The sequence below is a fragment of the Brienomyrus brachyistius genome, chromosome 8 (genome assembly GCF_023856365.1).
Source record: "Brienomyrus brachyistius isolate T26 chromosome 8, BBRACH_0.4, whole genome shotgun sequence".
NCBI lineage: Eukaryota > Metazoa > Chordata > Actinopteri > Osteoglossiformes > Mormyridae > Brienomyrus > Brienomyrus brachyistius.
This window is the reverse complement of record NC_064540.1, coordinates 24,943,409-25,087,587: the sequence shown is the minus strand read 5'-3', so window position 1 is coordinate 25,087,587 and position 144,179 is coordinate 24,943,409. Positions and strand designations below refer to the sequence as shown.

General features: G+C 42.5%; 2 protein-coding genes across 52 annotated transcripts; both read left to right on the top strand.

Moving 5' to 3' along the window:
- Positions 1-9,695: 9,695 nt before the first annotated feature.
- hdac11 (histone deacetylase 11) lies at positions 9,696-36,277 on the top strand. 2 transcript variants are annotated; one of them, XM_049022827.1, is made up of 12 exons: positions 9,696-9,857; positions 10,367-10,427; positions 10,783-10,931; positions 11,976-12,076; positions 12,983-13,009; positions 13,419-13,535; positions 20,514-20,556; positions 22,908-22,984; positions 23,263-23,325; positions 29,792-29,888; positions 31,588-31,766; positions 32,740-36,277. In XM_049022827.1, the coding sequence occupies exons 2-12, from the start codon at positions 10,393-10,395 to the stop codon at positions 32,977-32,979; spliced, it is 1,128 nt and encodes a 375-aa protein (XP_048878784.1). In that variant the 5' UTR covers positions 9,696-9,857; positions 10,367-10,392; the 3' UTR covers positions 32,980-36,277. The 2 variants fall into 2 exon arrangements, with proteins under 2 accessions (XP_048878784.1, XP_048878783.1); XM_049022826.1 differs by lacking the exon at positions 12,983-13,009.
- A 30,532-nt stretch (positions 36,278-66,809) lies between these two features.
- On the top strand, positions 66,810-120,861 carry fbln2 (fibulin 2). 50 transcript variants are annotated; one of them, XM_049022708.1, is made up of 20 exons: positions 66,810-66,958; positions 75,644-77,168; positions 77,253-77,336; positions 77,421-79,139; positions 98,350-98,467; positions 98,789-98,915; positions 100,660-100,846; positions 102,629-102,838; positions 105,803-105,913; positions 107,460-107,561; positions 109,160-109,294; positions 112,125-112,259; positions 113,723-113,860; positions 114,295-114,438; positions 114,737-114,865; positions 116,603-116,728; positions 117,305-117,421; positions 118,146-118,274; positions 118,803-118,926; positions 119,794-120,861. In XM_049022708.1, exons 2-20 carry the CDS (start codon positions 75,764-75,766, stop codon positions 120,149-120,151), a joined length of 5,598 nt encoding a protein of 1,865 aa, XP_048878665.1. In that variant the 5' UTR covers positions 66,810-66,958; positions 75,644-75,763; the 3' UTR covers positions 120,152-120,861. The 50 variants fall into 50 exon arrangements, with proteins under 50 accessions (XP_048878665.1, XP_048878684.1, XP_048878705.1 ...); XM_049022727.1 differs by lacking the exon at positions 77,253-77,336 and having other exon boundaries at positions 75,644-77,252; positions 77,421-77,504; positions 77,757-79,139; XM_049022748.1 differs by having other exon boundaries at positions 75,644-77,420; positions 77,673-77,756; positions 78,513-79,139.
- The last annotated feature ends 23,318 nt before the right edge of the window (positions 120,862-144,179 follow it).

Here is a 144,179-nt window from a genome sequence, read left to right as displayed (position 1 = left end):
TGACGACTCTCTGCAATTCATAGCTATCATGTCACAACCTAATAATATTTCCCAATTGAAGATATTGCTGTGTGTATATTGAGGCTGAATTGGTTGAAGTGCCTTACTAAAGAAAGAATATCAGTAATCAGAAGAGACTCAGGTGGCTTTGATTAAGCTAAAATTAGTGTGCAGTGAATGCCTATATTGTACTTCTATTTTGGGTTGCCATGGGAATGTGCGAATTTTGTGAGCGAGTGCTGTGAGACTGTAGGGTTCAACATCCCGTTGATTGTGAAATGAATTGGAAAACACTTAGATTTCTACAGCTTGAATGGAAGAAAAAATAATTCCACTGGATGAACCCCATTTTGGCAAATTTAATAATCAAACTGCTTCTCCTGATGTTGAATTAAAAGACAAATTATGAAAAATAAAGGGCCTTGAATATAATGACTAAATGAAGTGCAGTCTAAGGGCAAAGACCTATAAAGGCTTCCACTGTAAACGAAAGGCAGAAATTATCGATGGCAGAAATTCTGAATAATGAATAGCATGCGAATAGCATAACGGTAAGTATGACTGCTATGGAGAGGATGGCCATGTAGAAATTCACCAATCCTCCACAGATATAAGCACAGCCTCTGTCAGAGTCTTTCTGTATTAGATAGCTTTTGTAGTGCAATTTATTCTGCTCAAGGGGGATTAAAGTTACTTCCCTCTGGAGTGTAGTATGGATCTGGCCATGTGGGAAACACCAGATGGGATTTGTGTCTATTATGACTTCAAAGAGCTCAGAAAAACATTGGTGATGTCAGTGCAGTAGTCTAGCCTGGAAGACCTAAGGTGAAAGACAGTGTTGAATGACTGGAATGGAAATCGGTCTCTCACAAAGACATGCGCATACATGCAGACTGTGTTCATTCAGACACATTGAAAAAACAATTTATAAAGACCAACGGAATGACCTTTGGGTCATAGTAAGGAAACTGGGGTTGCAAGCATGATGTGAAATCGCAAAGTCTCACCCTTAGGCTGAACCCTCCACCAAGCGTCGAGATCACTGCCTCCAAGCTTCAGCAGAGATGCCACCTTAATAAATGCCCATTACGTTCAGGCACTGCTACGCTTTCTGTCACAGTCAGAGGAAAACGTTGGTCGAGCTCCAGGTTCCATTTGATTCATATTTCTCAGGCAAGGTGCCTTTAATTGATGAGTCACATGAGAGTTTCTTGCTGAAGTTTTAAATTCTCCCTAAACTAACCATGCCAGTTCCTTAGTGCGGTGTTTCTCAATCCGGTCCTCAGGGACCCACAGCCGGTCCATGTTTTTGCTCTCTCCCAACTCATGGTAAGAGAGCAGACATGTGGACTGCCTGTGGGCCCCTTAGGACTGCATTGAGAAACACTGCCTTGGAACATAGAAGCAAGACAGCACGCCATATTCATTTTCAAGTGGCCAATGATGTTCGATAATGGGAGAATTATGTTTACATTTAAACTCAAGTTACTCAACTTATATCTAACAAAAATAGTACTTTGCACCTCATACAGTAAACGTGCTGTTGTAGCATAGGCCTAAGTATACTTTTATATACCTTAAAATCAGTTACTTCGGTTAAGTGTATTTGACATATAAATATTATTGACTTGCCAAACATTTTAATGACGATGATCTACTGCAAAAACATTAAATCATTGCATAAAAACAGATAAAATATTCAACACAATGCAATTTAGAGACATCTTTTCCCACTGGATGTTTTCAAATTTATACTTCGTGTGGCATTTACAACATGAGAAGAACAATTTAGGTCTCCCAGAAATAAACCAAAAGCTATTTGCATTACATAGGGTAACGTCACACAAAGATATGATTTTAAGACTCACAGAGCAGCCTGGTGGTTGGGCAATTCATTTTGTATTATTATATTCTACTTACAAAAATCTTGGGATCTAATTTTCATTCTTTTACCTGTATGCACAATGGATTAATGATGTCATGGGGGCAAGACCGGTCCATGATCCCCTGACATCAGCCAATGACTGCGCAGCTCTTTCCTGACATAAATACTAAGGCTGAGCAGGTGACATCATCATTACACAAGTGAGCTGAACGCTGCTATTTTTAGCAACCATGCCTCTGGAGATGTCTGCCAAAAGGAGGGGATTAGCATTAAAGCAATTGAACGGAATTACATGTCCTCTACTCACTCCCTTCTCTGCTCTGTGTCTAACAAAGGACGGACATAAACATGCTGTTACTATTATGCATTTAAGCCTCTGTTTTCAAGTGTGAATTTTATATAAATGCAAATTCCACTATCGAGGAGAGACCTTCCAGATGATAATGACTACATAGGAAAATGTGCAGAAAACATTATACACTACTGTTGTTCATGGTTTCTGAGAACCTGTTCAATGTAATGATTTGCATTGCCCTTGTAAAGATATATATATATATATATATATATATATATATATATATATATATATATATATATATTTTTTTTTTTTGCGTGCGATTTTTCTTGTACATGCGATTTGATGATTATTTAAAAAGTGGCATATTAACAACAATCAGGGTAACATCAATACTTCTGATTACATCTAGAGGAATGGAAAATTGTTTTATAAAAATCATAGAAATTATAGCCAGATAATAAGTACAATACAGGAAGACAAAAAATAATGAACTCTCAATCCTGTGTGCAATGTAAGGAGAATGAAGCAGCTGAATACATCTTGGTATTAGAGTCTGAGTGCCAGCTATCTCTGGGCTATTTCTTTGTCATACCCATCTGGTGATGGAGTGCTTGTCCTTCCAGAAACTTCTGAGCGGCATTAAAGATCAAAGCTGCCACCCATGCTCAGCACTTTTCTGTCACACGTAATAGTTTCTGACATTCACCTCCCTCCTGCCCCCCCCCCCCCCCCACAGGATTAAATATATCTTGTTATAAATATGAACCATTTATGTGTGCGATCCTGACTAAGTTCATTCATATACAGTACACCGTGAGATGTTTGCATGCAGCATGAGGTCTTTGGGGTCATGTCTGGTTCAGATTGGACTGAGTTTTCAAAGGCCCCAATTATAAAACTGATTTCATTTTGTGTTTTTCATAATGAATCACAACTCGCTCGGAATCCATCATAAATGTACAACTTATCACTGGAAACACGTTCCAGGCCCAGGCATAATTTAATTAATTTGTTTTGTCAGCAGGGTATTCAAGTATCAGCAGTGAACATTTTCAATTTGTGGGACAGCAGCTTTAGACCTGGCTCGTTCTCCCTTTTGTTGGCATCCCTCCTGAATAAATGTGAAAACAATGCAAAAAAACATCTTCCTCTAGAGTATGTAACCTAACAAGCACAATATACATAGGTATTAAGAATGCCATCTTTGTACTCGTCACTCAGGGTGCTTTGCCGGAACCAGCTATTAGAACCATCACGAGCTAGTGTTTCAAATGTATCTAAATGTAAATAAATGTAAATGTAGAAGAATATCTGGCTGTATAAAATGAACAAAAAGTAAATGATCTGTCACTTTAAATTTAACAATGCCTGCTCAACAGCTTTAAAATGAAAACAATCTTTAAAAGAAGTCTTAGCCTAAGCGAAAGAGATACTCATCCCACCCAGGTGTACCCCTTCCCTGTCATGGATTAGCATCCCACCCGGGTGTACCCCTGCCCCGTCATAGACTAGCATCCCACCTGGGTGTACCACTTCCCTGTGATAGACTGGGATCCCACCCGGGTATACCTCTTCCCTGTGATAGATTAGCATCCCACCCGGGTGTACCCCTTCCCTGTGATAGACTAGCATCCCACCCGGGTGTACCCCTTCCCTGTGATAGATTAGCATCCCACCCGGGTGTACCCCTTCCCTGTGGTAGACTAGCATCCCACCCGGGTGTACCCCTTCCCTGTGATAGACTAGCATCCCACCCGGGCGTACCCCTTCCCTGTGGTAGACTAGCATCCCACCCGGGCGTACCCCTTCCCTGTGGTAGACTAGCATCCCACCCGGGCGTACCCCTTCCCTGTGGTAGACTAGCATCCCACCCGGGCGTACCCCTTCCCTGTGGTAGACTGGCATCCCACCCGGGTGTACCCCTTCCCTGTGGTAGACTAGCATCCCACCCGGGTGTACCCCTTCCCTGTGGTAGACTAGCATCCCACCCGGGTGTACCCCTTCCCTGTGGTAGACTAGCATCCCACCCGGGTGTACCCCTTCCCTGTGATAGACTAGCATCCCAGCCGGATGTACCCCTTCCCTGTGATAGACTAGCATCCCACCCGGGTGTACCCCTTCCCTGTGGTAGACTAGCATCCCACCCGGGTGTACCCCTTCCCTGTGGTAGACTAGCATCCCACCCGGGTGTACCCCTTCCCTGTGGTAGACTAGCATCCCACCCGGGTGTACCCCTTCCCTGTGGTAGACTAGCATCCCACCCGGGTGTACCCCTTCCCTGTGGTAGACTAGCATCCCACCCGGGTGTACCCCTTCCCTGTGATAGACTAGCATCCCACCCGGGTGTACCCCTTCCCTGTGATAGACTAGCATCCCAGCCGGATGTACCCCTTCCCTGTGATAGACTAGCATCCCAGCCGGATGTACCCCTTCCCTGTGATAGACTAGCATCCCAGCCGGATGTACCCCTTCCCTGTGATAGACTAGCATCCCACCCGGGTGTACCCCTTCCCTGTGATAGACTAGCATCCCACCCGGGCGTACCCCTTCCCTGTGATAGACTAGCATCCCACCCGGATGTACCCCTTCCCTGTGATAGACTAGCATCCCACCCGGGTGTACGCCTTCCCTGTGATAGACTGGCATCCCACCCGGGTGTACCCCTTCCCTGTGATAGACTAGCATCCCACCCGGGTGTACCCCTTCCCTGTGATAGACTAGCATCCCACCCGGATGTACCCCTTCCCTGTGATAGACTAGCATCCCACCCGGGTGTACGCCTTCCCTGTGATAGACTGGCATCCCACCCGGGCGTACCCCTTCCCTGTGATAGACTAGCATCCCACCCGGGTGTACCCCTTCCCTGTGATAGACTAGCATCCCACCCGGGTGTACGCCTTCCCTGTGATAGACTGGCATCCCACCCGGGCGTACCCCTTCCCTGTGATAGACTAGCATCCCACCCGGGCGTACCCCTTCCCTGTGATAGACTGGCATCCCACCCGGGTGTACCCCTTCCCTGTGATAGACTAGCATCCCACCCGGGCGTACCCCTTCCCTGTGGTAGACTAGCATCCCACCCGGGTGTACCCCTTCCCTGTGATAGACTAGCATCCCACCCGGGTGTACGCCTTCCCTGTGATAGACTAGCATCCCAGCCGGATGTACCCCTTCCCTGTGATAGACTAGAATCCCACCCGGGTGTACCCCTTCCCTGTGATAGACTAGCATCGCACCTGGGCGTACCCCTTCCCTGTGACAGACTAGCATCCCACCCGGGTGTACCCCTTCCCTGTGATGGACTAGCATCCCATCCGGGTGTACCCCTGCCCTGCGCCCCATACTGCCCTCGAATCCCCAGTTCCCTGTGGCCTGACAAGGATACACGCCTTGAAGAATGAGGGCACCTAAATTACATTGGAGAAAGTAACCATTGCAATAGATCAGGCATCATGTACTGTATAACAAGTACATAGTACTGGCCTAATGACTCGTTATGTTCCCTGAATGTTCTCATGTTGCACCTCAGGTCATTGAATAACCTTCTTACTTTGTTAGAAGTTGTTCCTGCTACTGTTCCAATCCTGTTTACACTCGTACCTGGGCGTTCAATGGACACTTAGCCTCCTTGTACTTACAGAATGCATGCTTGACAGCATGTACACTATCAGTCAAATGTTTTTGCACACACAAATTTTCTACATTCGCATGTTACTCTGGTACCATTTACTAAAAATAACCTCAATATTCTTTGCTAACAAATAACAGTACGTTCACCATTTTAGTACCTCTGTTAGCAAGAAAATCAATTCATCAAAATAACCTCCTCTACTGTAGCATTTCTAACAGCAGACAAAATTCAAGGCATCCTTTCTACAAGGGACATTAAATATCACTCTGTTTCATCGGATGAAATAGTTAACTAGTGCATTTAATGTTAAAAGACAGCCTAGAATTTGACTACGCTATCATTACACAACTAGTTAATAGGATGCCAGACATGCACTGTTATATCTCTTTCCTTTTTATAAAGGAAACTTGTTTTATTTTGCTTATATTTTCATTTATATTTTTTCACTCAACTTTCCAGAGCTTAACAAGAATAAAAAAAATCTGCAGTCCATGAAATAAGTGGGAAAGTGTTAAAAAAAAATGTCACATGCAAAAGCCTTTGACTGGTAGTGTACAGATGCAACGTGCTATTTGCCTCACATGAATGTCATTTTGGACAAAAGCATCTGTTATTTGTGTAAAATGTAAATTAAATATATGGACAGCAAGATTATTCTGACACTCCCACACTGTTACTGATACAGGTCTGGAAAAAAATTAAGAAACAACGACAAAATTTTAAGGTTCACTGATTTTTCAATTTATGGGTATGTGCCTGTGTAAAATATACATTTTTTTTGCAAACTCCAGTCCGATTCTTCCCTGTTTCTCATTACTGAAGGGCTTCTTCCTTGCTTTATAGGTTCTCGAACTTGTCCTAGCTGTAGTGCACTTCAAACCACTTAAAGTTTCTCATTCCTTTTGAAGGTCATTGAGGTCATTCTCTGATTTATGAGGCACTGCCGGATAAGTTACCGGTCTTCTCGCATTAGAAAGCCACTTCCACCCTCCACCTAGCTTGATCATTACCAGTGTCCCCTGCTTCATCTTGTTCTTCTGTTCTGCTGTCTTAGAAACCGTGAGCCTGGAAGCAGCCTGCCTCGCAGTGTAGCCTTATGCCAGCAGAACTAGGCTTAAACCAGGTTTTAAAAAGGCAGATTTTTTTTAAATATAGAGTGGTCTCTTAATTTTTTCTTGAGCTGCATCTCATGTGAGTATTGTGCAGCATCATTTTGGCTTCTCCGTCAGACAACACAAACAAATCAGCCATGATGTCTTTCACTTAACTTGCTTTGTTTTACAGTATAACCCAAGGAAATTCCTACTAGATTGACTATCTGATAATACACAATACATCCATCCATCCATTTTCCAAACCGCTTATCCTACTGGGTCTCGGGGGGTCCGGAGCCTATCCCGGAAGCAATGGGCACGAGGCAGGGAACAACCCAGGATGGGGGACCAGCCCATCGCAGGACACACACACACCATTCACTCACACATAGACACCTACGTGCAATTTAGCAACTCGAATTAGCCTCAGCATGTTTTTGGACTGTGGTGGGAAACCGGAGTACCCGGAGGAAACCCCACGACGACATGGGGAGAACATACAAACTCCACACACATGTGACCCAGGCGGAGACTCGAACCCGGGTCCCAGAGGTGTGAGGTCACAGTAAGTCTAAGTTAAACTGACTTACAACAAAGTCTAAAAATGACAGACAGGGAGCAATTTGGGCTTCAGTGTCTTGCTCAAGGACAATTCGATGGGTTCAGCAGGAACCAGGGCTCGAACCTGCAACCCTCCAGTTGCCAAACGATAGCACTACAGTAACTGTAAAAAACGAAACTAACCATAAAAATAAGTTAAAAACTGAAGGACTTCAAACCAGAGTGTCAACATGCAGCCACATATGAAATCAAGGTCCTGCACAGGAAATATTTATAGTTAAAAGCCATAAAATTATAATGGGCCATTAGAATTCAGCTGGAATTTGGATCAGCGCCAGCCACTAGGACTCATAAAACCCATTTAGAAATAATTTGCCAACATTAAAAAGTCTTTGACATAGTAAACAAATAAAGGGGCAAGACAAGTCACGCGCATTAGGTGTAGCCTATTGCATGATATTTAAAAAATTACCTTTAAAACGAAATACAAAAAAAGTCTAAATGAGACATTGCAGATATTTTTATCAAGATATTGTTTTTAGTTAAAGATATTAATATAGTACTTGTACTGAAACACTAGGAAATGGATTTTACAGAAAACTCATGAGTTAACTAAAACTGATTTTTACAGACCCAAAGCATTGTAAGTTGCTTAATTAATCAGTTTCTTAACATTCTCCTAATTTCCCTTTTGAAATAAAACCAAATCAATAACGAAACTGCACCAACTTCAATCAATTTCAATCAATTATCATGTTGTCTGTGATACATAATCTCATGAAGAGAGTCTTATATAATATCAAATAATGATCTTAAAGATCAAGGGAATCAGATAGCTGCAGTCTGTAGAACAGAATTGGGACCAGACAGAGCCAAATAAAACTAAATACAATCTTTATCATAAAAAATATAACATAAAAATGAAATGCAATTTTAAATAGCCAGTTCATTTTTTTGTGTAATGGGGGGATAGAGAGACAAAGTGGTTGTTAGTCATGTACGTGTAATTAAACTGTTGTATATGCAGAATCGTTTAGCTCCAGGTCTTCTGTCAGCAAACAAACAAACAAATAATAAAGTAAAAATAAAAATAAGTAAAAACACCAAAAAAAGATGGCATCAGCAGTATAGTATGTGGTGCCCTGGCAGGGCATCACTGCCGCCTCCACCAGGCAAAATGAAATAGGCTGGCAAGCCTCTGAAGGTGGCGCCCAAGGCCGTCGCCTATGTTGCCTATACTGCAAGAATGACTGGCCCAGGGCACCAGTAATCTAAGAAGGCTATCAATTTAGAAAAATTTTGACTAAATTATTTCAATCCTGAAAAATGCTTTGGTAAATATATGTCTGTTTTGAAACACAAACAAATAAATGAAAGAGTGACGCAGGGTGGAGGTGATTGTGAGTTTGTAAATTTCAAATACTTGCTAACGAAATTAAAAGAGGCCACTCCCTAAATCTAGCTGCCAACGTTGCCTCACTCGGAACCACGCCCACACAGCAATTCATGCGTCTCCCTACTGCAGAACAGCGGGTGTCAGTACTTCAATTAAAATTTCAGTTATTTAATCCAAATTACCATGCAGAGTTTGTTGGGAATTCTGATTGGGATAGAGATCTGCCTCCCCATACTTTGTGAGATTCAATTAATGAAGAAACTTTTTGGTTCAGCCAAATAACCGCTGCATTCTGATTTGCTCGGAGGCAAATTTATATACAGCACATCTGGTAAGCTTTAACTGTCGGCAGATAGAGGGCGCTGTTTGTTCCATTTAAGTCACTTGTCAGTTTTAATTGGCATTTATGCTGTTATCCAACTGTCCAATGCAACTGTTACTACTACTACTACTACTAACAATAATAATAATGGCATTTGACAGGTGACAGGCCTGTGTGACGAAACCAGCGTACAGGCAAATATAATGGGAATACACTGGGACTTAACATGCAAAGTTAGGGACAAATTAAAACTACAACAAATATTAATAAACGTAATATTGTGCGAAATCTCTCGCGCATTGTCAAATTTATTAGTGATACATTAGTAAAAGTAAGGCGATTAGCAATCTTTTTTTTATTTACAATTATGTAACCAATATTAAGAAATAAAGTTGAGCAACGTTGTTCGGATCGTAGGATTTTTCTTAAGTAGTGATTTTGTTGCGACATCTCCGACCTGCCGGGAGCCTATTTGACAAGTGACGTAAGTGTCATGCGTGCTGGCGCGAGCAGGGCGGAAGTAAACCAGTCTGTACGTATTAATGCGTGAGACAGTACAAAGCAACATTTCGTAGTTATCAATTTCAGTCTTGCAAGTTTCTAATAGATTCCTTGCGATGTTCGTAAACCGTTATACTGAAAAATAATGAATAATGAATAAACGGTCCAGGTGAGTGGAGCTATATTTTCATATGGTGCAGCTGGAAATAAAAAACGAAACTGTATCGAAAATAACACTTGGATTTGTTTTTAGTTTATTAAAGCAATATAATAGAGTCATCTTATTTTTCATTAGTATCTGATATTATAAACGTGCGCATAATATCATGCGTCTGAATCAGTGGTAGCAGTCTGCAAATTTCGTGGAATATGTTTCGTGGAATATTGCATAATAATGTTGTTGACAGTTCCTCCACATTGCACAGATCGAGATCCCATGGCATAAGGTTTGCTTTAAATAAAGAACTGGTGAACAAATTTACGAGTCCCCTTCTAAGCAGATTATGATGCACTGTAAAGCACGTTCATGAGTACGATTTATTTTAATGGTGAAATAATAAACATATAATTTATATAAAAAATGTGATCGCGATCTTCATTGCTTCCCCTGTCTCATCGTGTGCGCTTTCATGTTTGGTGGCGACACTGATGTGAGTTTTTCGTGTTGTTTTTCTCAAGATGACGATGAAAACACGATTTTAAAAATGTCCCAGAAAGAGCCCAAGCAAGAAAAAAAATGGTATGTACCTAGTTACGGTACGTCAGCGCAATCGAAGATGCTTATTAGCTAGAGAGAAATCATATTTAGCAGTATTTATTGCCAATCTTACATCTGGGCAGATTTATATATTTATGCGTTTGTTTGTTTGTTTATTTATTATCAAGTTAAGAACTGTAAAAATTGCTGGTTATAGTATCAAAAAAATGATGCTTCCATTGTGATTAATCAGAGAGATTAATTTCAGCATTTGCGTTGCACTGCCTTGATTACAGTTTCCAGTTTATTTTTCTTTTTAAAAGTTGCCACATACAATGACTCCTTCACATCATTTTTTAAAGAATATTTCTTAAATGATTTTAAACCTGTCTTTCAGCTCTCATAAGACAGAGCTTTACAGCGAGACCCCGTCCAGGTGCTTGCCTGTTGTTTATTCTCCAAACTACAACATCACCTTCTTGGGGCTTGAGAAGCTCCACCCATTTGATGCTGGAAAATGGGGGAAAGTGATTCACTTCTTAAAAGGTATATTCAGCAGTGTGACAATGGGAAACGTGCAAGACGGGGTCTTTCCTCGTTCATCATGTCCTGAAATATATGGAATTTTTCATCATTGAAATGAGTTGGGTTTTGAAGGTTTTTGTATGTGGGGGTGAAAAGTATTTGTATGGTAATTATAAGAGATGAATTCTCCTGCGACCTGCAGGTATCCCACCATGGCTTTGAAATGAAGGGTTGGTATGGATTCTAATCCAGCATAACCTCAAAATAAGCTCATAAGTAAAGGACTCTCCCTCTGATTCTATGCTATATATATAGACAGTATAAAATCACCATCCACACTCTGTGCTTTACATCATTTTCTTTTTGATGAACAAGCTCGTTTCTCCAGAGACATACCCAGCTTACACTAAAATTCAAACCTTTACACAGGCAGATTAAGCTTTTTAGTGAGCAGATTTTTAAATCTGAAACCTCTAGGTAAGAAGTTAAATTTCTTAACCACGACATTAAGTATCGCCCTTTATCCAATTACATGACATACAAATGTGGGGGGGGGGAGGGGGGTTCAAACAAGTATCATATCTCTTCAAGGTGGAGGGGCATGGATAACCTGGCAGATTCAGGGAGCCCAGTGCTTGGTGGGGGTCCTTAAATACATAAAATTATACGTGCAATTTGGGCATGGCTGCGATGACTTGGCGCCCCCTTGTTCCCTGCCTTGCCCCCATAGTCTCTGGGATAGGCCCCCCCCCCCCGCGACTCTGAATAGCACAGCAGTTTCAGAAAATGGGTGGATGAGTAGGTGGATGGATGGATGGATTTAAGCAGGGGGGTCCAAGGTGACATCATATTAGGGCCCCCCTAATTTTCAGGTACAACCCTCTATATCCGTTATGTGTGGGACAAATCTATACATGACCCGGCATTCTGTGTACACCAGTTTAATGGTTATTCAGTTGTCATGTTTATAGTCATGTGTAGCATGAGTGAAACCAATGATTTTATATCGTATGTTCTATGTTCCTGCACAGCAATGCTAACGGTAGCTTCTTGTACTCTTTTCAGAGGAGCAGTTTCTCACAGATGAAAACATCGTTGAGGCTCGGGAGGCGACGGAGGAGGACCTGCTGGTTGTCCACACGAAACATTACCTGAACAAGCTGAAGGTGACTGACCGCTGTGTCGTGTTTGCCCTCTGTCAGACCCCTGGGGTTCCTCTTCTCCTCTCCCTTTGTGCTCTCACTGAACAATGGACTAAATGAATTACAGTGACGGCATCAGTCTGAAGCTGCGTATTTAATCCAGGATTTATGTTATATTGACATATTTTGTTTGGTCAGTTACATTTGTAAATATATGGTATATATCTCTCATCTGTTAAATATATTTAATTTTATAAATAACATGTTCTTATCTTTTAATTATATCGATACCACAGTCTTTAATCCATTACGGCAAGAGCTACTCATTGGAATGTCCTGCTGACCATTCTTAATGCTACAATTGCACTTTTTCATTAACTTTCTACATTTTATTACAATATGTTTAATGGAGATTACTGCCATAAAATGATAATGCCCTGGGTTATTCCCCCCTCCCCCCACAAATCACATAAGTGACTTCCTTTCTAGGAAGTCTTATGTCACATGCCACCCGGGGCCCAGACACACCGTCAGCCTTACAGGATAAGCAGTTACTGAAAGTGCATGGATGCGTGGGGGATTATTATGGAGGTGCTGATACCCAAACGTACCTCGTTTTGTGTATCAGTTCCACATACAGGCATATAGGTTCACCTTTAATGTCGCTGGTAACTAAATAAAATAATAAATAATCAGAAATCGCCATTTTGCCTTGAAGAGTCCATGGCACGTCCAGGCTAACACTCTTTTATTGGCAGCTCTGCTGTTTCTTTGACTTCTTTTAATTCAAAATGTCTCCAAGTCCCAGTTCAAATATCAAATTTTACATTGTCCTCAGGCATCAGATTATTGAAATAAAGGAGATTAGTGTAGTTCATTGTTACAGTTCAATACATATCAGTATATTCTCTTCTTTTTTACTGCATGCAGAACCATATCTTGGAGGGATCGAGAGAGGTATCCCAGTGGTCTGCTTGGATTGTTATTATATATATTTACATATATTTATTTAATGCTCTTTCATACTTGACTGGAATTGTTTTTTTCCTTTGTGACATTTGGCAGCAGTTAACAGCGCCTTTCATTTCCGCCCATCTCTCCCCCCCCCCCCCCCCCCCGAGCTGCTGTATTCCCTCCATCCTAGTGCATTGTGTGGTTCTGCAGGCGCCTGAAACATTTTCCATGCTGTTCTTTATGTTTCTGCTCCTTTCTATATATGTAGTTGTGGCCTTGTATGTTTATTTATTAATATGCTGTGGTTTATTTTTTTATAAAGGACCACATACAGCCCAGTAGATTATGGTCTGTCTATGATGTCACTGAAGCATGCTTGTGTCATGTGACACCTGTCCCGCTGTCCTTGCAGTGGTCGCTGGTGGTAGCCACCATCACCGAAATCCCACCTCTTCTGTTTTTGCCTAATTTCCTCGTGCAGAGGAAGGTCCTGAGGCCACTGCGCACACAAACGGGTGGCACTATAATGGTAAGCAATTCAATCAGTGCATCAACTCTTAGTGCTAGCTCATCAGGTGGGAGTTATACTTGTACAAAATTGTTCTGAGGGCAGAATGAAAAAAATGGTTCAGTGAGATAACCAATCAGATTGCGGAGGAGGCGGGTCAAAGCATCAAGAGGAGGCAAGGCTAAGACATCTGATTGGTTGGTCCCACCTCCTCTAGTTGCTTGGACCCACCTTCTCTACAATCTGATTGGTTATCTCTCTCAGCCAATCATTCTTTATTCTGTCCTCAGAACATTTTTGTGTAAGTAAAACTTTCATGAGAAATCAACTAGCGTCAGGCTGTGTGGTTTATGAGGTACAGAGTGACAGCGATGTGTTAATGGGTTGTGGTACATGATATGATAAAGGGCAGAATTCTGACATTTTGACATGTTGTATCAACCGCACCAGCTTGCACGTGGTAATTGATACCCCTAAGGCACTATATCATATTATTTTGCAGCAATTGTTCATAACAAGCTGTATATCCCATAATAAATTCCAGAATGCAAATTTTAGTCTGTCATAAAAGAGCAGTACAGTCCTCTGCTTTAATTTTAATCAGTCTCCAACCATTTGGTCAAAATACCTGCTTTTGTAGTCTTATAAACCCACCAAAAGGTTCAGTAAGTTTCAATTGGTTCTATTTTGTGTTTTATTCAAAAACTTGAACTTTGCAATATTTTTGTAATGTACAATTAAAAAGTGCTAAAGAAGGGCTTTTTCATTTACATAGGGAGCAATGATCTGGTTTAGAGACTTTGAACATCATTATCAGAAATTCTGTAGGGATTCATGCTGGAGCTGAAGTGCATTTTAGAAGATAAAGATCATAGCGTTCTTTGTTGTAAGAATGCTGTGACACCATGGTGATGTTCACACCTGAGATTTACCTGAAAAAGTGCTAGTAGTTCTTGGGTCTTTGCTTGTTGAGGGCCAATGATATTTTCTTTATTCCGTACCCTGCATTTACATAATGGGAAGCTTATATAAATGTCCCTTGAAGCACAAGACCACCATCTGAGGTTGGGGAAACTGTAATCACTGAATTACTACTGTAGCTATTTATAGTACTGCTGTATTATATCTTTTCTTAGGGAAAAAATGCCTTCGGGGATTATTTTTAAAAGGACAGGCTTCAGTCTTTCAAAACATTCTGTAAAGGTTTCCTCCTCTGCATATAAATGACAGTATGCATATTTGGTGATGTCATATGGAATTCTTACAAAAATTTTAAATAGTAAGGAAACCCTCTGTTCTCCATTGACTTTCTGTTTTCTGCTGCAAGTTGAGGAGATGACAAAGGAGAATTTAAAGGCGATTTCTCACATATATTAGCGAACAAGGTCCATTGGAAGTCAATGTCAACTTCAGAACTACCCATTACATTAAATGCATGTGCCATCGTGAATGGGAAAGGGAATTTTTACCCTCCTGTTTGCTTCAATGTAAATTTGTCAAACACCATTAGGCATGGCGAAATTGGGACCATTATTAGGTATGTTAAATACATTATAGTATATTCTTATACTATATTATTCATTATGGTGTACTGAGTTTTGCTGCTACTACAGCAGCCTGGTCAGTCCTATTGGCGGCCCCATAGCGTTCCAGTTTCTGAGGGGTGCAGACTTATGCAGCCTGTTTCACTCGCACATAATACACACCTTCCGAGGCAAAGTGAAATTGGTTGGCGTGAGCCCGTAGAAGTCCTCGCACCCGCTGCAGTGCCATCCCAGAACAGGTACACTGAGTGGGGCGAGGGGAAGTGTGTCAAGAGCATTATAGGTTGGCATGGTGACCAAAATTATTAATAAGGCTGTCAAACTATATATACTGAACAAAAATATAAACGCAACACTCTTGTTTCTGCTCCCATTTTTCATGAGATGGACTTAAAGACCTACAATTCATTCCAGATACACAATATTACCATTTCTCTCAAACATTTCTCACAAATCAGTCTAAATGTGTGATAGTGAGCACTTCTGCTTTGCTGAGATAATCCATCCCACCTCACAGGTGTGCCACATCAAGATGCTGATCTGACATCATGGGTAGTGCACAGGTGTACCTTATACTGCCCACAATAAAAGGCCACCCTGGAATGTGCAGTTTTTTGCTTTATTGGGGGTCTGGGGACTCAGAACCGGTCAGTATCTGGTGTGACCACCATTTGCCTCATGCAATGCAACACATCTTCTTCGCATAGAGTTTATCAGATTGTCAATTGTGGCCTGTGGAATGTTGGTCCACTCCTCTTCAATGGCTGTGCGAAGTTGTTGGATATTAGTGGGAACTGGTACACGCTGTCGTATACGCCGGTCAAGCACATCCCAAACATGCTCAACGGGTGACATGTCCGGTGAGTATGCTGGCCATGCAAGAACTGGGACATTTTCAGCTTCCAAGAACTGTGTACAGATCCTTGCAACATGGGGCCGTGCATTATCTGTCTGAGTGGCTGGTCTCAGACGATCTTGGAGGTGAATCTGCTGGATGTGGAGGTCCTGGGCTGGTGTGGTTACACGTGGTCTGCGGTTGTGAGGCCGGTTGGATGTACTGCCATATTCTCTGAAACGCCTTTGGAGACGGCTTATGGTTGAGAAATGAACATTCAATGCACGAGCAACAGATCTGGTTGACATTCCTGCTGTCCGCATGCCAATTGCACGCTCCCTCAATGCTTGTGGCATCTGTGGCATTTTGCTGTGAGACAAAACTGCACATTCCAGGGTGGCCTTTTATTGTGGGCAGTATAAGGTACACCTGTGCACTACCCATGATGTCAGATCAGCATCTTGATGTGGCACACCTGTGAGGTGGGATGGATTATCTCAGCAAAGCAGAAGTGCTCACTATCACACATTTAGACTGATTTGTGAGAAATGTTTGAGAGAAATGGTAATATTGTGTATCTGGAATGAATTGTAGATCTTTAAGTCCATCTCATGAAAAATGGGAGCAAAAACAAAAGTGTTGCGTTTATATTTTTGTTCAGTGTATATATATATACTGCAGTTAATCATATACACAATCATGTTGCAATACCATCAAAAAAGATTTTATACTGTAATTTTATAGTCTTCAGTGTAAAATTTCTATTAAAATCTTTGCTCATACTATAACTCAATAATTTAAAAGAAATAATAACATGTTATGCCTTCAAAGCAACTGTTAAGATATATTTTTATAAGTATTATTATGCATTTTTTCATTATATAATGTTGCTAATTTACTGCATTATTATGTATTATTGGACAATGAGCAGTCTTTATTCCTTTACTCCTGTCGTTTGCCCATTTATTTTGGCATCGGTGGAGGCGGAGGTGATTGGTGGTGAAGCGCGCCTAGGGTGCCACATGGGCTTTGACCGGCCCTGTGCTTCACTGATTCATACCGAAGAATGTCACCTAAACTTGACTTGATTGGGGTGATATTCTTAGCAGACTTGCAGTCAACTTGTCAGCCTTCAAGTCTCAGTCAAGTTCAAGCCACAAGTCACAATTCAGAAAACTTTTGAATCCTGGTTTTAGCCATGAGTCATCGGCCTGAAGTCTTGGGGCCATAGGTATAATACACGAGAAATTGAGTCAGATCTTTTTATCGATAAAAAGTTCCCAAACATATACTCTCTTGTGTAGGCCTCAAGAAAAACTCAAGTTCTGTTTATTTCTTTCTGTAGGGGACAAACTGTGACAGGAAGCCACAACATAATTTACAGCAGTGTGGTCTCATTATGCTGATACCCCCCGACTTAGCAGACACTCTGTGGGAGCCAATGACAAGCCACGGACTCCAACAGAGCAGTCTTGCCTTCGCATACCATTCAAGTACATGTTTGCTTATTGGATTAAATCTTCTGCGAGGAAAATATCTACGTATATGTTTTTTACGCAAGACATACTAGTCAATGAAGAATGATGAAAAGTTTATTACAAGGTGGGCTTGGTTGCTGTACCGATAGTTTCGTCAGTGTCAACAATATTAGATATTCAGGATGTTCTGCATTTATTGGAACATCCTCTGACATACTATACAAATGCAGAAATGTATGGTGATGTGTGTGCAGTGATTTTTAAATTCAGTCGTACATCAGTAAATATGGCTGTTTTTTTATTTATTATTTATTTTAATCTAAGGGTAAGTGGTTGTATTTCCCATCTCGGCACCCAGATGTACGTGCATCACACATATAACCGAATGCTTATTTTATTCTCTGCTGCATGGTTATTATCATAAAAATAATTACTGGTAATCCCTTCTTACTCGGTAAGGTAATGTGGAGAAAGCCAGGCAAGGCATTGAGAACCTGTGCTCTATATTAGATGCCGCAGTTGTGCTTCCTGGCCTGGTCCTGATGGCCCCTTCGTCTGGCTTGTGCCCGCATGCTAATGTGCGTCATTAGCGCCCCACTGCTATCCGTTATTAGCTTTGACACCCAGCCGTCAGCCCAGAGTATCCTAGGCATCTCGTGGATGGAGCAGCTGGAGGGGGCTTTGTGGTTCCCATGGAATCCATTTTCATACTCGATGTCCATTCATTCACGGGGATGGGAATTAAACAGGATCTGAGCTTTGTTTGTAGTTTCCTGGCTGTTTAGCCCGGTGCAGCCCCCTGTTCTATCAGCCATGGGCCTGGAGATTTAGTTTATCATAATATGAGTGATGACAGATACTTACAGTGTAAAGCAAATTCCTTTATGTAAGCGGCACAGGCACCGACGAGAGCTTTCCGTAGCCATCTGTAGGCGCATCTAGCATTCGTCACCAGAGGGTTAGGTTCCGTAATGCAGTAGATGAGAGTGATGAATCCGCCCAGCCGCACCATTTGCTGGGAATCGCCGATTCGTGAAGCGTCTGATCATGCTTTGGGGATTTCTGTTGTACGCCCTCCCTGAGGCGGGAAAGGGGGAGCCTGAGCTTGTGTGGATGAATATTCATACTTTCGTCCCCATCTGACCGATGCTAAAGGAAATCCACCCAACCATCCATTTTCGAAACCGCTTATCCTACTGGGTCACGGGGGATCCGGAGCCTATTCCGGAAGCAGTGGGCACGAGGCAGGGAACAGCCCTGGATGGGGGGGCCAGCCCATCGCAGGGCACACTCAAACCACAATGAAATCTAATGTCCCTTAACCATTATCTTCTATGTAGCTATAGCATTGATGGATTTTTTTCACACTCCTGGAAACTATGTTTAATTAAAATAAAAAAAACAATTCACTTTGAAATGTAATTTAAACAGATTTATTTAATGAGAAATATTTTTGATAAGTAGATAAATCGATATTATGAATAATGAAACCTACGCAGCTAAGCACGTCAAATGAAAATATGATCCCTGGCTTCTATAATTCTCTAATGAAATCTAACTAATGGCTTGATTGATTATGTCATCATGCAAACCGCTATGCCATACCTAGTACGGTATCATTCACATTTCCATGACTATTGTAGGCCTTGTAGGCAGGTGCCTGCCTTCTCTTATGCTAAACATGTCTGATGAGTGAGGTGTGCTCAGCTCAGTGCAAGGAGCTTCTCATTAATCAATTTCAAGTATCCGCTATACAGAGCGGTCACCACTCCTTCATTCTGAAACATGATATTATATTAATAAGATGACGCCATCGTAGGCTGAGCAGCAGTAAGCAGTAAGTTTTGCTATGCTTGAGTCCTTGTTAGATTCAATACTTGAATCACGCCAGGCTTAAAATTCAAGATGACTGTTTGGAAAATGCACAAGCTTTAGTGGAATCGGGTTAGTAAATTAAATGTTAACTGCACTGGGAAGTTCAGCAGCATTTATAATTGTTGGTAGACTTTCAGGTCAAGTATCTAGAACCGAGGAGCTTTGCACAAAGGCTGCCTGTTGTCTAAATATACCTAACAGACACATAGACTGAGCTGTTTCCCGAAAGAACTATCTCCTTATCTGTTTGACATTGCATCTGCTTCAGATACAATGCAGTATTTCTCTGCCATTCTCACGTAGCCAAAGTTCCTTCAGCTTCAGTCATAACCGATCTGATGAGCTGTGGAACTTGGGTCCTTTCCGCACAGAAAACGTGTTTGCATTGGAGATCCAGATGCTCTCTAGATCTAAAGCACTATGTCAGGATGACTTAGCTAATGCATAGTTAAAGAGAATTGTTTGTATGATTTTTTTTTCTCAAGGTAACTTTTGCAAAATTGTACTAGAATCATCTATGCCAAGGGTGTCAAACTCCTGTCCTGGAGGGTCGGAGCCCTATGTAGCTTAGTTCTTTCCCTATTACACCACAAATGATTCAGCTCAAGAGCGACATGGTAATTAGAATAAGGAGTTGAATCAAGTGTGTTAAATGAGGGGAAACCCAAAAATTTGCAGAACTGGAGTTTGACACCCATGATCTATGCAGTGCAGGTCCTCACAGAGCATTAACTTGTGCTCCTTTGATTGGTGCCCTTTGTCTTCTGTTCCTTGAATTGCTTGCTGTGTTGTATGGAGCTTTAATTGATGCAGCCTTCCACCAACTGGCAGGCACCTGATGGGCAGGTCAGGGGAGCTGCAGCCTCTTAAAGAGCAGAATGAGCAGGTGGCCTCACAGGCCTTCAGTCGATTGGTCAGTTTCATTCTGCTTCTAGAAGTTTGAAGAAGCCTGATTATAGATGTTCTAACTAGTGTTAGAACTAACTAAGCTTTCATTGCATAGGAATGCTAATGGCACATGTATGTGTGTGTCTGTGTGTTTGTGCACGAAACATTGTCTAAATTCACCCTCCAGTAAATGCATGCAACAAATGGTAAATGTCTCTTGTGTTTATAAAAACAACATTTAATTGCAGAACCAGATGTTTATAAGAGAACTGAAAAACTCACTGGGCTTGCCCAATAAATGTGTATGCCAAGCTATTAGTCGCTTTCATTTATTCTCAAATGAGAATCTAATAACCTAAAATAATTTTGATATTTGTAGGCAGGCAAGCTGGCCATAGAGCGAGGATGGGCGATCAATGTTGGTGAGTTGAAATATTTTAATGATTTGAATCCCTTGAAACGATTCTGCATTTTGAATGTTAAAGATGCAACAAACAGGTATGGAGCTCATTTTGCATCTTGCTGTAAACTGTGGTGCAGTTAAACACCATCTCTAACAGCTTATCGACTGTGAGGGTTGTGGTGAGTCTGGAATCTCGCTGGAGAGATCCTGTGCAGAATGCCAGCCCATCACAGGGCAGGATCTCACACACACCTACACACGCACAAACACGCCATCACACACTATTGGCCAGATAGAGACACCAGTTCACCTAAACCACTTCTATTGGCCGTTAGGGGAAAATCAGTGTTCTCAATGGAAACACACACAAACTCCACACAGGTCACAGTACTATCTATTGCTGCCAGCTGGCTACAGGAGATGGACCCTTTTTCAGTATTCTTCAGATGGTTTATTGATTTTCAATCTTGCTCTAAAGATCCTTACCAGCCATTCCACTTTGAAGACGTCATGTTGCCACGCGCAGTGTTTTTCAGTATTTACAAAGCTTCCTTACGTTCATGCAGCACTGGATGATGATGATAATCCACGCATCTTCTAACTGCTTGTGCAGTGCATGCTGGGAGCCCTAAAGCGTATCCCAGAGAACATAGGGCAGATGGCAGTGGAACACTCTGGATCAAATGCCAGTTTCGTCGCAGGGAACACAGACTGTGGGCAATTTCGAAGTGCCAAGTAACCTAACTTCAGGTCTAGGGACTGTGGGAGGTAAGCGGAGTAGCCAGAGGAAGCCCACACAGGAAGAGGAGACCATGTTAACAGCACATCCCAGGGGGTGTGGGGCAACAGGGTTCCCCAGCATGAATCTTATTATCATCATTATTGCCATTATAATTATTATTATGTTAATAGTAATTTCGTTTAGAGTAGGGTTCCTTAATTACTGGTACATTGTTCATTTTTTTTTCCTTCTGTTTTCTTTCTCATGCTTCTTAACAATATGCAGATGCTATTATTTCTGGTTTCCTAAAAAGATAAAGGCTGTTTTTTGTGTAACTTTAAAAGGAAATCCCTCAGCAGTTATATAGGCTGAATTTTAGAGTAAGGCTCAAAAGGCTATAATGTGTGATTTGATCTGGCAACAAAATGTTTACTCAGAGGTGCTGTAGGATGAGATTATTAGCAAAGTTTTTGAAGAGTATTAATTTAAACTTAGTGTACAATCCAAACTCCTAGTGCTAAATTTGAGCCATTGTCACACAAACCTTTTCTGTGGGGCACAGGTCAAGTACCAGTCCCCCAGAGAATATGTCTTAGAACGTACAGGTTACCATCTTAATTGGAGAGAAATGAATAATAGATTATATTTAAATTGGTCGGTTTAACGGTACATTGGTGGAACTACCAGGTTGATGGCTACATACTCAATACATTAAATAATGTACTTTAAAGAAAAAAAAATCATAATTTCATCAGTGTAAACTCTTATTGCTTTTGTTCAGTTTTAAACCTTGAGTTTCTTGTATTGGTTAAAATGAGAACTGTGTGAGTCAATAAACCTAATTACCTACCCAGTCTCAGAATGTAATCAGAAAACGGCAATGATATGTTGTAATGTATTTTTTCTTATGACTTGATCAATATTACTACGGTGCAGATTGGTTTTGTACTCCAAACATTGTTAGAAATGACAAGCACAATATCTCGGCTAATGTTAATTGAGTAAGTACTATGGATGCTGTTTAGATCAGATAACTTTTAGCTGAAAGGTCCTGTGTAACTTGGGTTGAACTGCCCACTCTTCCATTAAGAGCTGCTGTTTCGTTTCTGCCCTTGTTCAGAACGTCTTCGGTCCAGGCCTCTTTATTATTCTCGGCACATTGTGTGCTGATCCGTGTCTTTTTCGCGTGGTTCCTGCTAAGTCAGCCTCTCGCCGCACAAGCACTGATGAATCAGGAGAAACCGCACACTGTTTTGCATTGATAAACATTATTTAGAGTGACGTGAGACAGCTATTCATCTGGGATCTTTCGCTCGCAGTGGTGCCTGTTTTGAATGGTATGTCAACACGTGCTTGAGCTGCAACAAAAGCTGAACGACTCTGAATCTCCCACCTCTGGGCTGTGATTTGAGCATCATGACTATCCAGATGGCAGGATGGTGTCTGAAATTATTCTGTGTTGCCCAATTAAAACAGTGCCAATCAGTCACGGGTGGCTCAGAGCAGAGTAGTCCACGGTGTCATCAGACACATTGTTATTTCATACTGCGCCAATATGAACCCAACAGCAACACTTGAACAAGGACCAATTATTTATATGTTTTGGGGAAAACAAACCCTGCCTTATCAGATCTCTCCTTCCATCCCAGGAGGTGGCTTCCACCATTGCTCCAGTGACAAAGGAGGTGGATTCTGTGCTTATGCTGATATAACATTAGCTATCAAGGTAATATTTTCTATAGTTTTATTAAAGGTAAATGTTATTTAGGTACACTTTGTTCACATGTAATTTGCAAGGCTTTTAATTTCCCTACTTATACAGTTATATGTTTGTACTGAAGCATAACCTGTTAACACCTTTTCTCAAATGCAAGTGTGATTTGGTGATTATAACCAGGTAGCTTTTTGATTTTCAAGCTTAAAAATGCACCCCTGATCACAGGTACTACGGATAAGCAGGTATTGTGAAGCATTTGACCGTTTCTTTCTGCTTTTGTTTGTCAGTTTCTCTTTGAGCGAGTGGAGGGGGTATCCAAGGCTACAATTATTGACCTTGATGCTCATCAGGTGAGTCACTGTTGCTCTTTACAGTTACTGTCAATAAAACCGTCACAGCCGCATCGACCAATTTGACGACATTATGTTGTATTCTTAGCACCGCAGTCAATGTGGTGCCAACCACGTCTCAAGACATGAGCAATATTCTCCGTAGCCAATATTCCAACTGTCATGCATGTGGGGGCACTGGATCAAAGACATCATGTGGCATGAGTGTTTATGTTTGTTGAGACTTGCAATTTGCATTTTGTTTATAACATCAATATGTTCAAAGAATTATGGACCGGCATGTTTACAGATGATTGACCTAACCCTCCCGTATCACTGCACTTGCAGTTAATGTACATCTGTATATATTATTTTTGAAAGATGTAAGATTCACTTGTAAATTATGATTTTTTTTTCTGTAAATGGGAAGTGTAATACATCACTGTGATTGCATTCTGAAGAGTGCTTGAATGCTAAGATCAAACTATAAGATCGATGTGGTTGTTTTGTCAAGGTTATAGAAATCATTATATGGAAATCATTTGCTGGAATATTCTGGTATGCATGCAGTCATTGTTGGAAGCTGGCTCTTATCGGTTACTTTGAATTAAATAAGCCAATGCAACTTCTAGAGCCATGCATACACTGGTTCTCATTAGTTATTTTTAGTAATTGAAGTGGTTAACTTGAGGGATTTCAGGTATATTTTTTTCACATCATAGCCCATGGAAGTGAATTTTTTTTTTTGGTTGGTAGTACAAGGCAATGTTTATTTCTTTGCCTAATCTTTATGGTTAATTAGAGTTGTTTAGGGGCGGCATGGTGGTGCAGTGGTTAGCACTGTTGCCTCACACCTCTGGGACCTGGGTTTGAGTCTCCGCCTGGGTTACATGTGTGTGGAGTTTGCATGTTCTCCCCATGTCGTCGTGGGGTTTCCTCCGGGTACTGCAGTTTCCCCCCACAGTCCAAAAACATGCTGAGGCTAATTGGAGTTGCTAAATTGCCCGTAGGAATGCATGTGTGAGTGAATAGCGTGTGAGTGTGCCCTGCAATGGGCTGGCCCCCCATCCTGGGTTGTTCCCTGCCTCGTGCCCATTGCTTCTGGGATAGGCTCCGGACCCCCCGCAACCCAGTAGGATAAGCGGTTTTGAAGATGGATGGATGGATGGATAGTGTTGTTTATGATTAGTGTAATTATATAAAATGTAGAGTTTACAATCTAAAATCGTGATAATGTCAGACCTTTTGAGTAATGTGTATTGCCTTGTTATTTTTGTCTAACTTGATAACTGATGTGATCAGTTAGCTATCTATCAGCTTTTTTCTATTTTTTTTCCAGAGTTGTAGTGTTTTGCCAGATCATGCTGTGGCAGACTGAAAGCATCCTTTACTAATTAAGGATAAAGATGCTTAGCATACTCGCTGTATTGCTGTTTCAAGCACAGAAAGGTTATGGAGCATACTTGAAAACGCCTGCCATTACGTCATTAAATTATTCTTGCAGTGGTGTTTCTTTGTCAAGGTAATAGATTGTTACTCCATGCACACTATCGCCATCAAGTGGTCAGCTTTGTTACTTGGCTAACATCTGACATCACTCTCTAGTACATAGTAGGCTTGAAATGCCTTTCCTCCAACAATGGAGGATTGTACGGCAGAATGTCCGGTGAAGTAGCCAGTCACATGGTACCATGAAGGTTAGGCTGTACCATTGCCCCGATTAGAGAAAGAAGCAACGTTGTCCGTAGGCTGGCCAGCCGCGGCATGTGTTCTAGTCTTGTGTTGCGGTATGACTTTCATTTGAAGGTTGAAAGTAGCTGCTGTTTCACACCTCTGCTTGGCTGTGCACGAGAGAGATGCTACAGGCCTTAAAATAAAACGAGCGGATGAAAGAGGTCTCGGCGTGCTGCAGAGCGTTGGTTCTCCAGCAAAGTCATCCTGGCGTGTAGAAGGAGGCGCGCTGAGAAGCCTCCAGCCAGGTAGCCGTAGGAGGAACGTCATTACTTCCAGGGGCCTGCAGGGCCATTCCGGGGAAAAGTTTTCCAAAGTATCTCTGAATACCTCATTCAGTATCAGCATGACAATTTAATAACCTGCAGTGGAGAGCTTCTCGGCTAAGATGTGGAAAACTGACAAAACTGCTTTGCGAAAGTTCTAAATCAAACATGTCACTGTACATTATCCTTGCAAAGAAATGCAATGCCATTTTGTACAATTTGATATGGTAGAATACAAAATAGAAAAAAAACTGTACACAGCTGTAGCTCTAAATCAGGGGTGGGGAACCTGATCTATGGAAGGCTGCTGTAGGTGCAGGTTTTTGGGATGGAGTCTCAATCAGCCAGCAGGACTGAAGTTGAGAACCACTGTTTTATTACTGGCTGATTGAGAGGTCGTCTCATAAACCCGCACCCACACCGGCCGTCCACGGAACCGGTCCCCCACCCCTGTTCTAAACGGACTGGTGTTTTTGAAGACCTTTCAGAGACACAAATGCCGCTCACTTAGACATGAACTGAAGGTTTATCTGTTTATATATTGATGAAACACATAGATGCATATTATCATGCATCAACAGTTATTATGCATCTATGCACATGGTATGTAAAATTCTATTATTACAGCACTGTCGCTGCCACATTGAGTGTTTAAGGGATCAGCATCTCTAATCATTTAACTACTAAGTAGTCAAGTCATCCTCTTGAAAGGCCTTCTGTGCTGTAAAAATGTTAAATTGTCTTTATTACTTGTATTATTTTGGAAAAAAGAGCTACTTTATTATTTGGTCATATGAGATTTATAATGTGAATTTTCGTTATTTAAAAATTGAGCAGATTTGGGATGAATCATGTGGATCGTTAGTGAATGACTGAGGCATGAATCAATTTCCCATGCATGCACAATGCAGATTGGAGAGGTATGCTTTAGTGCTGAGAGGATTAGCGTCCAGTTATGACCATTCCCATTAGGATGCCTATTCTGGTGGGGGGTATTCTTGGCTAAGGTTCAAATGGCTGTCTGACTCCTGCGGCAGCATGAAGTAGAATGGTTTAAAGAACTTTTCAGAAGAAGGAACATTTTCAGAAGTTTCACACAGCAAGCAGCTGGAATTATGAATGGGCATTCTCAGTATATAATAAGAAAGTCTTTGAATGAGCTTCACAAATGGGCACGTATGTGAGTGAAGTACTATGAAATAACGTTCCAGTTGTAGAGCATTTTGACAGTTGGTATCCTGCGAACTGTCTATTTATAGATATTCTTCCCCAACAGAACTGGGCTTCTTTTTTCTTACATGCCATTAGCTTCATTATGTTTAATCAAGCTTGTTGTGTTGACGTTGCCTTGTAAACCGCCTGCGGTGTGTTACCACTTAAATAGTACTGTTAGACTGTGATGAAGCGTAGAGGTGCTTTTAACTTGCTCTCTGGGTATGTTGACAATGTAGCTCTAGTGGCCTAAACATTTAAAGATGGTTTGGCCATTTTGACGACGTAGTGACAGTGCCAGCAAACAGCTTGGCGTTTCCCTCGAGGTCATTCTGACCTGTTTGCCCGCTGAGCTGCAAACTCATGGCACCATGAGCACATCTAGGAATGGGTGGCTCTTTTAGCTTGGATTTCACTTTAATTTCTGCTTGGCTGGTCATTTTTCTTGCCTGTCCTCGCTCTCTCTTCCCCTTGCAAGGAGGAGGACTGTGGTTAACTTGACACTGTCTAGATTGGAGTCTCCAGACTTAGTGATGGTTTTTTTATTCATGACAGTCATTCATTTTTTGTTGATCCGTCATTTCTGATCGGGATGTTCACTTCATTCCTCGGCACTCTCCATCGCACCCTACATTTTCTCCCCCGCAGATCGCCTCACCCTCTTTAATTGCGTTAGCATCGACTGCTACCCACGATCCCTCTGTCCTGGACCGTCATATTTATTTTCAAACACAGCTTGGCTGTAATTGTGCCCCTTTGCTATCGACAGAGCAAAGCGAGAGGACCTGATCGATAGCCATGCTGAGTAAATAATTCATGAAGGAAGCATAGAGAACAAAGCTCCGAATCTGCATGAGAACATCGGGGCTGTACGAAAGTGCTGCCTCAGCGGGGGACGAATGTTGAGGGGCAGAAATCCGACGTTTAAAATTCCAGTTAAGCCAGCGGAGTAATTTGGGGCCATCTTTGGGAGCTCTTTCCTGGGCCATGCCCTCTGCATATATGAATTTTATATCACCTTCTAATGAACTAGATAAGCTAAACAATGAGCAAACAAATGATATCAGAGACATGAACGGCGAAAAGCAGCGGTTAATGAGGATAATAGGCACTTGGTAACAGGTCAGCAGAAATGTACTGGAAGGCCCCATGCTGATGTTTATAATTCTGACACCATGAAGAGTGTGAACTCTGGGGGCAGTAATACACTCCCTACTTAAGTTTCACAAAATATTTGGTATATGGGTCATGTTAAGGATAATATTGTGGTACAGATTGCTCACAGTGCTTCTGGGATTTATACTGATGTATCATCGTACATGTTTACTTAGCGTAATTAAATATATAGACAAATATATAGAGTGGTTCTGAGCAGAGGGTGAGATGCCTCCCCGTCCTCCGAGAAGTGCAGGATAAGAGTTCATGCTGTAATCCATCTTTCACCAGCAGTCAGCTCTTGTTGATCATTCATACTTTAATCAGCCTGGCTGAAGTTTCCAAAGAAAACAAGTCTTTAATCTTCATTATTGTGGTATAAATCTGTGGCGGTTGAAAAAAGGTGGCTCTTATCAGGCGTTGAGAAGCGTATTTTCCCTTGCATGCCCACGAATCGGAAGGATTACCTTTGCTTTGTTGTTCCTAAAAATGGAAGTCTTTTAGCTAGCAGGGTTTATATACCTGGACTGCACTCTCCGGTGCAACTGATGTTTGATTTTTCAATATTTACCAGCTATTTTTTCCAGAGTGGTTTATATACTACCGATATTCATGTACTTAAACCTAAATGGGTCATGGATAAAGAATTATGGCACTTTTCCACTACCACCAAGAACCGAGTCATACCCGAGACATATTATGAACTCATGGTTTTCCACTGTAAATTATCCAAGTGGTACCTGATCTGTAACTATAGTAACATGGCCTTTACATGGGCCAAAAACAACACCACACCAAGCTCGTTGCATTGTCAGCATCTAATTGGTCGAAATGCATGAAGATAGCTGTGATCTGTGTCGATATGCCTGAATTATCTAAAGGAAAAAGGGGCATGTTCTATATACTATTCATTATTAGTAGTATCGCACATCGCAATGTATTAAAACATTCCTAATATCTCGGAACTTGAACATTTCCAACCACCTACTTAAAAAAGTATTATAGAGCAGCTGAACACAATGAACTCGTGATGTAAATTTATGCAAGTGAATGCTAATTCTGCTAGTGTTTGACGCTAACATAAGACGGCGATTCTCTCAAGCTTGCTAGCGGAAATTAGCACATAGTAAATCACGATGTACAGTGTGTCAATGCCTTTACCGAGCCAATCTTTCTGCAGCGGAAAACCGAAGCGAGCTAGAAGCGCACTGTAACTAGTCTCTTTTTGCGCTAGGGCTTGGTTCCTGTATACCAGTAGAAAAGCTTCTTTAGTTTTGAAATCGTGTTTTATCAAAGAAAATAGTGATTTTAAAAGATACTACTAGGTGTCCATCTGGCTAAAGAAGTGACCTAACCAGGATAATCAAAGCCCCAAATGTACTTAAAAGAATATCTCATAATATCATTGAATAAGCTACTAAAGTCTAATAAAAATGCAAATAAGAGAAAGAAAATAAAATCAAATACTTTATTTAAAGCAGATAACAAGACTGAGTATGACAGCACCATTCTCCCAGCAGTTCATTGTCCTTCCAAAACTTGAAAGGTCTCTCAAACCACCTAAAGGTTTCATGAACCGCCAGTCCCCCGGGCACAAGGCCATCTCTGCAAGGACATTAACGCCAATGGCATAAAGCCGACGGGAGACGAGACCAAGAAGCATGGTGGGAACCTGCCTGCTGGGACTGATGGCTCCTAGTCTTGATACCCATGACGTCTTCCCTCAGGCTGGTAGACGTGGTATCACTCAGATGGAAGTGATGTCGGCTTCGACTGCCGAGATGCAACAGGGAAGGGAGACTCAGAGAAATATATAGCTCATGAACTCAGTATTGCTTTTGGATGAGGTTAGAGGGCATCCACAATTATTATACATATTCAGAAGATGGAGTACAGGTCAGCAACCTCAGCTCTTCAGTTTGTATAATGCAGTTCTTCATTTTTAGCATTTTTTCTCAGCTATGCAGCTGAAGTTGTTCAAGATATTTTCCTCAGGGGGTCAACAGCAGCCTCAGCTGTTTTGAGTCTGTCATCGTCATTTAATTGGCTATAACCGGCCATTTATTATTATCGTTAATGACCAGTGTGCCGATGATGTAACCAAGTGGCAATTCTCTTTTCAGGGAAATGGGCACGAGCGAGACTTCCTGGATGATGACCGGGTCTACATAATGGATGTTTATAACCGCTACATCTACCCAGGGGATGGATATGCCAAACGTAAATTACATTTCATTGCAGACATCAATTATTTGTTTTGGTGTAAAGTGTCGAATCTCATCCAACCCGTGGGGGGAAATCACATTAGTCAAAAGATAATAGATGGAACTATTTTTAAAAGGAAGGAGGTTTGTCTGAAATATAGCATGATGTAAGTATGAAGCCACATATATAGATGGAAATCTGTGACATTTTACAGTTATAATTTCTCATTAAAATATGCTATCCATATAGAAAATATGCAAAGATGATTAGCTATGAACTATATGAACAATTGTCCTGCTGAGGGATTGCAGTTGTCGAACCTGACTGCAGGTGGCAGTGTTATGTATCATGTGCAGTATCTTTTAAATGGCAAAGTCACCTTTGTGTTTTCAATAGACTGTTAAATATGATGACAGGCACTGGGAACTGACTAAGTGTTTTTAAGTACTGTGTTTTAACCGTAAAAATATTTAAAATTCGACAATATTTATCTTTTGATCTGGATGGGCCATGTTACTTCAATTTTAAAATATAAGCTTTTTTTTGCATGAACTATGAATGAATGAAAACTGGAAATATGCATGGTCACTAGGTGGCTCTTTTACATATGTAGTAGTAGTGGAGTGTGACAGCGGTTATGGAAATGGTGCATAAGTTTCTGGTTCGAAGCTCTGCAAAGCAACGATGTCGCTGAAATCACCACGAAACCGAGGCCCATTTAATGTATGCAAAATATATCTGAAGACAAATTTCTAAGCCAAGATTTGAAAGCTTTTTTGCCTCCTTTAAGAGATCGTGTGCTTAGACTGTCGACTTCACTTTTAGATTTTAATCCTTTGAGGTTTTTTCCTGTGAGCATTTGCATTCATAGCAGTTGGATGTCTACAAAGAGTAAAAGATCAGTCTGCATGCTTGGTTTTTCCCAGTGTCCTCATCTGCAGCAGAAGAAAAGCCTTAAATACCAATTAGGATAGAGGGAGAATTCGCTAATAGACTAAAGGATGGCAGTTGACTAAAGCATCGCTGGCTTTAGCATTTTTCTCTTACGCGCCGACTCACAAGAAGATGAAACTCTGCTTTTCCTTCCTGTGCAGGGCAATAATTAGAATGATAATGCGGATCCTGGCATGAGAGTTAGGACATTTCAGTATAGCAGAATCAGACATTTCAGCACTAAGGAGCATTTCAGCACTAAGGACCATTTCAGCACTAAGCACATTCATTCACTAACGACCAGCACGTCGGCTAATTCTCCTGATTTGTTTTACACTCAGCAAAAAAAAAAAAATAATTAAACTAAGGTAAAACTAATGGCACCTTGGAATTAATGCAAGAGTTTGTGGTAAAAGTAAACAGAAATCTCAGTGGGATGGGAAATAGCGTTTGCCAAAAGTTTCACACACAGTTTATGTTGCTGTGTGCCTGAAATGTTGCTGACCGGCACTATTGATTGGAAAACTTATTTAGACAATGTCCTGGATCTATTCACCAGAGAGAAACAGAGGCTCTGGGGTTGACTGTCAATAGCATTTTAAAAGCTTTGTGTATAATGGTCTTCTTATAATAGTAGGCAGAAAATGAATGAACTGTATAGTTTTTTTCTCCCAGAAATGTGGTCAAGGGGGCAGTACAAAATGGGCCTGTGATTAGGGCCAATCAGTCATTAGCCCTCATCATGTCTCGTCTGGATTTCCCACGCTGCACTGGGCTACAGGGGCCATCAAGAGGAAGGTGGAGTTAGACTGGGGGACAGAGGATCAGGAGTACCTGCAGAAGGTAAAGCAGAACTCTGAGAGAGCCCTAAGCGACATGCGGCCAGATATCATCGTCTACAACGCCGGAACGGACATCCTGGACGGCGATCCGCTCGGAGGCCTTTCCATCTCCCCTCAGGTTCACCTCACTCCATTTTGCTAAAGTCCTCTCCATAGAGGTCCCAGCATTGTGTTTTACCAGTTACCATAGCAACAGATCGGAAGCAGCTATTGAGTGTACCTGCCTGTTTATGATTTGGGTGTGTCGTGGAAGGAAGCATTACACCTTTTCCTTTCGTGACAGATGCATCCCTCCCTTACTTTCCCTGCAGGATGCGTGCATTTTCTAATACTTTCCACTCTTGTCCCTCATAATGTCAATGCATGATAGCTGTTCTCTGAAGTCAGCCTTTTTAGCGTACAATGCGGAGTCCCATGTGGGTTACAATATGGGCTGGCCACTGCCACTCAAACTACCTACCACATGTATATGGTACCACGTGTTAGATGAGGAGAAGGGAGAGGTTAGGTCTGCCGGGCTGTTATTGGCTGGTCGCTGTGCAGGACCCCTGTGGTGGCCTGTCCGATGCCTGTGAGTTGCTGATTGCCAGTGGTGGTGTCCCCGTTCTGTCTGGCACGTACTTCACCTTTGCTCTAGAAGCTGTAATAAGAAGCAGATTGAGACATTATCTGGATTGACGCACCTCAGACCTCTTATGTAGCCTTGTACATTGTAGACAGCCGAGCTGGGGACCGAAAAGAAGTAGGATGGGATTGAAAAAGCATGAGCAAAGCTTAATGGTAAAGATTAAAAAATGATAAATCCTTTATTTGCCATTTGCACAAGTATATTGGAATTCTTCTCGTCACCTACCCCTTCCAGTTCCCCATAGCTTAGGGCTCACGTGTGGGACCCCTGGAGCAGTGCGTTAAGGGCCTTGCTCAAGGGCCCACAGACATGTGAGTATCTTACAATCACAGGCACAGAGAGTTAGCTTGCCAAGTCACTCACCACCCCCTTGTTTGGCAGGGTGGTTTGAGGGAACGTTGAGCAGTGATGATGATGGTGATGATGACGATGGTGATGGTGGTGGTGAATGTCCTTCCTGCAGGGTATCATCAAGAGGGATGAGATTGTGTTCAGGGTGGCCCGACAACAGGGCATCCCCATCCTCATGGTGACATCAGGAGGGTACCAGCGGAAAACCGCACGCATCATCGCCGACTCCATCCTTAACCTGCACTGGATGGGCCTGCTGGGGAGTGAAACCACCGATGAGGCTGGACCTTCGACAGTCCCGGGTGCTGCGGGCGGGTCCATTTCTATGGGGACACGACTCTCCCCTCGCTGAACGCCCACCTCCAAGCTCTGTCCCAGGAGGAATGGGCTGCTCTCTCAGGGAAAATCCTGATGTAATGATGGGCTGGTGTCCTGGTACGGGTTGGTGTCTGTCTGATGTTTGTTCCCTGCTTGGATCCTCTGCTGCTGTTTATGTAAGGTGGTGATTGACTAGTCCAACACTTAAGCCAACACTAGAATGCTACATGTGTCTCTGTGAGTGTTTAACTCCTGTGTTTTTTGTATTGTCAAAGAATATTGCTTATTTGCACATATAGACCATTCACATTTGTTTTGTTCACTTTGGGCAGTTGACTTGAATGAGGATGTAGAGGTCTTTGGATAAAGGCAAATCCCTGTATCAATAATTTATAAACTTTGCCATTCATGTTTTCGAAACATAAACCGGAATATTTTTATTAGCACTTAAATAGTACCATTCACAAGCATTTGCACCGTTTGTAAAATTACTAATGATATTCTTGTAGTACCATTCCATTTCTGAAAATGTGATTCAGCTGCAAATATTTGGGGAACCATTTTTACTAGGACATTTAATTGAAGCACTTTCATTGTTTGGTGGCTCCACTTACCAGGGCAGATACCTGTTTTAAACACTAATGACTTTGCACATCCATACTTTCGAATTGACTGTAGCATGAATTGCAAGGGAGACTGTGGTATTCTTTGCCCTGTGCCAAGGCTACAAGTCAGTTCTGCAGTTAATAATGTGTTTACATTTTTTAACCTCTTTCGTTCTTTTTAAAGAAAGTTGAAGCACCTTGAAAGTCAGACAGACTATTGTTGATCTTGTACAGAAACTTCTGTTTTTTTTTACTGGTCTTGAATGATAGGAGTCTCATAAATATCTCAGTCGTTAAGATGATGTTATCGCCATCTAGGGTTAACACTCCGTGGTGTTTAATCATAATGAGGACGAAATGTTTGAAAATGAGCAACCACATTTTGAGTTACAATGTATATAGTTATGAAGTAAAAATGCTTTGACCCTAGAAAACAAGAGGCTCTTACCGCAATGGTGTACAGTGTGAGTTTTGATGCATAATTCATAATCCTGTTATTGTTACAGGAAAAGGTTCGGTGTTTACATGACCTTACCAGTAAATTATTGCAAATGGGAAGTTGTGAATCCTTTTTTAAGGAGTAGTAAATGTCTTCAATGACATCCACTGTTGAATCAATGCAAAGTTTTTATGAAGTAGAACCTTCTGCCATGCAGTGCTTAGTGGCAGCAGAAGTTTACACCTGAAATGCAGATCATTTCCTATCAGATGATAGACAACATTGTTATTGATAGTGAGTGTTTGTAAATCAACATGACCTGTAAAAGAAAAGAAATATAGAACAGACACAGGTCTGACAGTCATAAAAATAGAGCTTATTAATATCTCTGTCTTAACGCATGCCCTGTGTGTTGTGGTTTTCCAGCTTTCAGCATGCTATATACCGGCTCAAAGGAAGTTCTTGCTCCTGACTTTTTCAGTAAACATCGTTATGTCAGGCTGCTGTGGCAGCTTTGTGTTAGCGCCTCTATCCTCAGGGGCTCTCCCAAGTATAATTTCAGTTCAATTGCAAAGGGCAGCAGTAAACGGCAGGTGTGCATTCCTTCTCGGTCACGTTTCTGCCTCCTGCAGTTGGTTGTTTTTGGCACCTGTTTCAGGCCCGTCTGTCTCATGCGGAACAAGATAAGCAGACAACTCCGTGTAAGTTAGTGATGAAGGTCAATGCAGGCCAAGAGGAAGACTGGGCAGGTGCTACCTATACTAACCCCATCAGACTGGGCAGGCGCTACACATACTAACCCAGTCAGACTGGGCAGGCGCTACACATACTGTACTACCCCAGTCAGACTGGGCAGGCGCTACCCATACTAACCCCATCAGACTGGGCAGGCGCTACACATACTAACCCAGTCAGACTGGGCAGACGCTACCCATACTAAACCCATCAGACTGAGCAGGTGCTGCACATACTAACCCAGTCAGACTGGGCAGGCGCTACCCATACTAAACCCATCAAACTGAGCAGGTGCTGCACATACTAACCCAGTCAGACTGGGCAAGCGCTACCCATACTAACCCCATCAGACTGGGCAGGCGCTACACATACTAACCCAGACGGACTGGGCAGTCGCTACACATACTGTACTCCCCCAGTCAGACTGGGCAGGCGCTACACATACTAACCCAGTCAGACTGGGCAGGCGCTACCCCTACTAAACCCATCAGACTGAGCAGGTGCTGCACATACTAACCCAGTCAGACTGGACAGGCGCGACACATACTAACCTAATCAGACTGGGCAAGCGCTACAGATACTAACCCAATCATGCTGGGTAGGTGCAATACATGCTAACCCAATCAGGGATTTACAGGGACTCAGTATCAGAGACTTTGAGAATTCTTCTGATGTTCTTGGGTAGTCCATAGTTTTAGAACATTCAAATGAAGCTTGCGCCATAACAGCTGGTATAATGTGTGCAATATATTACTTCTTTGTAGCTTTGAGAAGTATCTGTGACTTGGGGTTGCTCCAAACTGTATATTCACATTGAATACCAAGTAAACTGGTTCCCTGGAGACAGAAACGCAAGAGGATGATTCAACAGCCCAGTGGAGAGCCAACTTAAATTTATTATTTATTATTTGCATTATCTTGGGATGTAAAAACTAACCCGTTTTCATTCGTATTTACTTATTACTAAACTATTTGCTCATGGGAGATTTACTTACCCAAAAGTGTTCTGAGGGCAGAAGGAGAAATGACTGGTTCAGAAAGATAACCAGTCAGATTGTAGCGAAGGTGGGTCCAAGCAGCTAGAGGTGGTGAGACCAACCAATCATATGTCTTGGTCCCACCTCCTTTAGTTGCATGGACCCACCTCCTCTAAAACCTGATTGGTTCAGAGAGATAACCAATCATTTCTCCTTCTTCCCTCAGAACATATATGTCTAAGTAAAACTCCCATGAACAAACTGTTTGTGACATGGGTCTCATATGGACATCCGTGCTATTAAGTTTTTTGATGCTTGTATAGGTGCTCTAGCAACCTTGACCAGTGGCAGCAATTCTAGTTTAGATTTCACTTGTAATTAATGATGATTTTTATCATTCCTGTCAATTGAAGGAATGAAGAATGCTTAATTGTACTAACAATGAGTTTGTCAACAGCCAAACCTAACTTTACTAAATTCGTACATTGTTTCTTTCTCAAACTTTTGACTGTCGTTAAAAACGAACAGTGCACATGTATATTAACAGACAAACCATAATAAACTGAAAAAAATGTGCCCGTTTTGTTTGCGCTGTTGAAGTGCTGTCCATGTGTTATTTATCCATCTTCCAGCTGCTTGTTCAGTACAGCGATGCGCCCCTCCCCAGCAGCCTATCACAAGAGCACAAGGCAAGGGGACCTTTGGGCAATTCAGAGACTCCCTGTTTTTGGGCTGCAGGATGAATTACATGCACCCTGGGTGAATATGCAAAACAGAAACATAAGCAGCCACATCGTGGGACACAGGATTCAAACCCTCAACCCAGCAGGTCTGAGGCAGCAGTGCTACCTACAGTGTCACCCTGTGTCTGTTCCTGTTAATTTGGAAGGTGAAGAGGAGCACTGGCCAGTCATCATTTACCCTCGACACCAGCCGTGTTATTCTAAGCGGCCATGTTTATGAGTTTTCTGTGCATGTGAACATGTGTCTGTTTGTACGTGTGGGACATGAGGGGAAGGAGTGGGGAAGGTGAATCTGCTGCACGTGCTAAGTGGGCAGGGAAGCCTGTGCCTGGGCCTGGAGCCGCACTGAAAGGTAGCGCCTGTGGTTTGTACCAGCGGCCCCTACCAGGGGATCCTCCCTGGCTTCCACCCCAGCGAGCCAACATCTGCGCGTCTGACGTCATTCCAGCTGTCCGTCTGAGAAGTGTCTCCGGGAAGCTTTTCGCAGCTGCTGCTCCTCTCCAGAGTTTCGGCGGAGTCTGCCATTATCCTGGAGCACTAGCTCTGCCACAGCATCGCCGCTTACTTCACAGAATCTCCATGACTTGGTTTATAGCCGGCGCCCCGCGGTGACGTTAAACACCTCAAACATGCCAGGCTGAACACATTTGAATACACGACCATATTTATTCTGTAAGGACGCGGTGTAAATTTCAAGATATTCTCGCTGCAGTTAATCATCCTTATGTACGACTCCGCATGTGATCCTCTGCGCTACGGACTTAAATTGCTGCACAATGATTACAAGATTTTCAAAGCTGGCAAACTTAAGCGTCTTAGTCTCTCTAGAAACTAAGGCCTCTGGGGTTTATTTCAGGTACCACTGAGTGAACTGGGCTTGAACCCGTAGGCCTCGGGGCTCAGTGTGGAACCGGTGTAATCAGGGCAAAGCGCGACATTGGGATACACGCCGTGACATCATTAAAGAAAGACCGTGACCTCCAGCCTCGGAACAGGCTGTGCCTCTGGTCTGACTCTGGGGGGAATTAGAGCGGGCCGCTAAGCCTCGCCAACTGTACAGTGCACGGCAATATAGATGGAAATTAGATTAGAAGGGCTTATTAGGTCTCGCTTTGGTGATCCAGTCCCATGTCACTGGTAAATATATTCTGGGGGAAAAAAAAATCAAAATGGAATAATGCAGCTGAGGCTTTAATTCAGGGGAGAGCGGGAAATTCATTAAACTGCTGTCAGTCATTTGCAGTCCGCGTCCCGCGTCTCGCCCGAGGACCCGGAGCCGGCAGAGATTCCCCCTCTCGCTGCCATCTCCGCTCGTGACCGTGGTTTTTGGCCACAGGAGAAACCAGATGGTGGCATTAGCTTCCGCTAAGATGACTCTCCCGCTGCTTTGTAATGTTACGGTGAACGTTCGGAGAAACACGTGAGGCTGATCTCCTTTAGCCTCTGTCTGTGTGGCTTCCCTTTGCTTTTACAAAGAAGGCCATCTGTCGTAATGCACTGACACTCCCCCCGGTGGTGCCCTGTGACAGTGTTCAGAAAGAGGCGCTGACAAGATGCTAAAGCTAATCATTTAATTTATAATACATGCTGCTCTGCCAAGGGGTTACATCTTGGGAGCAAGTAGGCTGGACCCATATGTTTCTTCAGGAAAGCTACCGTTATTAACTATGCATGTGAAGAAACGTTCACCACAGCCTGGAACAGGATAAGTGGCTAGAAGATAGATGGATGTATGGATATATGGGTGGATGGATGGATGGATGGATAGTCATACTTCAGTTTCTTACAAACATATTCATTATGTCCATTAAGAAATCAGACTATTTGCTTAATCAAAGAAACTGCGTGACACTTTGGGTGACAGTGTTCAAGGTTGCGTATTTGACTGGGCGATGTCTGCTACCAAGATCTGAAAAAATGTTCAGCAAGCAGGGATCGTTATTGAGGTATTTATCCAACTCGAGTCGCTTATAGCAAGTGCGGCCGATGCCTGTGGGGTTTTCTCACACTGCCACCGTGAGGCCCGTTAGGGTACGTCTGCCAAATGCACACCCTGTGGCACGGTGATTGGCACTTGTATGTTATCTCTAGCTTTGCAGGCCTCTCCGAAAGCCTGCTTTAGTTTCTGCTGAACAAATTACGCACGATAATTTGAGCTGTTTTTTTTTTTAGCAGGCTCATTACACACTCTTTTGAAAGTGATATACTTCAGCCACAAAGCCCAGTTTTACCTTGACCATGAACTCATCAAACTTTATTCCTTCAGGGCCGTGTGTTTGCAGATGATTTTTACCCATATTTTCTTTGGTAATCTGGAAATCAGCTGTTATTTTCTTGTGGAATTATATTCGACCATCACAGCTCATAGTGCGGCGTGTCGAGACAGGAGCCCTTTTTTATGGGAGAGGCATTGGGGGGTGAAAGCATAATTACTGGGTCAAATTAGCGACTACACAGGCCAGTGGAGCGAGGGGAATGCAGCGAAATGAAAAGCAGCACACGCATGGTGTTAGCTCTGGACTGCTTTGAGTTTACTACCCCTAGAGGGTCACAGCGTGGTCTGGTTTCTGTTTGCTCTTAGCCTTCAGCGGTATGAGCGAAGAAATTACTCCAGCACTGTGTCATCTCGCCCTGGTGTTTGGGGTGTAAATCAACCATTAAGCAGAACATCTACAACATCCAAGGACAGCATCCATGAAGTGAAGATTGGAAATCTCAAATGGAATTAACTTATCAGCCTCTAGAGTTGTTACCAAGATATCGACAGGTGCTCATTTACACATAATCAGAGTAGTACAGAGTTCAAATAAAATATTTTGTCGTTTTTTTATACTGAGCTGCTCAATTCACAGGAGTCAGATGACATTTAGAAGATGTTTTCTTGTTTTTTTGTCGTCTCCTAATGATTCCTAATGATTTTTTTCCCTTTTTTTCAAAAAATAAAAACTGATGATTGGAGACTTTTTTTCATCCTTCTTCCCCGCAGTGATCTTCTGGAGAGAATAATGATGTTTCCGGGCTGTTGTTTTATTTCCTCTGATCTCACTGGCCTCCCGCTTCGAGAGGAGAAGCGTGCAGTTATGATGTCCGCTCCACTGCCGCCGTCGCCGTTGTATGGACGTTAATCTCCTTGAGTGTTGACGCAGCTGTAGGTCGCGCATCGCTGGGTGGCGTCAGCCTTTCCGCAGGGCCACGGTCTCTCTCTCCAGCTCCCCCTCACTCCGCTCTGATGCGCCGTGTTTTTCAGAATCCAGTTCTCGGGGACCCCCTTGGAAGTTCATGTTTTTGCTCACACCCAGCTCCCTGCCAGTGACGAACACTGAATACCTGGTTCAGGTGTGTTGGTAGCTGGAAGGGAGCAAAAATGTGGACTGCTGTGGGTCCCGAAGGCCTGGGTTGCGAAACATTAATCTAATGGATGCCCTAAAATCCTGGATCCTCCTTGTTCTCCATGATCGCATTACAGCAGTGAGCGGTGCCCTGAATTACAATGGGAACGGCTCCCTGGTGTTTGCGCCAAAGCCTCCCCTGTCTAACATTACCCTGTTCAACCCCACTAAAGGCTCTCTAGCCTTGTAGGGGTGGGGGGGGACATGCTGTTTGATTAAAGGAGCCGTCACACAACTGAACACGGTTCCAGGAGTGACCTAGCATGTTCGAAAGCAATGAGGTCAGCTCACTCCCCAGGCTGGCCCGGGTCAGCTCTGGGGCTTCGCTGGGGGGGGGGGCTGTGTCTCCGCATGGGGCTGCGTGCTTCCTCTGGGATCCCCGTGTTCACACGGCATGTCACTCTAAACCGCAAAATATGAACTTGTGGTTCTTGCTGCGCGTGACGCCTCCTCAGCTCTGCCGAGACCTCGCACGTAATCCGCTTTCGAGGATTTCGTTCCTTAGCGTTTCCTGTTTCTCGTCCTACCGCTGCAATGAAATTCTGAATATATGAGATTCATGGGAAATACATGCACCAGAGATCACTGTGCCTTGAGAATGTCAGAAATGCAGAAGGGGTTTTTTTTTGTTGTTTTTGCTGGTCCTTCTGATCTTATTATGCAATACCGGTTGTTCATGCCAAATATGTGGCATTCTGCAGTGAAGCGGAATTAGTAAAATGTGTGCGTTTTAAGTTCTGGACTGATGTGGGCCATCTGGAATGGTGTGCATCGCACTCCCAGAAAATAATGCAAACTCTGTCTTCTTTCTGTGCCTTATTCCTGTGGCGTGTCCAGTCGCTGACAGATGGTCGCGCATTATTCATTGTTGGCGCAGTGTAGACTCCTGGCCACTAGGGGGCTCAGCGATAAGGGGGATGTCTTCTCAAGATGCTTGTGTTTCTACCTTTTTGTCTGTTATTACCAACTCATGGCCGGACCACAAATCGTTTTGATTTCAAGTATTTTACCCTGTGATCTTGTTTTTATTCAGGGTTGAAAATTGCCTTTCTTATATTTTGTGATGCAAAACAATAAATATTAAAATCCCAGGGAGACAGAGTGACTTAGTTTTATGTCATGGGATGCGAGTCTGGACCTTGACCTCCCAAATACCTATAAATTGTACAGAAGAGCTGGAGGCCTTTTGCACGGAGGGGGGGCTATGCAAACATTCCCCTGATGCTGATTGTGATCGCTGGCACACAGCAGGGGGGCTGCCATCCAAGTCTGGAAATTAGGCAGATAAAAATGCGACGTGAATGAAATCAGTCGTCTAACGATCGCAGTTCATTAGTTGCGATGTCTCAGATAGAAGGTCCCATTCCGCTCGTACATGCAACAAGCTGTTGGAGTCCAAAATGTTTCTGCTAAAGCCAGATATATTAAACTGATGGTTCACAGCCCCAGCCTTGAAGAATGCTGCCCCGAGAAGGAGAGTCATGTTTTACATGAGAGAAGCAATAGGAGGGTAATTGAGGACTGTAAGACAGCCCTACTTCAGATGACCCTTTAGCCATTAAATCTCCATCAGGCAGAAATAAAGCCTAAACTCTGGATGGTTTCCAAATAATAATGAATCTTCAGGTTGCAAAGCCAGGACACGTAACACGACCTTTTTTATTCCTTTGGCAGTCGGAGCTATGCAACAATTTGACAAGCCGCCGTATCAAAAATTCCAAGTCTTGTCACCCATTCCCACATAAATAATAAAATCATACTTGCATAGCAGGCATTTCCTAGTGCTGAGAGATCTGTTTATCTGCATACATTCTTTAGACTACATACGGGGATGGGTTCAAGCAGCTGTCACCTAAGACAGGAACAGATAAAGGCGCCTAGCTGAGAATGGTTTGAGGGTTATTGTGGAGTTTTCCATGTGGATGATTGAGAGGTGATAGCAAGATAACCAAGTAGGAAACACACGTCTGTGGGTAAACGGTGGTCTAACAGAAGCAAGTCTTTGACTGTACAATCAGCTTAAATTGATGGTAAACCAAGCATTTTTTTCTCAACCTCAGACATCACTACCATTGCATTTTCATAGGTTAACCTGCGGTCTTGTATATAACTGACCACAAACCACATTCACCAGTTAAAAAAAGTCTAATGCCCACAACTACCACAGAGAGACCAAATATCAGCCTTAACTAAACATTCCTACTTCCCTAGCAGCGTTTAAGATCATTACAGTATGTATGGACAATCCTTATTTCCTTCACGCAGCCTAAGTTGATTACACGGATACAGATGACTTTTCTAGTAGGACGGGAATAGTGGAGATGTTGCTGGAGACAACTTAGAATTCCTTCTAAATACATGGAAAACAGACTGAAGTTAATAAATTGGATGTTTGAATAATTTCTTGTATTTCACTGCAGGGGAAAAGATCTTTGGACAAACAAGCAACAATTTATGCCCAGGAAACTTAAGGGAACGCCTCCCTGTACAAAGGCAGGCACACATATCCGTCATCAGTTGCTTAACGCCATGGAAAATAGAAAAGAGAGCATATTTGAGACTGAGCCAAAAGTAATCTTTGTCTTGCTTCGCCACCCAGTTCCCCTCAGTGTCGCTTCCTGTTGTGTGGGATCTGCAGCCCCAGATGACAGTGGGAGAGGGCATTCAATGGATGACAGACATAAGACTTGGGTGTGGCTCATTGTGAGGCTCCGGTCTGAGGCCACAATTGCGCAGGAGTATATCAATCTGATGCCGGGGGGCAGGGGGGGAGAAATTTTGGGGGCGGTACCACACAAATGCCTACTGCAGAGCCCTCCCTGCGTAAACCCTGCTTGAACGTGCTATCGCCCCAATGAATGAAACTCTTTCACTGTGAAATGCGTTTATCTCCCAGCATCCAGCGTCTGATGATCCACGCCAAGGAAAAGTGGAAAGGAGGTTCAGGAAGAGAGATTACAGGATTACTGTTCAGCCTGCACACTTGGCTTGGCAATTCATGATGTGTACAAAACCATTAAAGAATGAGAACCAAACTTCACAGTTTAATATAATAACAGTTGTGATAATTGCATCTATAATTGCCAGGAGACAGTTGTATGTTACTGTCTCAAATGCTTTCTCAACAGTTTCTTGAAAAATGAAAGGAAATGCCACAAGTGTGGAATCTCATGGCTCTGAGACGTCTACTGTATCTCCGTGGTTCATTTTGTATTATTTTTTGAGAACAGCATTACTGTATACAGATGTCTAAGTAAAAAACTAAAACACTGACCAAAATGCTGTTGGGAAAAAATGCAAATACAATAACATTAAATTATACTCAGTTAATTGGTCCCAGTGATTCTTTTCACAGTTTTGCTAAGAGGTAGCTTTTAAGAGGAGATTCCTATAGATGTGCTCCAGTTAATTAACAGTCATATCAATAGTAAGTATTAAAACAGGTTTATTTGTGCTTGTTTTTCTACTGTGGGGGGTTCAGTGTACCTTGTATCCTACAACATTTTTGAATAATGCATATCCATCCATCCATCCATTTTCCAAACCGCTTATCCTATTGGGTCGCGGGGGGTCCGGAGCCTATCCCGGAAGCAATGGGCACGAGGCTGGGAACAACCCAGGATGGGGGGCCAGCCCATCACAGGGCACACTCACACACCATTCACTCACACATACACACCTATGGACAATTTAGCGACTCCAATTAGCCTCAGCATGTTTTTGGACTGTGGGGGGAAACCGGAGTACCCGGAGGAAACCCCACGACGACATGGGGAGAACATGCAAACTCCACACACATGTGACCCAGGCGGAGAATCGAACCTAGGTCCCAGAGGTGTGAGGCAACAGTGCTAACCACTGCACCACCATGCCGCCCCCGAATAATGCATATTATCAATAAAAAGATATAAGAAATAAGACAATTATAAAAAGCAGAAAATGGTCAGAGGAACACATATTAAGCATTAATGAAAAGAGAAAAAAAATTTTATGTGTTTTTAACAAGCTGTTCGGCAAAACCAACAGAAGTACATACAATAGATGGTAATACTGAGATCAGATTTAATTCAATTTTGTTCGAATGTGTCTGAAATTATTTTGCAACACATAATGAAATTCCCCTCTTTTGCAATAATTATTGAACATTTTATTTATTTCTTTCATATACAGACAATAATCTGCAATGAATGTTTGTCAGCAAACGTGTGGGGACTCTGTCTGTGGTAGCTAATCCTCTCAGTGGACCAACAGAAGGCTGTTGCTGGGGAGAGATGCTTTGGTGGTGCTTTCACATTGTGTTTGATCTCCCAGTGTTGGTTCCTCACATCTTTTCTGGGGAAAGGTCCTGGCCGAGCTGTATGTCCTCCATTGTGTGTCAAAAAAAATCACATTATAGCAAAACATATTCTGTGGGTTACACACTGCAACAGGGCTTGAAGAAATTTTGGTTGTGTCAGCATTTTCCGTGTGATGCTATTTAAAAAGATGCTCACACACAGATATTTACACACACAGACACACACACACACACATACACACACACACACACACACACACATACACACAGACACACACACACACACACACACATATATTGCTCTTTTCCTGTCCCAGTGGTCAATGTGAAATTGAATTGGTGTGTCCATTCAGTCAGGCCCGTAGCCAAAATTGCATATTGAAGGGGGTTCGGCAAATTTTGAGGAGGGGTAAAACTCATCATTTTACTACCTGGCTATGTGCCTGGTTAGGAGCAAACACATTTTGGGGGGTGTGAAGCCTGTGATTTTATTCCGTGTGCTGGTGGGAAGCTGGAAAGTTTATAACCTGCATGTTTACCAAGGTCTTTAGTACGGCCAGGCTTGCAGAGACATCTTCTGCAAAGATGAAGCTAATGAGTACAGTTTGGGCGACACATCTGAAGCTGTTTAATGCCTTGCCAGGGCACCAGGGCTCCAGGTTTTCAGCTCCAGTATGATTTTGCGTCTGCAGCATCTTCACTGCGGTCGCTGTGATCTTCGACAATACAAAATGCGGCAGAAACCCCTCCCTCAAATGCTCAGCGGACCACCGGACAGCTCAACCGCGGCCAGCTCCCCCACTGGCTTGATGTTCTCAGAGACCGCAGACGAACTCTTGGCAAGAGGAGGCAGAGATTTCAAACTGCACAGAGATGAATGAGATGCACGTCAGGCGGCACAAATGAATCGTAGCTGTGCTCTCGGTGTGCAGGATTAAAATGAAGTTTAATGTTCTTTGAGATTTTAAAATAAATATGCAGAGGAACCATCTGCTTCCAGCATGGGGACCTTCATCTCCCAGCGCCTTTGTCAGCTGATTGAAGACTCATGTGCTGCTTGAGAAACAGAGAATGATGCAGTGCAAAAATTCTAAATATCTTTGTAGCACATGGCTAGCTATGCTATATTCTCAGCTCCATTTCCATGCAGAAACACTGTCCTGGGTCAGTATTCAACACAAATGCATAAATTCAAGGGGGGGGGGGGGGGTCCAGGGGTTGTATTGACTGGTTTTGATTACTGTGGGGCTTACATCCCGTAATGCACACTCATGCACAAATATCCATGTCCTCTTTTATTTAGTGCAATATAAGCAATGGGGAAGTGGGAGGCTGAGGGGGATGGGGGTAGAAACAATATACATTTTACAATTTAACACATATAAGTTTAAAAAGGTTATTCCAAGACTGAAGATTAATGAAACACAGGGGGTTTACCTAGTTAACATAATAAGCATTTCCGTGGTAACAGAACAGCTTCAGAATTCTGCTTTCAGAAGGATACGTTCCTTAAGCTTCACTAAGCGGACACCTTTTGAAGTTTAGCGACTGAATGAAAGGCTATTTTTACCAAGATTCCCAAGTTCTCACACTGCATCACCACCCTCGTAATCTTGCCCTTTAATATTTCGGGATTCAGTGAAGAGGCAGGCAAGGTATAGGTGGGTTTTCCTGTGACTCCCAATGACTGATACTACAGCAATGAGCCACACTTTACAACAGTGGGTCTGGGTAAATAGACATTTAAGAAAATAGCTAATAAGTATGTTATTTTTCCTCAGCCAGAGCTTACAGTAAGTACATGTCAGTTAAGAATGTCAAGTAAAATATCTTCATATGTATAACGCACCCTTTGAGTTTGACCAAGTACAAAATGCATATTGTTCCTCTTGAACAGGGCCCTAATGACTTGCAGGTGATGTACATGAGCGTGTAGTTATTGCTAGTCTCAGACAGATGAGTCCATCCAGGGTGAAGCTCATTCCAGTGTGAAGCCTGGGAGCCTGGCCTTTGGAGGAAGATTAAACAAAAGCGCAGTTCACCATCATTTGTGCTTCAGTGAAACTTCAGGAACGCCTTAGCGTGTAAAATCAGTATCTTATGGACACTGAAGGCCCAAGGAGGCACTTGAAAAGCTGAATTTACAATGCAAATACGTGATCAGCGAGCAGTTGGAACAGGGCTTACGCTGTTACCTCATCTCGCTTTGCCAAGCCACATTTTTTTCCTGTTGCATTCCTAATTCCTAACTAATTACTTCCCCAACATCACAAATGCACACTATAATTTTTTTAACAGCATCATTGCGAACAACTCAGCTTATTACACACAAAAACCCATGGAATTATGCCTAAAAAAAATCAAAGTTTATCAAGATAATCATAATTAATTTTGTACCTTCTTTAATCTTCTCTTGTAACGGCATGCCATAACGAATACTTTTGCCTTTTTTGTTCTCTTCTAGGTTTTCCTTGTGCCTGTTAAATGCTATCTGGTGGATCTTTAGAAGTTTAACTACACCCACAACCAAACCCATAAACCCAAAAACAAGGGCATTAAACTGCAGCCCTTAGGTCATGCATTACCAATAATAGCAGCCTCCCAGGATGTGGGAGATGTCCGAGGGCGGCCATGTTGGTGCCACTCCAATAAAGCATTATGGACACGTTGGTTTTCCTGCGCAGATGCTGTTTGTGCTTGTGGGGGGAAATGCTGCGTATCTGATTAGCTGATGGGACAAACGGATGCAACTGCAGCCCCCATGGGAGTTTAGAGTCTGGTGGTCGAAGCTGCTGAGTGAGGGATGGGGGGGGGGGCTGACACACAGGCTGGGAGAAGACTCTAAATCATGATTAAGGTACAGAATGATGGCGAATAAGATGACACAGCACATATATCCTGGGCGTGGCATGTTGGTCAATCACATGCCGCTTTGGGGGTGCCAATGACTCAGAATGCATGACTATAGAGAAATATGAAACAAATGCCGGTCGCCTTTGGGAAGCTGTTGGTGTTTCATTACGCCCCAGATTCGCTGTCTAATTCAAAACATTCTGAACACACAAATATCTGAGACACAGTTCAGGCAACGGAATGACTACTTCCCAAGTTTGCACCTTTTCCTCATCTGTGCAGACACACCTCATAACCACAGATTTTATTGCATCAGTATACATATTTCACAGCCATTAATCATGTGTTTCAGGCAATAAGTTTTTTTTTAAGTGATGTTTGCACTGACACTGACTGTGTGCTGCTATTTTCGGCTGAAAGAAATCAGTTTTAAATTGTCTCCCATTTTGTTTGGTACTTACAGCAGTTTTGCTGTATTGCTGGCCTGCTATAATATGCATAATGTGGTCTTGTCAGTCTAAAGTGTCAGTTCTGCTACTAAGCAATCAGTTACTTGAAAAATCAGTGTCAGGATAGTCAGATGAAATCTTGTCCACAGGTCTATGCTGCATGAGATAGGACAGGTCAAACCGGCATTTTCTAAACATGTATTAGCCTGTTACTTTGGGTTCAGAGGACAATGTGACACTAGTCCTACAAAACAAAGACTAGAGGAAGCTACTTCAGCTTCTATGAGTTACTTCAGGTTTTACAAACTACTTTAAAACTGAAAGGCTTTGACTGCTTTGTTTGATTAAAAAACTCACCCAGCTGTTTTGCATTAACATTAGTGACACATGCAAGATTACGGGAGACTAACCAATCAGCACACAGAATGCAGTGCTTAAGTGAAATCCAGGTCCTTTTAATTGAAATGGTTGAAACAATCTTAGCTTATAGTGTCCCTCCCCACAGGAATTAGGTGGTCACGTTTCACTAAAATCGCTAGGACTAATTAGTGGCCATGAGTTAATATACCTGACAAAATTTAACTTTAAAATTCAATGGAGCAAATTTGTATTCATATTATAATTTTTTACTACAAGTCTGGGCACGGCTTACTACGACTTTAACTTTCTAGATAGTGAATGCTATCTTAAGTGACACTCTATCTAACCCTTCACTAATGTCATTCCTGAGCACAAATGCTCAGAAAAACCTACTTCATGGTGAATTCCATGCAGCCGAGTCAGTCCCATTGACCATGTTGCAGTTGTCGTTTCCCCCTAAAGGGTCTGTGAGCAGTAGTTTCCCCTGCTGAGCATACTGCATAAGAGATAATTAACTTCAGGCTCACTTCAGCTGCTGCCCATGGGGAGTGAGAGTCTTACAGTCCATAGAACATCATCAACTGATACAGCTCTGCAAAGAGGAGAAAGCAACCTTCTGACAGGCCTAACCAGAACTTTACTTGTTCTCCTGTAGTAGAATTTGACCATGCTGACTCAATATTGATTGCTGTAGTTTCCATCCATCCATTTTCCAAACCGCTTATCCTACTGGGTTGCGGGGGGTCCGGAGCATATCCCGGAAGCAATGGGCACGAGGCAGGGAACAATCCAGGATGGGGGGCCAGCCCATCGCAGGGCACACTCACACACCATTCACTCACACATGCACACCTATGGGCAATTTAGCAATTCCAATTAGCCTCAGCATGTTTTTGTGGGGGGAAACCGGAGTACCCAGAGGAAACCCCACGACGACATGGGGAGAACATGCAAACTCCACACACATGTAACCCAAGCGGAGACACCCGGGTCCCAGAGGTGTGAGGCAACAGTGCTAACCACTGCACCACCATGCCGCCCCCAACTGGAATATCAAGTAGTTAAATGTCACCCAACTCTCCAAAACTCTGGCTTACTGATAGTGATTCACAGGGCTGATACACCATACAAGAGACATCAGGTGAAACTAGCAGCAAATTACTAATTACAAGTAACATCATTACTAAGAATGTGCTGGGGAGTTTTCTATGTCTGTTTTGGGAGTATCTGAAAAAGCTTACCCAGAGGCAAAAGAGGAAGGGGCACTCCAGGAACCAATACGCTTTCAGCTTGGACCACTGACCCGGTGGCCCCGCCCCTGTAAATGCCTCCGTACACATGTGACCCAGAGGTCCCGGGTCCCAGGGGTGTGAGGTAACAGTGCTAACCACTGCACCACCATGCCGCCCCTATTGCTGTAGTTTATTACTTGTAATTGATGTAGTTTATTACATGTGCTTAGTGAACCTCATATGCCTGCTTCACTAATGAGTGGTTATCTCACACACTTACTGTAGCTTTTTGATCACTCCCAGTTAGTAATCCCAATTAATGTCACCATGCCTGTCCTTCGTAAGTCGATCTCTGGATGAACTTTACTTCTTCTGGATGGTGAGGATACAGTCCTATGTGAAGGCTTTTCTCCTTTTCTTATCTGACTTGTGAGTATGCTATGAAAATGTGTAATAGAGTCCCACAAGACAGCAGGGATCCCCCTCTGTTGTGATACAGCTGAATATACAGGCAGTCTAGGCCAAGTAAGAGTGTCTGACGTATGGGCAACTCATACTTACGGACGAACCTCCATATAGCTGATTACATTAAACATTCAGGTTAAATACGATGGCTCGTAATAACGAATTCACTACTTTGTGACCCTCGTGAAAACATTGTGCGGCTTCAGCGATTCATTGGCTTGAGGTACAGTACTATATTCTATGTAGTTACTGTTATTGTTACTATATAACCACAACAGCAGCAGTAATAATTATTATTATTGCTGTTTTTCTGACTTACCTAGAAATTCAGCTTAAATACTCACTTAGGGAACGGATCTCATTTGTAACCTAGGGACCTCCTGCACTTTATGAAAACCCATTTGGAAGGTTTTTGAATTATTCCTCATACCCTTTACAAGCAGTGGGCAATTTCCTTTTATTTAAATATTCCCGTTACGAGCTCCCAGTCTGTGCAAGGTCTGTGCACTGGTCATAGCTTCCAGGCTCATTCACGTTTCCAAAGTAGACGAGAGAAAAATACGAAATCGGTGCCAAAGGATCCCTTTGTGTAATTTAACAGAAAGAGCCCCAGAAGATGATCTTTAGGATGCTTCACCTATTCTGAGCTGCTGGCCCAAAATGACCTCACCCGTAAAACACAGCTGGAGCAATCTGCTGTCGTTAACAAAGGTATGGGAATGCGGTCCAATCGGCACAGGGTTTCATCTGTGTCCTAAGTGTGATATATGATCTGTGACTCTCACTCTCTCACACTGTTTGAAGGCTGTAATGTCTCTCAGCTGTCCACTGTGATCTATCGCCATCGCATGCAGACAGTCATCTTTTAGTGTGGTGTTTGTTTTACGTAATTGATCGTCGGGATTGAAAAGAATGCATGCCCCATAGACACAGCGAACTTGTAGTTCTGCTTAAAATTTATTTTGGCAAGACCAGGTTCCCAAAGTACGTAGATTTTATACAGAAAACACATGCAAAATGGTATGATACTTATACATATACGTTTCCCCTCAGGCTGTACGTCCTGGAATCCAGGTTTGGTGAAACCAAATCAGTCTCAACCCACCATCTCCCCTCAAAATACACAGTACTCTCACAGTATTGATATTCGCATTTTATTCAGAAATCATGGCTACAGTGGTCTATATATGATGGAGGAAAATCATTCTGACAATGTTTGAGCAGAATGGACTTTTGGTATGTAATTCCATGGTTAATACACACATACCCACTCTGATAAAATAATCCATCCATCCACCCATTTTCTATAGCCACTTATCCCAGTCATGGTTGCGGGGGGTCCGGAGCCTGTCCCGGAAGGAATAATATTCATATATTAAAAATAAGTATAATAATTAAATAATATTTTTATATAACCTATCCTGGAGGCTGCAAGCGCAAGGCTGGGTGTAAAATACTAATATTATAATAATTAAATAATATGAATATTTTTATTTTAGTTATTGCTGCTTAAACATCTACCAAAAAATAAATTAAGATTTAGGTAATGATTTGGGCCTTTGCAACACCCAGAAAGTCTTATTTGTGTTTAATTAAAAAATGAAAATGAAGAAGATGACAAAAGCTGTTTTTAATTGTAAAGGCAGCCTCCCTTGACATTAGGGAAAGAAACCATGTATATAATAATAATAATAATAATTATTATTATTATTATTATTAACAGTAATACTAGCAGTAGTATTTGTAGTAGTAGTAGTAGCAGCAGTGGTAGTAGAAGTAGCAATAGTAGTAGTAGTAGCAGTAGTGGTAGTAGTAGTAGAAGTAGTAGTAAAATAATTAGTTCACAGTGAAGACATAGCATTGTGCCACAGTTTAATGCACCTTTGAATGACAGCACAGGAGGAAATAGTGATGCAACATGAGCCAAAGAATCGGGGGCTGTAGCTGTGTGAATGCGTCCCTCTGGGGTGTTAACACACTTGCGTAAGGCAGCGTGGATGGTACCTCGACAAAGGAGCAGCCAGTAAAGCATAGCCGAGTCTGACAGCGCGTCAGGCTTACAGAATCACACAGCGCGGTGACAGAGAGCAGGGGCTCTGTGCGCGTCTCTGCGTCTGGGGTGGGGGCTTCATTCTGCCAGAAACACAGACCTCGGCTTCACTCATGTTTTGAAATCGAAGCACTTCTTAGGAAACATGCAAGAAACGAGTGTTTTTACAATGACATAATGCCCCCCCGTCTCCTAAATCACACCGCTGTCAGCGTGATTCCAGCAGGGCAATAGTCTACAGACATAAACTTAGACAAGCAAGGTTTAAAACTGATCTCCTCCAGTGATTCCTGTGTGTATCTTTAGCAGCTACATACTTGATTAAGATAAACAAGAAGGAACTGAATCTGTTTTTTTTTATTGGGAAAGGTCATGGGTACTGTGATAGGCATGTTATGGTTTCTGTTACAGAATGCAGTCCCACCTGGCAAAGCCCCACCCCGGTCTGAGGGGGCTGGACACAGCTCCTAGTCTGGCCTGGCTAAGCCCCACCCTGGTTTGGGGGGGGGGGTTGGGCAGGGATTCTCGTCCAGCCTGGCTAAGCCCCGCCTTGGTGTCGGGGGGTTGGGCAGAGATTCTGGTCCGGCCTGACTAAGCCCCGCCTTGGTGTCGGGGGGTTGGGCAGGGATTCTGGTCCGGCCTGGCTAAGCCCCGCCCTATCGTGGGGGGGGCTGGGCAGGGATTCTGGTCTGGCTAAGCCCCGCCCCTTTGCAGAGGTGCTGGGCAGTACTTCCCATTTCTCAGGCCAGAAGTCTCATGCTTATGATGAAAACACAGCAGCTATGTGCCAGTGGGAACACTCATACCGTTACATTATGCCCACTGGAAAGGGGGAGCACCGGTCCAAGGCCCGGGCAGCAGAGGGGAGGGAGGGGGGCATGGGCGCTGCCTGGGCCGGGCGGCTTGCTTGTTTGGGCTTCAGGCCATCTGAAACAGGCCGGTGCCGTCAGGAGTCCAACCCGCCAAACACAGAGCCGCCTCCATCGAGGAACAATCGCACGTTTTCTTCCTCGCTTTTCTGCTATTTTCCACGTGGTCTAGCCTTCAATCTTCCCGGCATTAACAGAAACCAGATTGCCTTTCCGCTGGCAGTGAAAGGTGTGCGCACACCTTCCTCGGAGAGTGACCCTCCCCCACCGGGGCGTCACCCCACGCATCACAAAGCAGACGGAGCCGATCTGAGAGGCCGCAGGTAACACATGAATATTTAATGAAATCACAAGCTGATTAGCCGAGCCGAACGGCTGCGTCCACGATGCGATTGACTTGCGGAGCTGCAATGTGCGGCAGCTGTCCCTAAACTACAGTGGCTGGTATCTCTGCAGGAAAGTGCGACGGTGAATTTCAATAATTAGCAAGCGATGCGGAGGAAAATTAGGCTTCCTGGGATGGAAACACAATTTCGCAAACATCAAAATATCTGTATGTAGTATGATATAATGATATAAAAACACCATTAAACTCATGCTTAAATTTTCGAATTGCTGAGACTTCAGTATCTCAGCATTGAAGGATCCTGAGCTGAAATGACCTCTGCTTTCTAAATTGGCACCGGTTTTGCATCCTGAAGATGCAGCTGTGGGTAGCGTGATTTTTTTTTTCCTGGGGAAGGATATTGTGTGTTGTTGTGTTTTTAACTACGTGTGAGGTTCATATTACGTTTTGAGGTCTTTAATGTTTTCCCCATAATAGCAATGGCGGGCCCACACACATGCAAAACCCTACATATATGAGCTGAAATTAACCTGAAGCAGCCTTTACTATCATTACCGAAGAAGAATGTGTGTAATTATCCTCTAGCAGCTTCTAAATGAGGCTGCTGATTCCTTCTGCTTACTTTTTGAGCTGGTGATTTGCTAAAGACCACTGGCCGACACAAACGGGACTTGTTTCAACAGGTGACTTCGACAGTGAAGGACAAATTAAACTCGTCTATGGCGCAGTGTAAGTTTTCCCAACTGGTGTCCTGGAACTTTTGGGCATTTATTCAAAGTGTAATGGAGCAATTTGTATGTCTGGCCTTTTGCTCTCTCTTAAAACGGCCCACATGAACAATAGGACTAAATAGACCAAATTAATATCGTCATTCCCTCTCAGGAAAACAGACCAAATTAATATCGTCATTCCCTCTCAGAAATAATTTGCAATGGATTATACCTTTTGGCAAGAGGACAGTACTTGTGATTTTTTTTTTTACAAAATTTTGTTTATGAGAAGATGAAAGGGACTGAACATTATTTCCCGTTTTCAAAATTCAAATGTGATATGAAGAATAATTGGATCAGACTGGGTCTCTGCAGTGGCTGTGGCATTTGGAAACAACTCAGCCTTTCATTTGATTTATATACTGTACAGGAATGAGAAATTTACCCCCGGGTTACATTAATGTTATTTTGATCATTATTAAATTGCTTAGCAGACCCACATTTTCAAAAGTGATTCATAAATCTTAAAAGTGCATTTTTTCCTTTATATGTCTACATATCAGCAAATCACTTAATTGCTGTTGAAGTCTGCTATTTTCGCCTCACAGATCGAGTTCTTTTTGCCTTAACTTTCCAACCTCTTTCATCACTATTCTACTTAAGGTTAATTTTTCCAGACTTGCTAAGTAGGCTCAGACACGGGAACAGTTAATGCACAAAATAACCATACAAAGGAAGTGGACTGAAGAATGACCTTCTCCGCAGCGTGGCCAAGCTTTGGCACTGGACACTCAACAATGAACACTTTACACGTTAACGTTTATCGCCATGGTGACCTACGTAATTTACTACAGCGTGTTGTTAGGCTTGACGGTATACCTTTGTTTTCCGTAAAGAAAATGTTTCAGGTGTACGCATTTGTCGATCACTGTACACATAACAAAATCTGTAGCTCTCATTAATGTAGGGGATTTGGTGACTGAGCAAACTGGATGAGAAATCTGTCCTAACAGGCCAAGGCACATGTTACATCTATTCCTCAGCACATACATGATGTCCCAATGCACCAAATACACCAAAGAGTTTGAACTTGACTGAATCTGAATGCATTTTCCTTGTACAGATGTACCTCGGCTCACAAACTTAATTCGTTCGAGTGACCCGAAAAAATTAGCGAGCTGAATACATTTTTCCCATTTAAAATTATGTAAATACAAATAATTCATTCAAACCTCAGAAACACAGAATCAGTTTTTCTGTGACCAAGAATATAGACTTAAATTAAAATAACCTTAATTATACACAAATAATACTAAATTCAACAGTACAATTAACTCGGCATACGCTTGTTGGTGGGCTGGTCGCTCAAAAGACACCAAAACACGAAAAAGAACCACAAAACATCTTTTAACATTAAAAGACTGAGTAACAGTCAAAAACAATACAGTACTTTGAAAAATGTGATATTTTTTATTATACTGTACATTATTTTGCTAAAAGTTTATGTACATTTCATGATGCGACACGTTGGAATACTATAAAATAAAGATGGACCATGAGGGGTCAAAAACTAAAGGGTTAAACAAAGACTAATTACAAAAAGGTCAAAGCAACAAGAGGCAGGTAGGGTACAAAAGTTTAAGTGACACAAAACAACATAAATCAATGACCCACTGGTGACCTGAATTAAGGCAAGAACTTAAATAAAGAGGGAGAACGAGACTAATGCAGGACAGGTGAGAACAATTAACCAATCAGGAAGAGTGCAGGACAACGAGCAATCAGGGTTGAACGCACAAGGACTGGCACAAGAACAGGCAACAGGTAAAACTAATAATTAATAGGTAACTGCAAGCTCAGCTCATTGAGTTATGCAGTCATTCAGGGAACAGGAGAAACACTAAAGACTTGGACAACGGGGGAAGACAGTAAAGACTGAGACAAACAGGTGCTGACATATACACACGTGGACAAAATTGTTGGTACCCTTCAGTCAATGAAAGAAAAACTCACAATGGTCACAGAAATAACTTTAATCTGACAAAAGTAATAATAAATAAAAATTCTATGAAATTTAACTAATAAAAGTCAGACATTGATTTTCAACCATGCTTCAACAGAATTAATAAAAAAAAAAAAACTCATGAAACAGGCCTGGACAAAAATGATGGTACCCCTAGAAAAGACTGAAAATAATGTGACCAAAGGGACATGTTAATCCAAGGTGTGTCCACTAAGTAGCATCACAGGTGTCTACAATCTTGTAATCAGTCAGTGGACCTATATATAGGGCTCCAGGTAGTCACTGTGTTGTTTGGTGACATGGTGTGTACCACACTCAACATGGACCAGAGGAAGCGAAGGAAAGAGTTGTCTCAGGAGATTAGAAAGAAAATTATAGACAAGCATGTCAAAGGTAAAGGCTATAAGACCATCTCGAAGCAGCTTGATGTTCCTGTGACTACAGTTGCACATATTATTCAGAAATTTAAGATCCATGGGACTGTAGCCAACCTCCCTGGACGTGGCCGCAGGAGGAAAATTGATGACAAATCAAGGAGACGGATAATACGAATGGTAACAAAAGAGCCCAGAAAAACTTCTAAAGAGATCCAAGGTGAACTTCAAGCTCAAGGAACATCAGTGTCAGATCGCACCATCCGTCGTTGTTTGAGCCAAAGTGGACTTCATGGGAGATGACCAAGGAGGACACCATTGTTGAAAACAAGTCATAAAAAAGCCAGACTGGAATTTGCCAAACTACATGTGGACAAGCCACAAAGATTCTGGGAGAATGTCCTATGGACAGATGAGACAAAAATTAAACTTTTTGCCAAGGCGCATCAGCTCTATGTTCACAGACGGAAAAAGGAAGCATATCAAGAAAAGAACACTGTCCCTTCTGTGAAATATGGAGGAGGCTCTGTTATGTTCTGGGGCTGCTTTGCTGCATCTGGCACAGGGTGTCTTGAATCTGTGCAGGGTACAATGAAATCTCAAGACTACCAAGGGATTCTAGAGAGAAATGTGCTGGCCAGTGTCAGAAAGCTTGGTCTCAGTCGCAGGTCATGGGTCTTGCAACAGGACAATGACCCAAAACACACAGCTAAAAACACCCAAGAATGGCTACGAGGAAAACATTGGACTATTCTAAAGTGGCCTTCTATGAGCCCTGACCTCAATCCTATTGAGCATCTTTGGAAAGAGCTGAAACATGCCGTCTGGAAAAGGCACCCTTCAAACCTGAGACAACTGGAGCAGTTTGCTCATGAGGAGTGGGCCAAAATACCTGCTGAGAAGTGCAGAAGTCTCATTGACAGTTACAGGAATCGTTTGATTGCAGTGATTGCCTCAAAAGGTTGTGCAACAAAATATTAAGTTAGGGGTACCATCATTTTTGTCCAGGCCTGTTTCATGAGTTTTTTTTTTTTTATTAATTCTGTTGAAGCATGGTTGAAAATCAATGTCTGACTTTTATTAGTTAAATTTCATAGAATTTTTATTTATTATTACTTTTGTCAGATTAAAGTTATTTCTGTGACCATTGTGAGTTTTTCTTTCATTGACTGAAGGGTACCAACAATTTTGTCCACGTGTGTATAAGACTCCACACACGGAACCATGGCAGAGACTGGAACCCTGAAGCCAGGGATGTGAGGCAACAGTACTAACCATACAAAACCTACTTTAAACAGCATTTCTTTGTTTGACACGTTAACAAGAAAATGACTAGTAGCCTAAACGTGGAATCTTCTCTAAAATCTGTCCAGCACAATTCCTGTCTGCATCATGCTATCATCATTTTGATGCTTTCCAGATTAATTCAAACCACCCATAAAAGGCCTGGAATGGGCTACATCCACTAAATGAGAAGAATAAGGGAGTGAAAATAAGAGTAGAGAAAATGAGTACTAAATGAAACAACTCCAGGCACGCTATCAAATTGATATGACATCATCTCTTTCCGGTGCCACAGTTATCACCTACAGTCAGACGCTCCTCATTAAGGAAACACAGGAAGGCTGCTGCTATTCAGAAGAAGCCGTTAGGAGTGTTTTATATAAGCCTGGGCACCCTTTGCTCTGAATGTCCAAACACATTCGGTAAATGACTGACTATGTGAGATTATTGAGAGATTTTCTTGGCCCAGTAGACAGTTGTCTGATGAGAAAATGGATGATGCAAGTGCAAAGAGGCACTCCAGGTTTTGTTGATAGAAAGCAGAGATTTGTATCTCGAGTTCATTCGAGTGGGTTTTGTTAAAATGAACTAATTTAGTTGGTGGATGTGAACATTTCAGACATCACGTTCAAAAGGATGCATCAGTCTCTGCAACTGTTCATCTGGAGAAGTTTGGAAATAGATTACATAAATGGGATGTAGATGAAAAAAATATGTATTTCACAGTACAATGAGCAGAGAAGAAAGGCGTGGAGATTAAAGATCGACGGCACAGATTGTGTAGAAGGTGTACATAAGCTTAAATCCCTCTCATATCTCTTGCACATTTCCTGGTGCTTTCAACAAACCATGCTTGGTGGATTGTTAAAAGAAGACAATCAGAACGGAGCAGGATCCCCCCATATCAACCCGACTGAGCCTGCAGACCCATGTTATACCAGCTTCCTCTCTCGGGAGTCCAATTTGTCTGCAAATTGCCACAGCATACCTAACGCTGCCAAGTGTGTCGCGTGCTTCATCACCCCTGCACACTTCAGGATGCCCGCTCTGCACAAGGCCGGCCAGAACATTTGCGCTGCAAACCAGTGACTATTTGGTTTTCCTTCATTTTCTTTTGTGTATTCTGTGGGAGTGGATGTCTTATACACAGAGACACATCTTTAAATAAGATAACACAGTCATTGCAGGAACTCAAAGATTCCATTACTCTTCTTGCATGTTCCCTTTTGTTGATTCGCGACTCAAATCAGAAAGGCCAGCATATGGGGATAAGGGGGTGGACATTCATGACATCCTTATTATATCCAGAAAGTACAAATCCAGACCAAGATTCTGTTTCAGCCACCAGCTGAGCACTCTGCGACTGTGATTCTTTATACATTACCAGTTGGTTGAAAAGACGTCTTGATTGTATTTGTACTTTCTGAACTTGATCCTTTCACTTCTGATTATATGACTGGCTAAATGCCTCCTCTAGTTCTAACAAGCTACTCCAAACTGAGTTTTTCTGAATGAGAACGTGGCTCTTCAGAAATTAAACCAAACTGGAATATCCATCCATCCATCCATCCATTTTCCAAACCACTTATCCTTCTGGGTTGCGGGGGGGTCTGGAGCCTATCCCGGAAGCAATGGGCACGAGGCAGGGAACAACCCAGGATGGGGGGCCAGCCCATCGCCGGGCACACTCACACACCATTCACTCTCACATGCACACCTATGGGCAATTTAGCAAGTCCAATTAGCCTCAGCATGTTTTTGGACTGGGGGGGGAAACCGGAGTACCCGGAGGAAACCCCACAACGACATGGGGAGAACATGCAAACTCCACACACATGTAACCCAAGCGGAGACACCCGGGTCCCAGAGGTGTGAGGCAACAGTGCTAACCACTGTACCACCATGCCGCCCCCAACTGGAATATCAAGTAGTTAAATGTCACCCAACTCTCCAAAACTCTGGCTTACTGATAGTGATTCACAGGGCTGATACACCATACAAGAGACATCAGGTGAAACTAGCAGCAAATTACTAATTACAAGTAACATCATTACTAAGAATGTGCTGGGGAGTTTTCTATGTCTGTTTTGGGAGTATCTGAAAAAGCTTACCCAGAGGCAAAAGAGGAAGGGGCACTCCAGGAACCAATACGCTTTCAGCTGGGACCACTGACCCGGTGGCCCCGCCCCTGTAAATGCCCTGACCTCAACTAAGTTTGACAATCGTGAATTTTCCTTCTGCATGATCCAGTGTCTGGCTTTGGAACCACCCAAAAAGACTATATTCCAACTCTGGTTTATTCCAGAGCTCTTTTTTAAGACATTTTGTATTTCTAGTCTCATGAACAGACAATTGGGGTGGCATGGTGGTGCAGTGGTTAGCACTGTTGCCTCACACCTCTGGGACCCGGGTGTCTCCGCTTGGGTTACATGTGTGTGGAGTTTGCATGTTCTCCCCATGTCATCGTGGGGTTTCCTCCGGGTACTCCGGTTTCCCCCCCCAGTCCAAAAACATGCTGAGGCTAATTGGAGTTACTAAATTGCCCGTAGATATGCATGTGTGAGTGAATGGTGTGTGAATGTGCCCTGCGATGGGCTGGCCCCCCATCCTGGGTTGTTCCCTGCCTCGTGCCCGTTGCTTCTGGGATAGGCTCCGGACCCCCCGCGACCCAGTAGGATAAGCGGTTTGGAAAATGGATGGATGAACAGATCATTTATTATGCACCACTACCAAACTGAACAGAGCAAAAGTATTCGCTATGCAAACATAGGATAAATAGATTCTATCAGGTAAAATAAACTAGTACAAACTAGGCACAAAATTCTTGATATTCCTTATAACCTTGGTATCTTGTTCAATGCATCCTGTCATGATTTCTATTTTTAAATGCCTTGTATCATTCTTGCCATAATTATCCTGAACTGCCTTGATGTTTATCTGACCCTACACTTGCATTGTTTCAACTTTTCTTAGTTTTTTATCCTCTGCTGGACTTGTGCAATATGTTTGTGATCCGTCTTCATGCCCTCATACATGGTGCTCCTGAATTCAGTCTACATTATGGGAAGGGTCAACATGTTTCTATTGAAACTATGGTTGTCTTTGTTTGCCATGTATGCAAGACATGCTCTGTACAGCAAAACGTTCCTTCATGTGCCTGTATAGAACAATAGTCCATGCCAAAGGAAACCTGTCATGCATCTGGCCCTGATTCTCTCCTCGTTAATAGATGGTGTTCGCAGCTTCAGCCTTCAGGTGAGGGACTTTCCCAGGGAGCTGCTGGTCTCTGGAGGCACGGCAGGCCTGTGGCATGTTACGTCCATGTCAAAGTACTGTGGACTTCCACAGCCTTTGGAACAAGTGAGATCCGACTCCATACATCTGAGGAGGGACTTTCCATGCGGTGTTTGTGTCGACCATTTGGCTCTGAGCCATCATCACATTCAGGTGAAACATGGGGTGACTTACAGTGCTACAGAGATCTGCTATATTTACTAGTCACTTAGAATATTCTGCCTGTACACCTTTTGAGAAAAGTAGGATTTTAAATAAGATGTCTTGCTATGTTTCCATTACCTTTTGTGAGTTGATGATTTTTTAATGGCTCACTTAAGAGATATCAAAGAGACCGTACCATAATGGTATTTTCAGATAAAAAGAAGGCACTTTTATATTTGTTTTCTAATAGACCAGGTTAGATAATGCTTGGTCCAAAATATAAAGGCTAGGATTGTACTAAGTTGCAGATATGTCATTAATATTCTGTCATCGGCTGATGGTTTGTACTGAAGTGGTTTACAGTTTCAACCATTCATACAAATTGGTCAGTTATTTAAATTTCTGAAACCTTTTGGTTACAAGCCTGTGTTCTCAACCTACTGCCACAATCTTCTAGGCCTCACTAAGACTAACTATCAGAACATTCTTACCGCAAACATTTCCAGACGTGAATAAGAGGAAAGGGACTGAAGGTGAAATTATATTCCAGATATTTGACCATTAGATGTGATAGAATTTGATCTAGAGTTTACTAACAGAACATAAGGACTATGCATATTTACTCCAGATCCATGTGGTTTTCATCAGGTTGCTAGACAAGAAGGATACAAAACCAGGTTTTTAGGAGGAGGAAAATATCATGCATTTGAAATTCTGCAAGTTCCTCCAAACAATGTGATGGGAATTATAAGTGTCTGCTGGACCCCCTGTTATGTTTCCTAGATGTTTTCCCCAGTTCAACCTAATGCAGAGTCCATGAAGATATAAATGTGTTTAAAATTAACAATACATCTGAAATTCACCGTTAAAACTAAACATTGAAATGTGAGCAGGAGGACTTCACACACATTTTCCATGCATTTTATACTTTTACAATATCATGCACATGTTGACATTCTAATGGCAAAAGCATGCTAGATGGAAACTGCATGCCTGAATTGTTCTGCAGCACTCTAAACAAGTGTCTTTAGATGATGGTCAAGTTGAAGCTGGGCTCCGTGCCCCACAATCAGGATAATGGTCTTGGAAAGTTACCTGGAAGCAGAATTAATATTTTTATTTATTTATTTTGTAAGAAGCTGAATTCTCGCCTGCGCTTGCTAGTTCAACAGAAATAGACATCCTTCATATTCACACATTTCTGAAGTAGTAAAAAGCCAGAATTCATATGAAGGTTTTGTTTTGTTCTGCTCTAAACTAAACTAAACTAAAAAAACTAAACTAAACTAAACTAAACAGTTTATTTTTCATTTGGCTTTTTTTAGTAAGATCTAAAATCAAAATAGTCATAATGGTGATCTTATCTATGCCCCAGAGATTCTTTTAATTCCTGAATTGTATCGCCCCCCCTCCTATTTTGGCCTGAGACAAAAGAAACTTAGTGCTGATGATCCTTCCCTCTTATGGTAGCACTTTGGGAAGTTTATCAGCCAACAATCTCGTTTTTAAAGTATCGCTGGAAGGTTTGTCATGTTGTATTTCTATGGTTCTATTCTATTATAAACTACGTACCACCTCTGAAAGTGTTACGCTCTTGAAAAAGTTGTCTGGGGTGTTGGAAACGCAGCCTAGTAGGCTGACCTGAAAGTCAGATTATTAATCTCTTATACATCTTTCTGTTATCTTGCTTTGGGCTTAACATATGCCTCCTTCCCCCACAACGGTAACAATCGCTGGTTAGTCAGGTACCAACATTGGGTTACGAGTGTGATTTTGTCGATCATTGATAATATCACCATATAGCACAGGCCCAGGGCTAGTCTGACGTCACAATGGCACTGCAGTGCCCTCCAGCTGTGACCAAGTCACCAACAAGCTGCCTATTTTATAAATAAAAAGAAGATATCAACTTATCCTTTTGAGATTTTTCCTTATTGTGATACACTGTAACTTATAATGCTGTATTCAAACCTGTCTTGAGTGAATTTAAAAGAAGAGGTTGGTTTCACTAGATGACTAAGTTTTTCTTAAGTGACAATTTGGTGTGGTGTCTGTACTTTTACTCTATCCATCCATCCAATTTTCCATTATCCTTCTGGGTCGCGGGGGGTCCGGAGCCTATCCCGGAAGAAATGGGCATGAGGCAGGGAACAACCCAGGACGGGGGTGTATGAAAATTGAGTACTTTTTCCACCACTGAATATGGGTGTGGGACTCCCACTGCAGCTGGACAAAGACATTTACTCCTGTTCATGGAAAGAATCAGGGTGACCCGGGCAAATTGCCAGGGGCCGCCACCCCCCATGACATGTCCTAACATATTATGGTCTTATTTAGGGAAAGCCCCAATACATATTTAGGGCCAAAACACTCTGCTCTTCCTCTCCCCCAAAAAATAAAAAACTGGCTGCCTGGTTTAAATGTAATCAAAACATAAGCCCTGTACCTCCTCTGACTATTTGGTTATAAACAGAGCCAATGTGTCTTCTCACAGAGTAGTTCAGCTGTTTGTCCTCTTTCAACTTATATATTAATACAATGAACCTAAAACAATGTGAATTATGGCCTGTTGCCCCAGTGGTGTCGTATTCTGTCTGAGAGAGTGCGATGAGACACTAAGGGCACCTACTGTAGGCTCTTTATATTTTCTGCAGTCTGTGGATCTGTGGGTTAAATCTATGTGCATCTAATTACAAGCTTGCCAGTCCAAGTCCCGTAGCAAGTAGAACAATGCCACCCTTGGGTCCCCAACCTGAGCTGCATCAGTGGTAGGAGATGCTGACTGATCTCGTGACCTGATCTGTGACCCCTAAACTTGCTCACACTTGTATATGGGTCCATGTTTGTCATTTTCCCCAGAGGAATGAATCAAGTATCACTAATCGATTCACCCGTTTGCCAGCTGGTGCTGCAAGGCATGCTGGGAGCTACACTCTATGACCAATCGGAGGATAGATTTTTAAGTTAGTGGACACTATTTGTTAGATAATTGCTGTTAAAGTGGTGCAGGCCCTCAGAGGCCTTAACCCTCTGGAGTTGTGGGTTCGGTCTTGACCACAGCTCGGTGTATGTGGAATCAGCACGTTTTCCCTGGGTTTGTGTTGGTTTACTCTGTGGGCTCTGGCTTCCCCCCACAGTCCATATGCTCTAGGATCTGTCCTCTACATCCTAGGATTGGCCCCAAGCTCACTGTGGCCCTGCACAGGATATGCAATGGATAAATTAGTGGACAGGTAATCCCCCCTTAGCAACCTAACCCAGTGGTGGCCTGCAAGCACGCAAACCATTCATTAAAAAAGTCACCAACCAGAAAGCAGATCCGCTGCTCTCCACAGGGATTCCTGTACCCTCACAGGTCTCATTTCGATTTCTGAGTCAGACCTCATCCCTTCCCCAGGGCTTCCAGAGAAAGTAGGGCAAGTAGGGCCTCTTCAAAAGATGGTCTGTATACGATAACCTCCCAGCCAAGATAACACTGGGCTTCCACAAATCTCACCAGTCTGGCGGCGTGCAGGACCAGGGAATGAGCGAACCCAACCATAACTGGCAGGCCCAGGGTCCACCTGCATTTCCCTGTTGTGTTACCTGCTGCGCTAATATCGCTAACTCATGTTTTTTCAGGCCACTACCTACTCGCTTTCTTGGTAGTAAGTCTACTATGATACTTGGTAGTCTACTCGGTAGTAAGTCTACCTGTTGCACTTGTATGTAAACTTGTGACCACAACTAAAATGTGTTTTTGTAAAGAAAGCTCCATCTCATGGTAACACCCTGCAAGTGAATAAATGGGCGGGTTTAGACGAGAATTTAGGCACACCCCCAGAAGGAGGGGGGCTACTCCCTTTGGCTGGCTTTTGGCAGGCAACCGGCAGGCAGCCGGCTGGCAGTTGGCTGGCAACCGGCAGGCAGCCGGCTGGGAGAGGAAAATTGAAGTGGATGCATCTGTAACACCATTTGCATGACATAAAAACTCCACCAACTGAGCTCTTCATGCTGATGAATCAGATCAACCGTAGCATGCAAGACTAAAGCTCATGTTTTCCAGAGCTACTATCATCTTAAATGGTATCGTTTTGCCCCAATGTTGCTGTATCCGTTACAGGGAGTAAAGTGCCTCTCGTATTTTGCTACAACCCTTGCTCTCCTTATTGGAGGCCAGAGGCATCTGAGGATTGACGTGTGACTCGGACTCGGTAAGTCGTTAGCACATGGAATTCCGGGAGATTGCATTGCAAATTGCAAATATTCCTGATTCCTGTGAGTTTTGAAAAGGGCAAGATACACTGTCAAACACCTGAGGCCTAAATCTGTCCTTCTGCTCCGATTCATGTAACTGTTGGTTATGACTTTTAAATTTGAAAACAACAGGAAAACTATTCCACAACTTTTAAGTGCCCTGCCAGCCAAACCATTTAGCACTGACAGTAAGGAAAATTATAAACATATGTTACAAATATGAGTGTGACAAAACTAATTCCATAGGATATTTATAGGACAAGAAATGCTGAGAGTTTCTTGGACAGCGAGATACTTTATTCTGAGTCAGTGCTAGTTCTCTGTTAAGGAAACTGTTTCCTTTCTCAAATATTGCCAAATTTCTACAACTTAGGTCATGGTAAGACTGACTGAGAACTGTGCTGTGTTGCACTGCCACTGGTCCTCTGCCTAAAACTGGGTGTCCCTTGTGCCCTGAGTCATGGAACTATAGGAAATCAAGGAGCATCCTAGCTTATCAAAGACATGCTGAATATGCAAAGTGAATCAATGGCAGTGCAGGCATCTGGCTGCTCTTTATGGTCTGATTGTGAATGTATTTTGCCCATGGCATGAATTACAAGTATTATTATTAAACTTGTAGGACCATTTTTATTTTTGAGACTAAGAAAATGTTGAAACTGCGGTGAGTGTAACAGATACGTGCTGTACATTCACAAGCGCGGCAACCTCACAGTGCCCACATACCAACATTTAATTTGGTAAAGAAACAGGCGATCCGGTTATTAATGTAACACTACACTGGCTCTGAAACTGCGGTACAATGCGAACTGTGTGCTACAGACAATAATGTTTCTTCTTTGAAAAACTAAGAAATTGCGCAAGAGTAAGCAGGCAGCTCTACGTCGCATTTTATAACTCGAATCTGTAGGTTGCACCGGCCAAGGTTACTGTCACGAATTTACGTGCTTTTTTAAATTCCCCGTTAAAACTAATGCAAAAGGAAAGACGCTGTATTGTAAACCTGAAAGTGTCATTTGAAGTGAAACAGTAATTTCCTGCTTTACGTTCCCTTTTTCGCGTTTATAGCGACCAAGACTGACCCTTTAGCTTTCACTCAACATTAAACGCGTTCAGACCCAGTGGTCTGACCAGCTTAATGTTAAAATGTTTGCTTCCAAACAGGGATCGTACGTGGCTGTTCGGGCTGGTAGGCAGTGGTCTGCCATTTCCATTTCAGCACAGCTGGACACACTGGTGACTGGAAACTTCCACGTTTCTTTAAATCGCAGGTGCCACGAGTTTGTTTATAGACTTTTATTTTTAACAACTGGCAAAATTCAAAATACTTTAAAGGAATGCATGTAAACTTTCCAGGGAATTATTTCAAGTGACAAAACCAAGTAAAATATTTTTGAGATATCTTGGTCATTATCTAAAATAAAACATTAAAGGTTTATACTAGGAAAAAGAATTATGGAACCGCATATATTTTGACAGCGATATGAATTTCTGTGAAAATGGCCTACTAAGCTGTTTCTTTTTTAAAGCGGGCGTGTATAAGAAACATTAAGGATGGAAAATAGGTGTTTCAGATTTATTTTATATATATAAGGTGATGTGCCATTTTGTGCTGAGTAAGTATTTTTCTCAGTCGTGTCACACGGTCTGTTTACTTTCTGAAAGCAGTTGAGTTTTTCTTTTCTTGAACAGTACATACATACGTGTTTCCTAACGAACATGAATAATGTTTCATGTCCTGTACGTTTCTGAGAAGAAAAAAATCCCCAGAAGCAACGGAGTTTGTCTATACGTACATCTGAACACTTTGATGTGCCTCTGTGAATAAGTGCAATAAAGATCAAGTATTCGGGCGTTGGAGGCGCTGAGCTATTTACAGTGGCATTCATATGGGAAAAAGGAGAGAAAAAACAAAGGTAATTCAGGGGAGCTGCGCGCGCTGTTCCAGCTCGCATCTGCCACTCGGTCTGAATGCTCGCTTTGCTGGGCAGCGACAAACTTTCGTCCCTCCCCTCGTTTCTCTTGCCAATTTGAAGCGATCCCAGTCTGGCCAGTATTAGTACAATAATAGCGTCGCTCTAACTCAAACAGCTAAGTTTGGTTTGGAATTTCAGAACTCGACACAACTTGGAACACTAGGTAAGAACAAATAAACTCTTTGTCTATGTGTTTCTAACTTTATTCTTTTTACGGTGCCTCACCAAGCAAGTGCATTCTGCGTAAGACATTTTATGCTGTGGAAAACTGCATTTTATGCATGCACAACATTAATTTAGTCCGTTTCCATTCCACATTTTTTCTGGTAGGTGGTCAGGTGAAATGTAACCGGTATAGCGCACAGTAGTCCGATCACAATTTTATTGATTTTTCGCGCTTTTAAAAAGTGGTTTTGATTATGCGAATTATATTCTACGGTTTGGAATGTTCAGTAGTACATATACTTGTTTTGCTTGGAGTTACTGTACCAGTAACTGTACTTTTGTATTTACTGACAAGCTGTACATACCTTTCCTTCTCCAATATGTTACAAAACCTACTTGAAACCAAGTTTGTGTGGCTTAAGGCAAGGAATTCTCACCAAGGTGAATGGAACACTAAAGTTAATGTGACATACTGTAGATGTGCGCCCATTATAAAAGAATAGATGGGTTATACAGTGGCAACGAATAACTGTCAGCGATAAATCGAAAATTCTTAGGGAAAATTAGAAAGCATAGATAAAATTCGTAACTGCAATATGATCATAATTCAATTAGATTTTCTCACTGTTTTGTTTCAGAATGAATAATTTAATATAGAACAAAAGTTCAGTTCTACTTGCTGTCGTTTATTTATAGAATAAAATGGAAGGTTTATGAAATTAGGTCTGCTAATCGTGTAAACCAGAGGTGCACACAAAAGTCCTTCACATAGGTGCACCGAATTTGTGGTTACTTTCGAGACTTTTGTTATTCTTCGCGTTAACAAAGTAAAGAATGTCATGAGGTTCCAGGATGGGTTCCGGACCCCCGCGCCCCTGCATAGGACAAGCTGGTACAGAAAATGGATTGTTTGATGGATGGATGGAAAAAGCTAGGCCGCCCAATGCCACCAACACTAGCCGGGGCGGATATAGTGGGTTCAATCAATTTATGTCGCGTAAATGCATTGATGAAAAAATACGGTAACACCTTTAAAACAGTTACTGAATATATACTCTGATTATCTCTCACTTTCTTTATCATTTTTCACAAATTTAGCATAAAGTTCTTTACAGATTACTCGCGTATCGCGTAAAGACAAAAATCCGCGGATCGAGTCTCCATAGGAACAGGTGGGAGATGGGGGGGCGGGGGGGGCTTTACACCGTATATGTTTTCAATTACTCTCTTTAAATAGGGAGGCGGGGACACCTTGATGCGGAAACACTTTTCTTGCATATGCAAATTGATGACACCTAGGTGCTTTTTGGTGAAATTGTCCGTAAGCGCGTATTGATGAGTAGTTTTCCAGTGCAACAGAAGGACGTTTTCCATACATATACTGCAGGCTGGGAAGTTTCAGTACTGATTCAGTAATTGTTCGGCAAGCGTTGTCTGCTGTTAGTACGGCAAACGATGAATATACAAGGACACTTCTTAGTACCTCATTTATTAAACGGAAAATCAGACATTTTACTAGATAATCAAATAAATTTCTTCTGCATGATATTTTAATACAAAATCATATTCAAAATGAAATTGTCAGCATCGGTTTTACATCAGGAAAACAATAAAAAAACATAAATCCCTCAACTCAACTTTGGTGCCAGCACCTTTGGCAGCAGTTACAGCTTAAAGTGTTTCGGGGTAAGTGTCTACCACGGCTTTTATGCAATTTTGTGTAATGTTGCCCATTGTTGGCACATACGTTCAAACTCTCTCAAGTTGCTTGGAGATCACAGCAGTCTCACCACAGATTCTCAGTTGGATTCAGTTCAGGACTTTGACTGGGTCACTCTAGGACATTCACTTTCTTCTGAAGACACTCCAGGGTAGCTTTGGCCTTGCTTTTAGGATCGTTGCCCTGCTGGAAGATGGAATTTCAGCCCAATTTTAAGTTGTTAGTAGACTGAAACAGGTTTTCCTCTTGTATTTTCCTACATCTTGCACTGTCCATTCATCCTTCGATTTTGACAAGCTTTCCAGTCCCTGCTGATGAAGAATAGCCCTGTAACATAGTGCTGCCACTACAATGCATTACCGAGGTGATGTGCTGCATTGTTTCTGCACCAAAAAATAACTCTTTGTGAACTTTGCTTCCTTTTTGTCTGCCTGCCAAACAGGCTGCTTTTATGCAGTGTTTTGGAAATGGTTGATTTTCTCCTGTTGCAGCTACTGAACTCAGCACCTGTTTCTACGTTGCAGTTGCCCTTGGACTGGCATCCCCTTCTTGCTTGGGTGCTCTGTTCGGGGGGACGGCTCGCTCTAGGCACTGACTGTGCTGTCTGATGCTTCTTCTATTTCTTGAATAGACTTGTTGAATAGAATTGTTTAGGCACTGTGATTTTTTTGTATTCCTCTCCTAATCTGTGCTTTGTGATAACAACCTGATCTCTGCATAGCTTTGAAAGTGTCTTGTTCTGTGCGACATCTTTGCTCCAGACTAAGGGACCTCACAAATGCTGGTGATTTTATCTGGAATTCTGTCATCTGATATTTACCCCCCCTACACACACACACACAAATACCGCACATTGACATTGACCCCTTAACTGATTGTGTGACTCATTAAGGTGATTTTGTTCACCTAACATAACTAATGTTTGCTACTATGAAGTCAAATTATGGAATATATTTTTTAATAAGTCAAAGTTTTACTTAGTTCATTTTGAGTATTCCGCCTGGGTTACAGGTGTGTGGAGTTTGCATGTTCTCCCCATGTCCTTGTGGGGTTTCCTCTGGTAACTCCGGTTTCCCCCCACAGTCCAAAGACATGCTGAGGCTAATTGGAGTTACTAAATTGCCCGTAGGAGTGCATGTGAGAGTGAATGGTGTGTGAGTGTGCCCTGCGATGGGCTGGCCCCCCCATCCAGGGTTGTTCCCTGCCTCGTGCCCATTGCTTCCGGGATAGGCTCCGGACCGCCCGCAACCCAGTAAGATAAGCGGGCACAGAAAATGGATGGATGGATGGATGTATTGATTTTGAGTATTCTTATTTTGCACAAAAATGTCACATTTCACAAATAAATTAATGTATAATTTTGTTACCCAGCAAAATGTGTTAATGTGTAAAAGACCTTTTACAATAGTAACCCACTGATTAAGTGAGTGGTTTATATGTGTGTCTTTAACACACTCATAGGCTGATAATGATCAATCTGCTACTGATTTTGATTGGAATTAATGAATTCACAAGATATCAAAGGCTGTTAAGCAGTCTTTGAAATACTTTTCAAGTGACGGTCCTCAATGTAACCTATACTACCACCAGGAAAAAGCATTAGGCCCTTGAATGAAAGGGATCCTGTTAAACTCTTGCCATAACACAGGGTGATGTCACCATTGCGTGTGATGTCATGGCAACAGCATTCAGTAATACTGTAGTTCTTCAATGAAATGGTATAGTGTCATGCAAGTCTTCAAATACGAATCACACTGGGGTGTGACCACTGATTCGTTGATTATGTAGCAAGGTTACAAACTGTCCTCACTGTATTAAAAACAAGGTCTTGTCAGTTTTAACTGCAGTTTATATAAGCAAGTGCTGCAATTACAGTATGTGCGCTGAATAATGTATTAAGCTAATAATTGTCGCTAGCGCCGTAACTCTCAGTCAGAAAACCAGCTGCAAGACATCTATGCACTCTGGCCAACAAGCTAACTTAAGAATACTGAACACATGTGACGTGTATAAATCTGGTGCCAAGGTGACTCAAGCGTTACTTTTATCAAGCTAAAATGGAAACAGGCCTCCAAGAGGGCTTACAGACCCAGCAATGAGTTTTAAGGGGATCTTGTGGCTCGATAAATAGTGACAATAACTAAAGTCTAGCCAGCAGTCAGCCGGTGTCAGATTTTTGTCCAGTATTCTTAGGCCATGCTACTTTTACAACTGTACATAGACCAACTTTGTTACGTTACTTGTTTTCACTGAGCACATATGGAAAGAGAGCTGCCGATGTGCCGATTTTTACACGCACGTGTTGGGGGATGGCAGGTCTGCTGCTTTGCATGGAGAATGCAAGAGTGTGGCTGCAATCCCAGCAGCTCCCAAAGCCTAGGGTGACCTGCAAGGCCTTTAATACAGGAAACTAATTCCCAATAAGCATTTCAGTGCACCACTCATTTCCGTATATTGTTTTCTCTTTGACTCATGTTTACGTTGGACAGCGACAGGGTAATGGAAGCCTTGAAAGGAGATGGAAAGCTTTGAAGAATGGTGTGTCGGAACACGTTGCCTTTCATAAAATGCATGTATAGTCGAGAGTAGAAGTCTGATGAGTGAAATATGACTGCTGATACAGGGCGACTTTTGCTCTCCAACCTTGCGACCAAGGCCTGTGAAAATCTTCGCAAATAGTGTAGTGTAGGTTTGAGGCTATAGAGCACCCAAATATATATAAACCCAAATATACTACTGCTGATAGGGCTCGTCGTTCATAGATTCATGCTACTTCAGACTGACCTATGACCCAAGTGTTGTCAAAAAGAAAAACATTCTCTTTATTGTATAGGCCATCTGTTTAATTGGACTCCTCTGGTGCTTGAATGAGCATTCCCCTTCCAGTTACCCTCCCCCCGGAGAATGACTGGTCTCATCGGCCCACCAGCAGCTCCTCCGTCTTTATAATTCTGACAATTATCATAACATATAAAAATTGACTGGAAGCCAAGCACTAATATTATGCTATCAGCATAATATAATTGAAATTTGAAAACAAAGTCATTAGTTCAGTGGCCTTTAGAAATGCTCATTGAATAGCATGCAGCAGTAGCGTTTGCGGCGCATACATCAAGCTTGTTTATGTGTTCTTTGGCTGGGAAAAAGCAGAGAGACGCCGTTCAATTTGGCTAAGCCGCGTATTGTTTTCCAGTGGAATGGTCCCGGAGCCTGTTCATCAGGAGGAAGCTACTAATTTATGGAAACAGCAAGACTTTCAGGCAGCAGTGTAGCATTCCCAAGCTAACAGATGGTATTTTGACAGGCATTACTTCAGGGATAAAGTGTTTGGTCTTCCTGACAAATTGGGTATGGCTAGGCGTGAAAAGGTTAACTTATGCATAAGAAACAGTGGCCTCTCATTAAGACCAAAAAAAATTTGGGGGGGGGGGCGGGGGAATGATCACCGCATGATTAAGATACGGTGTTCCTGGAAGAGTTTTGTGATTTGTACACAAAGTTATGAAGGCAACCATGTGGGCTTTTTTCCCCCCCCTGTAATCGCATTTTCTCATGCATGTGGATTAGTACAGCATCACTTCATTGCTTACTCTCCTCTTGGGAGTTCTAATTACACTAAAATGTTCAGAGGTCAGAACGGAAAATGATTGGTCCAGAGAGATAGCCAATCAGGCTGAAGAGGAGGTGGGTCCAGTCAAATAGAGGAGGTGGGACTAACCACTCAGACGTATAGGCCCTGCCTCCTCTAACGGCTTGGATCCACTTCCTGTACAATCTTAATCATTATTAGTGAATCAGTTTAACAGATTGCTTCAATGATTCTTTGGTGATAGTGCAACTTCACTGAAATATGGCCATGGCTTTTGTTTCAAGCAGTAGCTGATTCCTGTGTACTATCTCCTGGCTGGGGGAGCCAGCCGGGTTTGTCGCGGGGGGGGGGGGGGGTTATGCATCATGGGTATATTCTTGGCAGGAAGTCGTACCCTGAAATGCTGAAATCAGAACCTCCATTTCAGCCAGTAGTAGCATAAAACTTGTTAAAATTAGGGGAAGCAGTGGAGAGGGGGGATGACGTTTGGGGGCTTCAAGGACCTAGTACCACCAAAAATGCCTGATGGCCAATACTCACATTTGTTATATGGGTGCATTTTTCACACTTCCTGCGGTCATTCGCTCCTCAGTTCATATCCAAACTCACGCATCATCGATTTGTTCTGCCAAAAACGTGCTGCACCACATCACCACGTGTCAGACTGGGGGATTTGCCATGCGTTCCTTCGTGCTTTTTCTTCCAAAAGAGGTAAAATAATGCTATTGAAAATAAATGCCAGTAATCGCTGTTTTTTACCGTAAACTGCGTCTGAAAAGGTTACCTCAATATGTGGGCCTTTTTTTAGGTATCATAAGTCCACTAAACTAAAACCATCAGCAGAAGCTAGTCAGAAGTTTCACTGTGAGGTTTAACAAGCTGGAGGGGAAGACAGCTCTCTCCTTGCAGTTGCTTAGTAACTTCTTTTTGTTTTATGGGCTGTACCATATAATGCAAAATAACGCACAATGGCGCAGCTACTCCATTTGCAATGCAGAGTGTAGCCTGCATTTTCAGATCAATAACACAAAAATCGTTGGTTACAAGGTGCTTAGTTCTTATCGTAGTCCTTAGCATTTTCATTTGTTGTATATTTATTAAATCCCTGTACTTGCAAGTGTAATAGGTTATTGTGTTATTAGTTCTAGGACACATTTATTAGCTGTGTCAGTAAATAAATGTTTGTGAAATGTTTGTTTCCTATTCCTGTCCCTCTTCAATATCTGTTTACAGTCGGGCGTTGTTTTGGCAGTTCTGTCACTGCTACGTTGCATGTGTCGTGAATGTTTACTGTTGGGACTAAGTGTAGCTGGAAAAACACTTCAGAAACAAACAGCATTTACGAGTCTATCTATTCATGTCGAGTCAGGCAGAGAAAAGGGAGATGTAGAAAGAGGAGTCTGCTCAAACCAAGGAGACGACATACAGTGAGAAATCGGCCAGACTGCATAAATGCTAATTTGTGCTATTTAAATGCTTTTCAGTGAAAGGTTAAGTTGGCTTTTTTTTTAAGAATGTTTATTTCCCACGGGACCCCTGCTTTCTTCTGCTTTCTTTGTCTTGCCATGTACTAGAACAATAGCCTGTCGAGATTAGGCACTTTAGGGGCAGCGTGAGGGCGAGAGCCAACATGGGGCTGTACCCTTACTCATGAATACAGTGCCTGGGAATGCACATCAGTACACAAGGACAACCTGCAGGAGCAGCCAGATACGTCCAATGATCCAAAGACATTTGGCTGCCCTTTCCTCACTAAACCATGTTAAATGGATTTAATAAATGAAAGGTACTGTTTCGAATAGAACAAATCACAAGACCGTGATGTAAGGTCTGAAGCGCGCGTTCCTCTGATTTGTTGCCATCACCGTGTCACGTATGTTGAACGAGTGGGTGTCGTGTGCAGAGGGACAGAGGTCAGCGGCACCCCACAGCTGTGCCTCCTGCTGCGAAATCCACGGTGAGCTGTGAAATGCACTCGTATTGCGTCCCGCTGCGAGGAAAACACAAGCCAGGAGAGAAGCATCAGCGGCGGCCGACGACTCCCTTCTTGAGGACCCGTGGCCTTTCGCCGGTGTCTCTCCCTCGGCACGGCACTCCTGCTGGACATGGCTGGGCCTTTCGGACGTTTGACGTCAAAGCTGAGAAGTGTAGCTGAAGGGCCACAGCTGAGTATCCAAAACAAACAAAACTCACTTTCTGATTTTACCATACAATAGGCACACAACAAGCAGCACGATCAGAAAAGAGGCCACTCTCCACTGTCTGAGGGTGATGTTTGCTACTCTGTTTTTCATTTAAATACTTTTTTCTGCATAATGAATAGTTATTGAATGTTTCTTCATCCCCCATTAAGAAATGATGAAGAGGAAATTAAGGGGTTCTTGCCTTTAATTAGCAGACGCTTTCATCCAGAGTAACATACAATTGAGAAAACAAGGTCAGTCCCCCCCTGGAAAAAGTGGGAGTTAAGGGCCCAAGGGCCCAAGAGTGAAGTCACTCTATCGACCACAAGATCTGAACCGGTGACCTTAATGTGAAACTGAATATTTTCTGTTATCAATGCTACAAATAAATGTGACCCGTCGCCATGAAATGAGTCTTAAGTCGCACTGGTAGAATTTCACCCATACGACTCATTTTGTGGTGATGGGTCACAAATTTGGTGAAGTGAAGTTTCTTCATTAAATCTGCATTTTAAAAAAAGGGAAAATTAGGTGACGCTTGATCTTTGTGGCAAAAAAGCAAACGAGAGCACATGGACCAGACAATATCAGTAGTATTTTTCTGTAAGAATCAATTAGTGTATCAATGGGTGTATTGCTATATTATTCTGCTATTTTAACATATATGAAGTACTCTGCTTTTAAAATTCAAAATAAAAGAGGGTTTGAAAACAGTTATACACTAAACGCCTAATTTTATACCCAAATGAAATCCAATGTAAGTGGTCGGTACAGAAATATGGTGTAATTGGGTCTGTCGTCATGCCGCTTTGCAGAATAATCCAGCAGTTATGACTGCTCTACTCTTCAGGGTGCTTTCAGCTGCTTGGAGAAATATCTCAGGCTGAAAGTTGTTGCCAGTGAAACTGAAAAAGCAATTATATTTAATATATCAGGGTTTCTAAAGCTTGCCGTCTCAATTAGACCTTTTTCTGAAGACTTCCTAATGGTTCTTGCTAATGTCAATAAAATCTGTGAAATGACACTTTGCATCTCTGGTGGGGGGGGGGGGCTGCCCTTAATGTCAGGGTTCTGTACGAACTTGTGGCTGAGCTCAATGGACCAGATGTTGACTTTAACTTTGAGAATCCGGCCGGCCTAAAGCAGTTCACGGGAAATGGTTTATAACCAGTTTCTCTTTTTCTTTAATAGGTTTTCCAAAGTGCAATCAATTAATGAAAAGAGCTGCAATCGAGCCCGTTTCTTGGAGGCACTTGGGCGCACTCTGTTCAGGTTGGGTTGCCTTGATACCGGATTTTTGGAATAAGTGACATGGCGGGTGAGACAGTCATACGGTCCCTGCTTTTCAAGTGCGTAGCCCTGCTGTGCCTTGGCCGCTACTTGTGTCAGAAGGACTGCACAGGGGTGGACTGTCCGCGGCTGAAGTACTGCATCGAGGAGGTTCTGGAGCAAGACGCCTGCTGCTCCACGTGCCTGCAGACAGGCTGCAAGTGCGAGGGCTACCAGTATTATGACTGCGTCCAGGCAGGATTTCATAATGGAAAAGTTCCTGAGGGGGAGTCCTACTTTGTGGACTTTGGAAGCACAGAATGTTCCTGTCCCCAAGGTGGCGGCCGGATCACGTGCCACTTTATTCCTTGCCCCGATGTCCCGGCCAACTGCATAGAACTGTCGCAGCCGGCTGATGGCTGTGCGCAGTGCAAGCGCATTGGCTGCACCCGCCGGGGGCAGAAGTTCGAAGCGGGCCACACTTTCCAGATGGAGCCATGTCAGGTCTGCCACTGTCCCAACGAGGGTGGACCTCTCATGTGCTACAACATTCCCAACTGCGACCTGCTGCGAATTCAGAAGCCTGTGCTGCCAACCCCCAGTGAGGACGAAGCACTTGAAGGCCGCTACAGTAACCCTTCCATATATGACCACGAAGGCAATGAAGAGCATCTTTCTCAAGCACATCGAATTCCTCCTGATGAGAACATGCCACCTGCAGAAGAGGAACCTCATCGAGCAGATGAGGAAGACTATGATTACTTGCCTACAGATATGTCTTCGCAAGATATTTTGCCAACTGAGCCTTCTGTAGCTTGGGTGTCAAGTTCTGAAAATCCTTCACTGCTGGACAGATTTGATAAAACTGTAAAGCAAGAGCTCAGAGAGAGATTCGGAAGCCATGAAGTAGAGGCGAGCAAAGAAAAGGCAACTGACAGTCTCCAGACGGTGAATGAGGCCACCCCAGGGCTCCAGGAGACGTCAACTCAAGATACAGTTTCAGAGACCCAAACTGGTCAACCAGTGGTTGATTTATTGAAAGTAAGGAACAAGGAAGGGAGTCTTGTTCTACTGAAAGTGAACACAGAACCTTCAATCATCAGTGAAAAAGATGTATTGTATGTAGTAGACCAAGAACATAAACACAGTCATACTTTATCTGAAGCTAACCAAGAACACAAAACTATGCATAGAGGTGAAGTGAAAGAAATGCACAGTAATGTCAGCAAGCAGGATGTTTTGACTGAAGCTGACCTTGGACGCAAAACTATGCAAAGAGGTCATGTGCCGGAATTGGAGAGTAAACAGTACAACAAAGATGTTTTGTCTGAAGCTGAGCCCGGACACAAAACTACGCAAAGAGGTCAAGTGCAGGAATTGGACAGTAACCGGAACAACAAACATGTTTTGTCCGAAGCTGAGCCCGGACACAAAACTACGCAAAGAGGTCAAGTGCCGGAATTGGACAGTAACCGGAACAACAAACATGTTTTGTCCGAAGCTGAGCCAGGACACAAAACTACGCAAAGAGGTCAAGTGCAGGAATTGGACAGTAACCGGAACAACAAACATGTTTTGTCCGAAGCTGAGCCCGGCCGCAAAACTACGCAAAGAGGTCAAGTGCAGGAATTGGACAGTAACCGGAACAACAAAGATCTTTTGTCCGAAGCTGAGCCCGGACACAAAACTACGCAAAGAGGTCAAGTGCCGGAATTGGACAGTAACCGGAACAACAAAGATGTTTTGTCCGAAGCTGAGCCCGGCCGCAAAACTACGCAAAGAGGTCAAGTGCCGGAATTGGACAGTAACCGGAACAACAAAGATCTTTTGTCCGAAGCTGACCCCGGACACAAAACTACGCAAAGAGGTCAAGTGCCGGAATTGGACAGTAACCGGAACAACAAAGATGTTTTGTCCGAAGCTGAGCCCGGCCGCAAAACTACGCAAAGAGGTCAAGTGCAGGAATTGGACAGTAACCGGAACAACAAAGATGTTTTGTCCGAAGCTGACCCCGGACACAAAACTACGCAAAGAGGTCAAGTGCAGGAATTGGACAGTAACCGGAAAAACAAAGATGTTTTGTCCGAAGCTGACCCCGGACACAAAACTACGCAAAGAGGTCAAGTGCCGGAATTGGACAGTAACCGGAACAACAAAGATCTTTTGTCCAAAGCTGAGCCCGGCCGCAAAACTACGCAAAGAGGTCAAGTGCAGGAATTGGACAGTAACCGGAACAACAAAGATCTTTTGTCCGAAGCTGACCCCGGACACAAAACTACGCAAAGAGGTCAAGTGCCGGAATTGGACAGTAACCGGAACAACAAAGATCTTTTGTCCGAAGCTGAGCCTGGCCGCAAAACTACGCAAAGAGGTCAAGTGCCGGAATTGGACAGTAACCGGAACAACAAAGATCTTTTGTCCGAAGCTGACCCCGGACACAAAACTACGCAAAGAGGTCAAGTGCCGGAATTGGACAGTAACCGGAACAACAAAGATGTTTTGTCCGAAGCTGAGCCCGGCCGCAAAACTACGCAAAGAGGTCAAGTGCCGGAATTGGGCAGTAACCGGAACAACAAAGATGTTTTGTCCGAAGCTGAGCCCGGACACAAAACTACGCAAAGAGGTCAAGTGCCGGAATTGGACAGTAACCGGAACAACAAACATGTTTTGTCCGAAGCTGACCCAGGACACAAAACTACGCAAAGAGGTCAAGTACCGGAATTGGACAGTAACCGGAACAACAAAGATCTTTTGTCCGAAGCTGAGCCCGGACACAGAACTACGCAAAGAGGTCAAGTGCCGGAATTGGACAGTAACCGGAACAACAAAGATCTTTTGTCCGAAGCTGAGCCCGGCCACAAAACTACGCAAAGAGGTCAAGTGCAGGAATTGGACAGTAACCGGAACAACAAAGATGTTTTGTCCGAAGCTGAGCCCGGCCGCAAAACTACGCAAAGAGGTCAAGTGCCGGAAATAGACAGTAACCTCAACGAAAAAGATGTCTTGTCTGAAGCTGACCCCAGACACAAAGCTATACACAGGGGTCATGTACAGGACATGGACAGTAACCTCAACAAAAGACACAATGTGTCCTCTGAAACAGAGAGCAAGCACAAAAACATGCATATTATTCATGAAATGGACATCATCAAAAAACATCATCTGTCATCTGAAGTTGGCCGTGAGCATGGAAGCATGCACGGTGCTAACAAAGCAGAAAGCAGCTCCTCAGGGTTGGGGTCCGGGCGAAACGAAAGACACTCTGTTAACCTCAGCACACGTCCTGAAACACCAGAACCCAGCATCCCAACCACGGTGACAGTGAAAAGCAAAGAAACAAAAGAGGCTCCTTATGTTCACCAGGCCAAGGAAGAGGATGGACAGAATGCCCTCAGCTCCCTTTCCAGCCATCATGCAGGTAAGTGCGAAGTTCTTCATTTAAAGCATGAAGATATTTTGCCTGTTTTTCTGAAAAAAAAAGTTTTGAAATATCAGTTAATGCAACAACTGCAAGACCAAGAGAAAGACTGAAAGTTAGTCTCTGCCTTATAAATCATGTGAAATATTTTTTCAAAATCTTCCTGTTGGTCTGTGTGAAAATGTGAAAAAGGTCTGTATTTGAATTATCCACTTGGCAGATATTTCCAAATACCATCATGAACATATCATCAGTTTTAAGAGTAATCAAGACCCATCACATGAATTAAAAGTGAAAGAGAAGCATAAATCTAAAGACAGTGGTCCTTGTGAGTCCGGTTCACTCTCAGAACAATGTTTATAACCCAATACTGTAGTTTTCACCGTTCATTTTTCTAAGCAGACTGAAGGAAGTCCAGATTGTGACTCACTATTGCACATGATGATTGAGGATTATATCTAGTCTATGGAAATCTTACAGCAAGCATAAATATTCAACAGAAGACGCTTGCTGAGGCACGGAGCCAGGCACTGCCCCTGCTGTGCACATCCTCCGAGTGCAAATCTGGCTCCCGCCTTATGAAAGTCAGAGTCCCCACTCAGAAAGCAACGCCGCTCTGGATTTCATGATGCTTCGATTCTTGATTAGCCTAAGGAGTCTGCATTTACTCGCTGCTAAGTGTGTTAAGCTTTGAAGTTGCTAGTCCTCATAATTCTGAATATTTCTAATGGACTTCTTTCTTTGCAATTTTGGATAATTCAGCAAATTGCAGGTGAAGTGCTACATTTCCAGTGGCAATGACTCTCCTCATCAGATAAAAATGTAAGCTTATTTAAGATCCCGGAAATCCTGATGGTAGATTCGATTCCAAGACCTATTAGCAAGTAATTTAATTTTAGGAAAGGCGATTTAAGAAAAAGGTTTCCAAAAAATGTTATTTTCTACATTTAAATGAGCGACTTGGCCTGTGAACAGTGTCCATCCATCCATACATACAAACATACATCCATCCATTTATGCATCCATCCATTTATGCATCCATCCATTTGAATCACTTGCCCAGTACACGTTCACAGTGAGGCTGCAGCCTACTTTAGGCAGGACAGGCCATAAGGCAGGTGCTGGACAGGGTTCCAGTCCATCACAGGGCACATACACTGATGCACAGTGACTGTACTATAAATTTGGTATTCTGCACTTGTCATATAGTTATCCAACAAAATTAATTATCTAGAACAAAAGGAATCCTTGGAGTACAACACCGTCACGCAGGAATTCACACACAGCGTTCATTTGTTTTGACCGACGTTCCACTGCGGTTACTTCTTTTGTTTTTTTATCACCGTGAGTGACAACAGAGCTATCCTGAAATGGCACAGTCATCTTCCTTCCGTACCTAAGTGTAACGAGATAAGGAAAGGAATTGGTTATCGTTCCGTAAGACGACTGTCCAGGCGAGGTAAACGGCTCCTTCATCAAGAACCGCCCATTCCAAACAGCCCTTTGTTTTAACTGAAAATTTGGTCTTCATTATTGTTACCATCGTCTATGACAATCCCATAAAGTTGCCGTTATGCAAATGATTTCAGTTTAGTTTTCAAATCCTCTAATATTAACTAAGCTATTTTCATCAAATGGACAAATAGGTAAAAAATAAAACTAATGTTAGTTTAAATGTCATTTATACTGATGAAGTGCAGCTGTTGGCTGGAAGCACAGTAGTGAGCTGTTCACCTTAAAATCATAGTCTAACTAACCTGTAACTCTTTCATCTACGCTTCATTCATTTTACATATTTACTTCCACTATAAACCAACAAGTATTTATTTACCAGTTTACCAGTGTTTTCTGCATTGTAAATTTCAGAAGACTATTACTGTAGCATTACTATAAAGTTTGGCTGGGAGAAGACCTTGTATAAATAACTTAAAATGTCCAGTGATTTGGTTTGCAAGTTTAATTGCACTGTTATAGTTAGTAGAAATTAATTTGTGAGAAAAAAAATACTACCATATGCTTGCTAATTATTATTCATAAGAGCACTGATGACTGGAAATGAAGACTAGAACGTTCCTAACTGAAATCGCTGGTATTGTCGCATTATCCTCTCCAGTCCCTACAGACTGTCAAGATTCCTTCAGACTATCTGATCTGAAATCTGAATTACCACAAATCCCTTTCATTTCTGGAGGTATGTTACAGACAGACTATACCAGAGGAGTTGTACAGCATTGATCTCGTGAATTCAGAATGTGAAAGACTTTCCCTGTTGTTCCTGGCTCCTGTAAGAGAGATATTCTCTGATCAAACGTGTCGGTCTGTATTTCTGAGCGAAAGGCTGCTATGCACCTATTTCTACTCCACACGCAAACGACGGAGCACTCAGGTAAAGATTTACTCGCTTGTCTGCAATCACCCAGATAGTCGTACACTGTTGATGGAGAAGGAAGCAGGCTTTCAATTTAATCCTGTTCATTATCGTCCTGTGGGCCTGACAGTATTAGGTTCCTCATGCTAATTTTTCTTTTGCCTCATCTAAACACGCCTCTAATACAGCTTGTGCCTTATCGCTCTTCTTTCAAGGGCCATTCAATTTGTAGAAATGCCATTATGTTATTCATTACCGCATCATTGCTGTCAGAGCAGGCAACAGCATTGCTTTATGGGAAACGATGCCCTGCAAATTCAATATTGATTTTTTATTTTTCATTATTTTTTTTTTTATTTTTTAGCCTCTGAAAACACAGTTTTATACAAGGTATTGTGTCTAACTTTAATATATGCTATTAATATGTGTGGCATTCAGAAGGTTTAAGAGGACAGAAGGCATGTGGACTTTATGTAAGTTCCTCCCCCTTTTCGGCCTTTTTGTTTGTGTTTAAAATAGTTTTGAAGGAAATATATCTTTTGCGCATAATATTTTTTTGTTTGCAATGCTGAAATTGCATGGTAATTTAAATACAAAATAAACCCCATTAGTTATGCATAAAGGTCAAATGTGAGGAATGAGCTGATTGCAGTACAAAGCGGTGTTTAACAAAGTCATCATGCAAGGCAGCACAATAGCAGGGCCTCCTTTTCGGAACTGATGATAAATTGCAAGGAAAAGTGGTTGATCTTGTTTATGGAACCGCAAGTCTGAAAAGTAATGCCATTTGTGATAATGCACCGCACAGAGCACTGCAGTAAATATGTGTTACTGTAAGTATTCAACTGGCTTGTTTAATTAGTTTTATAATATACAGTACTGTACAAAAGTCTTAAGCTGTCAAAGAAAATATGTTATAGCTATTTATCTACATAGTATGAGTATGTATACTCAAAAATATCACAATTGAACACAGTAATATTTGCAAATGATAAAAAATAAATAATATGAATAATAAAAAATATGAATAATTTCTTCTGTTCTCCAAAAGTCACTGATACTTCTTGGATGGTTAGGAATAAAAAACACTTTAGTCCCCAAACCATTCTCAGCCATTACATATAAATATACATATACACAATTTTACTATTATATACAGCTAATATGCGCAATTTGACTATTCAACACTTTCTGTGTTTTTTCACATGGGTAAGCAAGGTAAAGGAGGGGAGCAGCGAAAACGAATCAGACGTGAGCTTCTTCACCCACCTGTGGGTTACAGACCTAGCAAAAGCGAATCGGACGTGAGCTTCTTCACCCACCTGTGGGTTACAGACCTAGCAAAAGCGAATCGGACGTGAGCTTCTTCACCCACCTGTCGGTTACAGACCTAGCAAAAGCGAATCGGACGTGAGCTTCTTCACCCACCTGTAGGTTACAGACCTAGCAAAAGCGAATCGGACGTGAGCTTCTTGCCCCTCCTGTGGGATATAGTCCCATGGGTTCAGATTTGGAGAGTGAGAGTAAGCTCATGTAGTACATTTTCATATGCTGTCATGTATGGCTTGGTTACCTCACATGGAGGCATGCAGTTGGCAGAGCCATGCTGATATCCATAGTGCTCCTCAGTCGCCTGCTGTCTCTGCTCCTTTCGGGCCCCGTCACTCTCTGCCAGCTCACATCAGGTGCTGACACCCAGTGAAATTAGGATGTCTCACTCTGGCACCTGGTGCTCAGTGGTGGTGATGGATTATCGAACAGGGTGTTTCATTAGGACACAGGCATTGTCTCCAGACTACATGTGTCGGCCGCTCCCCGAATGTCCAAAAACCCCTGAAAATCTATTTTGACCCAAGTTTATACTTGATTGGTTGTAATTCTACAGGTGAGCTCGCATTTTCCGGGCAGAAAGGGCAGATTCAGACTAGTGCATCCGCCCTTCAGTTTGTGCACGGTGTCCACTTAGCCACTTCAGCACTGTGGTGAGCCTAGATCCCGTCCTGGCGAATGCGCTAAATGGACTCCCGGTCTATTGCAGACACACTAATTGATTACTTTCTTTTTAATGCTTCACGGACCGGAATAAACTACATTTAACAAAATGGAGCCTTCGTTAAGTAAAACTTGTATGTGTGAAGGACCCTTTGAATTAGTAGGTCCCATGATCACGCAAAATTTCTTTGTTATTGCATAACGGTTAAAGAGGTGCTATCAAACCCTGGTGATGTATCCTGCAAAACAATTAATATTTTTATGACAATCAAAGACCCAATTCAGTTAATGCAGTGGCATTATTGGCTTCCTTGAACCTTGAACTGTCTTGTTGTCATAACAAGAAATTCTCTCTGTATGATGAGCCATTTGCTCCTCGGCGAGGCTATAAAACCACATCCACCTGAAAAGCTGTGGATTGGCAGTGCAGACTTAAAGAAGGCCACTGACTCCAGGAGACCAAAACCTGTGCAGATGACAGAACGATGCGGAAGTGGGAGAGAAGTAAGATGGACAAAGTATATTACTGTAGCATAAACCTATTCACTGCATTTGTCATGCTTTCGGTCTGTTTGACAATGAACACTAGCGGCCAAAACTGTGAAAACACTTCCAGGTTTTAGAGATCATGGAACTTTATTGAACTGTTGCTCCAGATTCTTATTTAATCGTCCAATGTATGATATTTGTAAACATTCTCTGTAAACATTACCGCCAATGTCAGTGTAGTAATTTTTAAACCGCAATGCGAAAAATGCTAGGTGTTCTGGCCACTAGTGTAGACTGTGCAAGTCGTCGCATTTCGCTCGTGTAAGAAAACTCCACTAAAACTGCAGGTATTGTCGACTTCAGAATTTTTTCTGAAGCTGTACCCCTGAAAACACTACTGTGATTTTTTACGGGGCTGGGGTGGGGAGCACTGTGACCTGTGAGTCAGAAGGAGATGGGTGTTCCGCCCTGGCCTGAGTCATGCTCCCTTCACCTCCCCTGGGCCTGGGTCTATGTCAGCACTCTAGTGGCTCATGAAGGTCACACACCACTCCCTTCACATTCATTTTGCTGACCAGTTGCTGTTTTCTCTCAGAAGTTTCTCAACCTGCGTTTCTCAATACAAGAAAAAACAATCAAGCAGTTGTTTGTCATAATTTGTCATGTTTGTCAAGTAAAGTAGTTTGTCATGACTCAACATCTGTGCAGAAAAAACATTGAAAGCTTCTAGCTATGAAATAGAGGTTTGGAAAATGATTGTACGCAATGCTGTTTCACCGAATACTTTTTTAATTTCAACTACCTCATGTTGTTGCCTCCTGCCTGAAAAATATACGGTTACAATAATATTCCACTCTGATCTGACTATTTTATCTTGCCAGACAGACTACAATGCTTGGCTTGAAATATACTGCAACAGTTGGTTTAGTTTTTAGATTAGATTCCAGATATTTGATGCCTTAAACGTTAAATTAGAAAAATATGCATTTAAGTTTTATTGCTTTTTTTCTGAATTTGACTGAGTGTTATTAATATTCTGGCAATAAAGAGACTTGAACTACTGAAACACGCGGTCGTAGTTCATAATTTTACTTGCAATGTGACATTTAATGACCCCTCAGAGTGTTTTTCAAACTTTATGGTGTCAGATACACTTCATTCTTATCTGGAAGTTCAGCAAAGTAAATATACTCTCGCAGGTCCTTCCTCTCTTTGTCCCAATATCAGCAGCAGTAGGGGTTGGTATGTACATTAGCTGCCCCTCACAGCGATACCGGGGTTTTGTAGCCACAGCAAAACGACACGGAAATGCCGTTGGCATTGAAGAGCGGTCACACATTCCGCCCCGTTCGGCTTATCAAGGAAGGCGTATGGCAATCCGGTTCGGTAATAGTACTCAGGATGCCCCGGCATTTATGTAAACAGTCACTGCTCTTCCTGTGTGGAGAGCCTATTGAGAAAGCACAGCATTTGTGCATAAAGTGCAGTAGAGATAAAGATCTTAATACTGCTCGCTCTAGAGAGCACTTTCGCTTGCCGAATGCTGAAGTTCTGTTTTTCAGCTCGAGCTGCTTCTTACGGTTGCTGCTGAATATATACGCATGCTGTACACCGACAGAGCAGGTAAACGGGGGAGTTTTTCAGCTGACTGGCGATGCTGTCGAGATGAAGCAAATCGAGGATATTAGCTGAGAGACACGAGTCAGATAAGGCAGGGAGCGTCTGTATAAGATCATGTTAATGAGTATGTATTAACTGTGATTAGCATAATAAATGAGTGGTATGGTGGCTCTGTGGATAGCACTGCTGACTCGCATCTCCTGGGGTGGGGGATTGAATCCTACCTGCCCTCTGCGTGTGCGGAGCCTGCATGCTCTCTCTGTGCCACACTGGTGCACCTTGGGTAATCCCGTTTACTCCTGTTATCCAAACACAAGTACTAATTGATGACTCTAACTTTCTCAGTGGACATGATTGCACCCTATGCACTGACATCTAAGCCAAGGTGTTAAGTGGCACCTTCAATGGGCCATATGCTTTCTGTCCCACATGGGTGTTTTTCATATTCTGGAATTTTGTAAGATTTAAACATGGGTGTTCTGGCATCCACAGCAGAAAAAAAAACAAATTTTGTCAATTCATTTACATTAAAACATTTCTGTATCTCAGGTTAACAAGCTAGCTGGGGTCTGTTTCACAATACAAGTAGTAAAATATTAAAATTAGTATAAATAGCTGTAACCTCACAGAATGCAACCAGAGGTAATTCTTCAGATCTTTTTCATTGGCTCTAATTGCGACAGTGCCCTAGGCAGCCGCCTATGCTGCCTTACGGGCAGGCTGATCCTGGGGAAACCTTCATACCTCAAATCTGACATGTAGCTGCTGTGTATTAGCCAGCCGTGCCAGATGCTATATCTAAATGTTTGACTTCCTGTACAAAGCTCACCATGTACCATGTGGAGGAAACTGGTTTTGTTCCTAGCTGTATTAAATTATGATTCAAAATTATTAATCTTACTTACTTATCACCTGTTTTAAATTATGTTTATTATAATTGCATGTACAAAAGGGGATATACAAATTTATTGTGATTTAATTATCTATAAACACTGTCGTTTGGATCTCACTGTGCTCCATGAACCCCTTTAGAAACAGGCCACTGGAAATTTGAACGGAATGCGTGTCCTGTAAAAGAAACAAGAATTTAATTGTGAACCTGTATCGAGTTATATACACGCTTTGCTTAAATAGTTTACATATGCATCAAAGATTTTTCACCCATGTTAGATTTACCCTACAAACTGGGCGAGGGCGCGGCTGGACCCTTTCGCAGTGAATTTTACGGTCTGTGGGCGTTTTCTCATGGTGGAAAAATTAATTCTGGCATATTCTTTCTATTTTTTCAGATGTATTTTTTCTTTTTTCTCTGAAATATGCGCACTTCATAGCTTAAACATGGACAAAGTAGTTTGTCTTGGTGAATGCCCAAATAGCGCAGTGATTGGCTAGTATGTTTTTGAAATTAATAATATTATGAAGTATAAAGGACATAACATTCAGGAATCATTCCCATGATATGAAGTATGTAAGAAGAAATTTGATGTAAATTATCCAGAACAGAAATTTTTGTGAGGACAGTGTTGCATATTGTGTCCAAGAATTAGTCTGGGAACCAAATACCCATAACTATGAATTGTTTGCTTGAGACCGAACGGAGAAACAGACGGAGTTCATTGGTTTACTTACTGCATTACATTTGAAGAACAAAAATAAAATATCGCGGATATTTTAGGTATCCTGCCAACAAAGGAAGATCATGTGTCCAATTAATGAAGGCATAGCTTGAATATCGCAGAGTGGAATTTACTGTTGATAAATCTGTCATTTAGCAACCTAACCATGCCAGCGAATAAGGCTGACTTATGCTCTGTGATGAAACGGAGATGTTAGTTCAACCATCAATCCATCTTCCATGCCGGATTATCCGGTACAGGGTCACGGGGATTCTGGGACGTGTCCATGCTCACAACATAAGGCAGGGGAGCACCCTGGATGGGACGGGATGTTGTATCTGACTCAGGGCACACATTCACACACAAGGAGACAGGACAGTTTACGACTGCTGGAGGAGAGCAGGGTACCAGGGAGGGCCCTCGTCCAGGCACAGGGAGAACCTGCCAACAGACACACGGCACTATCATGGGTGATATTTATTAGATTGATTGGTGTTTTTTGGCCGGCACATACAAAAGGCATTTGAGCTCTTGGGTGAGGTTGTGTGTGGCTATGGTGGAGTCTGGTGGTGAGCTGGAGTACCACTTCATCAGAAAACAGCAGCGGACGTTTCACTCCAGCTCCTCTTACACTTAGTAGTCCTGCCCCAGCATGCGTTCGTGCGAAGACCTCAGTAAACGACTTCCACTGAAAACCAGAGGGGACAATTACAGGTGAAGGTCACATTTACCTTAATTCATCGAGCAGATGCTTTTATTCAAAGCAACAAATAACTGAGAAAGCGAGGTCAGCCTGTCTGTAGAGCCACTGGGGGGGTCAGGGGCCTCGCTCAGGGCTCCAGCAGTGAAATCATTCTTCCCACTACAGAATTTCAACTGGCGACCTTTTGGTCACAGACACAGTGACCTAACTCACTGAGCCACACACAGTTATTTTTTCAGTTAAATAGGCTTGATACTGGGGTAAGGCGGGATTATTTAGTGAAAGGAGGAGATGAAGTGTGTTCCTTCAGTAGTTTGGGCATCGAAGGAGCGAGGAAGAGGAAAGCCATCCACAGCTCCACCAAAGCGGCAGAGAAAGCCTCAAGTCGGCTGTGGCCCAGAAGAGGAAAGACCCCCCAGGAGACCCCACCGGATGGAAAATGATGTTGAAAGACCCGAAACACCCTAACATCACCGATGAAGTGTCTGAGGCATCAGCAGATGCATATTCACTGTATAAATATCAGAATAATAAATGATAGAATAGTGCTAGACAGAATAATAGAATAATAACAGTAAGCACATGTGACACTGAGAAGACCATTCTGGCTACATCTCAATTATTTCTACTTTTTGGGACAAACTGGTCTTGCTATACAGCAGAATCCCAACACAGTTAATTGAGGTTGTCTAAGCATTTAACACTTGATTTTCTTTTATTGATCAGCGTTGGCTAATCTTGAGCCCATTTACTTCATTTTCTCAGCATTCAGAAACATTCCAATGATCTGTCTGCCCCAACTGCTCCCCCCCAACCCGGACCTGGTATCTAACTTACTGCTGCCTTCTAGCGATTAATTACATAACAGTCTGTTGGGATTCCAGGCTCGTCGTGTGGCCCATGGGCAGAAGCCGGAGATGAAAAACGAGTAAATAAACCACGAGACATATGAAACGCAGAAGATTTCTTTTCTGGAAATATTTCACAGGTGTGGGTTCTTTTGGGAAAGTGGTGGCTTTTATGTACTTGAACCTTAAGCACTGAGCAAAGAGCAGAATAGAAGAGTGGAGTGATTCATCTCACTCACTTCCTCCTGACACTGATTAATATCACCGCCGCGAAGATATTCATTACAATGTGCGAAAGATAACATACAGGAGAATTTACTTGAGTTTAACAGCGGTAAAAGATTAACATAAATGGCAGAGTCTCCTGTCACGCATTATCTCAGAGTGGGCTTCGCGTGCAGTGATGTTGGTGGATTCACGTGCAGGTTAATGGTGATTAATTAGCTGTAGGATGCTTGCTGGCTCGCTGCAGTTTCTGCTGTGAGCTACATGCACCGCATGGATGGGAAGCTGCAGTGCTTCTCGCTCACTCGAGCCGCATGGCTCTACCTTACTTGAGCCAATACTGCGGTATTTACTAGAATTACTTTTTACAGCTACAGACACGAGGAACTGAGGATGGTAATCAACCCCCTTACTCTTAAGGTATGGGGTTAGAGTACTAATTACTGAATTATCCCTATTGATGTGTAAGGTAGGCTGGTACGGTTGTATTCGAATGGGTGTGATGGAAATTGAAAAAACTTACGACTAACGAATCAATGTATGCATTACGTACCCCAAACACTTAATCACTCACTCACTCACTCACTCAGTGTCTGACAAGTACAGTATTTGGGTGCAGAACTGATTACCAGGCTGAACAGAGTATTCCAGCTGGTAACTTTTGCTTTCCTATGGGTCCATGTCGTACTGGAAGCACAATCACTTTAATACTTAAGAGGAGAAAATGAATGGTTCTCATGAGCAGCCGAGCTTTATAAAGCCTCGAGCTATTGGAGGAAGGTTCCGGAATGAAGGCTGCAGGGAGACACGTATCTTAGGCTGTAAACAAGAGCATGAAATCGACATCTTGCAAAACGACTGTTTTCATGATTTCGGGGGCATGGTTTTACGTTTTAAAGCTGGAACACACAACGTGTGTATTTTTTTTTAAATGGTGATGATGCTGGTGTGACATTCGCCACAATGACCCCGGCAGTTACAACATGATTGCAGTTCAGTTGATATTTCTTACTGCCTTGCTGGTACCGCAAGTGAAGTCAGTGCACTAAGACTGGCACATGTTATGTAGTTCATTATGGCAAAGTCTCAGCACGGCCAAATTGCATTTACGTCAACTGAATGAAATATTACTTGTATTACTGACAGAACTGTCACTTAATTATATACATCAAGCATAGTCTGGAAGGATTTGGTAGACTAAAATCATTTAATCGTTTAGTGTCTCCTGTACAGGAGGGAGGTTTGAGTACGGAACTGACATGAAAGATTTTGATGTTTACTTAAGCTCAATACAGTGAATCCTGACAACCTGCAGTAACTAACTGCCTAAACTAAAATCTATATATCTACATGCAGCAAAGCACCTATTTAATATTTCTGTTACATTTTCCTTTTACCCCACGGCCCTGTGCTGTATTGGAGGTTGGAAGATGAATGGTTGGATTTAGCTTTTCCATTTTTTTTTTGTTTGACGTCTTTTGTAGGAAGCCAGAATATTTTTAATTAAATCGTCCTTGTACAGCTTTAGGAAAGATACGCGCTTTTCGATTTCAATCCTCTCTGAGACTTCAATCTTTTTATTATTTAATTTTTTTTTTGCATTTTTACTGTGTCATTATCAACAGTTGATATATGAACATGCTATCGGTGGGTTTTGATTTTTCTGGCTTGGAAAATATGACGTGTTTTAATTTTTTATGACCTGTTTAAGGAGTCAGGGAGGGGTCTCACTCTGATTTACTCACAGGCATGATCCCCGGCCCTCACACCCTGTACTTGCCCCCTGCTGTAATCTGCTTCTGGCCTGAAAAGAAGTTAGAAACAATGAGAAAATGTTCCTGTTTAAGTAAACATTGCTGCCCTTATCCCTATTGATTTTCCGCACAAGGTAATGACTTTGCCATTTACAGAGCAATAGACTGTATGATCCTAAATAGATTGCAGTTCTTTTCTCCAATCGGTCCAAAAAAAGAGGGGGGGGGGGGTGGGGGGATTACCGTCGACTGCATAATCTTCTACGATGGAAAAAAAAGCAGGTGATGCTGTCATACGTGTATTAGGGCGGTGAGGTCACCCAGTGTGGGAGTGAAGCAGCGCGTCATTCAGCCAGCGTGCCAGTCTGCAGATGTGCTTTTGAAGTTGATGCGAAGTAGAGGGAAGCAATAACAGTTATCATTAAGAGCAGCCTGTACTGCCTGCCCGTGTTTGCACTGCACCGTAATCGTAGCTTCATAATGCCTCTCCAGAGAACTTGGGTTGGGGTCTCCTTTGACTTTGACCTCTTTCAGAGGCACTGGTCCGAGACGCTGCCAGTACAGATGATGTGCTTGTGATTAATAATAATATTAATAATAATAATAATAATAATAATAATAAATTTTATTTGTATTGCACTTTATATTTTAGCAATCTGAAAGTGCTACAAAGTAAAAAATAGTGCAATAAAAATACTATAAAATAAAAAATACTAGACTATGCTATAAAATCCTTAACTAAATGTCTTTCTAAAAAGATAGGTTTTTAGATTTTGTTTAAAAGCATCAGTCGACTGTGGGGCTCTCAGGTAGTCAGGGAGGGCGTTCCACAGCCTTGGTGCCACAGACGAAAAGGCCCTATCACCCATGCTATGGAGCTTGGTTCTGGGGACTTGGAGGGTGCGTGAGGAGGTATGGGGGGTGGGGAGTTTTTGTAAGTAAAGGGGGGCATGTCCATAGATGCACTGATGGGTGAGGAGGGAGACCTTGTACTCTATCCTGAGTGGGACAGGGAGCCAGTGAAGGGTTTACATTTTGGAAGGTTTCTGGATCGATGTCTGTCATTGACAGTGTAGTCATATCACTGCTGGGTCTTTAAGCAAGGCATTCAATCCCAACTGCTCCGGGGGGGCAGGCGAGAGGCTGACTCTGTGCTCTGACACCGAGTTTCCCTCTCACCTGTATGTGCGTGTGTCTCACACAGCAGTGAAATGGAATATACGAAGACTTGCTTCCCAAACAATGAGAATAAAGTTATTCTGATAATAGAGTTTCTTTATGAGCGAAAATGCAAATATGACTTTCAGAAAATCTTCTGCAAACATCTGGTGACTTTTAATCTGATTAAAACAGCACATGAATTGTTATACAATCCATTGCAGTGAGTTTTTGAGATGCAGATAGTCGAAGGTCTGTCCCCGATTACGTGGGCAGGGGACACCATGAGTGGGATGTCAGTCCGTCACAGGGCACACATTCGCACACGCTCTCACTCACTCATGATTAAGGGCAGCCTGAGGACTGCTAGATAAAACAGAAGCATCTGGAGGAAACTCACTCAAACATGGGAATTGAACCCTAAACCCTGAAGATACACATCATCTGCACACACTTCATCTTCTCCTTTTAATAAATAATCCTGCCTTACTCCAGTATCAAGGCTATTTTATGGAAAATATAATGGATGAATAATTGTACAAACCAGACATTTTACATCAATATTACAGATAACGGGATTACTATATCCAGGAATTTTATGTTTATAAACGTCCATTATGCAGAGACTGCATGGATACTTTAACGTGAGACATGCAGGGAAATATCTACCCCAGCAAAGGGAGGGTCTTCTGGGAAAGTCATTTCCCGTTTTACTCCAGACAGATGTTGTAAAGATCACGTCCTGAAGATCCGGGCCTGGGATGTGGAGATACGTGGATGACACTTGCATATTTTGTCATCCTAATATAACTAAGTTCTGGAGACACATCGTATTATTAACTGTGTCATCTCGGCTGAAGCTTTTATCGCACCTGTCTGTAAGTGTTCATGTACTATATGTACAATTTTACATTTTGAAACAACAGAACAATCACTCTGCTATGCCAGTTTATAGTCTATTCATTCCTGTATCCTAAAATATGCACTCGGTAACTTCCTGCGAAATTGCTGTTTTATAGCTTAGCAGAGTGATTCGGGTTTCTGTGAGCTGCATAATTACTTGCACAGGCTCGGACTTGGCATTTAAGGTGAAACTGAAATCGTCGTTTGTTATAAATAAAAACAATAGCATTATTAGCAGTGCTATGTGGCTGTTTCTCATGCGGATAATATGATCCGTGTCCTTAAATCAGTAGCATCTTGGCTATTACGTTCACCTGTACTAACATTATTTGCAGCACATTCAAAATACTGTGTCTTTATGTATGTAAATACATTTTGGATGACAAAGTATACACTTACATGTATCTTTTTTAATTGTTGTAGATGTTAAAACTAGCAGCTAAAACTATTATTGTTTTTATTTATTTAAGCCATCTTTTATGCCACAGTGAGCCCTAATCCAGGGGATTAGGAAGATTCTGGAATCACACATTTTAGTTTATTTAATGTATAAGGAAAATGATAATGAGGAAATTTATATATATATATATATATATATATATATATAGATCAAGCATTTACAATTTAGTGATCAATGGTCACTGTTGACACACCACAGCACACACTGCACAACAATGAAATGTGTCCTCTGCATTTAACCCATGTGTGGTATAGCAGGGGGCAGCTAATTCAGCGCCTGAGGAGCATTGCTGGGGGGTGGTACATTGCTCAGGACACCTCAGTGATTGAAGATTTGAACCCGCAATCTTTCAATTACAAGCGCGCTTCCCTAACCATTAAGCCACCACTGCCCAGGGCAGGGGAAAGGAAGGGAAGACATAGTGTCTTTCTCTGTCAGCCAAATTGGAATCATTACATTTAAATATACGTTATATGTCTACAAGAACAAATTGTTTATGTTCCATTTCTTATTTTCATGTTCATTACAGTAAAAAGAGGAAATGGGGGCAAATCTATTTTGTGTTTTCACTTTTCCTGAGGAAAACATACAAAGACACACAGGTACACGCACGCACATGCACACACACACACACACACACACACACACACACACACACACTGTAGTTGCCTTCCCCAAACTGTTCCCACAAAGTTGGAATCATAGAATTGTCTAAAATGTCTTGGTATGCTGAAGCATTAAGAGTTCCCTTCACTGGAACTAAGGCGCCTAGCCCACCCCCTGAAAAACAACCCCGTACCATTATCCCTCCTCCACCAAACTTTACAGGTGGCAGAATGCAGTCAGGCAGGTAAAGTTCTATTGGCATCCACCAAACCTTCCATTCGACTATCAGACAGAGATGTGTCCACAGAACACATCTCCACTGCTCCAGAGTCCAGTGGCAGCATGCTTTACACCACTGCATCCAATGCTTGGCATTGCACTTGGTGATGTGAGGTTTGCATGCAGCCGCTCGGCCATGGAAGCCCATTCCATGAATCTCCGGGCACAGTCTGTGTGCTGGGGTTAATGCCAGAGGAAGTGTGGACCTCTGCAGTTACTGAGTCAACAGAGCGTTGGCAACATTTACACACTACGCACCTCAGCACTCGCCGAACCCCCCCCATCACTTTACATGTGATGAATTTCTTTTGTTTCTAAATGCTTCCACTTCACAGTAATACCATTTACAGTTGACCATGGAATATCTAGCAGGGAAGAAATGTTATGAATTGACTTATTGCAAAGGTGGCATCTTATGACAGTACCACACTTGAATCTGAGCTCTTCAGAACGACCCATTCTTTCACAAATGTTTGTATACCTGACTGCATGGCTAGTTGCTTGATTTCAAACAGCAGTAACAGGGGTTCCAAATTAAACTCCTGAATTCAGTGATTAATTAATATGTGTGTCCCAATACTTTTGGATGGTGCGAGTGTGTGTGTGTGTGTGTGTGTGTGTGTGTGTGTGTGTGTGTGTGTGTGTGTGCGTGCCCGTATGAATTATGTTTATATTACATTGTGGGGACCAAATGTCCCCCACCATGTGATAAAGACCTGTTATTTTGACTTGGTGGGGACCATTTTTCAGGTCTCCACAAAGATCTGTTAATGCAATCAAAAAAGTAAAAATGCCAAATGTCTCATTTTTTGTTTGGTTAGGGCTGGGTAGTGGTTAAGGTTGTTATGTTGGGATTAGAATTTTCCCCATAGCAATGAATGGAGAGTCCCCACAAAGATGTAATTACAAAATTTGAAATACTTTTTTTTACAGTAAAACTTTCCCTCCATGGAGTACCAAAGGAAAGGTTGTCCATGAAGTTGATTATCCCTGAAATGTTTATTTTTGCTCGATTGTGAACACTTCATATTTGACGTTAGAGTTGTTGCTGGATTTTTCAAAGCTGGCTTTTATATCTGACAGACAGCATAAACAGGGACATGCAGACAGAGCGGTGCTCATATTGCTCCGAGAAGCTCCTAGATCACCACGCGGTCTTCAAAGAGCTTGTCTGATGTTTGAAAGTAAGCTCCCTGCTGTCAACAATACATGACACATTATTATGGAAAGAAGTTGCTTACGTCTTGATTTTTAAGTGCCTGCAGTACAGGAAAGAATTGCTGGGCAAGCTGTAAATGGTTAAAGGGCAATTATACCCAAAAACTGTTATTCAAAAGGAAATGTACTTTGTGTATCGGGAAGAGACACCTGACACGTTGTTTCCGAGAAGTGCTAACATTTGACATTAGCAGGAGACGTTTCTGGTTCAGTTTTATTTGGAAAGTCGTACTCGTGCCCAATCACAGCGCTTTTTTCCTGAACTTCAGTGTATTCTCACATATTCCTAATTGCGGTCTGCCAAGCAATATGTTCAACCACCCATCTCTGTTCAGTTTTCATTGGTACTTTTTTAATATCATGATATTGACGTTAAACGATGCAGTAGAAGTCATGTGCAACTTCTTTTAACATTTATATTTATTTATATCGCTTTACTCTTCAAAGATTTGGACCTGTGGTTTAACAGCATTCTCATTTCTGTTTTAGGATTGCACTTGCCTTCTTGTAAGTACAATATAGCAAAGGCATTGTTAGCAGTCACACATTGTAGCTATAGCCATGTGGACTGGAGAACATTCCCACAGAGATCATTCACGTTCACTTTAGCTGAATTTTTTATTTTTTATTTTTGGTAGACTTCAGAAAAGCTAGTGGATGTGAATGCAACAAGGATAAAGTGTTGGATCCCCCCGTAGGTATCTTTTTCCTTCAAAACTTATCATTTTCAAAAACTGAGTCTGAAGGGGAAACCTGGAAATTATGCAATGTGTCGGCTTTGAGGGATTCAGCACCAGCCTGCTAGGAATAATGAAGAATTAGTGGAATGTGAAATGACATGAATGAAGGTGAAAATGAAAGGCGTTTTAGTGCAGCCCCTGTGAATGTTGTTGTTGTATAGGCTTCTTCAAATTCACAACCAAGGTCTTTCCAAGGTCCAGACAGCTGCTACCCCATTGTTTATGAATAACAGAAGGTACGTGGTTAAACGTGGTCATGGATTCTGGGTCCCCCTGTGAAGAACGTGGCTGATAGTTCCTTCAGAGGTCAGCTTATTGCTCAAGGTGATTGGAGTGGACGGTTGGATGGGGGGGTAATGAGGGGATTGGAGTCTGTGATCAGTCGGAGTCTGCTGGGCATTTTGCTGTTTGCCGTGCACCAGGTGGGGGGGGGGGGGCGTCCAGGCCACTATTTTGCAGCCATTTATGGTTCTTCATTCCACATAAATCAGAACCAAAAAAAGGTGCAGTTCGGTCACACATTAATTTGCTTAGAGAATAACTTGATCAAAGACTTTATTTTTTTGTTCCAGAAACAAAACTTCAGGAGAAAAGTGTAAAATTGTAAGCTGCCTCTAAGTAGCTTAGCGAAAATGCTATTGAGTTTTCCTTTTGATCGTTCATTTTTTGAACTTTGAATGCATTTCACTGTGAGGGCTAATTCCTGTTAGTTTTGGTTTGGCGACTCCCTTTCGCTGCTCCCTGTGTGACAATGTGAGAAGATCGAAAGAGAGAGGAAAGGTGCGTATTTACCTTGTCATTTTAAATCGGTGAAAACCTATAAAACAATGACGCACCGTGCAGAGTCAGCAGGGCTGTCTTCAGAGGGATTCCTCCCTTCATGTTATAGTCAATCCTCCATAATATTATCGTCCCCCATTACAAACTCCCCAGTGTGTTCTCCATAAGTGCCATTTGGAAATGAGCATACGTCATGCTTTAAGTGACACTTTGCGTTTAATGACCCACTTCACACGTGGCCCTGGGTTGTTGTAAAATGTTCTGCGGTCTAATTTATTTGTGATATTGAACATTTTTACAGTGAAGCCACAGCATGCATTGGTAATCTTACAGAGTTCATGCTAAACTGCATGTTTTTTTATCGCCACACCTTTCCCATCAAATTTTCTGCCCAGTAAACGAGCCTGTGAATTTAGGAAAATGCATACAGCCATGCACTGTATGCATCCCTCCAATTTTTCATTTCAGGGTCACCGCGTGGAGCCTAAGCCAGTAAGTAGCAGGCAGACGGGCACCCTGAATGGGATGCCAGTCCATCGCAGGGCACAAACTCACACACTACTGGCAATTTTATGGACAACAATTCACTCAGCTACATGTTAATGGGTTGGCCAAGGAAGCCCTTCAAACATAGAGAAAAGATGAAACCACCATACCCACAGAGAGAGGGGGGGGGGGGGGTTGGAGCTGGAGGTGTGATGAAACAGTGATGCCTACTAAGTCATCAGGCTGCCATTATGATTGATTTGCTATGGACATTTATCAATACTGATCAATGCTGAATGTTTGAATGTTGAAAAAAAACACTACCTTCTCATATCTTCCCTAAAATCATCAGTATGGAGAAATGTGTTATCTTCAGTGAAATAAGAATGACTGTGCGTCTCCCTTTTACCTGCTGCTGAAGTGTTATGTCATGAGTTTGAGTCAGACTGGTGTCCAAAGCATGGTATGGGCCTTCCTATGGACGGACCCTGTGTTACTCCCCTAAGGCTGCCCTGGTCTCTGCCTGCATAAAAATTCTTAATTGTGATTTTGTATTTTTAAAGATTCTCTCCTTTTGGCATCAATAGAAGTGAGTCATCCGATGATACATTAAATCTTGTTATGCTTAATTTCAGTTGCGGAGCTCTTAGAGCATGACACAGTGTTAAATAAATGCCAAATCAAATCACGTCACGTTGAATGAATCCAATCATGCAAATTCGAGTGAATGTTAATGTCGAAACATTGAATAAACTGTATATTGTTGTGAAGCATGTTTTAGGTAACGATTGCTTAAAACATCACACAGGTTCAGGCGAAATGGAAAAATGGAAGTTGAAGACAGCCAGTCTCAGAATGTCTGACGTAACGTGTTTAGCGGGAACACAGTCAATCAAGCCAATTCTGACTTTCGAAATCTGCCTTGTTTGTTAATGCTGAGTATCTGTGCCTGTTTTCCTACTTAGATGTTTCCCTAAACAGCCTGGTGGAGGATTGTTGCAAAGCAGGTCAGAAGTGGGCAGAGGGCAACAACCATTGCAATGCTATGGATTTTATCAGACAGGACAGGCAGTCTGTATGTAGGTAAGACACACTGGTTGATGCGCTATTTAATGTGTCTCTTTATATTCATGAGTAAGCAGGGTTTATTTTATTCACTTTTCATTTTATTAACAGACTTATTTCTCTGCCTTTTGAAGCATTATGTGATTTGGATTTGTAAATGTGTTCCGTGTTTGGAAATGAATTGCATCATCAATTGCCTTCAACTATAACAATCTCGTACATTCTGCTCTAAACAAATTGATAATTGTAGCCGGCACTTAGTTTGTGTTGTGAAATAGAATTTCCCCTCAGTTTCTGCTGTTTTTTGTTTCTACCCCCCCCCCCCCCCGCTTGCTGCAGGACTGCCCAAGAGCAGTGCTGCCTGGCAGTGCTGAGGGAAAGCAGCTGCCTGGCAGGCATGAATGCGGCCAAAGCTGGCGTTCCCTGCGATGCGAACGGCGATGAATGCGGGAATGATTCCTACAAGGCGAGTCACCTGACCCCGTCATGACGGCATGGACCCAGGAAACTGGAGAAGCCATGTCTTCCGATAATAAAACTGGGATTTAAACGTGCTTATTTGTTCAACATAATATATAATGGAACACACCTTCCAACTGCAGCACTGATGCAGCTTAGGGTTTAGGACGGAGGCGGGTAATGACGGCCCTGTGCCAATAAGGTTACTCGCACTGGAATTCCTTTTCTTGTCATTTTTTATTGATTTTATTTCCAATAAGCAGCTGGCATTTTAACTTGCCGTATTTCTTACCAAGACTTTTCTATGTTTACCATGCACCCTCTGTTCTGAATCCTCAAACTCTCGCTGTCCTGCTACTCTATACATGGCTTCTGTCAGGTATCCTGCAGAGTGAAGGACTTTTGAGGGGAACCGGAGGTTTACTAATATTGTTTTCTAGAATTACAATAAAACCTCGGATTGCGAGCATAATTCGTTCCGGAAACGTGCTCGTAATCCAAGGCACTCTTATATCAAAGCAAATTTTCCCTTTACCTATGAAAAGAATAATGGATGGTACGAGGGAGACGAGAGACGACTTTCACTATAACTAACAGAATCTCTGCTATCTGTTGGCTCACTGGAATCTTTTTGTTTTAGTCCGACTTTAACAAGGAAGCTGTCCAATGACAGCCGCTTTTGCCTCCTCTTCGATTTCCTGGAAATGTGGCATTGTCGTTAAACAGATTCATTACTCGCACTGCTACACCCTTATTTGGGTGGTGCTTTTCTACAAAATTTTGACTATACGAATGAGGCACGGTGACTGTGACTGAGCATGCGAGATGATTACCCACAATCCCGCAACGAGAGAGAGAGAAGAACCGTTGGCTCAGTTGTGATTACGTGAGGCTAGGCAGACAAAATGTATACATAATACTCGTATTTCAAGACCTCACTCGTTTATCGAGTTAAAATTAAAGATTTTATCTCATCATGCAAAACACTCGCAAACCAAGTTATTCGCAATCCGAGGTTTGACGGTACATTAAAAACTGGCACATGTCTGCTGTAATCTGCCTGTCTCCAGTTTGCAGTTAAGCTTCTTGGTGGATGAGCTGCTCTGAGGACCTTCTTGAATGGCGAGATGTCGTCGAGGGCTTTCACCTTTCAAACCTCGTGTTAAATGCTGTGTTATTTCGCTCAATAGGATCTTTCCATTTCAAACATTTTTTTTACCACCTTGGGAGTTTTATAGAAGCTAAGCTGTATTTCCGTTTTGCTTGGAGTAATACCAATATACAGTTGCCTCTAATTATCTAAAGTTTTCATTTTTTTCTTTTTTTGCTATAATTTAGTGCTAGTACCCAGGCAATATGGAAAGGTTAAATATTGTAATAGTACGCTTGGTTTATTCTGGCTGTCTGGAGGAATTGAAGCAGTGCTGTCAGGGGAGGAAACATTACATTGGGCCAGATTTTTAATACCAGTTATATTTCTGTGGCAGAAATCTTTTGAGGGTCATTTTTATCAGAGCATTTGCTATAAGTCAAATGTGAGTCTGCGGACTGTGAGGAAATATAATCGCATTCTGATGCCTTGTTGATTTACCGATTGACCTGTATGGGTTTGTTCCCCTCCTCTGATAGCTACTTGGAGCCCGATGGGGAGAAAAGCAAAAAATAAAATAAGGAAAATGTGTGATAATTTGAAAGACCCTGTTGCCCTCCCCCACCCTGTAACAGGGCCCTCTGGTGTTTCCCCCTTGCAGGAGTGCTGCAGCTGCTGTACCTTGGGGATGCACTTCCGGGTTGCGGGGCAGGGTTGCGCGGCCCACGAGCACCTCAGCTACTCCTGTGGCAACATCTTCCTGAGCTGCTGTGAGGAAGACGAGAGCCCCGGCCAGCCAGCTCTGCGGAGGAGGCAGCGGCCAGAGCCTACCGTCCTGCCAGACAGAGGTGACTGTCCAGGAAGCCTAGCGCACAGCAGTTCCATTCGTTCTTACTCTGTGCTGACTTGTCTTTCGGAAGTAAGGGTGCATTTACGAAAGACGTGTTTTGCGCTTGGCTGTGAGGCTTTTCGGACTAAACCTCGCGCCATTGATTATGAAGCCAGACTCGCAGGTTTCCCAAGTCACCTTAATGCATCCGGATGCCGCTTCTAACTGCTTATATTCACAGTTTTATTTCCCCCCGACACAGATGTTGACCAGATGCTGACATTTACATATACTTTTGAGGCGGGGAAACACAAAGCAGGGCTGTCAGGCATATCTACGGCAGATCTGAGACGAAGCCTGGACAGGTGTTGGTGCAATCTGCTGCTATTCTGCTGTTGCCAACACTGCTGTAATTCGTTTGCGGGGCCACAGAGTACCTATAGCCAGTGCCAGTTTGCCAAACTTTACAAGGATATTTCACGTAATAGTAGGAGTAGGCTGGAACTGTTTTTGGACATCAGTGAAATGCAAGTGGAGCTAAACTGATTAGTTTGTATCAGATGGCTATATTTAGAGATGTTGAGTGTAGCCAATGTCATTGCTCATCATGCTCTGTGATTACATGCGCTCAGCGTGCTGTCCGCACTTGGTAATTATCGTGAGGTTTCCACACTCCAGACCGTGAAGTCTGGACACGGACTGGTGCCCTGTGATAAGGCGGGAATGTTAAAGAGTGGAGAAGATGACTCAGTCGGGGGTGCATCCTCTCCACGCTTCCCTCTGGGGGTCCAGCCCTCTTTACCCTGTCACACACTTTGCTCTTTAACCCCGGTGATTCCAGATAGAACAACATGCGTATCGACATCGACGTTATCACACGTAACCCTGCTGAGTGTTGGGTCTCAAGCTGCCATCTACACATCTGCTGAGAGTGATGCTGGATGCGACCCAGGTCCTCATCAGCCACGATCAGTGCCTCAAAAATAACTCTTTCCTCTTTTTCTTATTGTATTCCCGGCTGCCCCAAAGGAAGCAGGAGAACTTGGGTGAAATTAGATCAAATAAACATACTGAAATGCTCCTCATTTCTCCATCGAGGCAGATGTGTGAAGCTGCGTTATGTTTTTTTTTTGTGCAGAATCGAAGGTTTACGGGAAGAAAATCAATGAGAAGTAATTATTTCCATGAGAGTTCTTTTTGTATCCCTACGGCTCTCCTTGACATGATTAATTTAGGCGGAAACATTTAATCCCCTTTCTGCAGTGAGGTTTAGGTAATGACTGCATGATGGTGTGGATCCAATTGCAGTTTACATGATTGCATTTTTTTTTACTAATGGGGCATTACTGGGATATTATACCCAGCTTCATCTGTCAGCTTGAAGAACTGCGTCACATTTAGTAACCTAATGTTGCACACAAGACTGTTAGATGCAGGTTTCCTGATACATGGTGGGATGTATAGCACACAACGGTGCACTGTCAATGCTAATGCTAATGTTTGAAGCTAGTTGCATTGCATGTGGAATTTTAGTAGATAGATTCTCAAGTGAAACAAGGTAGGTGCCTTGATGTGAAGTAGAGCTATACCAGTGGCCCACATTTCTGAGGGTGTAATGTGCAGCGTTTTGGTAGATTTCATTATCACCACGCCTTCTCTCCCAAATGTCCATCTAGAGATAAATAATCCATCCATCCATCTATACATCCATCCGTCCATCCATCCATCAGTCTTCTCTCATGACTTTACCTCTGCCGTCTGTTCTGTCTGAAGTATAAACACACTCTCTCCAACTCCCCAGTCTCTGACAGAATTTTCCCCAACGAGGCCTTCTCCATCCTGGACAGGGAGGAGTCGGCCAACTCCGTGGAAGACCTGGAAGACGTCGACGAGTGCCAGCTCGATGGGGAAAGGTTGTGCCACCAGAGGTGCATCAACACCTGGGGCTCCTACGAGTGTGCCTGTTTCCCAGGCTACACGCTGCACCAGGACGGATTCTTCTGCATGCCAGGTATGTGGCCCATTCAGCAAACACACCGCCGAGGTGTGGTGGGAGTGATCAGAGCCGTACGAATGAACAATCAATAAACTGTAGAAATTTACTGTTTATGTAAGAGTATTGAGGTGTGGCTTTTTGTCTAGAAAAAAACAGCATTGTTATACTTTATCTGCTTCACAGATGATTACAGAGCATTTGGTTCATATGCCTCATACTGTAGGTCTCTAAAGGTCTCTAACTGCCATTAGATATTACGATTCTTTCAAAAAAGGAACCTTTGTTTTCACTGGTTTCACATAAAACCCTCATGTGCAAAGACATGAATTCTAGAACTCACCGAAGTCGGCAGACAACTCCTGTAGAGTAAACACAGACTTGCGATGGGTGCTGAATGATTTACACATGCTTGGAGGAAGGCTTGTTTTAGAGATTCGGGCCAGAATCTTACAATACCTGGCAATGCAGAGATCAAAGTTCTTTTTTATTAGTGTGCCGCTCTGAAGTGGTTTTACATTTTTGTTTGGGTGTGTTCACTAGTGCAGTGATTCAAGGAATGTGACTGAACTATGATGTGTCTGTAAACGGAAATGATTTTTATTTGGATCACACATTCTTTTCAGCTGTTATGACTGGGGCTGATAATCCTTATCCACACAGAGCATGTGGTACTACATTCATTTTCAGCATCTGACCTTCAACTGACCATCATAGTAAAATCATGGCTACGTTCTTAAGAGCTGTTTTTTGTTTGTTGGATACCATACTTAAAGGAAGGCTTTTTAAAAAATAGGCAGGTTGTGACATTGCAAGGAAACTTTGTTGTATCAGGCTAGATGATTTTCTTTGTTTTTGTTGCATTGCCTCAATTAATTCACTCCTCTGCCAATATACTTAACCTTCTTTGTCACTCAGCAAAGCTAACCAGGGCTTTAAAATATATTTGTATTTTTCATTTGTGAAACCAATCATTGCCAAGCATCTTGTCTCTGTCAAGATATAAATGAGCAAGATATAAAACTGAACAGTTAATAAATATGTATACAGAAAGCAGCAGCTTACAAGCCAAGAGATTAGTTTAATGTTGAATGCTTTGAATTATATGTAATTGTATAGCACAGTAGTACTTGACATTATTTCTGTGTTGGGTGGCTGTATATCTGGGAAAGTGTGAATGATGCTGTATTTGGTTCAATATGTGAGGAGTTTCCTGGAAAATCCTGCTAATTGATGCACACAAACAAACAAATAAGGCAATAGCACCCTTCTGCTGCTCAATTTGTTTGCTGCGGTGACATATTCAGTCAAAATTGGAAAAGCACACACATCTGGCACTTGCGTTTATATCCCATGATGATTTTGACTGATGTCCTGCAAAGGGTATGAGTGCAAGCGATAGACAGCTGTGCTGTTTTGAGAAGCTTTCATTGGTTCTTTTGAAATTTTGGGACGTTTTACTTTCAATCAGAATCTTTGCAGCACATAGTTCCCTCTAGGTGTCCATTAAATATTACGTAATTATTTCCATCCTTCCATCCATTTTCCAAACTGCTTATTCTACTGGGTTGCGGGGGATCCGGAGCCTATCCCGGAAGCAACGGGCACGAGGCAGGGAACAACCCAGGATGCGGGACCAGCCCATCGCAGGGCACACTCACACATCATTCACGCACACATGCGGGCAATTTAGCAAGTCCGATTAGCCTCAGCATGTTTTTGGACTGTGGGGGGAAACCGGAGTACCCGGAGGAAACCCCACGACGACATGGGGAGAACATGCAAACTCCACACACATGTGACCCAGGCGGAGACTCGAACCCGGGTCCCAGAGGTGTGAGGCAACAGTGCTAACCACTGCACCACCATGCCGCCCCGTAATTGTTTCCACTTAAATCATATATCTAGGCTTTTCATGAATTACATCATGCCCAGATAAAGATTATGTGTCAAAACATGTGTTTTCATTTGTTCTGACTGAACATTACACCCAAGTAAGCATTAGTGTCTTCACTTTCTTGATTATGTTCGTCAGTTCACTGCCAAGAGCATATTTGTTCTCTATTGTGTTGGATCAGACAATAGTGTTATTTATATGGCCACAGAAAAGCCATACTGCTTGCATGGTTTATTTATGCTGTGATATAAAGATATATCTAAAGCAAACAGATTTCCCTCAGTCACGCTCATGATTTGGAGTAGTGTTGCCAAGACACTGTGAGCAGTGGAGGAGACGGACGCAGTTGCCTCAGGCCTTTTCAGAATGAACTGAGTTTGCCAGGGTCAGTGCTAAGCCACAGACGTCTAGTAACGGCTTCTCCAACAATATGGCTGGGATTTCAATCGGAATTCCAGAACAAACACCAGGGCTTTGGATTCCCTCACTCCCTACACGGGCTGCTCCATCTTGCCTCACAGTCCGGCCTTGGCATTTTCAGGCTTCCCACAGGAGGAAGAACGTAAGCAGGCCATGGCGACACAGGTTGAGCTAAAGAATGAGGTTCTCTGGAATACCTGCTAGGAGCTCATCGGAAACGTTTGAAGATGATCATAAATCCGCCACATGGTTAATTGGTGTTGCTCAGCATCATCATTCTCACTCCCGACATCAAGCCAGCAGACATTTCTGTGGTTGCATTTGCTGTCCGATTTCAAGCCTGAAAGGGAAATATGATCAAATGTAAAGATAATTTATACCAATAACATTTATAGAAAATGGGCTTGGAATTTATTTTTTACAGTGTTTTCATTTAGGCTTCCAAATTTTTGTTTTAGGTGCATGAATCCCTTTGATTAATTGCATCCAACCACGATAACTCTGTCAGTTATTGGAAAAAGCCATCTTTCTGTGTGGTCCATTTCCAGTGTTGGCTTTGCTTGTTTCGTTCTCCTGTTCTGCAGTAATAAGGGAGTTAACTGGGATTGTGTAGGTATGTAATCTGAGCAGAAGCCTGCAATGGTTCTTTGTGTGTGCCCCATAAGACAACCCAACGGAGGATAACAGAGTGGGACAGGAAGAGGGGAGAGCAAGGGAGCTTCCCGAAACAGACGTGCCCCCCACCTGGACCGCAGACCTCCTCAACCCCTGTGTAGGTAAGTGATCCTTTCTGCCTTGTGGTATCCAGGTTTGTCCCCTGGGAATACGGAGCACAATGCTGTAGTTCATAGTAAGGGGCCAACCTCTCACCTGTGGCTTGTACCAGAATGAACCAGCATGGTTTCCCTGTGGTTCACTCACAGACACAGTCACTCGCTGAGTCTTTATAACGAAACTGCCTGTGGGAGATCTTTCCTCACCCCTTCATACTGGCCCCAGCTTTGACTTACTTATCGTTTTTTTGTTCAAACTAATACAACTGTGTCAGCGATTCCCTTGCCCGTTCCAGGATCTGATGTAACAGTCATGCGATGTACAGTTGTCTTTTAAGAAGTGGAGAGGAAATCCAGGTGTGCAAGTGGATTTGCGGAAAACATGTGGCATGTGTAGCGCTAAGATGAATGACGGAAAAATCTAGACTGGGAGACCTTTTCCTCAGGGTGAAATAACATTGATTATTTTTAATGTTGCGTGGTATGAAAATGTCGTCCACTTACACACTTACATGCGCCATAAAGTATCGGTTTTACTCAGCATGTGACACCAAAATGATGCAGCTACAGAATCCTGCCTAACAAAGGCGACTTGCACTCCTTTTATACCGTATTACATTTAAAAAATAAGGGCACAATATCAGGACAGTGTTATGTTAATGATTTATTAAAGAATAACTGGCGTGTTTAGCGTGTGTGGCCACAGAAGAGCGGCCCAGATACATCTGGCTGATGCATCAGATTTCTTTTAAGCTTGTCTGGAGAGGCAGATCTGGGGCGTCTGATGGCAGACGGTCTGTGCCGAGGCCGGGGGGAATAAGGGGGACCGGGGCTACTCTAGCTCTGCTGGCGTGGGCGTCAGGTCCAGACCCACCTCGCAAAGCCCCTTTCCTTTTGTCTGCGGCTGTCATGTCGGCTATTCGAGGCCATCACCCGGCTGAACCCAGTGTTTCCACTGTGAACCGTTTGGCTACGTGAGTCTCCTAACTGGGAGAGACACATTTGAGCGTGATTATTGAAGTAGAAAAGCTTTGTACTGCTGGGCCTTGAAATCAGAGCCCGTCGGGGTCTCTTGTCCTCAGACCAGTCCCATACCTGCCAGAACGGTCCGAGTTTAATCAACCGCAGCCATGTTCCCTGTTTTGAGCAAAGAATTTGCTCATGTAGAAGCCAATAATCGCACTATTATTTTGTCAGGCAAGCATTTTAATCACCATAATTGAGGCCGTTTTGAGGTAGTGGGGGATGATATGTGTATGGAGAAAAGAGCCAGTCTTTCCTGTGTGGGGGAGGTACTGCTTCGGGGGCTGAGAGCTTGGGAATCCTTAGGCCAGAAATCAAGGCAGCAAAACCCTAAAACAGAGAAAAGGCAAAGCTATTGAAGAAACCATGGGAGAAAGCCCACATATCGTAAATCAGTAGAAAAGGTCAATGGGTCACAAGACCCAGGAGAAAGATGGATGAAGAATCCAGGGGAGGATGACAGGGTTGGATTTCCGAGCATGGACGTTAACGGCTCTCCGCTGCCCTTTACCTTTTCTCGTTGCAGGTAATGGGCCCTGCTCACACCTGTGCTCCATGGAGGGAGGGCAGGCTCACTGCTCCTGCTTCCCCGGCTTCTCACTGATGACCGACGGGTACTTGTGTGAAGGTGAGCAGGCAGCTGATCTTGTATCCTGTGCATACCTCCTTCTTCCTACCTCTACAAAGACAATGCCTTTGGCCCATGAGACGGCGCTTGCTATCCCTAAAATCTAATGTCATGCATCTCCTTAATAAACCAAGGTATTCTCTGTCTTTTTAAATTGGAAGTGTTATGCAGGGATAAGTAAAAAATGTACCCACTGTATCTCACATCCGATTGGTTACAACCCAGTTAAGTCCAGAGCCTAAAGCAGTGGTGAACCATAGCCAATTAGCCACTATGGGCTAAGTCTACAGTAACAAACCCCAGCTGTATAACTGTAAACCCCCACGATCTGTTAAATGGAGCTGATTTCTCTTATTTTCTTCTTATAGCATAATCGACCCTCCTGGTTCTGTCCTCTAGCTGTCATTATTTTGCGAGGAATTCAGTTGCACTATCATTACCAAGGAAAGCTGCCTTTTAATTCAAGCCCACACTTGATTAAGGAAGGCTGGGTGTCTAAGGTCGCCATGCCGATTAAATGTGTCTCAACGTGTGGCACAGGGCGGGGCTCATCCAAACATTGTAGTGTTTCCGGGTGTCGGGACTTATACGGATGACTGCAGGCCAGCCTGGATGTCATGGAATGATGTTATGTCAGAGAAGACAGTGTGCTTACGTTTACTGTAACAGCTGCTCACCGGCCTCGCGGCAAACTTCCCTTCCCTGATACAAAAACTTACAAGAATGACGCAGCCAAACATCGGCGCTGCAGTTGCATACCAACAGAGCAAAAAAATAAAAAAACTGGGAAAACTAAGCACATGATGTAAAATGACACTGATGAATACAGTCCCATTAAATTGGGCGATGCATTCGATTGATTGATCATTTCACTGTGCGACCAAGATGAATATTTTTGTTCCACAAGTCATCGGCACGGCTCAGGTGTTAACATAACAACCACGGGGCACAAATTACCATTGCGGTAGCTCCGAACTGTGAGTGCGATGAAATGTGGACACTGGTCTGAGTTCTGCTTTATAGACATTACAGCTTCTGGCTGATATATGTTTGCTGGCGTATGGTGTGGGCGTGTTCATGTGGGGAAGAAATCCTGAATTTGACGCGGTCCGTACATTATTTCCTTTTGGTCCGTGTGTGTCGAATGGTGGCTCTGTCCCAGTAAGTACTCCCATATGTTAAAGTGTGGGTGGGCAAGGTTGATTTAATCTGTCCTGCACCAAGGGAAGCGAGTCTTACTGACCTGGCAGTTTGAACCAGCAATCCAGTATAGCCTCACCTGCTAAAAACTGAGAATTTAATCAAATATAGTTCAGTGCTCTCTCTACATATGAAATCCAGATGCCCTTTTCTCTGTACTGTAACTTTCATACTTCTCTGCCGTGTAGGAATGCAGAGGAAGAATTGCTTTGAGCCACGTTCCCTTTCCTGTTGTGAATATGAAGTTGAGCACGGTGTGTTTCGCTCTGTATGAATGCTTTCGGCCTGAAGGAGACGCCGGATGTGTGGCCTCAGCTTGAAAGGCCCCCGCTGGACCGGGAGGGGGCCCCGTGCTGGCCTACATGCCTCTCACCGTGCCTCGCCTCCATTTTGTGTAGATGTGGATGAGTGCAGCACAGACGCGGCCATTTGCCCGCGCGGAGATGTTTGCGTCAACACTGCGGGATCCTACCAGTGCCTGCCTGAATCGTGCCAGGAGGGGTTCATACTCAACGGGAATAGAGAGTGCGTGGGTAAGACGACCACAGCTGGCACCATGGCCTCGCCAAGGCGCATCCTACCGCATGCCAGTGCACCCATGCATGCATTCGGCCTGCCAGTCTGCCGCATGCTCCAGAAACGGTGCCTCAGCAGCTCAGGCTGGACCGCATTTCCCAACAATCAGAAGCAAAGCTAATGTTTGCGATTGTCGCGTCACTCGGATGAAAAAGGTGAAGGTCTTTCTTTTCTGAGGTTTTCGCAGACCTCACACACGCAGGTCCCATCAATTGCGGTTTGTTAAATTAGCACAAAATTTTAACAAATAACAAATAAACATGATTTCCTCTCTCCAAGATAATTAATTTTGAAGACAGTTGAGTGGTAGACGCTACAGTAATCCAAAAACATGTGGTTAGTTGAATTTGTGTCCTTGTTAGTTTGAATTGCATCCTTGTGTCAAAATTGCTAAATGGACTGTGATTAGCTAGAGACTCACTCTAATACTGTAATGGATAAACAGGTATAGAAGATGGAGGGACGGATTATTATTAATATAGAAAGTTTACCCACTGTGAGCATCTACATGTGCACATTGGTGGATTACCCTACAATTATATTAATGATCCACATACAGGCGGATGTTTGAAATTGATACCCTGCTGTATCTTCATCAGAATTTTTTATACTTCTATCACTATTTGCATGCATCATACCTGCACAACCTTTCTGAGTCTGTAAGTAAAAGTTGCAAGACTGCTTTTGATATCTGGGGCTTCGGTATCCAGGGATTCGCCTCTCGGAAACTAAAACATTCAGTTAAATTATGGGCTTGTGAGGGGATCTTCCTCCCCCGCCCATGTGTCTATGGTAAATCGGATAATAACCAACAGGTACTTTTTTCCAGTCTTTTCACCTGTCAATTAAAAGCCAGCCCAGGGCGTAATGTGTCAGATGTCGCTGCCTAAAAACCTCAATGGTCTGCTTCCGTCTTGCCTGGTTTGACGCCTGGCCAGGACAGATACATAATTTACCCTCCCGTGCCTAACAGTGCCGAACGCGCCAGTGACGTTACAGAATGTTGAATCATTCTGCGCATTTTAAAAAGCTGTTGCTTAAGTGGATTTTCCCTGTGCACTGTGAATGGCGACTCTGTGACAAGGCGAAAGGCACAAATGACCGATTCATTCCTCTCAGCGATGAAAAACGCGACGTTGGGTTCGCTCCCACGCCCAAGCTAAGAAGAAATGTGGCTGTAAGTCGAAGGCGAGGTCTGCATTTTACCCACTGAGTGGAAGGTGCTGTACGCTAAGTGGCCTGCTAATCCCTCCACCCTGGGGAATCCATGGAAGGTGCTCGAATTTCGTAAGGACTCCCCTCTTTTTTGCGTGACTCACAGAGATATTCTGCCTCCCAACACCGAAATGTCGTAGACTGCGTCGCCTTCCGGTAAATTCTGAACGCCACCTTCAGAAACAGCTTCAGGTTGAGGGCAGAGAGCGCCCCCTTCAGTGCAGGACCTCATGACTTCCTGTAATATCCCCTCCATCCCAGGCTGTGTATGGAACGTAACCCAGGTGGGCTCAGTACAGGACTGTTCTGTGCTACACTGCAGCTTCGGTCTGCAATCTTTAACATCTGGTTCTTCTTGACAGACCTCAATTTAAAATGATCCCACTGCCTCTCTCGAGCATTTAAATATGAAGAGACCCCCATGAAAGCATAGGGGAATACTTATTACCCATATTATTATACTTATTACTATTAGCATTTGTTTTGCAGGTGTCTTTGTATGAAATGACATGACATACTCAGACACGCATGCCTTGTAATTTCATGCTTTATACACCTGGATCTTTCCACCAAAGCAGTCCAAGAGAAGTGTCTTTCTTCAGGAGCAGAAAAGAAAGAATGTTACTCTGGTATCATAAATCTGACATTTTAGTTATTCTGCCCCCCCCCTCCCCCCACCTTTGTGTTCGCTGAGGAAAAGCCTTTACAAGGCAACAAACTAAAGCCTTTCCCTTTTGTGTTTACAGCACAACCTGTCATGCATTCATTTGCTTGTTCAAACACAGACCTTCTTGTGGGATTCGCCCACTTTTGGGGGGGGGGGTCTTCATAACTGGGACTCTGCCACACGCTGGACCCCCCTTAGAGGCTCTCAAGCCGGGTAGTAATCACTTTCGCGTGACTGTGGGATTTCCGGGGGTTAACTTCCGAAACAATGGCCTCATCTGTGCTGTGACTCACCCTGCTGGGCGGAGAGTGAGCCTAATGAATCTGTACTAGACCTGCTCTTTTCTCTCGAGCTGAAGTTTGTGCTTGTGCCATCCTGATAAGGCTCTGGTGTCATTAAATGCCGCCTTGTGCACTAATTGCCCTAGCTTAAGAGCACAGACGTCCCTCAACAACCTTCAACAAATCCTTTACGGCTATAGTTGCACGTGCCGATGTGGCCGGTACTCTTACTTTGGGGGGGTGATCCTTCCTGGTGCCTCCCACAGTAAGGTGGACTCCCTCTAAAGCAGTTTCCCAACCCGGTCCTAAGGGGCCCACAGATGATCCACATTTTCAGCTCCCTGCAAGACAGTCCACATGTTTTATCCCTACCAGGAGCTGGGAAGGAGCAGAAACGTGGACTGTCTGCAGGGCCCTGAGGATTAGATTGGGGAACACTGCTCTGAAGTTCTCTGCATGTGTCTGTGAGTGGAGCGCCAGGCGATGCAGCGGAGAGCCTGAGTGCGGTTCTCAAGGACTGTCGCCACTGCTCCCATGGAAACCCAAGGGACCAGCCCCTCCTTCAAACGTCACACACTTCATCTCCGTCTCTCTCTCTTTCCTTTTCGCCTCGTCTCCCCACAGATGTGAACGAGTGCGTCACTAACGCTCACAGCTGCCAGGCCAACGAGAAATGCGTCAACAGCATGGGGTCCTTTATGTGCCAGAGGCAGATGATATGCCCAGCAGGGTACCAGGCAAGAGATGGGGTTTGCGAAGGTATGTCCCCCCACCCCCCCCCCCCACCTCTTGTGACAGCTGCCATTTAAAGCACAAAGTCACATGTCCACATTGTAGGCACCTCAAGGCTCATTGTAGGCTTCAGCAGTAGTGAATTCATACATCTGCACAAAATGAGGCAAGCAGCCCCACACCCTGGCTTCTTCCCGAGGGGCCACTGATCACTTGCAATCATAACGCCTCAGAGTAAGAACAGAATCTGGTTTATTCACATTTATTTGAGTTTATGACCGTAGTAGCTAAGAGGGTGGGGCCCATGGAAACACAGTGCAGATTACAGTCCCCCATATCTCTGCAGTCCATCCAGAGTTTGCTAGCGGAGCCGCGGTGCCCTGGAAGACGAACTAGCCTCAGAACATTCCAGAAACGCTCGTAGTGGAGCAGCCGTGCCCTTATGTGGAAATGCAATGAAACAGAGCTATAAAAATAGACCCGTAATTAATAAAGCTATTGCCACGAGTAATAATAGAGCATTATTAAATTGTGTTTGGCCCAGACTTTGCAGATTTGACCTCCTACCCAATTGCTTTTTTTCTGAGGTGGTTCATTTGATTTCAAATCTGATCTGCATGGGCTCCGCCAGGTGCAGTAAGTCGGTGTCAGGATCAGGAGAGTGGGTCACTGCTGCCGGCACCCTGTCAGCACTGGGGGACACGCCGATAACAGCAGCTGCTAATAGCTGGCATTTTTTTCCTTTGTCTGGCGTAGCTACTCCACGCGGGCTGGCGGCTGTGCAGTGATGGGCAGCAAGTGGGTAATTGTCTTGCAGACGTGCGAAAGCACAGGTTTACCGATAGACTCGCCACGGGTCTTCGTCTGGACCCGGTGTCGGGGAAAAGGCCAATAGATGGGGCCTGATGATTAAAGTAACTGGAAAGTGAACTGGCTAACTGAGGATTATCAGCACAGAATGAAAGCAGAAATCGCCATCCTGACACCGACAGCTCGTGCGCAGCGCTGACGGGAGCTGGAATCCACAGAATGAAGATCTCGCAAATAATGATGGAAAGGGCCCCAGTCAGCTCTTTACAGGAGCATGCTGTGCGTGTGCCTGTTAACATCCTTGCACAAATCGCAGTTCCCTAATTTTTGTAATGCCTTCCGTTATTCACTGAGATACGTACACACAGGTTTTTGCTCTTACTGCAGCCATGACAACAAAATTGACTGTTCTGACGCAATTTTAGAGACGTAAAAGCATTGGAAAGGATGTTGTGATTCAGTCTGATCGGTGAGGATGGGCCCAGGGCCCGTCTTTGAACCAAAAGTGACACCTAGTGGTGAAAGTGTCAAACATCTAACAAAGCCAGAGGGGAACACAATTCACACACTTCTGTTATACTGCATCATTTTATAGACTGTTTAATCCATATACAGCTGAAAATGACAATATGACTTTCACCTATATCCATTCCCCCCTCTTTTTTTTTGCCTGGGGGCAGATGTTGATGAGTGCGCCTTGGGGACGCACAACTGTGCAGTGGGCTTTGAGTGCCAGAATATGCAAGGCTCCTTCTCCTGCCAAACCAGGCAGAGATGCTTCACTGGGTTCAGCCAGGACACACATGGCAACTGTGTTGGTAGGTGGCTTGGCCTCTCTCATTGGCTGGTGCTGTGGGATGGATGGCTGTAGTAGGTTACTGAGCAGACCCCACTGAATGGGGAATGTCCGCCCTGGGATTGCAGTGCATAGACCTTAATTGGGAAACATGACTTCCATTGCATTTCTTTAGAGCAGTGATTCCTAATCCGGTCCTCAGCTACCCACGTTTTTGCTCTCTCCCAACTCACTACGAGACAGTCCATATTTTTGCTCCTTCTGAGTTGGGAGGGAACAAAAACGTGGACTGTCTGTTGGTCCCCGAGGACCGGATTGGGAAACACTGCTTTAGAGGAAAAGATATCCGAGCCATGACAGAGTGCGCGTAGGGTGTAAAATGACATAATGGGGGTGGACATGGCACATCAGACAATCTTCCTTGTATCCCCGATCCCCTTCCCTGCTCCTCCCTAGATGTCGATGAGTGCAGCAGCCTGGAGGAGCCCTGCAGCTCTGGCTTCAACTGCATCAACACTGTGGGCTCGTACACCTGCCAGCGCAAGATCATCCTGTGCAGCCAGGGCTATCACACCAGCGCCGATGGAGCCCGGTGCATTGGTACAGCGGGTCTCTCTCACCGAAGCCAGATTAGGCTTTATTTAGTTACAATAAGTGAGAGATCAATTGAAAACGACAGCAAGTTTGTTTTGGGATTTGAACCAGCAGTCTACAGGTTATAGGTCTGGGGTTTCAGTCATTGTGCCACAGCAAGAACAAGTAGTTTAGCGAATAATCTGATAGGAAGACAGGAAAATGGGCAGCAGTAATGAAAGTGATGTATGTGACATGTGGATGCATGACCCCGCTAACTCTTATCCCTGGCCACCCCGTGCCCCACTCCGCCTCTGCGACCCAGATGTCGACGAGTGTCAGACTGGTGCCCACCGCTGCGGAGAGGGCCAGATCTGCCAGAACCTGCCGGGGACTTACCGCTGCAACTGCCAGACGGGCTACCAGCCTGACCTGATCCGTGGGACCTGCGTGGGTATGACATGGACCGTGGGGCAGGGGAATGGGGGAGTGTATGTTTGTAAGGCAGTGACAGGGTTAACAAAACAAAGGCAATCTTGATGGGATACACTCCTGGGAAATAAATACTGGGTGATTGAAGAGCTTTCATGCGGTCCAACATGCTGTCTCAATGCATCATGGGAAAGGATGACTCTCAGACCAATGGATGATATTTTTCTCTGTCAAACCTGACTGGGACCACAAACGGAGGCAAGAAGGATGTCTGTGCCGGTGAGCGGTGTGCTTATCTTACCGCTGCCCCGTGGACTCCAGGGGGGAGTCTGTGCTGACGCAGCCCGCTGTGACTTAATGAAGCACAGCAGCTCTGTGTTCAGGCTATCAGCCAAGCGCCTGCCTTCCCCCCACATTTGCGATAATTGGTCGTCTGCATCGTCCTTTGCTGCACATCTGTTATTTTCTGAGCAGAGGCTTTCGTTCAAAGAAGCTCCGGTAACTTACAGCTTAACTTTTGAGCTTTGCATTGGAGACCCATCACCACGTGATTTAGCTTTATATCCAACTGACTTACAGCTTTAGAGCAGAGACTCATCGCCATGTGATTTAGCTTCATATCGAAATGACTTACAGCTTTAGAGCAGAGACTCATCGACATGTGATTTACCTTCATATCCAACTGACTTACAGCTTTAGAGCAGAGACTCATCGACATGTGATTTAGCTTCATATCAAAATGACTTACAGCTTTAGAGCAGAGACTCATCGCCATGTGATTTAGCTTCATATCGAAATGACTTACAGCTTTAGAGCAGAGACTCATCGCCATGTGATTTAGCTTCATATCGAAATGACTTACAGCTTTAGAGCAGAGACTCATCGCCATGTGATTTAGCTTCATATCGAAATGACTTTCAGCTTTATAACAGAGACTCATCGCCATGTGATTTAGCTTCATATCGAAATGACTTACAGCTTTAGAGCAGAGACTCATCGACATGTGATTTAGCTTCATATCGAAATGACTTACAGCTTTAGAGCAGAGACTCATCGTCATGTGATTTAGCTACATATCCAACTGACTTACAGCTTTAGAGCAGAGACTCATCGCCATGTGATTTAGCTTCATATCGAAATGACTTACAGCTTTAGAGCAGAGACTCATCGACATGTGATTTAGCTTCATATTGAAATGACTTACAGCTTTAGAGCAGAGACTCATCGCCATGTGATTTAGCTTCATATCGAAATGACTTACAGCTTTAGAGCAGAGACTCATCGCCATGTGATTTAGCTTCATATCGAAATGACTTACAGCTTTAGAGCAGAGACTCATCGACATGTGATTTAGCTTCATATCGAAATGACTTACAGCTTTAGAGCAGAGACTCATCGTCATGTGATTTATCTACATATCCAACTGACTTACAGCTTTAGAGCAGAGACTCATCGCCATGTGATTTAGCTTCATATCGAAATGACTTACAGCTTTAGAGCAGAGACTCATCGACATGTAATTTAGCTACATTTCCGAATGACTTACAGCTTTAGAGCAGAGACTCATCGCCATGTGATTTAGCTACATATCCAAGTGACTTTCAGCTTTATAAATCTGCTTATATATGTTTTAGCTGCATAAGCCAAATGAGTCACAGGTTAAAATCTCACTTCATTTTTTTGCTCTTTATTTGAAATACCTTGCTCTTTAACCGATGTGCCCCCATCCCACCTGGTCCCCCCACCCTCTCTCTGACAGATGTGAACGAATGCTGGCGGTACCCGGGCCGGCTGTGTGCCCAGACATGCGAGAACACCCCCGGCTCCTATCGGTGCACTTGCACAGCCGGCTTCTCACTGTCTGTGGATGGCAAGAACTGTGAAGGTACCTCCCCCACCCAAGTCCACCCAAAACTAATACACACACTGCATGTATTAGATATAAATGACATTTTACAGCTATATTACGGTTTTTCCTAGACTTCGAGCCAGCAGCCATTTGTAACATACTGCATAAAATATGAGTGATGGTCTAAAATCAGTCTGCAGCGACACAGCCCAATCATTAAATGACACACGGCTCTCTGGGCCTCTCATCCCTGCTATTAAAAGAGCCACATTAACCGCAGAACACGATGTCCAGTTTGCTACATGGCTATCCATTATTGAAACTGTCGAAAGCGTGGTTTGGCCCTAACTGGACATTGTTTTAGGGTTTGACGCCGAGTGAAAATTATTTAATTGCTTTGCACTGTTTTTATTTTGCGGTTGTGGTGTTTGTTAACCCATTTAGAGGCATTTTACTGGAGTAATTAAGTCCATGAAATCAAACCAGCTAGTTTAGCAATGCTGGCAGCGTCTCGTATGAAATGAAGGTTGTTTACCGCCAAGGCACAGTGTGAGACGTACCATCACTGACGTGAGCATGCCCGTTGACTGCAACCGTGTGTAACTTGTTCAGATATGAACGAATGCAACAGCAACCCCTGCAGTCAGGAATGCGCCAACATCTACGGTTCATATCAGTGTTACTGCAGGCAAGGCTTCTACCTCAAGGAAGATGGACACACTTGTGAAGGTAAAACCAAGTGGGCCACCCTACTATAAAGTCATTTAATCATTTTATTCGATGAACGTGACTTAATAAATATGAAGCCTTTTCCTTTAAATATTTGATTTGAAGACACTGTGGCAATAAAAATGAAATGGGCTCAGTGGTGTTATATTGAATCGTTCTGTATTGACTATACAATGACACAATATTTCCATGAGTGGAGACACTCAGTCGATAATGCCATGACTTATGTCATAAGTGACTGATTTTCATTGGGCTCAGTGACCGAGCCCAAATATCAGATACAGTAGCATCTGTCATTGATTTTGTTGTAGTTCACTCACACCTACACACGGACGTGTATAACTAAAACCGTTGTGAATTTCCATTGTCTCATATTTTGTTAACGAGGACTTACACCAACTTGAAAATAGATAAAAATTTCTAGCATGAAAAAAATCTTGTAGAAATCTTGTTGGGTGTCCATACATCATCCAAGGTTTCAGATTTTAAAACCTCTCACAGAATAGCTAAATGAGGCTAAATTCATTAGACATCCATGCATTACACAGCAAACATTCACACACACACAGTGCTGATGATGTGCCCTCCCATAGTCTTGTAGTCTCCAACCTGATGGCCCCCAGGTGGGCTGTGTCATGTGACCCAGTGGGTCAGCGAGGCGGTCAGGTGCAATAGGTACGGTGCCTGATGGTGCGTCTCTGATCGTCTCCTACTTGGCTTGCAGACATCGATGAGTGCTCCCAGAGCGTGGGCCACCTCTGCGCCTTCAAATGCGTCAACATCCCCGGCAGCTATCAATGCGCCTGCCCGCCGACTGGATACTCCATGTCCCCCAACGGGCGTACTTGCCGAGGTTAGAACCCCCGTCTCCTTGCACCCTAAAAGCCAGGTCAGGTAAGCATCTCTCACTGTGGAGTCTGGCTGCCAAGCACTGTCGGCTGTTTTCCCGCCCATCCCCGAAGCTCAGCGTTAGCGAATTTGCTAATGAATCGGGACGAGGATGGGATGCGGCGAGCCGGAACGGGCGACGCGCAGGTGAAACGAGATGCATAATTAATTACTGCTGGAGTCAGACTGGTATTGACTCCTGGCGGAATGAAGAGTGGCACCGCTGCCTCTGCCAGTCGGAGCTGCTCCTGATGTCCGTGCAGCTGTCGCCAGGCTGCACGATGGTCGCGTGTCCCTGCGCCGTGACCATATAACCCCAGAGGCACACAGAGCCGTGCACAGGTTCCCGCCAAGGTGCTGATCCGGGTTCCCTGAAGCCACCATCTGCAGATGTTCCCTCATAACCCCCAGTTCATTCATGCTAATTGGGATTTTCCCTGACACGCCTTCCTCCTATTCAGCCCCCTACTGACCTGTTTGTCCTGTCCGGCAGACATCGACGAGTGCACCATCGGCGCCCACAACTGCAGCGCCACGGAGACCTGCTACAACGTCCAGGGCGGCTTCCGCTGCCTGTCTTTCAGCTGCCCGGCCAACTACCGCAGGGTGTCAGACATGTGAGTGCTGTCTCTGGGAGCATGGGAGTCTCACGCTCCTCATTCCCTCAGGCCTTATCTCCCCCTCCCCCGACTAAATGCTAATATGATATGTGAGCAAAATACTCTGATCCAAGCTCTGAGACAGACTTCGGTCCCATGGGAATGTCACAGCAGTGAATTCCGATTTAAATTCCCATATAGAAAGCTGCAAAAAACAGTGAGAAAGATCACTGATGGACACAGAGAGCCCATCACACTATAAGGGAACCATGGGTGAATGTCGGTGTGATGAGACACAAAGCATAGCCGTGAGCTTCCAGCACCGAGAGCCCAGAGGCAGCCTCGTTAACATGCCACGTCTCCTGGATTATTATGACGTTCGTCGTATTTTCTGCTAAGAGTGGGAAGGGGTCACTTGTGACCGGCATCTGTGATGGCGTGGGGACATTGGCGGAATGACTGCCATGCTTTGAGAGAGCAGAATCCCACTCTCTGGGGACGAAGGCGTAAGCAGCAGGTGTAAATAAAGCGGCTCGCAAAGCATTCGCTCGAGAATGAAACTACTGCAGCGTGTCAAACCCAAACCAGGCAGTTTGTGAGGCACTTATGTTTATCATCCTTCCTTAATTACATGATTGCATCCATCCATTCACCCATCCATCCATCTATCCATGTGTTCATCTTTAAATCAGGTGAGAATTATGCTCAATTATTTATACAGTATATTAAAAAATATAACCTACCCTATAAAGTAATATTAGTTTTCCAAAATATTCAGGAATATTCCTGGAGTGAAATTATCGGTATGAGTTAATGTAATGAACAGCTAACTGGGAGCTCTGGTTGCTGTGGTTTGACTCTGCCCACCCTGTACCCGTCTCCCAGACGCTGCGAGCGCATCAGCTGCCCGAATTTCCTGGAGTGTCAGAACATGCCTCTGAGGATCACGTACTACCAACTGAACTTCCAAACCAACATCATCATCCCGGCTCTGATCTTCCGCATCGGGCCGTCGCCTGCCTACTCTGGGGACAGCATCATCATCCGCATCACCCGCGGCAACGAGGAGAACTACTTCAGCACCCGCAAGCTCAATGCCTACACTGGCGCCGTGTACCTGCAGCGGCAGGTGCGCGAGGCCCGCGATTTCCTCATCGACGTCGAGATGAAGCTCCTCCGTCAGGGCAGTTTCACCACCTTCCTGGCCAGGATCTACGTTTTCATCACCGCCCACTCACTCTAACGGCCACGGCTGTTGGCGCGTACAATATGGTGCTCCAGATCTCTTCAAGCATCGTTTATATGACAGCTGTTAATGAAGAGGCCTCCGTTAGATGTATGCCCTTGCATACTCCTGTCTGAATGTCCGCTAAATGAAATATTACCAAAGACTTTACCGTTAATTTTATGTAGTGATAGATCTGTGGTTTGGTGTTTTGGTCGCACTGATTACACGCAGAGAAATCCAAGGAGGAGTGTTACTTGCAGAAACACCTGTTGGTCTGCACCTCACACCAGACGCTATGTAGCCACGTATTTTCCCTCTTGACTGGCTTGATTCTCGTCCTGTATTACTCAGCAGATTTTATTTTATTTTATTCCTTGCTCAGTGTTTTCTGTCCTCTACCTGAGAACACAATAAGCAATCAAATGGATGATGGATGTATGATAATTTTTAAGCCTGTGTTTTAACCCTTTAACTTAACTCTTTAACAAGGGTTGAAGAGAGCTCCTTTGGAAAGGTTATTCTTGACATTCGCATGGTGAGACCATGTGACACAGATGCCAGCACTGAAAATTGCCTTTTATAAGTAGTTGAGGTTTTAGTGTTTTTTTTTTCTGGCCGCAGTTTCCGTCAGTGTGTTACTGTCTTAAAATCGTCTCAGGGTAAACAAAATAGAAACAACCCAGTCTGCATTAGTTCTCTCCATTAAACACCTCCTGTATAACAAACTGGTTTCTGTGTCTTGTTTTGGGGGGGGGGGTGCTTGCATATTGAGATACTGCAGATATCTGTCTGGGGGAGGTTTGGCTGAACAAGCTCACGTTTAGGTGTGTATGAGTTTGTAATGTTGTGATGAAATCCTGCGTTGTATCAAAGCTGATAAATTGACCTCTGTATGTTGCGTAAGTTGTGTTCACATCATGTATCTGTGCAATTTATTTGAAACCATTTCTTTGAGCCTACAACACATAATGTAAAAATGATCTATATAGCATATTGATATTTTGACAAAATCAAGCTATCCTAAAATTCTACGATTCAGCTTGTCTGTTCCTAGACAGAAACAAAGCAAGACTGATAACATCAAACAGATGAGGATGTTTAAACGAGTCAATCAGTCATATTTAAATAAACACTGTATCTCCTTCTGGAATAATAAAGGCATCATTAAATATATAATTGTTTGCAAGCATGCAGCAGGTAATCATGCAGGTGAAAGGCGTCACTGTACTGCACAGTGTATGTCTCGATGGGCTAAATCTCTGTGCCTGAGATCAGGGAGTCTTCAGTTCAAGCCCAGTCTTGGTCCTTCAGCAAGGCCATTAACCCCCAGCTACCCAGGTGCTGCTATGGATGGCTGCCCGTTGCAGTCAGCTTGCTCTCATCTACAGAGTGCAAGTTGGGGGAGGTGTGAGGGTCATTTTCCCATGGAGATCAGTAAAGTATCAGTTATTATTGCTACTGTTTAGTAACATGATTCATACTTTTTGTTTTCTAGACTCATGGTAGAATTATTTGGAAGATGAGAAACAAAATATGTACATAATTTCAGGAGAATAGTAAAACGTTCTGGCCACAATGAGGCTGAAAATTAAAGTGGTTATATTTTTATAGAATATAAGCACTATTCTATTAATCAGCTTTTAGCAGTCAGACTGCGCTTTGCAGAGAGACAGCAGGGCTTCTCCCAGTCAGCAAGTGGGCCTGGAGCTCCATGCGGTGTGGAGATTCAGTGCTCCCTCCTCCAGGACCCATGCGGCAGCCGCTCGTCTCCTCTGCTGGCCTCCGACTCCACCTGGCTTCTATCATCGGTGTTTCCTCGTCAGAATCACAGCAGCCAGCTGCGGTTGCCAGAAGGGGGTTTCAGCTCGATACACAGCTTCCCTACCGCATCCATCCAAGAGCTTTTCCTACATTCACTTCCAATCATCATAGCCCTATGATAGTTTAAACCAGTGTTTCCCGATCCGATCCTCAGGGACCCACAAACGGTCCACGTTTTTGCTCCCTTCCAGCTCCATGTCAGTCAGTCCACATTTTTGCACATTCACTGTCTGTGGGTCCCTGAGCACCGGACTGGGAATCACTGGTTTTGAGGACCGGACGCAGTGGTTTCTGGGTGAGCCAGCAGGCTCTGAATACCATTAAAATCAGAAAATCAAAATAACTCCTACCTGTGGCTAACATTTTTATGGGTAACATTTTTATGGCTAACATTTTTAACATTTCCAGTCCCACACGGATAACGAAGGTCCGCAGAATTAATTGGTTATATAAAGAGTGGGTGAAGAAACACCGATTATTCTGTTTTCTAGGAGTTTTCAGTTTGTATTTTCAATGCTGCAAACTGAAAATTATGGCAACTACTTTCCATATCGGAAACTCGCGCTCATAGGCACTTCTTCAATATTCCAATGTTGTACAAGTTGAAGCATTTTGCCTGGGGCCGTTTTTTTTTCTTTTTGAATCTGGAGGTGAACATCACCATCTGTTGGTGATGAAGCATATTGCGGGGTTTTTACAGTACTTGGGTAACAGTGGTCAGGTTTCAGCTGTGTGTGTGTGGAGTTCTCTGTGATGATGATGTAGTGAGTAAATGGTGATGGAAGCTCTGGGTACCCGCAAGGTCCACAGACACACAATAAGGAGAACTGATGTCTATCTCGCTCTGTGATGGACTTGCACCCTATCCAGAGAGAACCTCTGCCTGCATCTGCGATACACTCTATACTGGTTAAGCGGCTGTAAGACAATGGATGAATCTACAATTCTCAAGAGGCTTATTAATAATAACACTAATCTGTTACTTTCCTCTGATGTTTTTTATATCAATATTAGCTTCTTTGTATTTATTAACTTACCAACAATCTATTCATGTCATCTGGTCTCTTACACCCAGCACCAAATGAGAAAACATGTAGATTATTCACTAACAACAAAAATGTAGATAGATTAGATAAAGTGAACAGGTCAATATAACCGATCTTCACTGAGGAAGAAATAAATCTAAATCAGGACCCTGTAGCTCCTGTAGACGCATCCAAAGATACCTGACATGTCTACCTAACCCTAATCCTAACCCTTTAACACATCAGCTTCAAATGTTCAATTACCAGTAAAGCAATTTATCCTGGTAAATCAGGGGTGGGGAACCTAATCCATAGAGGGCCAATGGTGGTGCAGGTTTTTGGGATGGCTTCTTAATCAGCCAATAACAGAGAGCCTCCAGGACAGGAGTTGAGAAACACTGTTTTATTATTGGCTGATTGAAAGGTCATCCCAAAAATCCGCACCCACACCAGCCCTCCACAGAACCGGTTCCCCACCCCTGACGTAAATTTACAAATTTTAAGGAATATTAACATGCCACAGATGCTTCAGATTGACATGCAATAATTTTCCATTTTTGATTCACGTTTTTATAAGCATTTAAAAACTCATACTGCCTACAAAAAAAAAACATTTGAGATATTGAGATTATCTTTTTTGGCTTTTAAAAATGTCATTTAACTCCATCAATGCTTACAGACACCATTACCCTGTAATGGATAAGCAGTCATGGATGAAGGTAGCGTGGAAATTTTGTTACAATAAATTGCTTGTAACCACTTTATTGATGCTGTATTTGTGCATTAAGTCTGGAAAAAGACTGGATAGTGGATAGTGTTTTGCTGAAAAGTGACTCCCTAATCCCTAGGACTCAGGGGGGCACACCCCCGCCCTTTCCTCTCCAGACATTGATGAGTGGGCTGATGCTGCCAGGCCCTATTCACTTCCACCCACTGAGGTGCCTGTCTTCCCACGTGCCTTTGCGGCCGTAATAGGTCCAATTTCTTTTCCCCAGCCAGGCTTACCAGCCCTGCGCTGAAGAGCTGACGCGTTTTCCATTGGCTAATCTGCACAGCCCTCCAAAAAGGAAATGAACTTGTGTGCAGCATGTAGACAGTAAGATTATCACGACTCTCACAGGAAGTTTTGGAGTTCAGGATGAAGTGACTATATTAGGGATATGTGCACCCTCCTTTTATAACCCTTATTTATTTTCTAAAATTCCTAGAAACTTTATTTAAAATGTATTTAATTCCTCAGTTTTTTTTTTTGCTGATATGAGAAAATATTTTAAATTCAAGATATTTAAAATATTTGATTAATGATACACTATACTGTAATGTTTATTACTAAAACAGTCTTGCGGTGGTTTGTATTATAAAAAGTTACGAATTTTTAAATGTTTAATTACGTTTTCATCATGCTGTTAACAAATGTCTTGTGCACTGAACAATGTTGCAATTTGAGAACAAAATATACCACCTTTGTTATAAAGGTGAAGTATTCCATCATCATCATCATCATCATCATCATCATCATCATCATCAGCGAGAGTCAGCATAGGCTAGCCATTAAACCATTTTTGATTGTGGCAATTCAGCCTCTTGGTAATTCAGTCCCTTGAATTCCTAGCTGCCAGCCTTTGATCCTAAATGAGGGCTTAAAGATGAAAGAGGATTATTACCTGTGCAGGACAACCTCCAGTGAAAGCAAGTGAAAAAAACTTTCATCACCAAACAAGTGGTGCCCACATTCCATGAGGCCACTCGTATACGTTTGTATTCAGTCTGACTTCAAACATTCATCTTTCAACTAAAAGACAGAAAAAAATGTAAAAAGAAAGTTAATCTATTCAAGAGTAAAATAAATTATTTAGTAACATTTATTGTGGCGGCGTTGGTGTCTTGTAAACACGGCGGCTTTGTTTTTGATGTGGTAACTTCATACCTCCAGGATCTGGGGTTTGAATTCCAGCCTCTGCTGTTTGTGGGGTGAGTCTGTATGTTCTTCCTGCGCCTGCATGGAATTTCCCGCAGACCAAAAGCAGGCATGTACCTTTCCTTTGGTGACTGGAATTCCAAACAGGGCACCTTCTGTCCACTGCTTCCTAGATTGGCTTCAGGCTCACAGCGATGCTGCACTGGATAAGTTGCTATTGGTGGATGTTTCCTATAATGTCTAAAGGTGATGTGGACATTGTTAGGAATCTTTACAGACTTTTATGAGAATCAGGGTATAACTACATATATACTATACATCCTATTTCATGGGATTCTACTGCAGTCCTTTCAGCTGCTCCTGATTAGATTCAGATTAAGCACCTTGTGCATGGATAATAGAGCAGAACTCCTCCTGGGATTTGAACTGGCAACCTTTAGATTCTGGGCCTGATTTAATTATATGAACCAGTCCCATTTCTTAACACAGGCAGCTTGTGGTGCCGTATCTGGAAAACGTCCTCTGGCATATAGAGGTTGGGATCTGTGGATTGTGCAAAAAGTATAAAGGGTGGGATGGAACCCATGTTGCCTGGGGAAGGAGGCAGGTTAAGGGGGGTGGTCTATTTTCTCTAGTTCCCGTCGTCTTAATGCTATTTATAGCTCCATTGTTTAAGTAAGAAGGAAGCATATAGAGACCAAAATCTGAGCTTAATGACAAGAAAATCCTTTGTTCTGTATTATAATGCACGCTGGGCTGATGATACGCTGTGCTAGCGTGCGTAATTTTCTTTTGTAGATAACCGATGCCCAACTTACAAGAGGGAATGAAGTACCATGTATAGACAGTAGGGGGAGCCAGTGGCATTGATTTAAAAAACTAGTATCTTTAGTGTGTGGGGTGTTGTAACAGTACCAAATCAACCCAGGGTGCTTTTTTCCACTTTTTATCAGTATCACCCCCTCATTTAGGTCTAACCATCACATGAAACAAGGTGATTTTTTTCCCACTCGAGCAAAAATCTTTAGATTCAGAAACCACTTTTGACTGTAATAATATTATTAAATGTTTTCCAACAACTATGAACATGTTGTGATATTTTATACAAACATTAGGCTTTGCAGTCTGTCTTTTTTTGGAAAATAAAATTGAATCTCAAATGTTAAGACTGGCACAACGTGAATTGTGACTTTGCCATCCTGATCAATTGACTTTCCCTGCCGGCCCCAGGAGGATGGGCTCCCCCTTTGAGTCTGGTTCCTCCCAAGGTTTCTCCCTCCTAGGGAGTTTTTCCTTGCCACTGTCGCCGCTGGCTTGCTCAATAGGGGCTTTGGGTGCGGGTGCTGTATAGCACTTTGAGACAATGTAATGTTGTGAAAACGCACAATACAAATAAAATTGAATTGATAATGGAATATTTCTCACCATTTCTGAACTGTGTCTTTGGAAAACAAGAGTGTAAGATAAAGACCATTTCTTTTAGACTAATTTGTTCTCTTCTACCCTGAATAGGACAAGTGGTTTCAGAAAATGGATGGATGGAAATGGTTGAGTATTACAGGAGTTTCAGGCATTACGAAACCATAACGTTTGTTCAATACAACTTGTGTTTAATGATTAGTATCTCTCAGTCAGCAAACTTTTATGTACAACATATTCATTATACAAAGAGTGCTCTGTTCATAAATTTGTGGTAGTTGAATCACCATAAAGGATTTATTAAGGAAGTCCATTGTTCTGTGTTTTTACAATTATCCATAACTGCATTCTGAGAAATATTGTCAAGGTAAAAACCTTTTTTATGAACTGCATGCAAGGTCCTTTCTTCAAGAATGTTTGTACAACTGGAAACCAGTGTCTCACTTTGATTAATCTCTCATTGTAATCATCATAATTATAGTGGTATTATTATTTCTGGAGAGACTTTTAGTGGAAAAAAACCATTAGCAATGCATTGAATTACAAAGGGATTTTAAATTATGTGCTGCAGTTTAAGTAGTGAGGGTACAGAAGTTTGAAGTAATTTCTAATTAAAAATGCAACCAATAGAGAAATGATTGTCAGCTTTCCAAAATTAAACAACTTGTCAGTTGTTGATGTAACAGAAATATGAAGAGTACATTTCTAAATCTCACTCAGTCCATTTTTTGTTGTTTTTGAGATTTCCAATATCAGTCTTCCTTATAGGCTACAGTGTAGAAACCACACTCAGCCCACGTGTAATTCAACAAAGAACTTTCTGCGGACTCACTCCATGAAATGGTACTTACATATGAACTAATCCCATGCATGTATCTTGTGGACTGAAAGCGTTTTGGAAATTGACTCTTCATATGTTTTCATCAGTTCAAGACAGAAAAAAGTTTTTCCCTGATTAGTTATATCATTCTACGGTATCATTTTTTATTATTTTTCCAACCATCCATCCATCTTCCATAACCATTTACATGTACATCATCATCATCATCCTCATCATCATCACCATCATCATCAGCATCATCACCAGCATTATCAACATCAGCATCATCCTCATCATCACCATCATCATCATCCTCATCATCATCACCATCATCATCAGCATCATCACCAGCATTATCAACATCAGCATCATCCTCATCACCATCATCAGCATCATCATCATCCTCATCATCATCACCATCATCATCACCATCATCACCAGCATTATCAACATCAGCATCATCCTCAACATCATCATCATCATCCTCATCATCATCATCATCATGATCACCATCATCCTCATCATTATCATCACCATCATCATCCTCATCATCATCACCATCATCATCAACATCAGCATCAACATCATCATCATGATCACCATCATCCTCATCATTATCATCACCATTATCCTCATCATTATCATCACCATCATCATCATCAACATCAGCATCAACAGCAGCATTAACATCATCATCATCATGATCACCATCATCCTCATCATTATCATCACCATCATCATCATCACCATCATCATCAACAGCAGCATTAACATCATCATCACCATCATCATCATCATCATCATCATCATCATGATCACCATCATCCTCATCATTATCATCACCATCATCAACATCAGCATCAACATCAACATCAGTATCATCATCATCACCATCATCATTATCACCGTCATCACCATCATCATTATCACCATCATCATTATCATCATCATCATTATCAACATCATCTTCAACAGTGTCATTATCATTAAGGCCACATCATCATCATCATCATCATCAGCATCAGAAGTATCATCAAAACCACCACCACATCATCATCATCATCCTCATAATTATCATCATCATCATCACCATCATCACCATTATCATCACCATCATTATCATCATCACCACCACCACCATCATTATAATCATCCTCATCATCATCAACATCAGCATTTCATCATCATCATTATTGTCATTGTCACATCCTGCTTCTGTCCGTCCTGCTCTCTCTCCCTAGTGTGGCTGAAATGAGCCACACTTGATAATCATTTGTCTCCCTCTCATTTCAGTCCTCCTGTGACTTACTCCAGCTGCCTCTCGTCTGCTCCCTCATCAATGGTGTCATAAAGTGCCTCCCAGACTTATGCTCCCCAGTTCAGTCATTGATGTCATTACAGTAAGTGATCCCCTGTGGCTGCCTGTGGGTTTTTCCCTGTGTAAGCATCCCCATTTTGACCCCTCCTGGTCATTTTTGTTTCATTCTGTTTCATAAACACCTGTTCTTCACCTCCTGACGTTGCCTGAGCGTGACAATCATCATATCCCAGGTAACCTTCTGTGTCACTGGACATTAACTGTGCATTGATGACAGAACCACAAACTTTGGTACAATTTTGGAGCAAAAGATTTTTTTTTCCCAGCAGTAGCTTCAAGCATCAAACCAATGGTGACCCTGACAAATCTGCACATGTCTACAGGTAAAGCCTTGTTCTAATCATTTGATCAGGTCATGGTCATCTTCTTCCAGGCACATCATCAGTATTGTCCAGAGAAAGTGACCTCTTTCCTCCTCAGCTGCAGTGTTCTCATGTCCACTCATGTCAGAATGGTCTCTGAAGGGTTGCATACTGAATTGTCACCACTGCACCCTCATTCATAGGCTATAATGGAAAATTCTGCTGATGCAGTAATACAGATGATGGGTTGAGAACACACAAAAAATTGTTAATCAGTCATGGGGCTCTAATATTCTATCTGCCAGAAGCTTGAGATTTGCAGTAAATCTGAAATTCACCTTCAGATGTATAACAGCAGCTGATAGGTGGCTTACACCAGTGTTCTTAACCCAGTCCTCGGGGACCTCTCAGACGGTCCATATTTTTGCTCCCTCCCAGCTCCTTGCCATAGCACACATTTTGCCATCCCTCCAGTTTTAGCAACAATGGTTACACTAGAAAACTTTCCAGTTTTTTTTTTCTTTAATCCTTAACCAATGTGCCACTTGTGGCCTTGTAGCCATGGTCTGGTGTAAGGTGCAGCAGATTTCACATCTCGTTAAGAGTAAGAAATTAGCAGGTTCATCTCTGGGGACCTGGGGGGAGGAAGAGAGAATGGAGCTGTAGAACGAAAGCCAACTTCACACCCCACATGAAAAAACATGGTCATATTCTGGAAAATATAAGATATAGTCCAGGTTAGATAGATGACTGTGAAACTAAATACTGTCCTTTATCAATCACTACAATTACATGTAAGTAACAAATGTCATACTGTCTGTGTCACGTCAATAAGTGTTAGATAAGTAGAACTTCATAAAAGAAGAGTGCTAGTCATGAATTTAAAGTAAAAGAAAATTAAACTGAAATGCCTTCATGCTTTAGTAATGAATATGTTAATCCAGTAATTACTAGTAATGTGTTATACTGCCAGTACAAAAGAATGAGGATCACAGGAAGTGATTAGACTGGTCATGATTCATAATCCCCCCTGCCCTTTGTCCAGCAGATATCACTGCAGCCTTTGAAGCACATACTCAGCAGGCATGTGAAGAGGCAGATCTTCCAGATACCAGCATGGCTGCTGAACATCTTGGGCAAACCATTACTGCTGCTCACTATTCTTTGATATGCAGCTGCTGAGGATTTTAATTAAAATGAAAGAACTTCATTGACTGATGCTCTCTGGATCTATTCAGCATCTATCATTTGTCCCTTTTTGCACTCTTGTGAGCTCGCCTGCAGTGTAAGGATCATTAGCCCTTGCTGAACCATCAAAGTGATTGGTCCTTCCACGGGACGACTAATTCTTTGCCATATAAGCTCGTAAATCCATCGGGGCTGAATAATGGAAATGCTTGTATTTGGAGCAAAGCAAATTGCATGTGGGCTGGGACACCTTGCTTCTCTGCAGCCCACTGCACTGAGGCTGCTGAGTGAGTCACTTCCTGCGGTGGAGCTCCGAGTGATGTCTGTTATTAGTGACTCATAAAGTATTTTTATTTTTGCTTTTACAGTTCAGTTTATTGGAGGTATGTTATCTAGTGACGTGAAGGATTCTGTGGCTGGTACCCGCAAATTTTCCTCTGGACATTGTGGGATGCTACCATTCAGTTGTCATGAAGCATCATCCTGGATTTATTGTTAGACGTTAACAGTGATAATGAGATGCGCCTGCTGACTATGACATTTCAGATATGAGAGCCATCGGCTTAATTTAATAGCCATAATGAAATTTATTGCTAGTTTTCTTAATTTCTTAGTTGTTTGTTTTCTTAATTTGAAATAAACATATGGTTGTGGTAAGTCTTGTATTTTTGCCTTGTATTAAGACTTTATAAAGGTGCAACAGCTAGAGCAATATGCCTACAAATATCTCACACACTGCATTTACACACACACTGCATACAAGTTACTGTATTCTCTTTGTTTTTCCAGTATTAACAGTGTTATGGTTAATAATTACCTTCACATGCTAACAAAAAATCACATTGTATTTTTTAATTAGCCAAGGTAGGAAGCACTCTTGACTAGTTAAGAAAGTGAAAAGTTCCTAGCAAAGGCACAAGACGTATCCACTAAAGCACGTACAATACAAAATACAGTTCGGGCTCATTGCCAAATGAACATTTTTTTATTCAAATTTAAATATAGCCTTAGAATTAAACAGGGTAATTCAGTCTGTTACTCTGTATCGACTTTCCCCTAAACTTTACATTCAACACATTTTTTTGTTTTTTTGGTTCACTGGAAAGAGGCTGATATGAGACATTATAAAATAAACGTGTTACTTCTCCAGTGTCAAAATAAATGTCTTCCTGACGAAGATGGATGACATTTCCTCAGCTACAAGTTCTTACTGCTCTACTAAAGCGACTCTGTGCCGCCCTGACCATGTGGGCCATTATGGAGACCGATTATCGCAAAATGTAAACTCCAGGATTCTTACCATTCAGAGGTTGTTAAGGTGTGTGATTTTTAAGCTAGTGTGAAGCAGAGCAAAGACATTTTAAGCAACTCTGTTTTAAAAAAACAAACAAAAAAAAGCTAACATTAACTGCATTTTCAAATTATTGCCCGCAGTTAATTATGGACTATTATTCAGATACTTCAATATTCCTCCTACAATGTAATCAAAAGCCAACTCCAGAAAGTTCCATAGAAATCTGCATTCCAAATACCCAGTGTGTTACACTTCAAAGATAAGTAGGTGATTAAAACAAATGGTAAAGAAATCGTCTTTTGGAGATGGGGAACGGAATGTGTCTATTACCCGACCTAATCATCAGCTTTTTACACCAGCAAAGAAGAGAATTACACTTATACTTTCAAAATTTAAAACAATGCTATAATTATAATATGTATGGAGGGTGTCAAATCAAACCAGCAATGACAGGCATTGTGTTACATTACAAAATGATGCGCTGTTTTTCCCACAACCATTCTACATATCAAATCCTAATTTTATAGCAGAGCTGTACCTGAAATGCAGGCTAATAAAGTCTTGGTCGGCAGATTCAAAGCACAGCGTAATGGTCTACTTTAACAGCCTTTCTTCTTTGGACTTGAAATCATTCTTTGGGATATCTGGCGAGGACAGAGGAGATTACTTCAGCGCTAACGTGTTAGCTGAGAGAAGCTAGAGTGTTTATTGTGACTTTTAAGTCTTTTGTGCTCCACAAGTGAGGCATTGTTGCCTACTCTGATCAGCTGGAATCAGGGTGTAATATCAGTCAAGGGTAAATCCTTGGTACTACGGAATTAGACTTATTCAGAGGCAGGAGGCAATTTGTAATGTATTTAATAAAGCAGCTGAAATATTGGTTCATAAGCTGCATTTGTATTCACTAAGAATCAAACTTACTGATACTGTAGATTTTCAAGCGGCAATATGTATGCTTGACTTTTTGCAATTAGATTCCAGCTACAAACATTTACTATTTACAGTATGAAGCAATTTTCCTGAAATGAGACTGTCAGCTAGGAAAGTATGTAACACTGATTGCACAATATTTGTGTGCTTAAATACTTTGAAATGCCAATCGTAGTTTAGCGGCTCCAGCTACTATAGCAAAATGAATCGACTAAATTTCTTCAAATTACAAATTACACTGTCGCTGCTTTTGAGGCATTAGACATAAACACTGGCATCCCATCCAATGTGTGCCCACCTCGTGCCCTGTGCATTCTGGGATAGGCCCTGTGCATCATAGGCTTCAGGCCCGACATGTGCCTGCTGTGAATAAGTAGTTATGGAATATGGATGGACATATTCACAAAAACATCATCGGTGGAGTCAGAATTTGGATAACCAAGGGAGTCAGAGACCATAAATAAAGTAGAAAAATACTTGAGCAATCCCACCCCCCCCCCCCCCCACACGCAGGTGGGAGGACACCCATGAAAACACCCAGCAAAAGCACATTCCACATGCACACAGACAGACAGACAGACAGACACACACACACACACACACACAGACAATTTTTGAACCCCCAACCCTGAAAATATGAGGCAATGCAAATACATTATATCGCAAGACTGAGCAACCCACTCATATAAAAGCTAAAATAATTTATATTGTTCATATTATGCAATATGCCAACAACAATAAAATGTATGACCTAAATAGATTTAAACAATCCCTGAAGAGGATAACTATTAACGTAAAGTTAATTATTCCACAGGGTGTTCTGTATGGTTTGCAAAAAAAAAGAAATTACTGGTAACGCTGCAAGACAATAACCAACACTAGAGGGAGCTCTGCTAATACTGGTGAGACAGTCCATTTACCTAGATTATACCTTTATAATGGCATGGAGACAAGCCAGCTATGCATTTCCTGAAATAGAAGCTTGGAGGGCTTTTTCTATAATAGTTAAAAAGAACATGTTTGAATATCATTTATTTTTTTTCTTTCTTTCTTCCTCTTTTTCTCCCTCTCTGCAAACGCCCAGCGCAGGTGGACCACCTAAACAGCCTCCCAGACAAAGGGGACTCACAAAAGGGGTGTCTGTTTCAATGACACATATCCTGAGGACACAGTAAGTGTACACCAGAGAAAAGTGGCAAATACCACCTTTTAGCTCTTTTTAAAAAAATATATAAACCCAATACTTATAATCTATTGTCCAGGCGATACTAATGTATGACCACAACTGTTTTAATACCTGATTTAACGTGTAAGTAAAAAGTAATATGTGTAAAGTAGCATACCAGATCTTCAGATTTAAATTCACATGGAGGAAAAGATTTCCATGTCCCACCAGGAATTTGGTGGAAAAGGATAATCTTTGGGAAGCTGTGCTTTATCCTTTTCCATGGACAGGGCTGTTCCCAAGACCTCCGTCTCTCCTATTTCCAGGCCGCTCATGGAACACTTTCCACCTGCACTGAACTATCCAGTTCAGGGTCACAGGCTTTCAAATATTATCTCTGGGAAGAGATTTGTTATAGTGCTGGATGTTTCCAGTCTTACATCTCCATCTTTTCAGATGCTTCTGGCAAGCTGCAGCGGAACGATACGGCAGGGTAGATACTTTGGTCGATGATGACATTGATGATGACAACGACGATGACATGAGTAGCATCGTAGGCATGCAAGTCGTTCTGAAGACCAGAGCTCTGGGAGAGCCATCTGGTAAATAAGATTAACTCAGCTGTGTAGCTTTGCCATTTAACTCAAGGGCACTTGGTTAACGTGAACTTATCTCACGGTGAAAAATAAATTCTTCAGATGAAAGCCGGGCGAATATGACGTCCTGTGAATGTGAAAATTGTCTCCAGTTCTTTGCTGTTTCACATCATAAAGCACATGGAATGTAGCTCGCCGATTGTTGAATCTTTGCATTAAAACCATTCAGGAGGTTTGCTGCTCAGTCACTCGGATCGTACAGGGCTATGATTCCCCCCCCCCCCAACACACACACACACAGACACACACACACATGCTATCAGTCATCTAGTCCAACTACCTGGACCATGGGCCTATTCAGCAAACGATAAGAACTTGTGTGCTTCAGATTCACATCTTTCCCAGTCAATGGCTGTGTTCACAACAGAACCCGTTTGAAAGCACCTTTTGTCACTTTGTTGTGTCCTCTTGACTGCTTCCTGGGTACATTAAAACATATTTTACAACAGGCACAGCTAAAGTGTTCATTTCCCAAGCCTAGGGAAAGATTTGTGTATCTGTGCGCATGTCTGTCTGTCTGTGTGTGCGTGTGTGCGTGTTTGTGTGTATGTGTGTGTGTGTGTGTGTGAGCGGATATACCTTACCTTATAGGGACACAATGTACCTGGAAACTGGTCCCCATAATGGAAAACTCAATTTAATAAAAATCTGTGACTGCAATGAAAAAACTAAAAATGCAAAAACTCTTGTATTTTTCTTGGTTACTTATGGTTATGGTTAGAGCAGGGTAGGGGTAAAGGTTGTCATACAGTAGTTAGCATTTTTCCCGTAGAAATGAATGAGAGGTCCCCATAAGCACATGTTTACCCGACGTTTGTGTGTGTGTGTGTATGAACCCATGTACTTGAGATTCATATGTCATGGCACGTACTGTATGAAAGGAAAACTTTCCATCAGAAATGTAAAAGATGAGAAGAGGGTTGTAACACTTCCTGAATATCATCAAGCTAATTAATATCATTAATGAGGTATCTTATTGGGATACAGGTACATGAACTTCAAAATAAGTCTGAGTTATTTCTAACTGTTATGCTGCTGCAGAAATACACCATTCCACTACTAATGGACATTTACAAACAACTTTTGTATTAACTTTGATCAAAGTAGCTGTTTGAACCTGTCGATCGCAGGCCCCTTATAAACTGCTATTGTGTACCGAAGGGCCGTTTTTGAGAGATGAGGCAATGACAAAAAAAAGGCTTCATGTGAATGTTTGTGAAAGACAAGGGGAAATTTTCACCGGTGCATTCTGAGGCGAAAAGTCAAGTCACAACGTGAGCCGAGCAAGGTGATCAGATCATCAAAGGGAATATCGTTTGCAAACAGGTCTGATGGAGGATCAAGGAGGATCAGGTTGCAGATGCAGCTGACTGACGTTATTTTAAAATGCAACATTTCTTTGACTCGTAAAATAATAGGTGTTAGACGCGGGGCTACATCCGAAGCCTTTCATAATGGGTAGGAAACATCGCACTTCTAAGGAATGTAGTAATAAAAGCTAAAAATGTTTGTTTGCCAGTCACATATCAGTACCTCCATAGCAGTCTACTGTACATTATGTTTTGACGCATCATGACATGGGGAATTCCTAATGTTCACAGTAGCATTAAAGCAAAGTATATGGCTGAACATGTATTTTATATCTTGTATTAATCTATTTAAAAAGGTCAATCCAAAGGTCAGTCCATATATGCTGCATCTGTTTAGGAATATTCACATTTTATGGACAGTTTAAGGTGAAATGCCCCTACCATGGTGGGACACACAAAAAATGGGTGTTATTTTACAATAGAATACCTCTTTTAAATGCTTTTTTTAATTTTTATATATCTTTATTTTTATTTTTCGTTTCAATATGTTCTTGATTCATTTATTACAAGAAGTCCCCGTAAATATTTGAATTAGCGACACAAATAAGTTTGCATTTATGTTTTAAGTTATGTTTACACCTGAATGCTACATAAAGAACTTCGACTCTGCAGTATATAAAGCATTTCATGAATGGGCTTTGGAAAGTATTTAATTATAAATCAAGCTACTGCCAGTTGAATACTATTACCAACTTCATTGATGCAGTAAATATAAGTCTAATTAGCGTTAATGTAACCTATTACGTTTTTAAAAGATTAGAGGTGACTGGATATCCGTTAAAAATGCATTGTTTTGTAATATTACTTCCAAATGTATGAACTCTCACAGTAACTGAGTGGATGACAATCACAGGACCTAAGCACAGATTTGTGTTATTAGTTACATAATATATAAATGAATGGATTTATTTATTAATTTCTTCTTATTATTTTTTATACTAAAATGGGTTATTTTATTGGATGGATTCAATTACATCTGCAGCTCTGGAAAGTCCTAAGAGCAAACACCCTTTGATGTTTGAAAGTTTCAATTAGTGAGGCCTCATTTAGAAGCATTATGTCATAGTGTGGAAGCCAGGGGAGCAGGTGGGGGTGCTGACGGTGCCCTCTGTGCATGATGGGAATTCCCCCAACCTCAATCCCACAGGTGGATTTATGCATACTGCTTATCTTCATTTCTTACAAGAAGCACCAATGTGCTCAGATCTGCTATTCCTAATGAATGCAAATTGATTCTTGTTGTCTCTAAACCAATTAGAGGAAATTTTCAGGTTAGAGGTTTCAGATTAAAAGACATGTTATTTCTCCATATATTATTTTAGTGGAGCAAACACATTTACCCAATTTGCCATTCCCAGCTTAACTACACTCATGGTATCTTGTCCCCTAGGAAATGAACTGATAACCTTGTGGATACAAGTTAGAATCTTTGATCTCCACACCTTTATGTTAATTCCACATTAATTTAAGAGTATGTTTTAAGAATATGTGCTATCAATCACGATGTATCAAAGAAAACTGTGATTTTTTTTATTTATCTGTTCAGCATATGTGGGGCCTCCTTCAGTACAGTTGTAAAAGCATCCTAGGAGGCCACCTAATAAAACGGGTAGAGGAGAGAGGAGAAAAGAGGAGAAAGCTCAGAAGGTTGCTGGTTCAGATCCCTGAGTTGGTAGAGTGATCCCACCGTTGGGCTCCTGAGCAAGGCCCTTAACCTTAATTGCTCCAGCAACTGGAGTTCAAACAATATCAGGGATCACTCAGGGATTTGAACCAGCAACCTTCTGAGTCCAAACCCCAGAGATACCCCTACCCCCAACAAATAATACTTTTTTGGTCAGTGCATAATTCTATATTTGTTATTTTATAGTTTTGATGTCTTTATTCCAAAATGTAAATAATAGTACAAAAAAACCTTTCTAAGGGTAGGTCTGTCCAAACTGGTACTGTATACTGTAATTAACTAAAACGTATTAGTTATTCACATTGCTTATTTTAGTTATTTTAAGTTAATGAATTTTGACAATGATTTAAAAGGAAACATCCATGTATACATTTTCTGTAACCACTTGTCTTTTTCAGGGTTGTGGACGGTCTATGGGTACAAGCCAGGGAACCAGTCCATTACAGAGACACTCACACACCTATCCACAAATTGGTATCTCCATTTTATTGTGGCATGTATTTGGACTGTGAGACCAGAGATAACCCAATGCTAACACTGGGAGAACATGTAAACTCCAGATATGGAGTCACAGCGGAGACTCAATCGCTGGTGCCTGAGGTGTAAGACAATAGTGCTAACCACTACAGCACCATGCCACCCCTCAAGGCGACATGTAATCAGAATTTCCCGATCCAGAGTCTGAGATTTATGGCTGGCATGTAAAACACTCTGTGTCAAGTACTAGTTAAAAAACAGCATAGAATTTGGTGGTCCCCATCTGGTACCACTAAAGTTCTGAAGTCGGGTGACATAACCCTTTAGAACAGTTGGTAACACTATATTTCAGGAGACATGAATAATGTAGTACATACTTACTTACTTAATGCATTAATTAACCAGTAACTAAGTGCCTGTTAAGTACTGATCCCATGTTCATTCATCATTAATCAACCATGACAGTTCACATATTTCAGGGGAAAACCTATATTAGTTCATGAATTGCTCTGGAGTAGTAAATGAGTTAGGTAATTTTTGCCCCTTCAGTTCTTACTGTACCATTATTAACTAATTAGTTATCTGTTAACTAATATAGTTAACTAATATATATGGAATACATGAACTGTTATGATTGATTAATGATGAATAAGCATGGAATCAGTATGTAACTAATACTTACTTACTGGTTAATTAATGCATTAAGTAAGCATGTACTAAAACATTATTCATGTTGCCTCAAGTGTGACCAGTGAACAGTGTCTTGGGAGATGTACAAGCAGTCAGATATTAGTTGTTCTTTTGTACTTCAGCAACCAGCAGGCTTAACACCAGGAAACAAATAACCACTTCCAGTGTTAACCACTCATGGTTGTTCTTACTGTATACAATAAGGATGAAATCTTATCCTGTGATTTAACTCTTATGACGTTTCTTCACAAGAGAGCCCTCTGAGACACATAACATAAAAGTACAAGTGATTTTTGACGCTAATGTGAATTGGGCGATTGTAGTATCACCCCTATTCTTCTAGCAGAAAACATCTAGGCATGACGGCAGATTTAGTGATCGCGTTTCCCAGCTGGGAGCCTCTTTACAGGGAGTGCTACTATCTCACAAAACATGTACTGCTTGGACTGAAGCTCGTCTGTCACAGTAGACCTGCCTCTCTGCTGAAAGTCGCTCATTTTACTTGATTTCCCCTCATTGGACTGATGCAGCAGGGAATGTACAGACTGATTCTCATCTGGTAATTCAAAGTTCTCCTCAAGGACTTGATTGATACCTAACAACTAAAAGCATGGCTAGGCTTTAAATGTGATATTTACTACAAGGACCATTCAAAGGGATTACACGGACACCAATGGATTCTGCCAGAAGATACAGAAGAAGGATTGTTATTGAAGGATATTGAAGCTGTTCACTTTAGGCTTTAAGGTTTTAAATGAATACATCATCCAGCATTGTAACATTCTCCTTTTTTTAAAAAAAAGTTCTGTGAGTTGAACATAAAACATTTTTTGATAAAGTATCTAAATAGCTCCTCTCAAGAGCTGTTGAAATGCTGAAGTGTTTTGCATTTTTTGTCCTTAATGACAATTTTAATTCTATTATTTAATCTGTTCTAATAAGTTGCTGGGAAGAGATTTCTTTGGCACTGTAATAACAGCTAACTCAGTCCATTAAAGGCCAAGGGTCATTCCATATGCATCTCCATTAAACACTGGGGGTACAGAACAGAAAGTTCATATTATTACTTTTGACTTCACTTTCAAGCAAAACCACACATATTGTATCCTGCTGAATTCCGATCTAACTGAGTGCTGCTTAATCAGGGTACTTTTTTTTCCTGTTCATTCTTCACCCTATGTTTACTTCTACATAAACATATATTTCTATTCTTAGCACACTCTTTTAATACTGCTGTCATGTCCAATAGACTACCTTGAGCATCCAGTAAATATTGTTCATTTTACAGTGCATCCATATTTGCACGTACAAAAACCAATTAACATCCACTGACACACGGGGATTGATAGCAGCAATTTTATCACCAAGACTCAGTCAAATAAGCTACATCCGTGGGATATCTGACTACAGTAATGCTGCTTAAGCACGTCGCTTGAAGGTACAATAGCAGGAGCATTCCTGAGACCCATTTCTATGACATGAACATCAGACCAGTCATTTCTCCACCGCAGTGCCAAGCCACTCGAAAGCAAACATCTGACAAAGTAATGACTATAATAAACTGCACCTCTATGGGCAAATTAATTCACATTGAGAACTTCAGAACTTAAAGTCTCAGACATAGCAACTTCCTGAGAAACAAAAGTTGCATTTGTACGTAAACTGGCCTTAATGGACCATAATTTAGGAAGACTAGAAGCATTGTGGAAGTATTGTATGCACAGTACAATATGTTAAAATGGCTTTTTCTTGGAAGTGAAAAATAGCTAATGACTGGGATTAAGTTCCCCTGCGTACAACTGCTGTATTAGGGTGGAAGCATTAATGGTTGGAAAGGGATAGACTTTACTTTCCTGAGTTTTCTCCCATTTAAACTACCCTCAGATTTACTAAGCTGGCTACCATTGAAAGGCTACATTGTTTCATTGTGGTTTACCATAGTCACAGAGGCAGACATAGCTTTCAGTGAACAGATAAAAGTAATGTATTTATTTTTTTCTAACAATATAGATGATTTTCCCCATGAAACTAATATTGTAATGTTTCAAGTCTAGAGAAATAAGTTTAATTTGCAGTGAAATTAAAATATAATTGTTATATTTTTATTTCCAGATTATAGTAATTCAACAATTTACATCGAGGGAGTTTACCCAGAAATGTTTTTTACTTAGTTTAAAAAAAATAAAACATTTTTCAGAATGCTATTCACTGGATTCAGAATAATCAGATGCGAATGAGCTTTATAACAGAAGTGTGGCCATGGATTCAGTAGAATCAGATGCGAATGAGCTTTATAACAGAAATGTGGCCATGGATTCAGTAGAATCAGATGCGAATGAGCTTTATAACAGAAGTGTGGCCATGGATTTAGTAGAATCAGATGCGAATGAGCTTTAAAACAGAAGTGTGGCCATGGATTCAGTAGAATCAGATGCGAATGAGCTTTATAACAGAAGTGTGGCCATGGATTCAGTAGAATCAGATGCGAATGAGCTTTATAACAGAAATGTGGCCATGGATTCAAGTAGAATCAGATGCGAATGAGCTGTATAACAGAAGTGTGGCCATGGATTCAGTAGAATCAGATGCGAATGAGCTTTATAACAGAAGTGTGGCCATGGATTCAAGTAGAATCAGATGCGAATGAGCTTTATAACAGAAGTGTGGCCATGGATTCAGTAGAATCAGATGCGAATGAGCTTTATAACAGAAGTGTGGCCATGGATTCAGTAGAATCAGATGCGAATGAGCTTTATAACAGAAGTGTGACCATGGATTCAATAGAATCAGATGCGAATGAGCTTTATAACAGAAGTGTGGCCATGGATTCAGTAGAATCAGATGCGAATGAGCTTTATAACAGAAGTGTGGCCATGGATTCAGTAGAATCAGATGCGAATGAGCTTTATAACAGAAGTGTGGCCCACCGTCAGCCTGAGTTTGACGGATGCGCTGAGTACCATTATCACCCACACGCAAACAGTTTGTTGATGGCTTGTAAGTCAAATGAGGCTTGGCCATTAGGCACAGAGCTGAGTGGCATCTACTGAGAAGAGGTACGTAATCTGGTACAGCAACTTAGCAGGTTTTGCCATTAGTCTGCTCATATCTACCTCTATTCATATGACTTCCAGTACTGTCGCAAGGACCAGCCTGTCAAGTGCCTCTCATTGTTTTTGGGTGTTCTTTCAATATCCCAGTGCCCATAATTGTTATACACATATACAGGTCCCAATGAACGGGTCCACTTCTTAATAATAATAATGTGTTAAATAATCATTAATCTACGGGCATAATCCTGACTATAGTTTCAAGTTCCATACTTCCAGACTCCGAATACGGATTGGGCACCTCAGACGGAGATTACGGCTCCTAGAACACCCCCTTCCTGAGTAGTGATATAGCTGTCTCATGGGCTCGGTCAGCACTAAATTCAGCTGTGACATGGAGTCAATGATGAGTTTGTGTAGGAAGGCGTGGCAATAAGCCGGTGTTTCTGTTCTGCATGAAAGGTGATACGGATGCAGCATGTGTTGTTTCCTGCCATCAGAGCTGATGTTCCAACAAAGGTTCGGTGTGTGTGATTTCCATGTGTAACCTGGAGGATGCTTGCACTAATTCCGAAACCAGACTGTGGTATGCTGGAACATATAGATTACTAATTGGAGTGGTAGGTAAGAAAGCTGGTTTCATTTATCTTGCAGACCATTGTATGGGTGCTGCCTTTATTGAGGATGGTATTATGGTTAGATTTCTTTAAGAGAACTTTAACTTTTGGTAACTTAGACAATAAATGGTAGTGAACCAAAGGTCATTGGTTCTATTTGGTATTCAGCCTTTTAACAGGCTGAAGACATTGAAAGTATTGATGAGTAAGGATCAGTGAATGGACGTGAATGGTTGCATACATGGTATTTAGTGATTTCTGGGGTGACATGAGAAAAATAGAAAACGAGGTAGTGGATTTTTATTAGTAAATTAGTTCTACTTCTACCTCAGATGTATCCACTTAGAAAAGAGCAGAAGAATCAGGGAATTTGATGTTTGAGGATAGGAACAGGTGCTTGTAGGTGGTTGAAGATCTCAGAAATGTTGCCGTCTTCAGAGTCTACTATGGAGCAGGGGGGTTCCGGCTTGGAAACATTCAATAGTTTTTCCATTTCCTTTTTGAACGTGTTTTCAGTTTAGCTTCAAGTATTTTGCTAAGCTTGCATTGCACTGCATTGCATGTGAGAAACTGGACAATAAGTGAAAATAAGGCTATAGATAATTTTAAATGAGTCTACAAGTAGACCAGTAAACACACTGAAATGCCTCCTGAGACAGTCTTAATGTTTCAGTAATGAGTGGCATTCAGATCTCTGTTCATTTTGAGGGAAACCCTTCACTCTGAGAGGAGGTGGCCCTGCTCCACAAACAGACTCAATATACTCTGCAAAGGCACAGGAGGCAGGAGCACTGACTAGATTTAAAGCTACTCGATTAAGGGTTAGGTTACAAAATCTCCTTTGCCATCCTGGATTCCATTAATCTGCAAATTAGCATTTTACATCAGTCAATCTGAGCAAATAATACCTGGTCTGGGTACTCTGGGTTTGACATCTATACATAGTGCTAGAAGAACTATGTATTTAATTTTTTAAGTTAATTTTCATTCTTCTCACGTTCTTGAAAGTCGTAAGGCCTCAGAAACATACCCAGTAATGTTGCATTGATTTTAGTTGCAGTCAAAATTGATGGGTAATTATGAAAAGGTTCAGAACATCGTATGCTGACAATCGGAAATAATATACAAGTATCATTTTCTACAATAACAGGGTTAGCAACCCTTAGTTAGCACATCACCATCTTCTGGGAGTTCATGATTAAGCAATTGAGAAGGTATCTGAATTTAACCGGTCGTTTCGTAAAAATTAGAAAATAATGTTTTTCACATTCCGTTTAGTTTTTTGTTTGTGCTGTAGTGGGCATTGCTTTTTAAGTTTAATTTAGTTTTTTTTTTGCAAACTTTTAATTTTGATTTCACTTACTGAGAATATTTTACCACTGCTGCTTTTCATTTTTAAGCTGTTTTCTTTAATTATTATAACATTGTTCCACACTCTTAAATAAACCTAATCAGACTGAACTACAAAGGATGAAAGTGTAAGCTTAAAAGTGCAAAATCCACAATGAAAAGGAACTGGGTCAGAGTAAACCGGGATTACCAGGAGTTAACTAGGGTTTGTTTTGCAGTAGGAGGCTGAGTAACTAGCTGGATCGGACCCAAGTTTTGACCCAGAAGTACTGGCAGCTGAGAGAACCTGCACACTGTTGGGGTCATGACACATTTGTATGAAAACCTATTGATGGACAAATTAAACCTTTAAAAGAGAATGTTTTGAGCTGAATGTAGTTATACTGTAAGGCTGCAGTAATTATGACAAATTAGGATTGATCTTTATGCTCACATTCAAATGTTGCTTAAGCATCTCAGTTTGTTAGTTGGAAGCTTGTTGTCTTTCAGGCAGACAATCCCATAGGTATTTTCCCACAGTGTTACATCACTACAAAACTAGGCCATAAAGTTTATGACATTTATTTGTATGGATTTATTTATATAAATGATAGACTCGAGTACTGAGGTCATACTCATTGTATCATAGAAAATGAAGAATGCAATGTTAAATATTTCAACTAATCATAAAGACTTTTGGAAGGCATCCAGATCTGTTTGCATTAATAGAAAGCTCACATTTTTCTTTTCTTTTCTTTTCCTTTCTTTTCTTTTCTTTTCTTTTCTTTTCTTGTTTACTCTAGTGAGCTTATGCAAAACAAATCAATAAATGAGTACCGAACTTATCCTAGACCAATCTTTTGGTTACGTAAAGATTCGACTTAAGATTCCTTCAATAAACCTGACAGAA

Bases quoted from the DNA above. Each gene is read 5' to 3' on its own strand.
- hdac11 (XM_049022827.1), top strand. From the start codon at position 10,393: ATGTCCCAGAAAGAGCCCAAGCAAGAAAAAAAATG. The intron at 13,536-20,513 runs GTAAGCAATTCA...TGATATTTGTAG, and splicing joins AAACGGGTGGCACTATAATG to GCAGGCAAGCTGGCCATAGA. The intron at 29,889-31,587 runs GTAAATTACATT...ACTGGGCTACAG, and splicing joins AGGGGATGGATATGCCAAAC to GGGCCATCAAGAGGAAGGTG.
- fbln2 (XM_049022695.1), top strand. From the start codon at position 75,764: ATGGCGGGTGAGACAGTCATACGGTCCCTGCTTTTCAAGTGCGTAGCC. The intron at 102,839-105,802 runs GTATGTGGCCCA...GTGCCCCATAAG, and splicing joins CGGATTCTTCTGCATGCCAG to ACAACCCAACGGAGGATAAC. The intron at 116,729-117,304 runs GTACCTCCCCCA...TAACTTGTTCAG, and splicing joins GGATGGCAAGAACTGTGAAG to ATATGAACGAATGCAACAGC.